Source organism: Zootoca vivipara, chromosome 10 (assembly GCF_965207765.1).
Source record: "Zootoca vivipara chromosome 10, rZooViv2.hap1.1, whole genome shotgun sequence".
Taxonomy (NCBI): domain Eukaryota; kingdom Metazoa; phylum Chordata; class Lepidosauria; order Squamata; family Lacertidae; genus Zootoca; species Zootoca vivipara.
Genome location: NC_142593.1, coordinates 40,945,411 through 41,088,377, shown reverse-complemented (window position 1 = coordinate 41,088,377; position 142,967 = coordinate 40,945,411). Strand labels below are relative to the sequence as shown.

Here is a 142,967-nt window from a genome sequence, read left to right as displayed (position 1 = left end):
GAAACAAGATTCGTGAAATGTAAGGTAGTAAAATAATTTTGGGAAATGATATATGAGTTGAAAAAATGTTTAAAGTAACTTTTTCTATTTTTTAAAAAAAGTCTTTCTTTTAGGAATTCTAGGTGCCAAAATCCCAAGGGAGCAGAAAAGACTATTTATGTATGTTACCACAGCTGCATGAATGTTATTGGCCCAGAGATGGAAAGAAGATAAAGTCCCTACCAGAGAAGAATGGCAGATTAAATTGATGGATTATGCCGAAATGGCTAAAATGACCGGAAGAATCAGAAATCAAGAAGTCCAAAATGTAAGGAATGGGGAAAATTTATAATTTATCTTAAAAACAATTGTGAACAGCTAAAATTGTTAGTAGGATTGGAATAACACTTATAGTTTAATGGTGAATTGTGGGCATAATGGGTATGTAAAAGATTTGGATTACCATAAAAGATGCAGGAGGAAACGATTAACAATAGGACCCACAACGGGGAGGAGGGAAGTCCAGGAGATTCTTTGTAATCTTGTTTTTATGTTGTATGTTGGATATGTAATTATAAAACTTTAATTTGAAAAACCAAATAAATAAATAAATTCAAGAAAGAAAGAAAGAAAGAAAGAAAGAAAGAAAGAAAGAAAGAAAGAAAGAAAGAAAGAAAGAAGATATACCACCTCACCTATGCAAGCTTACTTAGAAGTTAGGATCCATTGAGCATGCTCCCAGGTTTGCACAGTATTGCAGATGGCATGGTGGGATGGTAGCACTCCATTGACCTCCTGACGGTTGAGTCACTGATGCTTACCAGAAAGGAGAGCCGGAGGAATGAGGCTATGGGGAGTTTGGCAAACACACTGGCAAAACCACGACAGCACTCTTGCTGGTGTGTTTACATAGCATTGGCCTCCCTGCTGTCTCACCCCACCCACTACTAGGGTAAACAGCTGGAAGTCCACTGCTGGGAGATCAGATGAGCACTATCACCATACTGTCAGCAAGCTATGCCTGTTCCTACCATTTGGATGCTTTGCATCTCGAGGGCAGTTGCAGTGTTTCTTTCTTGTTCTGGTTTTGCCTGCTGTTTGTGTCTTTTCCACCATGTAGTCATGCAAAGACCAGATAGCGCAAAGCCCTAATCTATCCCAGTCATAGCTTCAAAGTAGCTCGGCTTACTCCTTCTCTCTCTCTCCCTTGGCATGCTTTTGGTTATCCGTGGATGAAACACAAGATAAGAACTTTCCATTATCACAGGGGGAAAAGATGGCGAGCTGCCATCATGGTGGGTCGAAAGTTATGGGCTAAGAAGACAAGCTCAGCCTGCACACATGAATGTTACCTTGCAGAAAGGCTTTCAACTAGATGCAGATGGCAAGGCAAAAGGAGGAAAAGATTGAAACCAGTTGTCAGGGAGCTTTCCTCTGCACCATAAATTATAGAAGGCCATGCTCACATAGCAGAAGCATTAAGGGGGGAGTTTTTGGGTTATTGCTTTTGGTTTGATTTTATATGTTGTGGTCTTGCTTTGAGACCTCTAGGTATAGGGCGGTGTATAAGTTGATATAATAATAATAATAATAATAATAATAATAATAATAATAATAATAGTCAAGAAGCAATACCGTAGTCTTTGAGACAATCAAAGGTCTAAGGAATGCACTATTCTTGTCACACCAAAAGAGGCATGCAAATAGTTAGGTAAAGTCGGGGGAGAAATTCAATAATGTTCACTTCCTGTGACAATATACAAACTGAAACATAGCTGTCCTTTCTTAATTTCTTAATTTTGTGGTGCAGTTGTTCAGGAGGATAAGCTGTGCAAAAATGTGTATATTGCGGGGAAAGTACATAAAATGTATATATTAATGAAAATAGGTAAAGGTAAAGGGACCCCTGACCATTAGGTCCAGTCGTGACCGACTCTGGGGTTGCGGCGCTCATCTTGCGTTATTGGCCGAGGGAGCCGGTGTACAGTTTCCAGGTCATGTGGCCAGCATGACTAAGCCGCTTCTGGCGAACCAGAGCAGTGCACGGAAACGCCGTTTACCTTCCCGCTTGGAGCGGTACCTATTTATCTACTTGCACTTTGACATGCTTTCAAACTGCTAGGTTGGCAGGAGCTGGGACCGGGCAACAGGAGCTCACCCCATCACAGGGATTCGAACTGCTGACCTTCTGATCAGCAAGCCCTAGGCTCCGTGGTTTAACGCACAGCACCACCTGCATCTGAAAATAGAATTCAACAAATATTAGGCAAAAATTCATACAAAAATGTGCAGATTAGGAGGAACATATACTAAAATCCGGACAAACTTTTTTTTCAATGGAAGAAAATCACAAACTGACACAAAAGTTAAGATTGGAAAAATGAGATATGGATAGAACCAAAATAGACAGATTCGCCCAAATTCAGGAGCCCGATTATCACCGGATTTTTCAGAATCAAAGTGACATGCTAGTCCTTACCACCTCCAGCCTGGTTTGGACAGCCGTTAATTGCTTTGTAAGGGAAAATTTTCTAAGATAAGCCTGGCTTGTGTCTTATAAACTGTCTTGGTGACACTTTGATATTCAAATAATAAATTGATTACCATACAATCCTGTGCCTGTTGGCTCAGAAATAACTCCCACCCTATGTATAGGATTGCCACCTCAGTTTCTCTTCATGCTAACAAAGATAGCCTGTAAATAAGCCAATCTGTTTGCATTGCAGTCATGGTGCAATGAATAAAACATCTTGGATTCAAATTCCTCTGCAGCTATTAGGACTAGCCTGTGGGGTGATTCATGCTGTAAGGTTACCTAAATTGCTCTGATGATGACAACCTGTATATTATCTTTCTAGCCAGGGTTTATATACTGAGACTAGTACGAGGGAGACAGACAGAAATTCAGTTAGAAATATTGGAAATAAATATTGAAATGGCCTTTGCTCTTCAACTGATACTGGGATTTTATTAGCAACAGTTCTGGAATGTTTTTGATTGGTTGATTGATTGATTTTGCATACCATATAGGACATAATATGGAAACTATTCTCCTTTAGTTTGGGGGTGGGGATCTTGTGGACCTCCAGATGTTGGACTCCAGCTTCCATCAGCTGCAGCCAGCACAGTCAATGGTTAGGGCTGGTGGGAGTTGTATTTCAGCAACATCTAGAACACTACCGGTTCCTGGTCTCTGCTATAGTTCCACAGCTTAATTCTGGTTCAAAAATATAACTAAAGTGGAAACCCACACCATAGCTGCCAAGTTTTCCCTTTTCTCGCGAGGAAGCCTATTCAGCATAATGGAAAATCCCTTTTAAAAAGGGATAACTTGGCAGCTATGACCCACACCCAAATATCCATTGTTGTCCAAATGCCCAATATCTAATTCGGTGTACTCATTGCATCAGAATATTTTGTTTTATTTCATTTTCAAGCATTTATTAAATTTACCTCTAAGCAGGTTTGATAAACTGTTCTAGCGCCACAGAAAATAGCAATAAATATGCTGGTTCTGTTTCATAGGGTGCTTCTACCAGAGCAGTTGAGAACTACTTTCTACTTTTGAAGCAGGTTCAAATTAAAGCTCAGAACTAATCAAATCACATTGGCCAGCTGGGCTTGGCTCATAGGCTGCTCTGAGCTGTTCCGCCTTCTCTTGAAACCACTTTTTACCTCTGGGAAGCTGTGAAGATCAATGACTGGAAAGAAGAAAATGTGTGTCGCAGCTGCCTATGAGGCTGAGGTGGCAATTTTGGTAAGTCAAACCTAATACTGGCAACCTTGAAGATTGAAATACATGTTCAGCAGAAAACGTTTCTGTTAAGAGAATTGCAACTCAATGCATTTTACAAGTGGTTTGTACTCAAGCTGACAGTAGATCCTGAATCTGGAATGTCAAGTGGGCCAAGGGAAGCAGCCAAACTTGCAAGGAAGCCTTTTCACAATAGAACAAAGTGGGTCTTGTGACCTCCCTGATGTCATATAGGAGCATACAGGTCAGACTGTCTCACTGGTCTCCGTAACAAGGGTGCTCTGTTGTTGAGTTTCTGGGATACAGCAGCCCTGCATCCCCACTTGATAAGAGTTCTGTCTCATTCTCTGGAGGACCTAAGTTCCTCAGGTGTATTCAGAGGAGAAGTGCTGTTAGTTCAGTGTATTAGCAATTGGTTTGCATGCAGGAGGTCCGAGGTTCGAATCCCGCAATGTCCAGGTAGGGCGGGAGGAGACCTCCATCTGAAACTCTGGAGATCCACAGCCACTCAGTGTGGACAATATTGAGCTAGCTAGGTAGATTCAATATATATATATATATATATATATATATATAAATTTTTACAACAAAACAAACAGAACAAATATTTCAAACTAAAATACATATATCCACTGTCATCTCACAAAAATAAAAATTATCATTAAACAACAGACAACAAATTTGTTTACATTATTATTATCCTGTTGACTTCCCGTCACCTCCCATAGCGCAACTCTTCTTTTTTGCGAAGTACATACTTTTCTCTTCGTCTTCTTATAATCTCTTTTGTACATCAATAAATCCGATCATACCGACAATTCTTATAGGTTCTAATATTACTTTATAAGCCAGTCATTCTAAGGCTGCCATGGAAATTACAGTATGTCCATTTCTCTCTTGCAGATATCTCCTAAGCACGTCCCATTTTTTAGTAAACATCTGTTTCGTAACTCCCCTTAAGTTATCTGTTAACTGAGCCAGCTCTACCATATCTGACAATTTACTTTGCCACTCTTGGAGTGTTGGGAGCGTGTCCCCCTTCCACCTGGCCGCTATTAATAACCGGGCTGCAGCTGATGCATATAGGAAAATCTCCCTATATTTGACAGGTAGGTCTCTATTCAGGATACCCAACAAGAAAGCCTCTGGTCTTTTTTGGAATGTTAATCTCAGAATCTTTTTCATTTCTTCGTAAACTATATTCCAAAAACCTCTAACCATCCGGCATCCCCACCACATATGCATAAAATCTCTTCTCCCTTCCCCACACCTCCAACATCGATCCGATATGTTCTTATACATTTTGGAGAGTTTGGCAGGTGTGAGGTACCATCGGTAAAACATTTTGAACATATTTTCTTTGATGGAATACAACACAGTAAATCTCATGCTGTTCTTCCAAAGGGCCTCCCACTCATCAATCATTATCGTACGCCCGATGTCCTGGGCCCATTTAATCATGACTTCCTTTACCGCCTCTTCCTTGACTTCCCAGTCAAGCAAGAGGCGGTACATTTTTGATATGATTTTGTTGTTATTGTCAAACAAATTTTTTTCCAGTTCAGTTGGTTGATTATTAAATCCTTTCTTTTTATCTTGTTTAAAAGTTTCGTTTAGCTGGTGATAATCTAGCCAACTCGTTAAATTATTATTAATTTCTTCATATGGCCTCAGCTTGAATTGGCCTTCTTCATTTACCAATAATGATCTATAAGTTACCCAATTGCCTTTCATTTTCTTTTTTTTAACCGTTTTGGCTTCCACGGGGGATATCCACGATGGTGTTTTGGGTTCCAGTAACCCCTTGTATTTGGCCCACACTTTAAAGAGGGAGCCTCTTATTATATGGTTGGTGAATACTTTATGCACTTTGTTTTTATCATAATTTAGATAAGCGTGCCAGCCGAATCTTAAGTCAAATCCTTCTATATCAAGGAGGTCCGTTTTTTCAAATCCTGGAATGTCCAGGTAGGGCGGGAGGAGACCTCCATCTGAAACTCTGGAGATCCACAGCCACTCAGTGTGGACAATATTGAGCTAGCTAGGTGGATTCAGTATAAGGCAGCTTCTTATGTTCCTATTCAGAAGGGCCCTTCATTCAAGGGAGATTGCATTTTAGTTACTGAGCAATCTGAAATAAACATCACACCAGCTCTTCCTGTTCTTATTCTGACATTATATATATCAAAAGCCATATAATAAACAGCAGTGATACATTAGACACACATGCCACCAGCCACACATGCAATTCATTAAATCTTGGCAAATGTATCAGCTCTTTCAAATATTTGCTGATGTGGGCTCCCACAGGATATTTTTTCAAAAGAAAGTCTGGTGTACACATATGTTTCATATGCTGAGTTTGCACTGATGTGGGCTCAGCCAAGGAAACAGGTTTCCATAAAATATTGTATGCTTTCTGGTTTTATTGAAATCCCCATACCTCACACACACAGTAAAAGAAATCTGACAGTGAGATAAATTAAATCACTACCCTTTATAATATTAAGCTATACTTTTCTCCAAAAGGTGACACGCTGATACTGCTCTACATTCTGTCAACAACCAAATTTATAGAACTGGAAGTAATTCACAATCTCTTCATTCTCCTTTATGAACTTTCAAAGAATTTAATAAATTAAGTCTTGAGAAAGGGTTACCCAACTCTGTTGAAAATAATAATCATGAATAAGATTTTTTGATTGTGTTTATTACATCTTTCCTACAAGAAGTTCAAAGCAGCATTACATGGGGGTTGTTTATCTTCAGAAAAACATCATGAGGTTGTGAAGGTTTGGCATTCTGTTGTACCTCAACTCACCCCCTAAGACTGACAGCCTTCTCCAAGCCAATGTCCTCCAGATGTTGTTGGACTCGAACTTATGTCTTGATTACTGTAGTGCACTCTAAATGGGGCTTCTCTTTAAGATGGTCCAGAAACTGCAACTAGTGCAGAATCATAGCTGCCAAGTTTTCCCTTTTCTCGCGAGGAAGCCTATTCAGCATAAGGGAAAATCCCTTAAAAAAAGGGATAACTTGGCAGCTATGTGCAGAATGCCACCACCAGAGTACTGACAGATACTTCTGCATGAAGGAATGTGACACCTATTCTGTGGGATTGGCCCCAGCTGCTTATATCTCATCAGGCCCAAGTCAATGTGATAGTTTTGACTTACAAAGTTTTGAATGACCCAAGTACTTGTCCAGAACACCTGTTGCTATATAGAGTAGTCTGGGCTCTGAGATTGACAGGGGATCTGGTACATTATGGGGAGACATAAGACAGGGCCTTCTTTGTAGTGGTGTCCTGGCTTTGGAACTCTCCTGCTGGAGGTGCCAATGGTTACATCATTAGTAAGCTTACAGCATCTGGTTAAAACTGGAGATACTTAAGTAATTCTAGCTTTAACTAATGCCTAAGGTCTTTTTTTTTATCTGCTGTGGTCTTTCATGGTCCTAAGGCAAGAAGGGGAAGCAGCATCAATTAAAGAAAGCAGAAGTCGGTTTACCAACCCTTCGTAGAGCTTAAAGACATGCACTATAAAGCCTTTCACTGCCAATCTTTTTACTCATCATCTGGTTTCACAAGCTGTGTTCAGACATTCACCTAAACACATAGTGTTTAATAGTGAGGACAGGCCATGCAGACCCCACCACAATATCCACAATATCCTGGAGAGTCACTCCCAGTCAGTGTAGAGACAATACTGAGCTAGATGGACTATTATAGGGCAGAGTCCTATGTGCCTATAGGATTTTGAGCTGCAGACTTCCAAGCGCTAGATCAGGCATCCCCAAACTGCGGCCCTCCAGATGTTTTGGCCTACAACTCCCATGATCCCTAGCTAACAGGACTAGTGGTTGGGGAAGATGGGAATTGTAGTCCAAAACATCTGGAGGGCCAAAGTTTGGAGATGCCTGCACTAGATGAACAATTTAGCCTCTGCTGAGCTCCTCACGAAGGACCTGTGTGTTCCTCCCAATGCTGGAGAAAGAACTGAGCAACTGCTAGCTTTTCGTTTTCTTTTGTTAAAATTCCAAAAGCAGTAGGTAAATCAGCAACTAGGGATAGGGAACCTCCAGCCCACATGCTGAATGCAGACCTGCAGGCCTCTCTCTTTCTCCAGCTCTCAAGACTCGCTCCAGGACCACACATACCCTCTTTCGCCCTGCTCCACACCCTCTCTCGCTGGCTGAAATGTGTCTTTGAATTGTGAAAGTGCATCAAGCTTGCCTAGGTAAAGAATGGGGTAGGGTGAGGAATGTAGAAACCTCTGGCTTTTGCATGGATAGAATGCAGCCTCCATGTTTTCTTTCCCAAAGGACAATACTGGGTGCGCCCATGATCTACATCTCTCTGGTGTAAGTCCAAAAGGTACAATAAACCAAGTTAACAAGGCAAGAGCTAATGCAAACACAAAGCCCACCTTGCGTATACGAGCTCAGTCACAAACACTAAAATAATTCAGCCATTATTCTTTTTTCTATTTCTTTCATTATACAAACCCAATCTGGAAATACAAAACCCAGAACAACTGGATACACTTTCATTTACAACTTCTTCTTTTTTAAAAGCAGTTTAAACATCTGTTTAACATTTGTACTCAATACTTAAGTCTGGTTTTACCTTGCTGTCTGTAGCACTCTCTTCTTCCATTCCTTCCTCACCACCCCCAAGAAACACACACATTCAAATGCATATCTTGGCAGGCTTTGGGATTTTTGGCGCTTGAGCTGTCTGCTTCCTGTCTTTGTTATGCTTGATACTTCTAAGATTTTGGCTGGCTTCCAGGAATGAACCTCTTTGATATAAAATAGTAGGTTTCTGGCCTTCTAAGAACATGGCCTAAATAAGGGAACATGAAGGTGATGGGAAGCACCTGTTCAAAACTGACTAATCATCATCATCATCTGAATAACTGTACAATTCCAGGGGGAAAGGACAATGGGCAACCATGCCTGACCAGCAATCTCTCTCCAGTGCTTTACTGAAGTAAGATGTAATACTTCCCCCCCCCCCCAGTATGTTAGGGGTGGGTGAAAGTGGCCTCCTAAAATTCTCCATCTCAGTTGCTGATGGCGAAATAGTGATGATGATGATGGTGATGATGATGATGATGGTGTTCACTGAATATTCTCTGGGAAAGCAGAATTCTCCAAGCATTGGTAAGAGGCCAAAAGAGACAATTCTGAGAAAGTTATCTTCTGAGAAATTTCAGCCTACACGCACCACTAGGCAAGTTGCCTCCACACCTCAAGGGAAAGGATAGATACAGCATAAGGAGAATGTAGGGGAACAGGAGACAGTGAGGCATGGGAGCTGCTGTGAGCAAATACGTTCTTTGGACCTGGTGCAAACCACACAAGACAATTGCAGTTGGATGTTAATTGCCCCTGAAGGTTCTTTGCATCAGAGAAGGAATGGGAGGGGAGGGCTTAATTCTTTCCCTAGCATTGCTTTCTCTCTGAAACTTCCACACACTCAAGCATTTTACCCTAGTGTGGCTCTCCAGACCCCTGTTTGCAAGGTAAACATGGCTTTGAAATACACTGAGGGGGAAAGTACAGTAGCTTGTAAATAGCCACTCGCCTATGACAAGCAGGTATTACCTTTAGACAACCAAGTTGGTAAGGAAGCTTTTGTAAAGCTGAAGTGATTCTCTTTCTCTTTCCTTTTAAATGTGTTGATGGGTCACAAATGACTTAGATTGCTAAGCAGTGGCTGGTATACTCGTGTTTCTTTTATTTTCGTGGGCTAATAAATCATGTGAGACATACAATAGAGAATATCAATGTATTTGTTGTTAACAGGGAAATTATGCAGAAAGCAATGTTTTTCCCAACGCAAGAGGCAGCAGGAAGCAACATCCAAAATTGATGCAGTAAAATATGATCCACATTGCAACACTCTTAAACTCCTTATAACAATTGTTTTATTAATGTTCCAAAGCATACAGTGTTTCTAAAGGTCATCCAGAAGCAAAGAACAAGCAAAATTCTTCTCATGTATGTTTCCTGGAATTTATATTCTCTCCTTGTAGAATCATTTTTTAAAAAACATGAGATTATCTTTCATTTTGCAACCAATTTTTTTTGTCAGTTTCCCCTAGCCATTTAACTTAAATATCACTGAAGTGCGGTGGCAAAGACTCAAATATTTATGCTTGGTTCAGTTAGAATTGCAGAAGGCGGAGAGGCCTGCCAGTTTGACTCCAATGTGTATTCAGACAAGATTCAAAGTTTTTTTCTTCCAGAATTAGTTTCAGTGAGACCTGCTGGATCTGATGAAAGGGCAACCTGATGGAAGCCACAGGCCAGTGGTGAGTGATGCCAGGGGAAAAGTGGGCAGAGCTATGGATGTGCCTCTTTGTAGAGTAGCAGTAGTAGTAGTAGTAACAATAATTTTATTATGTGTACCCCGCCCATCTGACTTGGTTGCCCCAGCAAATCTGGGCAGCTTCCCCCCAAAAGAAACCCAGCCAGATGGCCAGTGTATAAATTATTATTATTATTATTATTATTATTATTATTATTATTATTATTATACAGTAAAACACAGTAAATCAAACATTAAAAACTTCACTATACAGGGCTGCCTTCAGATGTCTTCTAAAAGCCACATAGTTTTTTATCTCCTTGACATCTGATGGGAGGGTGTTCCAGAGGGGGTGCGCAACTATCAAGAAGTCCCCTAGTAGGCTACATTCTAGCCACAAAAAGCCAGAGGTTTACTTACACACACACACACACACACACCCATACCAGAAAGCAAGAGGCATTTTCACAGTTCAAGGGACACATTCCAGCCATTGAAGACTCATAGAATGGTGGGTGGGTCCCTAGGCCTGAAGTTTCCCACCTCTGACCCAGTCCATTATTTGAGCCCTTTTCCCATTTCCCATCAGTGGGTATATATAGGTCCCTTAATCCGTTTAGACTGCGCCCCATTGGGTAGATTGAACCAAACATTGAGGGACCTACCAATCGGGTGTTGTGACTGACCAATCTTACCCACCCACAACACAGGAGGTCGGTTTCCAGGTCTCACCGCGACACATGCCCTCTTTGAGGGAGGACACGATTTTTGAAAACGAAAGCTTTCCAAGATTTCAAGTGTTCTAACCTGGACCACAATCCTGCATGTTGTTTGACAGTATGGCTTTTCTTGTGTGCTGTTTAAGGCTATTTTTAAAAAGTTGTTTTACTAATAGTGTTTTATATAAAGTGGTGATTTGATAATTATTTTATATGATTTATGTTGTAATTGTGATGTTCTTATTTATTGTATGTAAGACGCTTTGAGACGCACGTGGGTGAAAAGCGGCATAGAAATATAATGAATAAATGAATGAATGAGTGAATGAAAATGAAGTTGGAATCCTGTTGGGATTTTCAGAATTTCAGGAATGTAATTGTGCTCAGGATTGCAACCCCTTTTGACACCATGATCTCTTTCTTCCTCTCGCTTAATTCCACCTACCATATATGACAATTGGCACAATCAAATTATTTACATTCCTTCTCAGCAGCGCTTATTACTTCTTTATTATTTTGTTTATTATTTCAGGCTTGGAAGAGCTTCCTGCCGGCTCCAGTTAACTAGCTCAGCAGTGGTGAAATGGATTTTTAACAGCACTTAATCCACAGGCACTTTACATTTTTTGGTCAGATGCTTTCCCCGTTTTCAAAGTGTTTGTGCAGTGACAGCCACAGCTATGCTGTGAGAATGATTCCTGGAACTGAAGGGCAATTGAAGCAGAGCAAGTCTGTTTCTACAGAGAATCATCATCACCCATGAACAAATGAGTGTATTCAGAAAATATTGGGATGGAAGGCAACAAAAGGATTTTTGTGGCACTGCTACAATTCTGTATTGATAAATAAGCAGAAAACTGTGTTTCGTTTAGCATGAAATATACAGCAGAGCTGAGAAGGACTGCCTTATCCTTTTGACCAGCAAAAAGCAAAAAAAGTTGGCCTTATAGCATTTATACAAGGCCTGTCCAATCCAGAAGCTCCCTATTGCCTACCAGTTTCAAAGGGAGGGATGTTGAAAGCGCCTATTCCTTTGCGTGACAAGGCCCCAAGAAATCCCTATAACTCACAACGGACACAATAATTATGGTTTGGTTTTTGGGCATTATTTTGGCCACAACTTTATTTAAAATACAAATTTAATTCTGAGTGTTGGCTTAGGCTTTGGTTAATCCTTCTGTCCACCCTAAGGGACAGGACCATTTCCATTTGACCATTGGGTCAGGACCATACCATCTGCCCATTGGGCAGGACCAATTCCATCTGACCATTAGGGTCAGGACCAGCTCCGACTTACCTGGTTGGTAAGTCAAGTAAACACCCCAAGGGATTGGAGGTACGGTTTCACTATACTCTCCTTCCCCCAAGGAGTGTTCCCCAAGGCTTGGCTCTGTAATGGACACACCATCCTTGCTTAAGGCCGGATGATGGACTAGAGTCCCTGAGCCCCAGGATTCCTTTAACGGAATACTTCTATGAGGAGCAAGTAATGGGGGGGGGTAGGCATTTAGCCATGCCCCTCCCATACCATTTAACCAAAGCCTAACGGCCAACCTAACAAGTTGTGACAGATTGCTTGACAGTAGGCGAAAACCAAATGGCAACAGCCAATCAGCCAAGTGGAAAAATTCCTACTGGACCCCTGAATACAGGCGACCCCCGCTAGTCGGGCAAGCATTGTCGACTAAGGCCTAAAGTCGGCGCGGGAGGGTGGGGATTCGGGAGCTTTCGAAAGACTGGGGAAACCGAAAGCGACGCAATCATTAAATTAGATGTGCCTGTCAATCAAACTCCAAGGCACGCCCCATGACTCCGCCTCACTTAGCCCACCCCCCTCCCAGATTTCTTTACAGGCCTGTCCGCAAACGCCACTACCCTCTATGAGTGTAATGGTCTTTCTACATTCTAAGGGCTTAGCACAAACAGCTCACTAGCAAGCCCAGTATCAGCATGTGCTATCCTTAAGAACATCTTGTTCTCATAGCGGCCAGTCAGATGCCTGTAGGAAGACATTAGCAGGGCCTGAGTCAGGGGCGTAGCCAGGATCAAAACTAGGGGGGGGGCAAGCCATGGTCGTTCAGGGGCGGGGCCAAGGCACAGAAGGGGAGGGGCCACAAAGTGGGTGGGGCTAAAGGGCCAACGGGCCTGATGATATCGTGGCGGTGGCAGCAGCGGCCACCTTGTGCTTCTGGGGCTGGTAGCGTTGGCGGCTACCCTGCTTGGCTGGAGAGGACGGGAGGGTCGGGCAGGCGAGAGGGGGTGGCAGGGCGGGTGAGGGCAAGGCAAGACACGGCCGCAGCCACGACGGCTCCGAGGCGTTGCTGCATATCAGCATAATATTTCAACCATGGTTCAAGCCCCACCTTAGGAAAAAATCCTGCATTGCAGGGGGTTGGACTAGATGACCCTTGTGGTCCCTTCCGACTACAATTCTATGATTCTATTGATATATTACCATACCATATGCATCGTTCTGCTTTCTTGAATTGTCCTACTCCTAGGCATAGCAGCCAACTCCTAGAGGCCTAGGTGCCTCTCCCCCACCCCCCAATTACTGGTAAATACCGTATTTGAAAGAGTCGTCCCCCCATGTTGATGGGCTTTCTATGTGGGGCTTATCTGCCCCCCCCATATTTTATTAAGGATGGAAGAGGGAGGGAAGGAAGGAAGAAATAGAGAGAGGGATAACTCATATTTGTGGGTGCCTCTGGGTGACGCTGTGATGCTGGAACTCTGCATGTACAGGAGCCTTGTAAGCAGCTTTCTCTCTGCTTGATTTACAGCAGGCACGTCCAACAGGTAGATTGTGATCTACCAGTAGATCACTGGATGTCTGTGGTAGATCACTGGTAGGTCACTGGCACCCCTAAAAAAAGCTCACCCAAAATTTTCCTCCTCCCTCAAAAAAGTTGAACTATGACCTGAAGCCCTAAAGAAAAATGGGCCTCCCTCCCTCCTAAAAGAAGCTCAACAAGTTTGACCTAAACCCCCAAAAACAGGGCTTCCCTTCCTTTAAAAAAAACTCAACAGCTTTGGCCTGAACCCCCCAAAAGGGGGTAGATCACCCCCAGTTTTAAACTCTGAGTAGATCAGAGTCTCTTGGGAGGTGGCCACCCCTGATTTACAGTATACAGATGCAGGAGGAGGGGCAGACTGGAACACCAATGCTTTTTATAAACATCACTGTGTCTGTCAAAGCTACAGCCCCCCCTTTCTTATTCACTTTTTTTTAGCCTTGCAGAGCCACCTTAGTCAAATTGAATCCTCTGAGTCTGCATCCTCATTAAATCGCCAATAGAACTCTTAATGCTCCCACTTAAGAACAATAGGGTGAAATGGTCAGCTATCGAATCTTGCCTGGGGATATATGCTCCATTGTCTTAACTGCTTAACTACTGGTAGCCACTTTGCTTTATTTATTTGATGTGTTTTTGTTACTGCTGTGTCCCCCCCCCCCAGCAAGTGGAGACTTAGCTGCTCTTGCTAAAGCAAAGCCCTTTCCACTTCAGTTTTTGGAGGGGAAAAGTGCTGGTTATGGTCTGTAAAATACATTAATTTTTTTGCTTCTAGGGGGGGGGCAGCTGCCCCCTCCTGCCCCCCTGCCTACGCCCATGGCCTGAGTGCAACAACACTCTCCCCATTTTCGATTTCAACTGGTAGTCAGAGGCCTATGGGGAGGTAGATCAGAGCCACCATGCCTAGTAGCAACTGACATTGTGGCCTGTAGCCATTGATAGTATCTTTAGTAGCTGCCAGAAACTAGCAGGTCCCACAGATAACGCCTAGCCTTGAATCCTTTAGCCATTTTTCTAGTGCTCCCCAGGCGAAACTAGGTGGCCCCCAGTGGGGGGGGTCACTACCATTTAAATTTCCCACAACTCAGTGCCCTTCAGATGTTTTGGACTACAGCTGCTATCCAGTAATCAGGGATGGATGATGGGAGTTGGAGTCAAAAAATTCTGGAGGCCACAGGAAGGCTATTTTCGAACAAATGCATTTCTTCTCTCTACTAAGGCAGATCCACACTATACATTTAAGCATAGCCAACCCACTGTAGTCTCCCCTCACAAATATTCAGTTGCCAGCACCCTTAGCAAACTACAGTTCCCATGACTCTTTGGGGGAAGTCATGTGTTTTAAATGTGAATGTGCCCCATGTCTCTGGATTGTATCAGGGGGGAAGCCCAGAATGTGATGTGAGTGGTTATAGGATTTTCCCATTTGTACTTGATCCGAAAACTAATGCAAATATATATGAATAATGATGCACATCTTTAATGTAGTAGGAAACACAATGTGTCTTGGTTAACACCCATATGTGAGATCCTTTTATGGTAGAAAATTTCAGCACACAATTTAAGTTCTGCAATGATGTGTCTCCTTTTCCTCACAGCCACCCAGTCTTTGTGGCTGTGCAGCTATCGTGAGGCAGTTTCTAAGCTTCCATTGTTGTCTTTAGCAGAAATGACATCAGCCTGGCCACAACCCAGAACCACAGCGCTGCTTATATTTGCTCTGCAACATTCTCTGCAGAGCCAGTCAACCTCTGCACTGCAATTGTAGCCACTGATCATTTTATGGAAAGCATTGCCAGTGCTGAATAGATAACCCACCTTTCAGGAAGCAATTTAACCATGTTTAATGGTGACACATGCGATGACAGGAAGAACTTGTTCACACAGAAGACAATGAATGAAGACCTTCCTTTTTCAGGGAGCCCAGTATGTATATGTGACATATCTGATGTTGTTTTTACTGCTGGTGTGTTTCTTGTTGTTGTTTGATGGCCACATGGCTACACATGGTTTTAAAAGGATGTCATGCAATTGTGATTGGTTCTGTTAATCTTAGGCCTCCTAAGCCCAAATGGAATACAGCAATGGAAAAGTCCAACTCCGTGTAAGGCTGTGGAATTTTAATGAACCAAAGTAACAGTCTGTGTGAGACCTTGGAGCTTGTGTTGATGATAAGAGTGAGAAAAACATTCATGAGAAGAGGTTGCAAAGACCATCAGCAGAAAGCACAGCAGGTGTTGAAGCCATAACATATGTGTGTGCATGTGTAAAAGTTGCTGCTATGAAATATATCTGTGTGACCTGTGCAACAATGGAAAACAATGATGCATTGTGGTGATACCAGTAGACTGTGATGTGCAGTGGGTCAAGTGTGATGCAAACCTCTTTATCCGTTCAGTGTTCCTTCCATATCCTTCAGATATTGCTGGACTGCAACTCCCATCAGCCTCGACCACCGGCCATCCTGACTAGGGGCGTTGGGAGTCCAACATCTGGAGGGCATCACATGGGCAAAACTTGTGGCCTACATCGTTCATAAAAGCAAAGGGTAATATGAGTTAGCCTCACTTTCCTTTAGCACACCAATTCTATAGGGCTGAGGCCTCTACAGCCCACCATGTCCTATCATGCAGGGCTCAACCCCCCCCCCCCCAAAAAATATTGAGGAGGGAGAGGAGGCCTGGTGAGATGTTGCCCTGACATGACATGGCCTGCCAGGATGTTGCCCCAGGCCCCGCGGCATCTCTGGACACTGCATGGCCTGATGGGGTGTCACTCTGTCATCTCTGGATGCCATGCAGCCTGACGGGAAGTCACCCTGGGCCGACCAACAGAGCCTGGCAGCACACAAATGTTGGGAGGAGGCCTAGCCAGCCTCTCCGGATGCGACAGTCATCACGTGCAGCCCCCGCAATGTTGGGCACAGTGCCTCCAGTTCAATTATTCAGTAACTATTCCATCTTCACTTTCTGAACTGAAGGTAGCATAGCGAGTGGTTAAGAGACTGAATTATGATGAAGGAAGTCCCCACTTCAAATCTTACATCTGTCATGAACTTACTAGGTGGCTTTAGGGCAGCTTCTCTATCCCTGTTTACTTCTGTATGAGGAAAAGGTGTGAGCGAACTTTGCTGGCCCTGGTGCCCAAAATACACACCCTGCTGACCCTGTGCCCTCAGTGCCCACAAATTGAGCATGAACACCTGCAAAGAGAAGGCATGTAGACACGCCTAGCTAAATGTGCTCCACATGTAGCTGGCTGCATGCCCCCTTGCAGATTCCCATGCCAGACATGTGCACGTTGAGGGGGATGGGTCCAGTGGGGCACCTGTTATCAGTGTGGGGTCACCATTTCCATCCCACTGCTGTTTCTCCAAACGATAATCTTAAAAGAGTGACTTAAAGCTTTTCATGCAACCTCAGTCCTCCTATCTGCAATGCTGTGGTCTAAGCCACAGAGCCTAGGGCTTGCCGATCAGAAGGTCGGTGGTTCGAATCCCCACGACGGGGTGAGCTCGGTCCCAGCTCCTGCCAACCTAGCAGTTCAAAAGCATGTCAAGGTGCAAGCAGATAAATAGGTACCACTCCAGCGGGAAGGTAAACGGCATTTCCATGCACTGCTTTGGTTTTGTTTCGCCAGAAGCGGCTTAGTCATGCAGGCCACATGACCCGGAAAAACTGTCTGCAGACAAACGCCGGCTCCCTCGGCCTATAGAGCGAGATGAGCGCCGCAACCCCAGAGTCATTTGCAACTGGACTTAACTGCCAGGGGTCCTTTACCTTTACCTTAAAGGATTGTTGCATAGCTTACAAGACAATGTATATGAAGAAAGAATATAAGAACAGCTCAACGGCCCATCTAGTCCAGCATCCTGTTCTCACAGTGGCCAACCAGATGCCTGTGGGAAGCCTGAAAGCAGGTTTCCCACAACTGGTGTCCAGGAGAACATATCCATAAGAGCTAGTAGCTATTGATGTTTAATGCTAAAAAAAAGTGCTGCATAAATGCTAAGTAGGGACCCAGGTGGCGCTGTGGTTAAACCACTGAGCCTAGGGCTTGCCGATCAGAAGGTCGACGGTTCGAATCCCTGCGACGGGGTGAGCTCCCGTTGCTTGGTTGGTCCCAGCTCCTGCCAACCTAGCAGTTCGAAAGCACGTCAAAATGCAAGTAGATAAATAGGAACCGCTACAGCGGGAAGGTAAATGGCGTTTCCATGTGCTGCTCTGGTTTGCCAGAAGCGGCTTTGTCATGCTGACCACATGACCTGGAAGCTATATGCCGGCTCCCTCGGCCAATAATGCGAGATGAGTGCGCAACCCCAGAGTCGGTCACGACTGGACCTAATGGTCAGGGGTCCCTTTACCTTTAAATGCTAAGTATTATTGTGACGAGTGTGTAAAAGACATCTATTTTTATTTCTTTTTTGTTCCTTTTATGTGTGGGTCTTTGCAACCCTCCCTATTAGATCTCTATCCTAATATCTGATCTGATCTGGGCATCATACTGAAGATTGACTTCTGCTCAGCTGAATATTCATTAGAACTCTGTGCAGTCAGTATGTTTATTCTCTTTGACTCTTTGTAGTCAAGCATTTCAATATGGCTGGGTTTTGTTTTGCTTTTTATACAGTGCTCTTTATGAATGCCCATTATTCTGAATGACACAGACTCCTCCTGCTATATACCACCCCTTCCTAATATCCACCCCAGCCTAATTCCCATTCTTCTAAATTGATGCCATGGGGCATGATCCCAAAAGAGAACGACCTTTCAGTGCCTTGGAAGGATGCCATTCCTCCCCTTCTTTATGGCTGTGTCAAAAAATGGGGAAAGGCCATCCCACCATCTCCTGATTCATGGCTAGTTTAAGTATGGGGAATGGCTTGTGTGGCAAAACTGGCTATTGGAAGCAGAGAAGGCAGACAAAAAGTTAATTGAAAATGAGGTTTATTTGCATTTTATGGGAATAACATAGTACAAAAGCAAATTAATCCACATTTTACTTCACTGGCGCACCATGCATTTAAAGCTTCCCCCAAAGAGTCTTGGGAACTATAGCTGACCATTCACAGAGCTACAATTACCACTCAGAGGAGACAATACTGAGCTACATGGACCAATGATGTAAGGCTCCTCCATGTCTCTCCCTCCCACCACATTCTTGGCTGTGGCAAGTCTTCCAGATATTGAAAAGAACTTGGATGCCATTGCCAAACATCCAAAGAGCCTGGATTCCTGTTTAGTCTGCAACTGGACTTAATGGTCAGGGGTCCCTTTACATTTACCTTTAATGCATGAAAAATCTCTGTTTTAAACATTGGTCCAGGCCAAATTGTCAAGGCAAGTTGGCGCTAGGGTTGGCATCAAGGGTTGGTCATCAGCCAGGGGCCCATGTGCCAAAAGGGGGTCCATTGACAAAAGCCTCCTGCAGCAAGGAGGGATGGGGGCCCATAATGGTTGTCTTGTTCCAGGGCCCTCCAGATCTCGAGTCAACACTGATTGGCACTGTCTTCTCTGGCCTCTCTTGTGAGGTGGGAGACGTCTGGGAGAACATCATTACAAATTCAAAGGAGAATGGGTTATTGCCCTGGCTGCAGAAAATCATCAAAATCAGTGGCAGCAAATATTTTGGCAGGTGTGCCACAGCATAAATTTAACATACGATATAATTACAGGCAGGTAGCTGTGTTGGTCTGCCGTAGTCGAAACAAAATAAAAAAAAAACCTTCCAGTAGCACCTTAGAGACCAACCAAGTTTGTCTTTGGTATGACCTTTCATGTGCATCTGAAGAAGTGTGCATGCACACGAAAGCTCATACCAATGACAAACTTACTTGGTCTCTAAGGTGCTACTGGAAGGAATTTATTTTATTTTATTTCGAATACGAGACAATGTCATTAGAGTATGAGATTTGACTCTCTGCCAAAGGCTTTCCCGCTGCTATTCAGACATGCCATATACTGCCATTGCCTAGCCAGGGGTGGGAGCCTTGTGGCCCTTTAGATGTTGTGGGACTCCAACTCCCATCAGCCTCTGCAAGCATGGCCCATGCCCGGGTATGATGGGAGCTGCAGTTCAGCAACTTCTGGAGGGCAACAGGACAGAGCCATTTGTGGCCTTTCTGCTGCAGGCAGGCCGCCCACTAGCATAAAAGTTCAGCAGAAGAGTTTATGCAATTTCAAAAGAGTAATTATTCCTGTTGCAATCATCCCTCACATTCACATAACTTTTCCCCAGTTTGGTCTGTCTAATTTTTTTAAAAAAACTATTCTTCCTTCCATCCTTCTCAAATGTTTCTTCTTTCCCTCCATTACGATAAGAGTGTGGAGAAAGGCATTGCAATATGAGACCGGAAATTCTAAACTGTGTGTTTCAGCTGTAAATTTCAACAATCTGTCACTTAATACCATCAGACTGTACAGTGGAAGTCTGAATTGCACAACCAGACATATGTCTTTAAGGAAGGAGGATGCTGGGCTATTGCAACCTCGAAACGCTTGCACCATCCAACTGCTGAGAAATGAAGCCTGAGCCTTAGTCATTGTCTGCAGAGACTCCAGGGAAGCTAACAAAATTCAGACTAATTTGGGGCACCTTTTATAGGCGTGAAAAAGATCTGTGCAGCACTTTTTAACCGTTCTCTTCTCCTGTTACAAACTGATTGTGCTTGAGCCAGGAATCCAAGGAACAAAAGCTTTCAGATGTTTAATTTTATAAAGATATGTACAACTGGCCTATATCCATTTTTGAGGGAAGATTGCTAAGGAAAACATGGCAATAGTTCAGTATCAAAGCTGGAACAGCGTTCAGGATTCAATGCATGCAGTCATAGCTTCCAATCCAGGCTACTTCCCATCATAGCTACATATGTCATGCCTCTAGCATTGCTTCTGAATAACAGTTGCTAGGAAGAACTTTCTGACAGTAAGAGCTGTTCAATAATGGAACAAACTTCCATGAGAGGTGGTGGACTCTCCTTCCTTGGAGGTTTTTAACCAGAGGTTGGATGGCCATCTGTCATGTATGATCTAGTTGAGATTCCTGCATTGCAGAGGGTTGGACAAGTTGACCCGCAGGGTCCTTTCCATCTCTAAAATTCTATGATCTCAGAACCCTGGCATTTATAAATTCAACACTGGGGGCATAGCTGCCAAGTTTTCCCTTTTCTCGTGAGGAAGCCTATTCAGCATAAGAGAAAATCCCTTAAAATAAGGGATAACTTGGCAGCTATGACTGGGGGTGGGCGGAGACAAGAGTGGTACCTACTTTCATTTGTGTGCACGATGCCTTGAGTGGATAGATTAGATAGCTTGTGATGGCTGCCCCACCTTCTCCCAGCATCCAAGGAGTTGCCCCAAAATCCAGCTCGGACCTGAACTCAGCCAATTAAATCATTATTTATTATTAATGAATCCATAAATTAATGGATATGCAGCTTAACGACAAAAAAGGGCTTCTAATTAGTTTAACGAAGTATGAAAAACCAATTACACACGCATTAAAACATAAACCTCCATAATTAAAATACAAAAGAAAACAATCTCCTAATAGCACTGGAATATGAACACCGCTGCTTTAAATAAGTAATAAAACAATCCCATTAAAGCAAACACAGCAATTAAAACAGGAGACTCAGGTTGAGAGATCAAGGGAACATTTGGGTAAACAGCTGCATCTTCAAAAGCCAGTGGAATGTTAATTAATTCCCCAGCTAGTCTACAGCAGTCTTTCCCAACCTTTTCCCGACTATGGCCCCCTTCCAACTTTGTTTCCTTCCTGTGCCCCCCATGGACATAGCCGGGGGGGGGGCAGAGGGACAACTGCCCCCCAGTAAGGAAAAATCAATACAAATCTGAGGTTCTGCCTTCCCTAACAAATGCCTGCCCGCCCGACAAAAATCCTGACTACATCCATGCCCCCCGCCCCCATCCTACCAGTAGAAAGGTAGCTATTTGAATGTTTTGTTTGTAAGTAGAACATGTTTTATTTATAATTTTTATAATGTATACAAAATACAATTACATCTTCACTGCAAAGCCCTGTGGCACCTTCTCCTCATTCTTGAGAAGTCTCTCTCCATCTGGTTTAATGTACTTTTATGTTTTAACAGGGTTGTTTTTGATGACCCGAAGCAGAGTTTATAGCTGTATGAAAATTCCATGTTACCATAGAAAAAATTACCTGCCCACCCCACACTATTCCACATTACGATCCTTAATTCAAGTAATATTGATCTCCGTGTCATGTGAACATTCATTGTGCAAATTTATGGGCCTGCAGAAAAATAAGAATCAGGTTGGCTAAGCATAAAATTAAGAGTTGCGGATGATATATAGGATTGTAGCGAACCCAGCCCCATCTCACCAACTACATAGCGCAGAGTCAGTCTAAGAGATAGCAGCAGAGATTATGTGGGTTTGCCACATTCATTTATTTCCCTACCTAGCACATATTGCAACTAGCTTCATTGCCTGGTAGTATATAAGGGAGAGAGCATGCCAGAAAGGAATGCCAATATCCTGCAGTCACATATCATTAGTGAGCAATTGCTGCGACTTCTTCCATGTTTGTTTAACATCTCCTTCTGAGGTCTGTTATTCTTGGCACTGCCAGCTATTGTGTTATCTAAGTAATGCGAAACGAACTATGTACCAATGTGAAGGATACTGGGCAAGATAGAAACTTAAACCACTTTTATATCTCATTTATTTCAATGTCAGTGTTAATCCCTGAATTTAACTGAAAACAATGGAACTTGCAGTCTTATTTTAAGGCAGTATACTCAGAAGGTATGCCTTACTGAGACATACTTTGCAGTGAGTGCTGCAGTGTCAAGAAAACCCTTAATAAAAAACAATTTTTTAAAAAAGTGATTAATTTTGACTGATTAGTGCACATTGTTTATTTCTCCTCTAGTTTCCGAGTAGAATACTGTACTCAACTGACTTTTTTTTTTAACCTTTGATACATTTCCCTTTAGGGTCTTAACATTTAACTGGAAAGAGGAAGTGTGTTGATAAGAAATATCTGTTAAGGAAGGAATAGAACTCCTACATGATTTAAATATCTCTCTTTTTTTTCTTTTTCTTTTTTGTCAATTAGCAAACTTCCCAAATGACAGTTCACAGAGTTCAGGGTAGATGAGTAAAAGTTATGAGGATTAAGCAATTTCAAAACCAGTTTAAATTTGTAGTGCAAATGCACTCATTTCCGTCTCTTTGGCTCCACTGTTTTAGTCCATTGAAAACTAAAGAAATCACATATTAATATTAATGAATACATCTGCATCCCACCTTACCTTCAAGGAGCTTCCAGGCAGCATACTTCTTGGATCTTCCCTCTTCCATTTTATCCTCACAACAACCCTGTGAGGTATCTTAGTCTGGGAGATAATGAGTGTCCCTCCCGAAGCCAGCCGGTGAACTCCATGGTTGACTGCAGAACCTGGCAATCCTTCAAGGGTGTGGAACCTCAAGCCTGTGGGACAAATGTGGCCTCCCAGTTTCCTTGTATGGTCCTTGGGACTTTCCCCATGTCACACACCCCACACTGGCCTTCTTTCACACCTTCCCTGAATGTTCTTTCCTGGCTGGAATATGAACCTGAACTCTGATAATGCCTCTTCAAATGCAGGATAGAGGAGCAAGTGTAAAGAAACTGTTGTTGTTTAGTCGTTTAGTCGTGCCCGACTCTTCGTGACCCCATGGACCATAGCACACCAGGCACTCCTGTCTTGCACTGAAAATTTATATGCCTGTTGTCTTTGTCCATGGAGTTTTCTTGGCAGAGATACTGGAGTGGCTTGCCAGTTCCTTCTCCAGGTGGATCACATTTAGTCAAAACTCTCCACTATGACCTGTCCATCTTGGGTGGCCCTGCATGGCATAGCTCATAGCTTCTCTGAGTTATTCAAGCCCCTTCGCCACGACAAGGCATCGATCCATGAAGGGGTAAATGGATGGTATTGATGTCAGTCATCTCTGTGGATTGAACCTGGATTACTACCTTCTTGCCAAAACATTTTCGTCCCACACAGGGTTCCATGGAGAGGTTCAGATGAGAAGCTTGATCCACATTCCAATGCCACAGCCACAAGGTGCATCTCATTACCACACCAACCACCAAGGTCCAGGACAAAAAATGTGTAGAATCCACTGAGCTGTCCGCTATAAGTACACCTTCAGGAGAGTCTTACGGAGTCACACTGGATCCTGTTGAGAATTGTCCAATAATTCTATACAGCCACAGAGAAACATGAGAAAATACAGGTGCAGCAAAAGCACAGTTGATGCACTGGTATCACATTCCTTCCTGAGACCAAAGTCCAATTTGTGCATGTGAGAGTCTTCAAACTGGGCATCCCACACAAACTAAAGCAATCATAGTTCCAATGGCTGGGAGCTTTCACTGATCCATTTAAGTCTGATCCACTGTGGAAACTCATTGGCATACCGGACCAGTTCTTGGTATAGTCCTCTTTTTCCAGAGTTTCAAATTTCATTTCATTTAATGGGCAAATGGACAGAACTGACATATGATTGAACAGATGCAAACATGAGTACTGAAAATAGATTGGTTCATTAATGTTCTGTAAGTTGGAAAGAAAAGAGGCAATTCCAATACATTTTATTATTTCAAGGAAAAGAAAGTTCCAGAATATACACAACATTTACTGTTAGCAGCATCTAAGCCATGGAAAATACATTTTTCTTCTACTGGAAGAGTCAATACTTCAGACTAAAGAACTGCTTAAATCAGATTCAAACAGAAAAAAATTGATTCAAACAGAAAAAAATGCATTAGTCACAAAAATTGACATTAATGCATTATAGTACTTTTTCAATAACAAACACCATAAAGAAACTAGCCTACTGTATAAAGATACAATCTCCATTCACTTCTCTACCCACAATTGCTTCTGGCCCCATCAACCTCTAACATGTGGCCCTCAGAAGGCTGCCCAGAATGGATTGCTGTCCTCAGGCTGAAGAAAGGTTGCTCACCCCCAGGTTTCCCGGGTCCCAGCCCAGCACTCCAACCACTGCTACACCATGCTGCCACAATCTGTGGGCAGGATTCCTGCGTTGCAGGGGGTTGGACTAGATGACCCTTGGGGTCCCTTCAAACTCTATGAATCTATGATAATCTACTCCTCTGAATGCAGCCCTTTCTTCACCTTTTGTTCACTAAACATGGTGTGCTTCAAATTTCTCTACATTGCTTCTCTCTCTCTCTTTTAATGTTCTAAGTATTTTACACGGCATGTTATACACAAATCATGTTGGGATTACTCTACAGCATACATGGGGTTTAACATCAATCATCTGCAACAAATTCCGTGCCTTTCACGTAGCCCTTCAGTCACTTGTTTCCTTTCCAAGAAGTCTGAAAAACACCCAGCAAAAGCGCCATTCCAGCACTTAATCTTCCCCGTCTCCTTCCCTCCAGCCTCGCATGAGACTTACGTCTCTCATACCATGCGAGGTCAAGGAAACATTACTCAGCTTAAACCTTTCAACTTGCAAACAAACAGCTTAATCAGCGGTTAGTGGGATTTGCACACACATACAGTAGGTATAAATAACGTTGTGTGACAAAGGAACAAGGAAGCAGCTCTAGAAAGTGGAGAAAAGGAACATGTTGAAGACTTTGCCACAAAGTCTTTCCCCCCACAAACAGTTCTATAGCCAGGGGTTCCACAGACTGCAATGAATGAAAGCTTTGTGCTGAAACTGAACTTTTATGGGGAGTTTTGGCAAGAGCTGCCTATTTCATTTCATTTCGAACCAAGTTTTGATTAATACAGCATCCATTGTGTTTGTCGTGACAATTATTTTCAGCAAGAAGCGGCTCTGCTTGGACTGCTTGAATTTCATACAGGAGAGGGAGAGTATGTTTGGGGAGAGTATGTGCTTTGTTCAAGGAGGATGTGCTTTGTTCAAGGAGGAACTACACATCTCAGGATGCTAAATTATGCCCCTCTTTGATTTGCAACCTGTCTTTCCTAGGTTGTCAGTGTCCTGGCGCAACCTCAGAAGGGAATGGATTTGGCTCTATTGTGGCACCTTCCAGCAGATCCACATCACAGGGATCTGCGACTTGGCAGATAAGATGGCTCAGAATTATGTTTGTTTGGACTAGGATTCATGTGGACCAGGATCCATGTTGCCTCCAAGGAGCACACTGCCATATCAAGGTCCCATTCTGACAGCAAATGAATTGTTGGCACCCCTAATTTGACAGTACAGCAATAAATAAGACAGCAGAACAGGTGCAAGGGGTAACTGGAGGTTTCCCATACGAATGCATTGAAATTCAATTAATGCGTTCCTATGGGCAAAAAAAATTCAAAAAAAAATTCAATGCATTCCTATGGGATTCGCTAGACAAATTTTTCATTATAAGACCCGTGGAACGAATTAAATTTGTCTAGTGAGGCACCACTGTACATGTATCCTCGCCCCGGGATCAATGGAAGACATGGCTATAATATGAGCATCCAAGGGTAATTTAGACCACCTCCAGTAGCATGGATGTAATGTAATGCACATAATATGTGGCAAACCCTACTAAGCTTTCAGTATGTGCTACAAATTACAAAAAGACAACGGAACTTGACGTTAGATTTTATTTGCAGCGGAATAAAACCATATTGCATTTCTACATTACAGTTTCACTTTTTCATAAATTATTTTGCAACAGACATTTCCCTTGTATAAAATACACTTTCTGTACAAAAGCCAATTTATCACAATTCAGCTTTGTGATTCTGACAGGTATTTGGAAATCAAACGCTATTCTCAAATCCCAGTGTAACAAAAAGCAGCAGGGGGCAAGGAACAATTTATCTTGCAATTCATGGGACGATGTCTCCCTGGACCATAGGATAGGGTGGGCTTCCTCCTCTGAGGGCAAAGAGAGAAGCTTGCCTTCACATAGCGAGGCCCAACCCCATATATCCTGTTTCCCATTACCAAAGAAACTTTCACAACCCTTGCCTTCCCTGAAATGACAACGCCAATGCTGATAGAAACTAACAGGGAGTATGTGTTGGGGACAGATCTGGGGGAAGCATGAATCCCAAGGATCCCAAGTCTTCCAGTCCTGTGACCCCTCCCCAAAAACAATTCAGAAAGGAAACTACGCCAGCAGCGAAGCTCGTATGGTGTAATTCAGTTGTTGCGCTCTCAAGAACGACGTGACGATGACAGGATGATGTACGGGAAGGCCACCCCGAGACACGCCCGGGAGCCCCCTTTTATTGGCAATTTTACATGCTGTCAATGATTAACCCTTCAGGCGCAGTCTTCCGATCAAAGAAGGACACATACAACCAAAGGTGGTACTGTAATACCTTATATGGAACTGCCCACGAATACGACACCTCTGGTGACACCCCCAAATTCCCTACATGACGCCATTATGTACGTGACTGTTTTCCATGCTCCTGCCTCCATGCCTCTATCACATGCTCTTCTTCAAACACCCCTCCTAAGCCCATCTTGTGACCCTCAGTATTTTTCCACCACCCCATTGTTCTGCCCTGTCTTGTCTTGTCCTGTCCTGCTACTCGTGTATGCTATTCTGACATTCAGTGCGGTGTGCCAGCGCTTTTTCCAACCTTGGCAGAATCGATGTGGTTTGCCAGCGCCGATCCAAACCATCCCTACATTCAGTAAATCCAATCGAAACGTAAGAGGACAGAGGAGCTCAAGAGTCAAGAGTGCTACTCTACTTTCACTTCCACACTGCCAATGCAAAACCAGCAAAGTACTGGATGTGGGAGGGGGTTGGTCAGTCTTAATTTCTCCCCTCTTCCACTTTTATGGCTGCAGTATTACAAGGTAAAAAAAATTAAAATCCAGCCAGAATGAAACATTTTTCCATTTCATTCATTTCATTTCATTTGCTTTACTTTTTCCTCTTGCAATCAGAGGAGCCTAAAAGTATTCAATTTTTGTGGCATTGTACCAACAGTGCATAGCAGACTGGTAAGATTTCTCAATGCAACAGCAGTTCCGGTGTATGGCAAGCTGTGTCTTGCAACAATGCAGGCTGCTTTTCTTTTAAAACAAGAAAATGATAGCAGCTCAGTGCCATGCGTGGGTCTAGACCCGTACATCTTGGGATGGGAATAGTTACTTTTTGAAATGAGAAATGTCATTGGCTAACCAGCTGACTGTCCCAAAGCTATTTTGTCTTTTTACATATTCTGATGTATTATTAAGTTCTCTCTCTCTCTCTCTCTCTCTCTCTCTCTCTCTCTCTCTCTCTCTCTCTCTCTCTCTCTCTCACACACACACACACACACACACACACACACACACACACACACACAGTCACCTCTCCTTTCTGCACCTTTTGAAACTAGCACACATTTTGTCAATATCTAAAGTAGAGGGAAAGGTTGGACCCTTTGGTAGCTACATTGCACTGTTGCAAACTTTAAGTTACGATTTCTAGAAGAAATACTCGCCTTAACATTTCAAATAAAGCTTACCTGAATTTTTTAAAAAAGCGTATTTTTCTTAGAAATGATAACTGAAAGCTTGCAGCAATGCAGTTTCAACCAAACAAGAATAAAATAATGCACTGACTGTGCAGCAAAGTCTTCTGTGGGATTTTAAGCATGAATGGCATCAGGCCCCCACAACTAGGGATGGGGGAGAAATTTGATCCAGTTTGCCTTTAAAGGCAAACCTAATCCGCACTTTCCAAAACAATATGTGAACTAAAACTCAGCCATCCTTTGAAATTCACATTTCTCTAATTTTTTTCAGTGCAGTTCACCTGTCAAGTAATGATTGGGTGTGTGTGGGTGTGCGCGCGCGCATGCATTATGGTGCATAGAAAAGCATGTATTTGTGAAAATAACAAACGAAAAATGCATTATATTGAGGGAAATTGCTTTATAAAACTAAGCATATTGGGAAAAAATGGCACTAAAGGGCTGGTGAATTTTCATGAAAACTTAAAAAAAAATCTCAAGAAAATTCACAAACTGATCAGGAAATGTGGGGAACTGAAATTTTCAGAGTGGCCCACAGCTCATAACCCAACAGCTGAACACAGACCACCAGGTATATCTTGTGGGCAACCTAGGACAAGAGAAACTGGACATTAAGTCCCTGGCAGACCGCAGTATGTGACGGGTGGCTCACACTTGACTCTACAGACTTGTGGTAAGTTATGGTGTGTTGCTGCGTTTTACAGTGTATTTCTGTTTCAACTTCATATAGTAGTCCGAAGAACACATTCTGTGATACAACAAAACCGCTTCATTTCTGCTGTTCTGATGCAGAGCTCTTATTGAACCTCTTTTCAAGCTAAATCAGTTCTTATTTTGTGCAACTCGAGACAGAATTTTGGCCCAGGCTTGGCAATATACAAGAGGATATATTGCTCTAGACTAAGGCATAAACATAAAGATAATGCGGCAGACTGGCCGACGGCCATACAGATTTGCTATACAGATGAGAGGTGAAGCATGTATTTTTTAACTATGTTCAGCATTTGTAACGAAAAACACACAAAGCAGTGAAGGCTCACTATAGCACATGCCCTATGCCATCCATTTCATCTGCTCAAGAGAATTGTGGCGTCCTTGCTCACAGGCCTAAACAAATACCTTTAAAAATCACAATGACACTGTTTTGTCTTCAATTTGTGCCTTCCAATTGTGCAAACGTCAAAAGGATGTGGTAGAGATTAGCACCAGGCCCATTATTTTGGTGGGGGAGGAGAATATCCACATCTTTTTGAAAGCAAGTAGGCTCGGTATACGAGAGAGGGTGCAAAACTGCTGGTATCAAGTTTGATTTTTAAAAATTGTTGTTGCATAGAAGCATTTGTACACATTCCCCAGCTGATTGCAAAAGTACCAAAATGGACACTTTTCTGAAAATAGAGACTCTCGAGTCAAAAATTGCATATTTTACCCATGAAACCCTAAGTCTACAAATGTGCATAGAAGGATACAAAGTATTATGTGATTGATAAGATATTTATGGTTTGGCTGTCACACCAAACCATACTTGGCAATACTTGAAAAAGCCCTGTGTTTGCACACACCCTTCTTCCCCGTGTGCTCCACTTGATTCGTAACTTCCTGGTTTGGGGCAAACCATAGCTTCCCATTACAGCCAAACCAGCAAACTATGGCAGATGCAAACCCTGCAAGTCACGTTAGATATCAGGGCTCCATCTTCATTCTAACATCTGTTGACAAGGCAAAAGCCTGGCCAATCTGGAAGCTTCACAGTGCTTATGAACTATACAGAATGTTGCACCAATTCCCTGTGACTTAGGGTAGCTCTGAGACCCCAAAATACACCCTCCTTGCAGTTTATCAGTTAAGCCCGAAGCTCAGCCTCTAAACTACCTTTGCCTTTAGGACACTTCTGTCCCCGGCTATTTCTATACTATGCAAGACAAGGATGTGACCCTCTGCTTAAGTCTTTGCGGGTAGCAAGAGGGAAAGGGATTGAGAGAAGGGAGGGGGCAGAAACCAAAAGAAAAGGTGGCAGAGAGAGAAAAGGAGAGGTTCACTCATTTCAGGCCTGACTCTGCCCGCTTCTGGCTCAAGCCCAAAGTACCCCTAGGATGTGGTGGTTAACCCATGAGAGAATGCAGTACTCAACAGAATAAAGGCTCCTCACCCTGATGCAAGAGCTCTTCCATGCACTAATTCTGGAAATACGAGCTGCTCCAAGCAGAATAGCACTGAGGCATGTTGGGAAGTAGGCACATCACCTTAGATATTCCCCCACTACTGCCAAGCCACCCAAAGTGGGATGAAGTGGCCCATTCTAGCCAGGCAAACAGACTCAGGGAGGATGCAAAGCAGGACTGCTAAGGAGGGTGGTTGAGCAAGAGTCCCAGAAGCCAGGTAAAGTTGCCTGGATGGCCACATTCAGCCCCAGGGTCTGAGGTTCTCTGACCCCGATCTAGCTGAAAGCCCACTAAGATTCACTTGACCTGCCAGGGCTTCCAATGATGCAACAACCAGGGAATGCATATTTTAACCTAAAATAAATACACACCATCAAAAGCAACCCAGTGTCAAAATGGCAGAAGCCCACATGTTCCATAGCCGATGCAATGGCACACTAGACCCAATACTGATTGCGCTTCAAAGTTGGGTTGGTTTTCCGACAGTGCTGGATCATTTCCGGGTCAAGTCTAGACCAGCTACTTTGCAGAAGACTTTCTTTGGCTGGAGCTGGGGCAACTGGCACAGGATGAAGATGCTCCTGTCTGACCGCCATGAATGGGAAGGTGGTTGTTTTGCCTGCACCTTCTAGCAGGGGTGTCATTGTGACCACAGGGACAGTCAAACGCCTTTCCTGGCAAAAGTCTGGGTTGCTGAGAGCTGCTGGTGGCTGGCATGCAACGAGAGGCTTGGTCTTTTTGGGATTGTGGCACATTAGGAAGACGCAAACAGCCACCGCACTCGCAATGAACAGAACTGCCACAGCGGCGAGCGGTACAATGATGAACAGTCGGTTGCTGCTATGAGGGGGCTGAATCCAGGTGCTTCTGGAGCTTGTTTTGATGGTGGTCTCAGCCCAGGCAGATCTGCCCCTTGCAACCTCCTCATTAAACCATGCTTCTTTATCATTTTGATGCCCCTGGTGATTTTGGTTATGCCACGGAGTGTGGCGTGGTGCTTCAGTGTGCCCGTCACCCTCTAGAAAAATCAGGGGTTCATTTTTTGTAACGGTGTAAGTCTTTAAAATGTTTGCACTAGTAGTTAAGAGAGGCACTTCTGGTGTAAACATCTGAATTAGCGAGGGATCATGTGCCACTATGGCATAGTGAAACTGGCCCATGGCAGGCTGCACTTTGTCTGCTCTGAGTACAAATGTGAAGGAATCATTTAATACATCAACCCCTGTCATATTGGCATCTGCCTCGAGGAATATAGCACCCTTGTCAATGTCGCTCTGTGTGAACGCAACTTCACTTTTAGATTTGCTTAATGACCTCCTTAGCAGTTTCCCATAAGCTGGAGGCACCATCACTTCAAACCTGGGGTTGCTGTTTGTCAAGTTTGCCAGCTGCAAAGCATCCAGGTCGCTGGCTTTTAGCTTGTAAGCCACCCTATTTGAAATATTCAAGCCAAGTGCCGTTCGCACAAGAGGCTGGATCGTGATGTTCATAGCTTGTCCCGTTAGATTACTGTCCAACGTGAACACCGTGAATCCCAGCCTATCTCCAGTTGCAGTGAGGTCCGTCATACAATACACTAGTCTACCTGCATATAAATCGGCTTGGTGAAACTTGGTGACGCGCTCACTGTCAATCAATAAATGCCCGTATCTGGGGGGTTCTGTTACTTCAAAACTGATCTCAGCGTTTCTCCCATTTGTGGTCGCCGAAAGGTGTACATTCGTAATAGGAACACTGCTCTGCCCTTGTGAAAGCACCACCTCTGTTAGGTTGACCAAGGTGAGAGACATGGGTGTCACCTCAAGGTTAAACAGCTTGTACAGCGGACGGTGTTTTCCATCTGTCACGCTAAAGTAGAACACCCCAGAGGAAGAAGTTCCATCTTGCACAAACCAGACTCTGCCACCATCGACATCAGCTTGTGTAAAATCATTGATGGATTCGTTGAGATGAGTCTGCAGTGCTAGGTAGCCATTTGGGGGATTGCTTATGATAGTGTATTTGATCTCTTCCGGGGTGTTATCCAAGTCTTCCACTTTCAGGTTTTCTGGTCCTAGAACCGCTGTATCTCCTTGTAATACATTCAAATGTAGCTGCTTTGTCTTTAGCTCTGGAGTGTGGTCATTCACAGGCACAACAGTGATATTAAATGTCTCTTCTAAAACACCAGAATCAGGTTTTGCTGCAGACTTGCCTTTCTGGTTTAGCCACACAGCAAAAATAAACTGGTCCATGAGTGATTCAGAGTCATCGTGTATATAGGTGATTCCAAATTTGTTAAGGATGTATTGGGAGAAATTGGGTTTCTCCCTAGTAATGTTTCTTTCTCCCACCACAATTCTGCCATGCAGGGGCAATGATGTAACTTGATACCATACTTCATATGCAGAACGCTGTGACTCGGGTAATTTAAAGAGCAAATTTGAACCATCTAGGTTAGTTCTGTCAATTAAAACCTTGCCTCCTTCATGGACAACAGCACCTATTGTTTTTTCAAAGAAAGAAAAAGTAGTTTTAATTCACAGTAGCAAGAAATCATGGTTTAAAGGGCTGTGATAGATTATAATATTTTAATGAGTAGGGAAACACAAACTTCTCTCTGAAGTTATTTCTATCTGAGGCAGGATCTATAATTTCCAAAACAGAAACTAGACAAATGACTAAAAAAGGAGATGTGGGGCAGCAGGGGGAGAACGAGTTTAGGAAATGTTGGGAAAGAAGTAGCCGTTTACTTAGTTTGCCATTGGAATGGAAGGAAACAAATTATACTTTTAACAATTTGCACAGAGGAGTTGCTCTAACTAGCCAAAATAAATAGGAGACCCAGTGCGGAGTAATGGGTAGATAAGTGTTCGAATTTGATCAGCAAACCTTGAGCTCTAGTCCCTGCACATGCATGAAATGACCTTGAGCCACTCATTCCTCTCACATGAACCTACTTCACTGAGTAGTTGTGAAGACAAAAAGAACGTAAGACCATAAAAAGACTCCCACTAGATCAGGCCAAAGGCCCATCTTGTCTAACATCCAATTCTCACAGTGCCCAACCACACACCTGTGGGAAGCCTGCAATGAGGACCTGGGTACATGAACACTCTCCCCACTAAAGATTTCCAGTAAAGATTTAAAACCATCTAGGCTGGTGGCTGGGACGCAGGTGGTGCTGTGGGTTAAACCACAGAGCCTAGGGCTTGCCGATCAGAAGGTCGGCAGTTCGAATCCCTGCGATGGGGTGAGCTCCCATTGCTCGGTCCCAGCTCCTGCCAACCTAGCAGTTCGAAAGCATGTCAAAGTGCAAGTAGATAAATAGGTACCGCTACAGCGGGAAGGTAAATGGCGTTTCCATGCGCTGCTCTGGTTTCGCCAGAAGCGGCTTAGTCATGCTGGCCACATGACCTGGAAGCTGTACGAGCGCCACGACTCCAGAGTCGGTCACGACTGGACCTAATGGTCAGGGGTCCCTTTACCTTTACCTTTAGGCTGGTGGCTAAATCTTATGCAAGCAAATTCCATAGCTTAACTATAAAAAAAAGGACCCTGGGTGGTTAAGTCCAGTCAAAGGCGACTATGGGATTGTGGTGCTCATCTCGTTTTCAGGCTCAGAGAGCCAGCATTTGTCTGCAGACAGCTTTCCGGGTCATGTGGCCAGCATGAATAAAGTGCTACTGGCGCATGGAGGAGGACCGTGACGGAAGCCAGAGCACACGGAAACGCCGTTTACCTTCCCGCTGCAGTGGACAGAGCAACAGAAGCTCACCCCATTGCAGGGATTCGAACCACCAACCATCTGATCGGCAAGCCCAAGAGGCTCGGTGGTTTAGACCACAGTGCCACCCGTGGCCTATAGTTTAACAAAAGAAGTTAAAAGACTGTCTCAAGGCAAATCTAAAAAAATGTAGTATAAACACCGACAACTGGGAAACACTGGCCTGCGAGCGCTCCAGTTGGAGAACAGCCTTTACCAAAGGTGTCATGGGCTTTGGAGATACTCAATCTCAAGACGCAAGGGAGAAACGTGCTAAGAGGAAGGCACGCTTGGCAAATCCACACTGTGATCAACTCCCACCTGGAAACCAGTGTCCCCACTGTGGAAGGATGTGTGGATCCAGAATTGGCCTCCACAGTCACTTATGGACTCATTGTTAAAACCGTGTTTATGGAAGACAATCTTACTCGGCTACGAGTGATCGCCAAACAATAGTTTAACTATGCACTATATGAAGAAGTACTTTATTCACTGTCAAACTTTCAGCTTCCTTAGATGGCCCCAGGTTCTAGTTTTATGAGAAAGGGGCAACTTTATGTGGGCTGTCATGAGTTCCTCAATCATACAAATGTGATTGACAGCAATATACTGGTTTTACCTGTATTTGCAAGTAGCTGAGTGGTCTGATCATGTCCTTTAATTTCGTAAGAAATATTAATGAGAAACACCTGAGGATCCAGAGCTGCTGGTGGGGAGGAGACTGTAAAGGTAAAATAATCCTGTTCATTCCAAGAAACTGCCTCCTTATTTGCATGCTTGTAGATGAGCATCCCTCCATCCACCTGTCCAAAGGAAAAACAAATTACTGGAACATACAGGTAAGACAGCAGAACCGGTCCGAAACAAGTTTCCAGCTAATTCTTTGGCCTACAAAAAAGAATTACTTCACATGTGGAATTGGGCCAAACCTCAGAGTTAAAACCTATAATCCCGTGAAAGTGCTGTGGGAATTCCATGACCACAAAACCTTAATTCTATGTGTAATACAAAAGGTTTGCCCTCAAGCCGGGTAACAAATCTACTGGTTCATGCCAACGAGTGCTCAGAGGGAGACCCTGGTGCTTTCACAAGTGAAAGGAAGAATGCCTTCAAATCCAGAATCCCTCACCTGAGAACACTGTTAGGGAAGTTGAAAACCCATAAGGGAGTGCGGTTTTCATTTTTACATTGCGGTTTTATTGGGTGTCTTCATGTTTGAATTTTTAACGCGGTACAATATAAACTGCAACAGCAAGAAGAACAGGCAGGCACATTAGCACACAAGCAAGCCTCCTTCCTCTCAGTGGCACCACTAGAGTCAGACTAGTGATAGTCCCTGGACTGCCTCCCCCCCCCTCCAAAAAAACACACACATTTCACAGAGCAGGCAATAAAGAAGTCTGAGTGATGTTGCAGACAGTCATGCCTGGTATATTTAATTCTGCAAAGCTGGTGCACTAACCATCTCTACCTAAAGCACTGAAAACAATATTAGAAAAAGTGATCTGTTTGTCGAAACACGCCAGGGGGGGTGGCACACGCAGCCCCCGAAATGGGACAAACCTCTCTGGGCGTCTTCCTTATGAAGCGCAGCTCGGGACATCCATAAATCTTCAGTCCCGGCACGCTTCCAGCGACACATATCAGAAGACTGTGTGCATTCGGAGTATTTATTAAGCAATATATACAGCACAAAGCAATCATGGCGTCTCTCCTCCTTCTCCAAGAGAGAGAGGGAGAGAGAGAGAGAGATAGAGAAAAAGAAAGAAAGAAAGAAAGAAAGAAAGAAAGAAAGAAAGAAAGAAAGAAAGAAAGAAAGAAAGTACAACAGTACTATAGAGTGGAAGACTAGCTTCCGTTCTCACACTTTCCAAGCCTAGAAAGTCAACACAGACATGTGATATAACCACCACACACCCAGCAATGGAGGAGTGAAATGCTAACACTGTTCACTCCCCACATGGCAGGTAAGGAGTGGTGGAAGAATATGCCCCTTTTTCTTTCTTCTGTTTTGGGGGAAAGAAGGAAAAGCCAACCCTTTCTCCCTTTCTCCCCGCCCCACTTCCTCTTACCATATAGGTAGCAGGAAGGTAACAAGCAGGTTACTTTCCCTTTATCCCCTCCCCACTGCAAAACCAAAGGAAAAACCATATAGCCAGTGTGTTACCTCCCCGCTACTTGGAAAGCAGGGAGGAAGGAGCAACTAGGGCAGCATGAGGAGGCTGGGGGGAAAGGAAGTGACGCTGGCGCCCCAAACCACCTCACAATCTGGCAGCACCATTGCTTCTGCTGCCTGCAACATATCTATGGAAATGTGCTGCTTTCAGAAAAGTAAAGGAAGGATCGACAAGCAGAACAAAACTGCCTTAATTAAAATTGAAGTCAATAATCAGAATTTGGAGTCAGTAATATTGTGCTTTAGAACATTTTAAACAAATCACATTTGTTGACTTGGTTTGGCTGTATATATCTCAGCTTAATAAGGTATCTGATGAAGTGTGCATGCACACGAAAGCTCATACCAAAATAAAAACTTAGTTGGTCTTATTTTAATATATATTTTATTGATTTTATATAATAAAGAGAACAAACATAAAAATACATAGCATACTTTCCACTGACTTCTGTCCACCCTCCCAGAACCCTCTCCTCCCACCAGAGGGTCCCCCGAAAAGCGGGCAGTCGACAGTGTTTCATTTTATGATTGAATTTCTTCCCACCCCTCCCTCCCACCCCTGGAGCCCCCCCCCTGCCACCAAGAGGCTCCAAGGAAGGAAACGGGGGGGGGGTGTCCATCCAACCATTTATCCAAACAAGAAAAAAAAACAAAGAAAAAAAGCCCCAAAAATAACCCCCCCAAAAAAGAAAAAAAGAGAAAAAGAGGAAAAAAACAAGAAAAAAAATCATTGTTATTTCTATTTCTATAAACATTGTGTGGGCCTCCCCGACCTCCCCCCTGCCCCGATTTCCATTTTCAATTCTTATTTAACAGTATTCTTATTATTATTCCCTAAAAACTTAGTTGGTCTTTAAGGTGCTACTGAAGGAATTTTTTTACTTAATAAACTGAGACAGGCTTAAGCCTTGTCCCTGTGTGTTGTCCTTGCACTGCTTCTTCCCTGCTTTATTCTAAATGGGATTTGACCTAACTAACCATAGTTTCTCATTATGTCCAAACCAGAAACTATGGTCAATCAGATGAGAAAGGTATCTCCCAGCCAGGCCATTATTGCGATCGTAAAGTTGGAAGGGACCTCAAGGTTCATCTACTGGTCCAACCTCCTCCGATGTAAGAATCTTCTGCCCAATGTGGGGTTCGGATCCACATCCCTTTACAGCAATCTTGTAACCATATTGTTAGGGCGACAACATTTAGCTGATTTAATTCATTAAAATATTTTGATTAACTCTAAGGAACCTTCAGGCAATCAGCAGAATTTTATTTGTTTTAAAACTAACACAAGCACTTACGAAAACTGCAGGCGGCAGGTGCCGGCTTAAAATACCCACTCCCTCCTGTGTAAGACGATAGTGCGGGGAAACCCTCTTTCTTCTAAGATAGTGCCTGTTGCATCATATTACCAAGAAACAAAGTCTGTTTTCTTTCTTTAGAGTAACTTTTCTCATATGCACATTTTAGCCCAGGAGAGAGTAACTTACCCAAAGTCACTTGGGATGCAATCATACTTTTAAATTAGAAGGTAGTATAGCCCTCTTTCAAAAAAAAGAAAAAGTGTATTACTTCGGAATAAATTTGTTTGGAACTGTTCTGCTAATTCAGTTTACAGCAGAGCAGAGGCAATATTTGAACTAGAAACTTCCTGTAGTTCAGCCTCTTAGCAACTATACACTGCACTCCCTCAAATTTATAAGGTTTCCCCAGAACAAATGCAAACTTGGTTTCTATAACGTTGAGGATATATATTGCCACAATCTTCCACTCCCTTTTCTTACTTAGGTTTAGTAAATGTTGATGTTAGCACACCCCACCCTTCACATTAAACTTAGCATACCATATAAGAGTGGTTCCCAAATGCCCCCACCCCAAAACCATTCATAAATTGCTGTGGGTCTTGGTGGAACACTTAGTAATTCTTCTGCCAGTTGTAGCAACTGTGTCATATTTAATTGTATTTGCACAGGCAAGCCACAGACCATCTGAATTCCATGGATCACACTTTGGGAATCCCTGCTCTATAATATTGTCCCTAACAAGCTTCTGCCCATATTGATCAAATGAAAGGGGTAGAAATTTTTCTGTGAATGTAAACACAATGGACAGCGGAGATGTATTTGTAACAAAGCCATATTGCCGACACCCATAGTAAAATGGACTCTTACCATAGATTGCGTAAAACTTGTAATATTGTGTGTGCTGTTACCAGAGACACTGATGAGTCTTCCAAGTTTCGGGGATTTTGCGACAGTAAATAGTATAGTTCTGTTTTCCGACTCAGCTACTTCATTGGTGACAGCTTTTAGATGGTGAGATGTAATGGGTTTCCTAGAACCTGAATAATTATAAACAGTATATTAATATTGCACTGAGCACTATATTTGATGCTTCCTTTTTACCATATAAATTGCTTAATGTGCAATTGTAATTGGCTGGCCTAGACATTTTGCCACCTAAGAACAAGGCAGTGGTCCCTCCCAATTCCACGTACAGAAGCCAATTGGACTTGCAGTCTGAAATAGTATGGTCTGGGAAGAACTGTTCAACAGTTAGGGCAGTAGTCAACTAAGTTTTACTCAGAATAGACCCACTGCAATTAATGAACATGACTAAGCTCATTAATTTCAGTGGGTGTCTTCTCAGTCAAACTTAACTGAATACCATCCATAATTTCTGCATGTTTGAATCAGCTCTTTGTTACTGTTCAGAACAGGTTCTCTCTTCATTTGTAGAAGTTTAAGGGGAAATTGATGAGCAGGAGAACTACTAAGTAACTTGTTTTATTTCTACCGAGAATTATAAGGCATTAAACCGAAATTTAGAAATGCAATTTTGGGATGGAGAATCAAGGTAATTAAAATAAAACTAACTGATGCATTGCTCCAGCAAAATATTGTCTGCAATCCACAATGATGTATTTCACCAATAATAACGTCCATGCTTATGTGGTTAAAAAGTGAACGTTTTTTTGTTGCTACATCATGCACTCAACAGATGGCTATTATGTAATGGGTCAAAGAGGCCAAGCAGGAACTCACCCAAACTTACAGAAAGGACAGTAAGAATAAAGAAAGCTTTTAAAAAAATCTTTTAAACTACTAGGTCAGTCTTTCGCAAGTATAAGAAACGAACTGCAAATCATTTCATTGTCTTGAAATTGGCAGTATCACAGAATCATATATTTTAGAATCATAGATGTAAGTATATATTTGAAACAGGCAGTTCTTTGGGATGTTGTTCAGTTAACTTTGTTTTACTAGCGAGCTCAGCCATAATAGCCACTGGATGACCTTTGACTAGTAACCTTCTCTCAACTTAACCAAGACCACACCATAGGGTTAGCATGAAGATAAAAGGAAGGGATACTACATATGCCAGCCTCAACTACTTAGAAAAAGACCAGGATTTTTTTTAAAAAAGGACCAGCCTCACCAACATGGTCCTTGGATTATACTGTACTGCAGGGTGAAATCTTGTTCCCTACATCTGAAGCCACTGGGTGTGGTCATTAGGAGTTCTGGAGCAAAGTGTCATCAGCATACTTATGACACACAACTTCTCTATAACATCTGAGTTAGAAGAGGCTATGCGTGATCTAGAGACTGTTGCTTGAGTGCAATCATGGACTGGATGAGGGCTGATAATCTGAGCTTGAAGATGGAGGCAGTTTGGGTGGGGTGGCTCTTGTGTCCGAGAAATTGGCCCGTTGCTTGTTCTGGATGGGACTGTGCTCACTCCGAAAGAACAGGTTTGGAGTCTAGGGGTGCTCCTGGATCTATCTTTATCACTGGAGGCTCAGGTAGCCCCAGTGGCTAGCCGTGCCATTGACTCAATTATTGCAATGTACTCTACTATCTGGAACTACCACTGGGTCTGCTCTAGAGCCTCCAGCTGCTGCAAAACGCTATATGCTACTGGTCAGGTTCAAGGTTCTTGCATTAATCTACAAGGCCCTTTACAACTTGGGTCCAGGACATCTCAAGGACTGCCCGATCCCTGATATTCTTGCCCAGTCACTGAGGTTTTCAGGAGGTCACTGTTACTGGTTCCCTGTGGCTAAGATCTATGGCTCATATTCACGAGGAAGCATGTGCCCAGTAATGTGGGCCCAATTTTATGGAACTGTTCTCATTTGGGATAGCGTTCAAAAATGTGGAGTTATCCAGATATCCAGATGAATATATAAAGGAGATTTTAAAAGTGAACCTGAACTATGATAGAAACACATCAGCACATTTTTTGTTTCAATATTTGAGAGACTTTCAATTTTTTTAAATAACAATTGAGCAAAAACAGGGTGAAAGGAAGACTGCAAGAAAGCTTAAGACAGCTTTTGTCAACTTTTGGACTACAACAACCAAGAGTGGGCAGGCAGGAGGTGATGGGAGTTGTAGTCCAAAACATCTAGAAGGTGCCAGGTTGGCAGAGCCTGGCCTGAGAAATGCAGGACAACTGAGAGGTGGATCAAAGTAGCCAAAGCTGTGTTTAATTTATATGAGCACTTTTCTAACTCAAAAAGTGCTCAAGAGAAAATCTTGGCAGTTATTGCAGCCCTAGCAGAGCAGAGCTAAATGTATGGAGAGATGCATTACTTTTCTCATATGGGAAAAGTGGAATAGTGGAACGGCTCCTTCAAAACTGCACCAGGAATAGTTTGCTTATAATTATCTTTGGCTTACCATAAAAAATCCCTATAAAAGCTAGTGCCTGAAGCTATCTCGGAAGACCAAAAGCAACTTCGGGGACAGGGGTTTAGATTTTAAAAGCCTTACCCATGCAGCTTATTACGATCACATTTATTCGGACTGAAACCCAAGTTTCATGCTTTGCTTCTTTTGTTAAATCAGCTCATTATGAGCAGCTCTGCATTTTATTTTCATGGTTTGTAGTTTTTACTGTTCAGCACCCAGAGAACATTAAGTTATTGTGAATTGTGCAAATGTTGTAAATAAAATAAATATAAAAATAAAAATATGCTGAAACAAAGTAAAACCCAAATGTTGCAAGCATACTGAATTATGCAAAATAAGTTTTTTAAAAAATTGTGTGTGTGTGAATTTCATATATTCCTCTGCTTCCAAGATTTAGGATTCATAATGGGAAAGAATGCAAATATAGTAGCAGACAACTCCTTTTGCACGCAGAATGTCTCACGTTAACAGCATCCCAGGGTCTGACAATATATAGTCTTTGAGAGAGTTCATACGTGACTTGAGTGAATGTGCATATGACTAACTATTACCATATATTAATTATTGTTGACCTAAAGTCAGCCTTCCCCAGCTTGGTGCCTCCAGATGGCTTGAACTACAACTCCCATTATATCTGACTATAGCCTAAGCTGGATGGGGCTGACGAGAGCTGGGAGTCCAATTTCTGGAGGACACTAGGTTGGGTAAGGCAGGGATGGGAAACCTGTGATACTTCAAAGGTTCTTCGGTTCCAGCTCCCAGCAGCCCCAGCCAACATGGTCAATGGTGAGGGATTATGGGAGTTGTAGTCCATCAACATCTGGAGGACCACAGGCCCTTAACCCCCAGCTTAGGGGCAGGCTATAGCTCAGTGAAGCACATGCTTTGCATATAAACGGCCCCAGGTCCAATCCCTGACATTTCCAGCTGCAGCTGGTAAACACTCCTTTCTGAAACTCTTGTGAGCTACTGCCAATCAGAGCAAGCAATACTGAACAGGTTGGACCAATGGGCTGGCTTGATGCAAAGCAGCTTCCTGCTTCATAACATGGTGTGGGAGCTCCATGTTTGCAACACCCCAAACCTTTTTTCCTTTCTCATAAAGAAAGAGCTAAACACTGAATATTGGGTTAGACATTCCATAGCCCCAGAGTTTATTCTTATTTCCTGGATATTTAAAAATGAAAATATAAAGTCTCACCTGGAAAGACAGCTAGTCCATTGTTATTTTCTAAGCGAATAACCAGAGTTCGAGCTGTGATGCTAAAAATTTGTCGAGGTGCAAAGTTTAGACCATCTGTCACTTGAAAATTGAAGCCTCCAGACATGGCCCCTGAGGGAAGATGGATAGATTCTTATAACAACAAAAATTATCCAGAAACATCTGACAGTATGTGGTAAAACTAAGTAACTAAGAAAAAAAATATAAATCTGGAATGACTATGATAGGCTTCTATGTACAGACAATCTTTGTATCTACAAGTGGACCTTGGATACAATGGAATCCTTTTAATTCTTTTTTTTAAAATCTGAACTTCAGTATTTTCAGTCAGCAGATTTGTTCACATATCATGGTAAGCCATAATTGATGGTTTGCCACAATTGCTCCTTTCTGGTATGTTTGTTCCTCCCTGTAGCATACCGATGAAACAAACCACGATCCCCAGTTAATCGTTATCTGAACCATGAATTGTGATTTGTTTTACTGTCAACAAACCATGATAAGTAGCTAAGGCTTGTTTTTGACTTGCTGGTTTTCATTTGTTGCAAGCAAACCAAACCAAAATGCCTTGTTTGGTCATAATGATAAGCCAGTGAACACAATTCGTTTCCTCCACATATTAGTGGAGGGAGACATACCTCCAGGAAATGTATTTTTTGTGTTTTATTAACTATGGTTTATCATGACGTGTGGACGTATGTTCTGGTGTCCATATCAAAGTGAAAGATCTGAGTGGGTGATGGACTCTACTTACTACTCAGTGGAGTAAACAAAACAAAATATTGTGGCATTATCTACAGAAGGTGGGATTAGTTCATAATGCATCAGAAGCGTCCAGAATTCAAAAGAGATCCAATAGAAAAGGGACAGACAATGGCTCAGTTTCCACGTAATGCTAGGCCAAACCATGGCTTACACATATGCACAAGAATGTGGGCTTCTGAAGAGATCATGGCGACTTTGCTCATCCTGATGGATTGCAGAAAGAGAAGCCGTGCTTGCCTTCGTTTGTCATCCAAACCCAGAGTTGCAGTTGGTCTCTTCCAGCCAAACCGCAAGCTGGAAACCATAAACAAGCCTTGCCTATCAATCTTGTTTTGTCTGGAGGAGACAAACCATGAGCTTGAGTTCAGACAACAAGCAAAGCCAACCTATGGCTTAACTCACAGCTTCACAACAGTACCAGAACTGGAAGCAGAGCAAAGTAGCAGGGATGTCCTCTCCAAAACCTTTCACGCTCACACGGTCACACTATGCCATGGTTTGGTTTAGCACTTATATGCAAACTGGGATGGGTGATGGAGGTCTGGTTTGCATGACTTGGGTGGTAGCAAGTCACGGCTACACTTTTCATTTAGCACCCTTATTCTTCTGGAATTGTTAGCCTTGCAAAAGAAAAAAAGAAAAATTGAGCAATCTTTGTAAAGTGATTGAGAAGCGTCATATAGTATACCATTGCTCCTCCCATATCCCACTTTCATATCAATGGAATATGGACAGAATAAATTCCATGGGGTTTTTACTTGTCTTAAAATTTAGCTTCCTGATTTCTGAGTTGTTCGTATGTATTTTCATCTGACATCAATGTTGGCTTGGGCTGATGGGAGCTGTGGTTCGAAACATCTGGAGGGCACCAGATTTGCCAAGGCTGTCCTATATTATGTTGGGTTATACCGGCATCCTTAAATGAACTAAAATGTAAGAAATCTATCCAAAAAAATAAATCACAACACTCAACAGCTGATACATGAACATGACATACCATTATGGACAAACACTAACTGTCCTTCCTCAATATGAGCTTGGGTAAAATTAAGGGTACTTTTGTTTGGAGAAGACTTGAGTGCCAAGTGACCATTGCTTGGAGGAGAAATAGAGTACAAGAGTTCTGCGGGAGAAGAATCTTTATCTTCTGCACAGAGGTCATTCACAGTTATTTCAGTGACTGATCCTACCCAGACCTTAAAAAAACAAAACCACACACACACAAGAGAAAAACAGGAAATAATTACACAAATTGATTCCGGTTACCCCAAGTGGTTAAATGTATAGCTTTGCAACTAAAGCAGGCAGGTTGGCAAGACCTAGGAAGGTCCATCATTAAAATCATTTCAAACTACAAAGACTTAAATAAGATATTGAACCAGTAGGACAAGGAATTGTGTATAGCCTGAGAGCAGCTGAATGCTTACGAAGATAGTCTGCGTGACTCACTCTGTCTCGACACCTATCTCAATAGCAGCAGTGTTTCATTGAAGTCTAGAACTGCAGGCGAATCTATGACTGAAACAAACAGGGAAATAGATGGGCTAATGCTGATGCTCTGCACCTCACAGTCTGGGTCAAAAGAAAGGCGCCAGGAGAAAATGGATTGGAAGAATGCCAGAAGCAATAATACCTTGGATATCCGCTTGCAACATGCACATGGCCGCAAGATAGTAAAAGGGAAAAGGGAAAAAGAAACATACACACATGCTTATGCGACAATAAATCTGTTAGTCTTTAAGGTGCCACAACTTTTTGTTGCTCTTGATGCAGCGGATTAAAAGAAGTTACCCCTCTGGGCCAGGTATTCTGCCTGCTATTCTGCAAGCTCTCTTGACCCACCCCCCAAACTGCTCTTTAACCAATCCGCTAAGCCTAGTATAAGTCGTAAATGCATACTCATCAGACATGACTAATTTCTGGTTTTTTCGGAGGCTGCTCTGTTCTCCAGTTTGTGGCATTTTTTCCCTGCCACACAATGAAGCTGGCTCCATCTAGCAGCAGCTGTGTGACAATTATGGAAAAGTGTCTGCAACATCAAAGAGCAAATAACAAAGCTGGCTTAAAAAAGAAAGGCCACCTCATTACTATTTGACAAGTCAGCTCATAATGGCTCTTTGGAGATGTTACTTTTGATTGACTGGGGGGGAAATGGGGGCAGCAGATTTTAATTAACTTTTTAAAACTGCATATATGTATGTCATTCCCAAAGAGGTATTCCTTTCTGTGTGAGAAAGATGGGAGAATGCTTCTTCTAAGGTGACGTCTTCTGTGTGCATCATCTAACAGCAAAGTATGGTTTTCTTCTTTATAACTATTGTTTTTCTAATGCAAACATTTGCGCAGATTTAATAAATCAAATCCCATTTTCTCATGCACAGGAAACAATACCTCCCTCATTCAACACTTAACATCTTTATACATACTCACAGTAAATATTACTTTAAAAGATAAAATACAATCTGCTGCCCTATTATAATTAGGGCCATGTTTTTAGTTCATTAAAAATGTGGGGCAAACTTCCTTTCTTATAAGACTACTCTGAGCCTACTTAGCACTTTAGCATTTCTGCAATGCCTCAGAGAGCTAAATATCTGCCAAACTAGACCTTGGCTTCCCTATTTAGTAGGTCTGCTTTCTAGCTCAGTAGCAGGCTTGCTATGGTCCTTTTCAGTACTGCTTGCAACACAGATTTTCAGCTCTTCACCACCTCCCCGACCCCCAGTCTCTTCCACGTCACTGGTATAACAGTCACGGAAACTTGCTTCATGCTAGGGGGTCTTGCTCACACCTATTTCTGGACCTCCAAGATAATCTTCTCCTGGGACAGTATCAAAGTCTCTACTTCTGCACAATTCCCTCATATTGTTTTTAATCAATTAGGTAAAGGTAAAGGTACCCCTGACCATTAGGTCCAGTTGCGGACGACTCTGGGGTTGCGGCGCTCATCTCGCTTTACTGGCCGAGGGAGCCGGCGTACAGATACCAGGTCATGTGGCCAGCATGGCTAAGCTGCTTCTGGCGAACCAGAGCAGCGCAAGGAAACACCGCTTACCTTCCCGCTGGAGTGGTACCTATTTATCTACTTGCACTTTGACGTGCTTTCGAACTGCTAGGTTGGCAGGAGCAGGGACCGAGCAACAAGGAGCTCATCCCATCGCGGGGATTCGAACCGCCGACCTTCTGATTGGCAAGCCCTAGACCCTGTGGTTTAGACCACAGCGCCACCTGCGTCCCTTTTAATCAATTACGCTGATCAATTGACTAAATATTGTTGCTGTGGTTATAAATATATAAGGATAAACCCAGAAGAGAAACCTGGGGATTGACTGTCCCATCAGTATGTTGTTATCACACACTGTTTCGGAAATTCCCGTCGCTGGTGGTGGGGGCCTGGGATGGAAACAGGGGCTGCGATTTGAGAAATGCAAATGACTGCCCTTGCTCTCACAGTTACATGTATTCTAGCCGCAACATTTCAGAACAAATGCAGGCATTGCAAAAGAAAATGAATGATGCTAACGACTGAGAAAAGACACCCCACTCCCAATAGCACCATTCACAAGAAATGCTCCTGGGCTGCATCAATGGGTGAGAGGGGGCTATATCATGTAAGCTGGCTTGCGCCACCCGACATTCACATTAGATGTACAGATATTGGGTGAGAGGTAATCTGGTATCCATGATGTCAGAGGCAGAACTAATCGATGTGGGTCTGCTCACATATTGATACAGGGCACGGCAGTTTCATGAAAAGGCTAATGTCTCTCTCTTTCGCCTTTCACCATTTGTACCTACTTATAATTTCACATTTTATTGTAGCCCCTTCGTTGTCACAAAGGAACGCGTCATATTCTAAGCTGCTGTTGGGCAATAAGGTTTCATGTAATATTTAAAAGAACAACAGCAATCTTTGACAAAATTAATTCTCGTGTAGAATTCAATAGAAACACAGCCACCACGTCAAGCGATACCTGATGATGCCTCTGCTAAGGGAAAACAGATACTGTCATTGTGAAATGGGATCACTAGAATATGTATTTAGAGTAAGTCAATAAAGTAGCCCCACCTCAAAAAAGAAAAGAAAAAAGAATGCAGGTTATTGTGTCTAGTTGCAACCCTTCTCGACGGAAAGCAAATAAGAACCCCTTGCCATAAGAAATGATCCAGTTTTGCAAAATTAAAATTAATTCTCCAGCTTCCTGCCTTCCTGGGCCCAGAGAAAATTTAAAAACCTCAATGTCTTCAAAATGATTAAATGATTTTAATATTGAATTTTTCTATTGTAACGTAACTCTGGGACCACAGCGGGTGTCTACCATCTCCACAAATCCTGGAAAGGTGTTGCTACAGTATTACAGTGGTTACCAACCAAACATAACTCCTCCCTCCATTGCTACTGATTTGATTTCATCAGTATTATTGTTGTATTCTGTTACATAGGTCATAGTCAACAATGTCTTACTCCAAGGAGACCCATGGAAATAAATGGCTGTTAGGTGCATTAATTTCAACAGGTCTGTTCTGAGTAAATCAATGGGACATTTATTTATTTTATGATTGAGTCCTGATTTCAACAAGTTTTAAGCAGGGCTGGCGAATCTGTGGCCGTCCAGAGTTTGCGGGGCTGTAATTGTCCATGCCTGCTGGGACTGGGGGAGCCCAACAATTTGTGGACTGCTGATATTCCCAATCTTTACATTACTACCTTCCTCATGGCCCAGCCCATAAATTTCAGGGCATTCCGAAAAAGTATCATTATCTGTTTTCCTAGTTTTGTCTGAACACATTCTACAAATATAATACCAGATTCTTTTCTCTCTTTTTTACTTGAGTGAATCTGGGGGGAAAGGAATAAATTATGCCGCCATACGAGGGATTGTTAGAGTTCGTGGATATCCAAAGCTCAAAAGTGTACCCACAACCATTTAATTCCGTCTATTTATTCTTTAAATTCTAAACATTACTTCTAAAAAAAGTCACCTGCTTTGAACTGAATCTGCTTCCATGGGGATGTTTCTAGATCGGGGTGGGGGGGTGTTTCGGCCTCACTGCTGTACAATTAAATTAAATACTAAAATGGTACGAACCATCGTCAGGGCACCTTCTCACATTACAATTCCATGATTCTGTTTTTTGATGACTGGAGAAGCTTCCACAAAAATGAAAACATGGCCCCCTTGTGGTTATACAGATATACTACTGCACTACTGGTGAACATCTGTACCTATGCTTGAAATGATGGCCACCTTAGATCCTAACTAAGTGAATGGGAAGCAGCAGATCTTCCCTCCCCTCTGCTTCCTGTGGCTTCTTGAAAATCTGTTCTGGAAGGTTGGGGAACTTTCTGGAGTAGTGTGCGACATAAGAGCATAGGAAGCTCTCTTATACTGGGGCAGACAGACCATTGGTCCAATTAGCTGAATGGCAGCAGCTCTCTAAGATTTTCAGGGAAGGAACATTCCTTGCCCTACCTGCAGATGCCGGGGATTGAACTTGGGATCTTCTGCACGCAAAGCAGATGATTTGGATGGGGAAGGGAGATCAGTGGGAAATGTTGCACTACCCCTAGTTTCTCTAGCAGAGAAACAGGGTCCCAGTTTCCTCCAGGAATGGAAGGAGGCCTTGCACTCAGGAAAGGCTAGTGGGGATCCAAGTCGTTGCCATCTAGATGAAATTGCATTCCTGCTAACTTGAAACAGGCAGGATATAGGAGACCATTTCCACTAAGAATATATTCAAAGGCTTAATAATCCAAAACAGAAGCCACATGCCGTATATCACTCCCCAAGAGGCCAATCATGAACATGTGATTAATCTTTTGATTAAAAAGGGCTCGTGAATCATCCACTCAGATGGATTATTCCTCCAAAAAGGAAAAGGTGAAGAAAGTTTCAAATGGTAAATTGTCAAAATGACTGATCGTTGCTGAACTAACCACTCCTTCAGAATATCAAAGAGCACATTGCACAAGTTTGAAATAACTCAGGGGAGGGTTACAAACGTTGTGAAGAAATGATAGGGCAAATACACTGAATACCAGGGGGTGGGGTATTAAATATGGAGAAGCATTTTAAAGCATGGCATGATTTAACACTCAATCCCTCTTTCCAGGTTAGTCTGGGAATAATAGTTCTGTGAGGTCTCCTAACAACTCTCACCACCCTTAGCAAACTGCAGTTCCCATGATTCTTTAGGGGCTGTCATGGCTGTTTAAAGTGGTATGAAACGGCTTTAGATGTGTTGTGCAGATGGGGCCTAAATTAGGTTCCTTAATTTCAATGGTTCCAATCTGAATAAAACTTAACTGGATACAAACCAATGTTTTTCACACATTTAAGGTAATTCTACAGAATTTAGGACAACCTTTTCAGTTCTAGCTGTGCATGCTGTCTTTTACAGAAATAAGGCACAATTAACCCAGATGAAAAACTTGGAAATAATGCAGGTCTTACCCGAAGTATTTTGTTTCGTGTTATAACAGGGGGTTCATCATTTATGGGTGAAATAGTCACAAATATCATTTGAGGCAAGCTTTGCTTCCACAGTTCTGTGCTGTTTGCTATGATGGTAAAATTGTCAAGTAGCTGTTCGCTATCATCATGATTATAAAAGATGAATCCTTGTTCTAGCTGAAAAGGGAGAGTAACCAAATTAAGAATCTAGCCTGTTCCAAAAATCAAACTGCAAGGATTCAACCACTACATGTCCTAAATAACTGTCATGTTACTTATCACATCATTCTTGTCCTGTTTTATATGCAATAAACAATACAATATACAAGAATGGAAGACATGGAAGACTGTTTAAAATCTGGGAGTTTTCTTATTATCAGAAGCAACATACTGTCCAGATCAATGGAATATTGACTACTCCCAGTTATACAGTAATAATACAGTAATAATAATCTGCACTGCTTTTTAAACAATAATTTAAAACAGAATTGTGTTTTCAGTAATCTCACCTGTTTTCTGGTAAATTTATCCAGTGCCATTCCAGGAAAGTTAGAGTTTGCAATCCTCCCATGTTTCGGTGGCTCAATCAAACCAAATTCACATTTGAGCCCTGCAAAATAGCTATTAGGGATTTTTATAACATCTTCATCCAGGACTTTTGAACCCCCTTCGGTGACTGTGAAGTTGTGTACTTCTAATGGGATCACTTTTGGAATGATGTCCACAGCAATTTCTATTCCACTGACTCCCCGAATTCCATTGGTCACGTCCAAGGAAAGCCAGTCTTGGAGTTGGCCGGAGACAGTCTGCACATATTGGATGTTACCATCACTGATATCTTCCTGGGTGAAGGACAAAACTGGATTTTCTTCTGCTCCGAGGTAGCCTTCCTCTGATGCAAACTTCCGAAGGTACCCATACATTGGAGATGACCTTACGTTGAACTCTATCTCTGATGGCAAACTGTTTTCATGCACAACCTTGAAAAGTACACGTACAGTTCATTAAAAGCATAGAAGAACCACCTTCTTTCTTTTAAAACAGTTTTCACATTTAATCCTTAAAAAGTGCAACACAAAACTCCATCTATGGGATTATTCACTGAGTCTGTCCAAGGCTCTTTGTAAAAGCTGCTCGCTGGTGGACAGTTGGTAGGGTAGACACACAGCACCGTTTGGGCAGCTGTTGCTAAACTATGCATGCATATAATCTGCATTCTGGCCCAGAATACAAATGTATGAAGCTGACATATACGGAGTCAGACTTTTGGTCCCTGCAGCCCAGTGCTGTCCACTCTGAGGGTTTCCTTTCCGGGCTCCTTTCTCCAGCCCTGCTGTGCGAGATCCAAATACCATGTACTCAGCCACTGAACTATGCTTGCTCTGCCTTTAAAACAACAACAACAACAACCCCAAAGTATTTTAAAAATGGACCATACAATCTTTCACTCAAGAGCTCAAACACCAATGCTTGCAAAATAGTGAGCATTAAGACAAGAAGCATCACTCCTACTAATAACAGGGGCAGGAACCTTTTTTTCAACTAATAGGTGACATTTCCGCTTGGCTAACCCTCTGGTTATCAGGGACTGGGCAGAGGAGGAATGGTGGAGACCGCCTCCCCAGCCTGACACTTCCAGAGAAGAAGACAGTTCAGAATGACAACAGGGGTTTGAGGGAGGTCACGGCTCAGAGGCATATGAGGGGGAAAGCTGGAAAATAATGGGAGAGGAGGAGGAAGAAGCAGCACCAGGGGGGCGGCAGCTGGTGAACTCAGCGTTTTTAGAAAGCATTCCTGACCCTCCCTCCAAGAACCCGGCAAGCCTTGAAAGTAGTAGAGCAAAGGGCTCAGAAGCAAAGGGCCCTCAGCGCCACCCATAGGGGAAAAGGTGACGAATGAGGAAGTGGGAGGAAAAGGGGGTGGAGAGTCACTTGGGACAACACCATTACTCCAAGAGGCTGCATTCCAAGTCTCTCTCTGTAAATATTGAATAAAAAGCAGCCGGTAAGGACTATTCCTTGTCTTATCAGTTCCTGGCAACCTGCCGTAGGGGGTTGGTTCCTCTGCCACCTGACACTGGGCTGCAAAATATATTGTTAAAATGATTAGACAACTTCAGCTTACCAGCAATGTTCCTTTAGTGATCTTGACTGGTTTCCCTTCCTCAACCAAAAGTCTGCCGTTATTTACGATCACTGGCGGACGCTGGTGACTTTCCAAGAATATACGGATGTTCATTTCGGCGTCCAACTGGACACCTTGAGCATAAACTGTAAAGTTAAACGTGTCAACCAAATTGTTACTATCGTCATGTCTATACGTCACACGCCTTACTTTGAGGTCATGCTGACTGAAAGTGCCCACTGCTAAATCATTTACCAAGACCTGTCCATACTTTGGAGGTAAAGAGACCTCAAACGTAATTTCGTGTTCACTTCTAATATCTTGGTTCGTGGCAGCGCTCAAGTTAGCTGTAGTGATCACTCCCTCTCGTCCTTTCTGGATCAATAACCCAGTGTTGTTTGCTAGACGGACGTAAGGGTCGGAAGCACTTACTTCGAGAAGTGAGGAAGTATAGTGCTTCCCATCAGTTACAAACAGCACAAAGCGTCCGTAGTCTGCCCCACGGTGCAGAAACAGGACTCGCCTTTGTGCCAGGTCCTCTTGCTTGAACTGATACAGCCTATGAGATGTTTCATTGACAAAAACCAAGTCTCCATTAGGAATGCCACGCCTGGTGTACAATAACTGGTTATCATCAAAATCAGTATCGGGATCATGGTAGCAAAGGTCAGCCAAGGTGAGCAGTTTCCTTCCATTCTTAACAACATGAAATACCTTATCTATGACACGAAGTGGTTTCTCATCATTTTTCAGCTGGACAGAAATGTTAAATTTGATCTCTGCCGATAAAGGGGGTTCCATTTCCGGGTCCGAGCTCACCTGTTCCTCCGACTCCTTGGCAGTTGCTGTGATATGGATTTCATCATACTGCGTCTCAGAATCATCGTGTACATACATAAGATATCTACCAACTATATCCAGATCTGTGAAACTGCTGATGTTATGGTTACTTTCCTGGGAATCTGAAAGATTAATAAGCATCAACTTTCCATGACACGGACTCTTTGTAACTTTATACTGGAAGGTCTTATTGGCAAAGGTTTGTGCAAATAGTTCTGATTTCGTGATCAGTTTCCCTTCACCCTCAGTAACAGTGAGGCCATTGTTCGTCAAAATAATGTTTCGTGGGTCTGCTTTAATGCTGATTTTGAAATCATAGATATTTGATTCCACGTATTTTGTAGAAATTAAGAACTGAAACGAGTCTTCCGTTTCTTCGCGGGGCCTCTCGGTTAACTGATATTCTACATTATAATCAGAAATGTCCTGCTGGCTAAATGTTGAATTTATTTGCAAATGTGTGTTATAAAGCAGAAGGTTTCCTTTCTCGGGCAAGGACTGCAATTTGTAAAAAAGTTCATTTCCTGGCACTTCTACTTTTCCTATCACAGCAAGAAGATGATCTGAGCTAAGGTACTCCCTCTTTGATTTGTCAATGACCAGTGGCACATGTCTCAATAAATTGTACCTCAACCATTTCACCGTGACCGGGAACAGAAACTCTTCACTTCTTTTGCTGCCAATGCTAACTTTAAATTTAAAGTGTTCAAGGGGATTATCTTGCAGAATTTCTTTGAAGGTGGAAGCATATCTCACGCGGCCACGTTCAATGGAGCGTTGAGAAAAAGAGTTTGCCTCTTTCCATTCTCCACCGGCTTGCTGTCTCTGAATTTCTCCATAACGGGGTGGCTCTGTGATCTCGTATCGTATATCTAGCTCTTGTTGGAAGGCATTTGTTTCGATGGCTAGATTACTGGGTCTGATCAAAGCTGCTTCGCCTTGTAGTGTATCCACCCCTGTGTTGTTGACCAACTTATACTCCAAAGGAACTGCCACGACACGCAACACAACTGTGTTGCTGACTTTCCCCCCATCACTCGCTCGTAGAACAATCCTGGAGTTCTTGGCTCCAGAGTGGACAAAGAAAACATTGCCATTTTGTAAGTCTTTGTAAGGAAAGGCAGTAATGGCCTTGCCAGGCATCTTGGAATTTTCTAGAAATCCAGCATCTGCATTCAGGACTGCAATACTGAGATCTGCAGCACTTGTATCATCATCCAAAATATTTATTGAATCTACACCCAGGCATTTCTTCGAATGCTCAAGGAGAAGAAACAAGTTCCCATTGGGGAGTGTGAGCTCTGGAGCATCATTTATTGGCTTCACCGTAATGGTGAACATGTAGTTCTTGTTTCCTTGCAAATATGGAGGCATCTCTTTTTTACTGCTCGTAGAAACTGAGAAAGTGAAATAGTCGTAGCTTTCCTCAGAGCCATCGTGGACATACAGAACTCTGCCTTGCCATAAATCTAGCATGGTGAACGTAGATTCTTCCTGCTCTGACTCGACATCCAACCTCAAATAGCCATGAGATGGCTGGTCTTTAACTTTAAAAAGGATTTGCGACTGCCGAATCCCTAATTTCTTGAATTCGACATTGACTTTAATGTGCTTAGATTCAAGCGCTGCTTGCCCACCCTCTGGAACAATCAAGTTGTTTACAACTACAAAGTGGCCGTGACTCTCTTTCCCATGGAGTTTGGATGCTACGGCACTGACAGCAGACATGGAAGCTGCTGTTCCAACAGGTTGTTTTTCAGGCGCTACAACAGGATTTGTACTAAAGGCGCTCTTGGTTTTGCATCCTGGTGAAATATCCTTAGTCACAAGAACATCCTTCAAGGATTTCCTTTCTGAGTTAATTTTCAAATCTCTCAAGCAGCCTCTGAATGACCCCCCTTGAGCATATCTCCCAGAAAGTGAGGTTAACCCCAGCTTCAGCACTGTGGCACGGATAATATCATTTACTCCACCTATATAAAAGGCCTCCTTGAGGACAGGAAGCTTAGTGTGCGAGGGTAATGATTTTTTCACTGTTTCCTCGCCTAGCAGGAGTTCAATATATTTTGCAGAGATTTTCAGTTTGACAGAGTGCCACTGGCTATCATTGACAGGGCTAAGGGAAGAAAGCTGAAATCTGTTCTTTCCCTTTCCAAGATGAGCTTTAATTAGACCATTTTCAATTTCCATTCCAACGAAGTCTCCTGCTGGACCGGAACTGTACAGCAGCAAGCCTCTCTGAGCTGTGGTCTGCACTGTACACTCAAAGACTCTTTCAGTCTGGGTGTTCCAAGGTGGAAAAGAAACATACGACTTGGAGCTAAAGAAACTAATAGGTTCCTCTTCACCTGCAAAAAATTCATCACTGCAGCCCAGTGACACTTCGTGCACATTTTTAAACCTAGGAGACGGTCTCAGGGATGACAGGATGTCATGCTGGTTAAATATCACATCTTCAATGCATCCCCGGAAATTTGTTTGTGCGCCATTGAGGTACGGAACATCAAGGTCACCACTTCCGCCAACATAGAGGCCGTGTTGAAAGTTTAGTTCAAACAGGACACCGGGCAATTTTGTGGCAGCTTGATCATTTTTGTTAGTCACAAGTATAACATTATCTCTTTCACAATGGACTTCTATTAGGTGCCGCTTTAAATCATTCAGCTGGGAACTTCCTTGGGAACGGAGGACTTGTTCTCCTGCTCCAAGATTGATTCTCACCTACAGAAAAAAGGATATAGTTTTAATTATTCCAATGAATTAGGAAATGCGTTAAGAAAAAGATAACAAACAGCATAAGCACAACAATTTCTAATCAGGAGTAGGTCCTACTGGGTTCAATGGGTCTTACTCCTAGGTAAGATTGCAGCCTAAACTAACTGCATGCATGAAACACAGATATAGATACGAGGCAACTCTTGGGATCAGACACCTTGCCTTTAAAAGAAATAGATCTTCAAAGTTGCCTACCTCCTACACTAAGTCATAGTTTAGCATTGCATCTGAATCAGACTGGGACCCAGGTGGCGCTGTGGTTAAACCACTGAGCCTAGGGCTTGCTGATCAGAAGGTCGGGGTGAGCTCCCGTTGCTTGGTCCCAGCTCCTGCCAACCTAGCAGTTCGAAAGCACGTCAAAATGCAAGTAGATAAATAGGAACCACTACAGCGGGAAGGTAAACGGCATTTCCATGTGCTGCTCTGGTTCACCAGAAATGGCTTTGTCATGCTAGCCACATGACCTGGAAGCTATACGCTGGCTCCCTTGGCCAATAATGCGAGATGAGCGCGCAACCCCAGAGTCGGTCACGACTGGACCTAATGGTCAGGGGTCCCTTTACCTTTACCTGAATCAGACTAGGATAAGAAAGGAAATAACTTGCCTTGAGCACTTTAAAACAAAGTAGAAAGGTGGTAAATAAATATTTCAGATCAATCGATAAGCATTTCAAGTGCATGATGCAATCTTAGCCCTGATCACTTAACTGCAATTTAAACCCTGCTTTCTGTATTATTTATGCATTTAGAAATATAGTCAACAAACACACAAGACGTAACCGGCTGTGCTCTTACATAAATAAAATATATTGTTCACTATATCATATCAAATAACTTATAGAGTTCAACGAAAATTGATTATAGTTGTGTATGAGTTTGTATAAATGTTCACATGTAGAACACCTGAGCATGGATTAAGTTTGTTTTACAGTGGTACCTCTACTTACAAATAACTCTACTTACGAATGTTTCTACTTACGAATGGAGCTCTGTCCGCCATCTTGGATGCGGTTTAGATAGGGTTGCTTTAATGAATTTTTTCTCCCAATGCATTCCTATGGGATTCTACTTACAAATTTTTTCGACTTACGAATGTGCATTTGGAACGCATTAAATTCGTAGGTAGAGGTACCACTGTACTTCTGCTGTGCCAAATGGGTCACTTTAAGAAAGAAATTTTGTATCTGTGGATTGCCAACACCTGTAACTAAAATCAATACTGTGCCTGTCCATATAACCCCACATTGCAACAGTTGCTGTTTATTGCAACTACTACTATGGCATGAGATCCACTATCTTATTACATCACATATGGTATGTACAGTTGTTTATAGTATTTATATTATTCTTCCTGTTAAAAGGTGTGAGACTACGACATTGTATTTATTTGCATTACTTGGAACTTGTACAACTGATGAAGCCCAGGACAGCCAAACAAGGCCAATATTCCGGAAATCCTTGTCTAGACTCTGTGAAAGGATTCTGTGGAACTGTACAAGCTCCCATGTGGATTGTTCGGACTTTATGAACATACAAACACACAGGTGGAATAGACACTAGTAGGCTACATGTATGGACCTCGTGAATGAACTGATCTGTGAATGAACTGATGTACTGGGTCTTCTGCTTGCTCTGTTGGACTTTATGAGTTATTTCCGTTGAACTCTATAAGTTATTTGATATGACAGAGTGAATAATATATTTTATTTATGTAAGAGCACAGCCGGTTATGTCTTGTGTGTTTGTTGAGTGTATTTTACATAACCGCAGGTTTGATGTTGTTTTACAAATATAGTGTCATCCATGTTTATGACACTTTATCCTTGTCACATGAACTGTATGAATTAGCACTGGTAAAACTCAAATTACCTTATTTTCCAATTTTCTTTTTGGGTTGCCATTTGAAAAAGAGTAGCCACAGAAATTTAGAACAGGCATCCCCAAACTTCAGCCCTCCAGACGTTTTGGACTACAGTTCCCATGTTCCCTGATCACTGGTCCTGTTAGCTAGGGATCATGGGAGTTGTAGAACAAAACATCTGGAGGGCCGCAGTTTGGGGATGCCTGCTTTAGAATGTAAAATCCTTTGGATCAGGACCTAATATTTACTGCAGCTCTGAAAACTCTGACTGACTGTAGTTCCTAACCACTTTCAAAGCATCACTGTTTTTACCATGAAACAACACTCTTAGGCTTATAGTTGAAAGGTACGGTAGTGATGTATGGAAGTGAGAGCTGGACCATAAAGAAGGCTGGTCGCTGAAGAATTGATGCTTTTGAATTATGGTGCTGGAGGAGACTCTTGAGCAGGCATCCCCAAACTGCGGCCCTCCAGATGTTTTGGCCTACAACTCCCATGATCCCTAGCTAACAGGACCAGTGGTCAGGGATGATGGGAATTGCAGTCCAAAACATCTGGAGGGCCGAAGTTTGGGGATGCCTGCTCTTGAGAGTCCCATGGACTGCAAGAAGATTAAACCTATTCATTCTGAAGGAAATCAGCCTTGAGTGCTCACTGGAAGGACAGATCCTGAAGCTGAGGCTCCAATACTTTGGCCACCTCATGAGAAGAGAAGACTCCCTGGAAAAGACCCTGATGTTGGGCAAGATTGAGGGCACAAGGGAAGGGGACAACAGAGGACGAGATGGTTGGACAGTGTTCTCGAAGCTACCAACATGAGTCTGACCAAACTGCGGGAGGCAGTGCAAGACAGGAGTGCCTGGCGTGTTCTGGTCCATGGGGTCACGAAGAGTCGGACACAACTAAACAACTAAACAACAACAAAGAAATGGCATTCCGCTTCATGATGAGAAGGAAAGATGTCAATAGTTGCTCCAGTACAGTATACATATCTAATGCTCATGTGAAATGAGCAGGGCATAAGCAGTCTTTTCTGCCTTACTCCTAATATTGAGATATAAATAAACCATAGAATCTGCTCCTGTAGCATTGCTGCTTACCTGAATGGCGTGCGGGCAAAGCAGAGCAATGGCAAGGTCAGGCTGCATGGCCCACTGGCAGAATCAATCCAGCACTCTTATACTGTATAGCCCGGACCCTGCTGATACCTTGCCTCCTTCCCACATAGTCCAGGTAAGCAGCAGCAATGCCAGTGTTGGGAGGGTAGTTCCACAGCACTGCACCTCCAACAACAGCTCCTCCTGGTGGTCTTGCTGGAGAATGTCCCTGCCTCAGACCTTGGAGAGCCACTGCCAAAACCAAAGCAAATGAGCCACAATCAAAAGGAAATGGAAAGTTCAGGTCGCTTTTGGTTTTACCCGTGCTGGCATAGGTAAATTTTGTCACGGAGGACCTTCCATTCCCTCAAAATTGGCAGTGCACCTTCGTTCACATATAATCTTACCTGCACATTTCCGGAATGTAGTTCCACCAAAAGATAAATGTCTTTTCCTGCAGCGAGAAAAAGTAACCCATCTGGTCTGCTTGTTTGAAAACGTAATTTCAGTGAAGTTGTTGAGTACGATTCGGCAATGTTTAAATGCACATAGCTTTCGCCGTAAAACGATACTAAAAAGCAAAGATCAGAAGAGAACATTAGTGCACGCTTGCCTATAAATAATGGATTCCACCCATTATATGCAGATGGTGCGCCTAGCAGTCAAAATGTGCAAAATTCATTCTTCCTCCCAGTCCACAAGCTTTATGGCTTGCACAACGTTTACTATGAGTTTGTGTCCCACATTCTACCACCATTAACAGCATAGTTTGTAATGTGGTGAGCTCCCTAATCCTGACAGGCTTGAGGAGTGGCAGTTTCTAGAGCGGCAGCTTTTGTCAAACAAGGAAGAATACAAAGAGGGTTCAGAAGCAGGTAAGGCCCCTCTACCAGCACAGAGGAGATTAGCATGCTGGGAAGAAATCTAGGTTAGTATTCTCCCTGCCATACTAGCTTCTCATGAACAAAGAGATGAATCAGGACCTTTCCTCCATACACACCACCACTTGCATTCAGAAATGGTAGTATCCTTTTATCAGAATGTGGAGCTCGGTCCTTGGATTCACTGCAAGACAGCCCGGTGTGCAGAACCACAATTACTTCTGAATTGTAACCATGGTTCAGTCTCTACTGCTATGTTGTGCTTAGACAAACAAAAAAGGAAATCTGCTTGGCCACAGCTCACATCTGGTTACATGAGCTAAAAGGAACTAAATTGTTTCTTCTTTTAGTCAAATATATACAGTAGTACCTCGGGTTACGAACACGATCCGTTCCGGATAGCGGTTCGTAACCCGAAAAGGTTGCAAACCGAGCGCCGCTTCTGCGCATGCGCGGGACGCGCGCACGTCGAAAACACTTCTGAGTTTACGGAGTGTTCGCAACCCGAGCGGGTCGTAAACCGAGGTACGACTGTATAGGCATAATGCATCATGTTTTTAATGAATTTTATTTATCAGCTAGCCACCCCAAAGGTCAAATAACCTCAGAAAAACAAAATAAACCCCACCAATGTCATTTCCCCATCTGTTGCTGATTTAACTCTCCCAAAGACTGTCTGAAAGTCAAGCAGGTAGGTTTTGAAATATGGGCATCAATTTTGAAATATGGGCATCAATTTATTTTTATCATATACACTGTAGTCTATATATGTGCAAAGCGCTTTACAACAATTTCTTTTCTGTGCTATTTCATTCTCTCTCACAGAAGACAGAGGAGATTACAAGTACGTGACGAAAGGGGGTCTCCTAAATAATCATGCCTGGGTTAGTTTGTTTTATGGCTCTCACAAAAGCTGTTTGTTAGGAGAATGGTTAACAATGCAGCTGCACGTTACAGCTCCGAAAGGATTTTTTTTTTACTGCATAACAGTAACCAGGATAATAAAACCCTCTAGTGAGTACATTGCAAATGAATGGCATTCACAAATCTCCAAAACACTACCATAATAACAGTAATCAGCGCATCTAGAGAGAGGTTGCCTGCCACCTGCAGCTGTTTTTCCTCCAGTGGAAAAATGTCAGGGGCAATGAAGAAAATAAAAATGGTGGTTCCCCAGCATCTATTACAGGCTTATATTATATTACATTATAGCCCACAGAGGAGACGCCCAGGTTAAAAGGGAACTAGGCCCAGGGCCCCTCAATCTTGAAGCCTGCCCAGATGTTTACCTGTGTGCATACAATGTGCACCTGGGTCATGTTAGTCTGTAAGGTGCCATAGGAAGCCTCTCTGCTGTTTCAGACAAAGGAAGAGACAAAGCTAAGACAAAGGAAGAGCTGAAAGTGGTCCATATATATGAAAACAACAGTTCTGGGAGCTGTGTGTTACAAATCCAGTTCCCCTGGCTGGGCTTGATGAGACGAAAGACACTCTCAGCCCCGCAGTGGCACATCCAACCAAGCTGCCTTAGATCTACCTGCCTGGTCCTCCTGCACACCCAAAGCGGGCTTCAAGCATCATTCTAGCATGTTTTAAAGTAACAGCGAAGCAGAAATTTTTAAAAAAATCTAAAATACTCAAATGGAAATGTTTACAAAGCAATCCTGGGGGTGCCTATCCAAAAATAGGGTCCAGGAAAATTCAGTGGGTCTTACACCTCAGCAAATGTTCACAGGGTTGCAAATGCCTTGTAACATACAATTAATATAGGGTGGAATGAAAAATGATGCCATCTTACAACCCTACCCGTGACATTTTGGTTTCTTTTAGTGCCAAGACGTTCTAACACAGGCACCCCCAAACTGCAGCCCTCCAGATGTTTTAGCCTACAACTCCCATGATCCCTAGCTAACAGGACCAGTGGTCAGGGATGATGGGGATTGTAGTCCAAAACATCTGGAGGGCCAAAGTTTGGGGGTGCCTGTTCTAACACAAGGTATCTATTTGGCTGAAAAATTGGCCAGTTGCCTACTCTGGATAGGGTTGTGCACACCCTGAAGGAACAGGATCACAGTTTGGGGGTGCTTCTGGCTCCAGGTGTGTCACCAGAGAGGCTCAGGTAGCCTCAACGGCTAGAAGTGCCTTTTACCAACTGAGCCTGGCTTGACAGCTACAGCCATTCTTGGTGCGGAAAAGCCTTTTCACAGTAGTTCATGCGTTGGTTTGCTTCCAGACGGGATTACTGTGCTTTATGTGGGGCTTCTCTCACGCTTCATCCTGAAGCTGCAGTTAGTGCAGAATGCTGCAGCACAATAGCTAGCAGGAGTGAGGCCTTGTAGCGTATATAACACCTGTGCTCAGAGATCTGCCCATTTGCTACCAGATTGCGCTCAAGGTGTTACTATTAGTATATAACACCCTTAACAACTTGGGAGCAGTTTATCTACTACAAGATCGCCTGGTCCTACATGTACCCATATGACTGCTTTGATCAGCGGAATTGGCACTGACAGGTGCCAACATAACACCCATTTGTAAGCACTTGATCGTTTAGCGTGAATTAATAAAACAGTAACTTGCCTATTTACCACAGCCAATTTTCCTATCAGCAAATATCATAATAGAAATCCACAATCCATCATTTTATCAATGATGTTTTAAAAGCTGATTTGAGGTATAGGGCTGGGGAGGAAGCTTCTGACTGATTGGGAAAAGCAGAAAATATATTTGATGTGCTACAGGCATGTACCTCTGAATCACGTCCAAAGGGTGCAATCTAAATCCCATTACTGTCAATGAAAAAACTACTATTGATTTCTACTGTTTTGATTTGCTTCCAAAACCTTTTAATGATGTGCAATAAAAAAAATGCAGCATAAATACTAAAGATCAAAGGGGCAATACATCTTCTGTCCTTTACAGTCAAATAGCTAAAGCCTCATCTATCATACTGTAAGGCTCAGCATGAATTAATTTAGAATCGAATTATTCAGAAATCTGATCTTGCACGTTCTTTTCCTGGAATGGAGAACTGCAAGATGAACAGCTCAGTCTGCAAACCAGTCTGAACAGAGCACTTGCCTTAAGTCTGATGTCATCCTGTTGAAGACTACTGTACTCTTAAGTAATTCCAAAAGCCTCAGATTGCTTCAAAGTATGGCTTTTAAGTAAGCCAAGGTAAGTAAGCTTGAAGTCCCACAAAGTTATCCATTAGCTAGACAGGTGAACTAATATCAGTGTACTGGAAGAAGCAAAGATCACCAGTGTCAAAGCAATGATTCAACATCACCTTCGTTGGACTGGTCATGTTGTGCGGGTGCCTGATGATCGTCTTCCAAAGCAACTACTCTGTTCCGAACTTAAAAATGGAAAGCGTAATGCTGGTGGTCAACAAAAGAGGCTTAAAGACTGTCTCAAGGCAAATCTTTAAAAATGTAGTATAAACACTGAGAACTGGGAAACACTGGCTTGCGAGCGCTCCAGTTGGAGAACAGCCTTTACCAAAGGTATCATGGGCTTTGAAGACACTCAATCTCAGGACACAAGGGAGAAACGTGCTAAGAGGAAGGCATGCTTGGCAAATCCATATCGTGATCAACTCCCACCCAGAAACCAATGTCCCCACTGTGGAAGGATGTAAGGGTCCAGAATTGGCCTCCACAGTCACTTACGGACTCATTGTTAAAACCGTGTTTATGGAAGACAATCTTACTTGGCTACGAGTGGTCGCCAAAGAAGAAGAAGAGTCCTGTGAAACTCAAATACTTGCTAATCTCGCTAACACAACTTGTCCAATAAAAGGGCACTGGCGGCGGCGGCCGGGGGGGGGGGGGTTGGACAGGTATAGTGTCATGCAGAAGAAACTCATGTCAACATCTCACCTAGTGCATGGGTTTCCAAACTTAAAAATTGCTGGTTGTCTTGGCCAACCACTTAATGATGTAGCCAATGTAATGCACTGTGCTACGGTAGATGCTGGCACACTGCATAAAGGTGGCAGTCACTTCATTGCATTCCACTACTGATCCCGTTGATATCGTCATTGGTTGTTGAAAGGCAAACAAGGTACTAGAATGGGGGGGGGGAACACTTGCCATCTCTGTCCACTGTTTGGCTCAGCAGGTTATTTCTTGGATTCTAGCAGGATTTTACTCCAGAAATTAGTTATTATGTCAGGTCTTACGGTAAGTCTTTGAGCACGAGAAGCAATGTGCAGTAATGCATCTGAACACGTGCAGAGTGCAATTTCCCACTACTAAAGTAAAGTGACTCCTGACCATTAGGTCCAGTCGTGACCGACTCTGGGGTTGCGCGCTCATCTCGCATTATTGGCAGAGGGAGCCGGCGTATAACTTCCAGGTCATGTGGCCAGCATGACAAAGCCGCTTCTGGCAAACCAGAGCAGCACATGGAAACGCTGTTTACCTTCCCGCTGTAGCGGTTCCTATTTATCTACTTGCACTTTGACGTGCTTTCGAACTGCTAGGTTGGCAGGAGCTGGGACCAAGCAACGGAAGCTCACCCCCTCACAGGGATTCGAACCACCGACCTTCTGATCAGCAAGCCCTAGGCTCAGTGGTTTAACCACAGCGCCACTCCTAAATACAGTACCTGAGATTAAGGTCCCGGTTTACAAATCAAGTTTCGCTTCCGCACTGGTGTGTGTGCGTGTGTGTACCTATTTATCCAATCTCCCATCTTAGTAAGAAGTTTTGCATCCAAACTGTTGGCGTTAACAACACTATACTGTAGAGCCGAGCTGCAGATTGGTTTGGTTGTAAAACTTGAAGCTCCCAGGAGAGACATGCGTTTCCTTTTAGCTTTGATTACAAGCCTGGGCATCTGGCACCAGGCTCGCGCGCCACAAGTACGCATCGTGCCCCAAAACTATTATTTCGTGCGCGCCTTCCCCTCCCGCCTCCTCCAGCCAAGTGTCTGCTGCCAGGCTACAGCGGGTACGAGCCGCAGCCTTCGAGGGCCAGCCTGCGCCATGCGCTGCATTCTTGCGAAATGCAACCGGGACGGGCCAATGGGAGGAGTCGAGCGAGCCCTCGGCAAAGGTAGGCGCGGCCCCTGCGCTCTGCAACCCCGTAGAAGCCGCGCGGCCCAAATCCGCCCGCGCAGCCCCCTCCACCTTCCCTCCTCGTCCCCGGCTTTTTTTTTTGCGACGGCGGGGAAATGGGGTGTCGCGGGCACCCCCAACGAGGGCAGCGTGGTTTCTTACCCTACCTGCCAGCGCCTCTGGGCTAACGGAGAGCAGCAGCAGCAGCAGGGCGCTCCCTGAAGCCCAGCCCGGGGCCATGCCGCCCCGTCTCCGGGGAAAGGCGAGCAGGCGACGGGAGGCCCTTGGGAGCGGCGCCCGCTTGCAGCGCCAGGGAGTGGGAGCTCCGCCCGCCGACAGCTGCCGCCTCTGCTGCTGGTTGCTCAGGTCAAGTTACACAGCAGAGGGGCGAGGAAAGGGGGAGAGCGGGCCGGGCGGGCGGTGCAGAGATGGTGCTCCTCGTCAGGTCTTTCCCAGAACAAACTGGCTACACTTCTGGATTGGGTTTGTGCCTGGGCTCAGCCCCGGAATCTTTTCTTCTTGTAAGGTCAAGCCTGGTTCTAAAGGGAGCTAAATCAAAAGAGGTGGCAACCTGTTGTTGCTATTGTTATAATCACCATCCTCATCTTATAATAAAACTCTACTGCATGGCTGGACAGAGTGTTACTGGGAAAGCAACAAGTGACAAAGTTACAATCTCAGCTGTGGGTTGTTCACTAGACCAGTGGTTTTCAGCCAGGCACCCTGGGGTGCCTTGAATGATGGTTAGGGGTGCCACGGCAACACTGGCCTCTGGGCCTCTTTCCTTCTTTCCCTCTCTCCTCTGATGTCCTCTTGCGTCTCTGCTTCCCAAAGGCTTCCACAGCTGTTTGTTGCAGGAGCCCTGGCTACAAGCTCCGTGGGCGAGTTTAGTAGGGGGGTGCTGGTTGCAGGTCCGTCTTAAGCATATCCGGCGCCATGGTGCAAAGATCTCTCCGGCGCACCGCCCCACCCCCTTTCCCAGAGTTGTCGACCTTTTGGCTGGCGGGATGGCATGACGTGGACTCCCGTGATGCAGGGGCCAATAAGCAGAGGCGTAGTAAGACAGAGTGGCGCAGGTAGGCCAGCGTGCAGTCGCACACCCATGGGTTCCCCGCCAGGTACAGGTAGGTGAAGAGGTTCTCCGGGAAGAAGCCAGAAGGCACCCTCTGCAGCTGGTTCCTCCCCAGTTCCTCTCTAGTCCAGGGGTTGGACTAGATGACCCTGGGAACCCCTTCCAACTCTCTAGTTCTATGATGACAGCACTTTCCTCCTCCGTAAATTTGTCCAATCCTGCAGATAGAGGCACAAGACCCCCAAATCTTCCTGCTTCCCCTCCTCCCGCCCCCCACTCACCTCTGTCACTTTGTCACCTGAGTGCATGAATCACAGGTCTTTTTTTTTTGCGGGGGGGGGGGGTTGTTGCTACTACGGGTCACACCACGCTGCCTGTTGTTTCCCTGTGCAAGAGCAGATGAGGCTGGCTAAGCGAGGAGTTCTATAGAACCATAGGCCTGTAGGCCTGGAAGGCATCCTCCGAGGGTCATCTAGTCCAACCCCTTGCAATGCTGGAATCAGAGCTGAAGAATCTATGGAAGATGGCCGTCCAAGCTCCAAAAGGAGGTTGCTGGAAAAGGGAAGCTCAGATTCTTTGGTGCAGCAACTCCCCATGGGGAGAGGTTAAATGGTTAAACAGGGAACTTGAGTGAGATTTGTACAATTGGGGGGGGGGGTTAAGCTGGCTCTAGGTGCTGGGTGCTGCTGCTCTGGCTTGGGGCGGGGGTCTATCACCTCCTTCAAGGTGGGGGACACCTGACTTGCCAGCAGCTCATGTGAAAAGGAACTGGGGAGGGGGAGTCACGGTGGACCACAACCTAAATGTAAGCCAGCAGCGTGATGCAGCAGCAAAAAAGGCTAATGCAATTCTAGGCTGCATCCTCAGAAGTCTAGAGTCCAGATCGAAGGAGGACTCTATTCCGTCTTGGTCAGACCACACCTGGAATACTGTGTACAATTCTGGGAGCCCCAATTTAAGAAGGATGCTGACAAGCTGGAAGGTGTGCAGAGGAGGGAGACTAAGATTGCCCAGCTGTGTGTGTGTGTGAGTAAGGGGCTGTTTCATGGCTCTGCGCAGAGACTGGGATCCCTGCTTCAGCCCCGAGATAACAGCTGTGAGGCAGGATCAAGGGATCAGCGTTGAAGCCGGCTACCAGTTTCTCTCAACCAGACGCTTCAATTGCTTCAATTTCCTCGTTCCTCCACGGAGTTTGCTTTGCCTCCTGGACGTCTGGTCTGTCCGTGTTTGCTTGCTTTGGGAGAGCGCAGTGGGTTAATTTCAAGGAGCTTTATTGTGTGGGGGAGGGGACAGTTGATTTCCTTCCCTGAAAGTTAACCCTTTCTTCGCCCACCGCCCAGCTCGCCGCAAAGCAAGCGCGACAGGCTTGCTAGCAGCCCTAAAGACGGGTCTGGCTGGTTGTCAGGAGCCGAGGTGGACTCAGAGTAAGCAAGCAAGCAAGCAAGCAAGCAGGCGAGGGAGCCCAGCCACCAGTCCTCCAGCCCTTGCTGTTGGGAATGGACAGACAAGTGCCACACCCCTGTGGGGCAGTGGGAGGAGGCACCTCCCTTTGGGGCAGGGGGGCAGCTCAGAGACCAGGGGTGGCGGCAGTGGGTGCCCAGAGGACTCCCAAGGAGAGGGGAGAGGAGAGGAGGCTGAGGGAACACTCCACAAGGAAGGGTGTTCAAAACAGGGTGAAAAGCCGCCAGCTCTGCAGGCAAGGGGTGACATAAGTGGGCTCCTGAGCCCCACAGGGGTGCCGCAGAAAGAATGTACAGTGGTACCTCGGTTTGCGAACTTAATCTGTTCCGGAAGTCACTTCTTAAACCGAACCGTTCTTAAACCAAGGCACGCTTTCCCCAATGAGGCCTCACACCACCAGTGCCCTTCCACCGTTCGGATTCCGTTCTTAGACCGAGGTAAAGTTCTCAAACCGGGACACTACTTCCGGTTTTGCGGAGTTCTTAAAGCAAATCGTTCGTAAACAGGACTGTTCTTAAACCGAGGTACCACTATAGCTGGTCAAATCGAAAAGGTTGAAAACCTCTGCACTAGATAGCTGAATGTAGCCCATTGGTAAACCACTGTTGATCATCTGCCTGTCCCTGCTCAAAAATATGTAACAGACTGTTCAAAGCAGTCAGTGTCATTTATCTTTATACAGTTGCTTTTCTTACAATTCATGAAGAATCTCCCATCCTTATGCACCTTCCACTTTTGAATATTCATGCTAAAGCTGTCACCTGATTAAATACTTCTCAGTCCATCAGTTGCCCAGGTTTTTAACTGATTAATCAGTTAAGCAACCTATTAAATGTAAGATTTCTTGTGGATACAAAATAATTCTGAAGGAGAAGGTGAACTCTGGGGTAGGGGCAGGCAGATGCCTCTTCTGTAATAACTGCTCCCATGTTTTTCATAAGTATGTGCATTACAAATAATTCAATTTTATAAAAATCAACATTTTTTTTTTAAAAAAAATCAGTCTAACCCATTTGTTGCTGCGTTCTGATCCATTTCTACTCAGAAATAAGCACCGCATAATTCTGTGGTGTTTACTCCAAACTATTGTCATGTTTGTCAGATGCATGAAGTATTAACCCTGACTTACAGGTATATGTACCATATATACACACTTTCTGGGAGGTGAGGGGAATGTGAGGCTGGAAGAAAATGAGAAGAGATTCATTTGTGTTTACCTATAGATAGATCTATCCACACACATGCAAACCATCCTTAGTTGTAGCTCAGGATGACGCTTCATGCATTGATGATGTAGAGACTCTAGTCCATGAAAGCTTATGCCATAATAGACTTATTGGTCTTTAAGGTACCACAAGGCTCTTCGTAGTTTTTATATACAAATCATGATTTGCGAATTCTGAAAAGAATTTGCATGCTATACATCAGGCATGTCCAACAGTTAGATCATAATCTACCGGTAGATCACTGGACGTTTGCGGTAGATCACTGATAGACCATTGTTTCCCTCCAAAGAGGCTGAACAACTGTGGCTCCCCTAAAAAAAACTCAACATCTTACCTCCTTCCTGAAAAAACTCAACAACTTTGACCCAACCCCCCAAAAAATGAGCCTTCCTCCTTTCTAAAAAAAAACTCAATAACTTTGACCTGAACCCCAAAAAGGGGTTAGATCACTGCCAGTTTTTAACTGTGAGTAGATCGCAGTCTCTTGGGAGTTGGCCACCCCTGCTATACATTCTATCCACGGTTCTCAAAAGCGGAAAGCAGGCCTCCCTAAGACAACCCTGGGAATTGCTGAAGTATCCATGGTATACTTTCTAAGTCTTTTCTTTTTCAATGAGGAGCAGCCTGTTCAGTTATGCTACACACAAATGTTCTGCAATAGCAAATTTATATTTAAAGGAAAAAACCCATCATTGTGATATAGGGCACTATTACCACTGGAGGGCGATCCAAGGCTGAAAACCATGATGTAGTAGTATAAAACAATACTTTTCTTCTTTTTAAAGCAGATAGAAAAGTGTGTCTGTGACAAAACAAAGCAAAAAGTGTTATGAAAAGTATGTTCGTAACAACGTATTTGTTTCACAACATTTGTCCTGTTGGATAATAGTGAACTTCTAAAATAGCATCCTTGGGCCCAGGCAGATATTCATCTCAATTAAATTAAATGCACTTTGCTGGTGGGGGGGGGGAGAGAGAAATAAACCTTAAAATAAACATCAAACATTACAACATTACACCAAGCAAATTTATAACTAACAATGTTTCACGATAAGTATAATAAATAACATAATTCCAAACAATGTAATAAAAAGGAAGGATGTATCCTGTGGGACGCGGGTGGCGCTGTGGGTTAAACCACTGAGCCTAGGGCTTGCCGATCAGAAGGTTGGCGGTTCAAATCCCTGCGACGGGGTGAGCTTCCGTTGTTTGGTCCCAGCTCCTGCCCACCTAGCAGTTCGAAAGCACGTCAAAGTGCAAGTATAAACGCCATTTCCGTGCACTGCTCTGGTTCGCCAGAAGCAGCTTTGTCATGCTGGCCACATGACCTGGAAGCTGTACACCAGCTCCCTCGGCCAATAACGCCGAGCACTGCAACCCCAGAGTCGGTCACGACCGGACCTAATGGTCAGAGGTCCCTTTACCTTTACCTTTTATCCTGTGGCACAATGGGTCAGTGCATCTGGCTGTTAACCAGAAGGTTGGTGGTTTGAGCCCACCCTGGGATGGCTGTGGGCAGGTTTCCTGCATTGCAGGGGTTGGACTACTCTTGGGGTCCCTTCCAGCTCTCTAATTCTATGATCTAGTCCAGCATCCTGTTCTTGCAGTAGCCAAACAGATGTTTGTGGGAAGTGGGGGATGTGAAACACAAGAGCAGTCAAGTACAACATCCCTAGAGTGGACATAAAAGGGGACGTCTGGACAAGCCAGTCGGAACTTCCTGTTTCTCCTAGGCTGGGACAGACTTCCTCTGCATGTGACCAGCATAGCTGCCAAGTTTTCCCTTTTCTCGCGAGGAAGCCTATTCAGCATAAGGGAAAATCCCTTAAAATAAGGGATAACTTGGCAGCTATGGTGACTAGAGGTGGGCGTGACCTCACCTGTCCAGGTAACAAAAGAGCAGGACTGGCCTGACCACATTCGTCGAAGAAGCAACATCTGCTTAGCCTAAGATGCTCTCTGAGCTATCTCCTTATGGGATAGTTTCCAGTTATATTACTTTTCTAACTTAAATCTGCCTTCTGGGATCCATTTGTGAACAGAATGTGAGTAAGTAAACTCTTTTTATACTTTTCTAGAAGACTGTGTCGTCTTTGACTGGACTTAACCGTCTAGGGGTCCTTTATCTTTCACCTTTTTATATACCAATCCAATGCCATTTACAGTTAGCTCAATTAAAAACATTTGAAAATTCCTACACTTAGCAATGAGTTAAACCACTGTGCATCTTGGGCTTGCCGATCAAAAGGTCGGCGGTTTGAATCCCTGTGACGGGTTGAGCTCCCGTTGTTCAGCCCCAGCTCCTGCCAACCTAGCAGTTTGAAAGCACACAGTGCAAGTAGATAAATAGGTACCACTTCGGCGGGAAGGTTAACGGCGTTTCCGTGCACTGCTCTGGTTTCGCCGAAAGCTGCTTAGTCATGCTGGCCACATGACCCAGAAAAAATGTCTGCGGAAGCGGAGAAATGCCGGCTCCCTCAGCCTGTAAAGTGTGATGAGCGCCACAACACCAGAGTCATTTGCTTGTTGTTGTTGTCGTTTAGTCGTTTAGTCGTGTCCGACTCTTCATGGCCCCATGGACCATAGCACGCCAGGCACTCCTGTCTTCCACTGCCTCCCGCAGTTTGGTCAAACTCATGTTCGTAGCTTCAAGAACACTGTCCAACCATCTCGTCCTCTGTCGTCCCCTTCTACTTGTGCCCTCCATCTTTCCCAACATCAGGGTCTTTTCCAGGGAGTCTTCTCTTCTCATGAGGTGGCCAAAGTATTGGAGCCTCAGCTTCACGATCTGTCCTTCCAGGGAGCACTCAGGGCTGATTTCCTTCAGAATGGATAGGTTTGATCTTCTTGCAGTCCATGGGACTCTCAAGAGTCTCCTCCAGCACCATAATTCAAAAGCATCAATTCTTCGGCGATCAGCGTTCTTTATGGTCCAGCTCTCACTTCCATACATCACTACTGGGAAAACCATAGCTTTAACTATACGGACCTTTGTCGGCAAGAGTCATTTGCAACTGGACTTAATTGTCAGGGGTCCCTTTACCTTTACCTTACACTTAGCAATATCCATGTTTCATTTTCATAAGTGAAAAGTGTCCAACAGTTTTGAAAAAGAGCTATATTCCATCTGTTTTCTCTCAAGTAGATATATTTTGTTGGTATGGAGATTTCTGCTACTTTTGGAACTCTCCTTTAAACTATTTTAGCATTTATTATTATTATGCTGCAATTAAGGTTCTAGCTGTGGTTGATAAATTCTACACTATTATATAATATATATATAATTAATTCTAGAACATGTCATATATCATAAAGACACCACATTCTCTGCTGTGCCTCAGTCCCAAATGGAAACACGAACCCTGGGTAATCCCTGGAATTTCACACCGCTCAGAGATTTGTGTGGGATGCAACAATATATGGAGCAGCAGTCAACTACGATTTACTCAGATAAGCCCCATTAAATTTAATGGTCTTAATTTATCCATCGTCATTAATGTCAATGTATCTGCTCCGAGTGAAACTTTGTTGAAGACCATCCCTTGATTTTTAGCACATTTGTCTTCCCATTCCTTGTAATGGAGGGAGCATACTTTATATGTACTCAGTGAAACATGGGTAAACTTCCTTCACCAGAATGAATGGGAAAGCCCTCGTGGGCATAGGAGGTCAGTGGATACTAGCATGTTGGAGATTCTGTGCCTGAAACAAACTGCTGATAACATTCAAGCAAGTACTTTAAATAAGCATTTTCTGCTGCAGTGAAATAGTACTGTGGTTTTAATGCTCAGCATGACAAATATATGCATTCTCTGGTGTTATGCAGTCATATAGAAACGCCGGTGCTATTTTATTTTTTTTAAAAAACCCTACAGCTGCTACGGTATGTACTCTGAGTGTTTCTTATGGACTGCGCCAATATTTTTGCTTTGTGTTGTCTCGGAGGGGAAAAATTAAAGCTAATAGCTTCAGTTTCCTGAATCTAATTTGTGTGGGTTTTCATTTCATTATAACAGGCATTTAGCCTTTATTTCATTATAATAGGCATTTCTGCTTCATCCTATTAAAAGAGCTTTCAGTTGGAAGGAATAAATTGCATTTGGCAGAAAATTGGTCGTGAAAGAAAATTTCGTTCCTAGTGAGGCAGAGTGGAGGGCATGTGAATTGAATTGGTTTCATTGCTTTCCTCGGAGACTGGTGGAAGCATGCGTTTCCAGTGAAGAAAGCTAATGATCCTGTCAGACTCCACTTTGGGAACCACTGTTCTAATCAATAAAATTACACTCACAACCCAACTTCCTTCCCTGGAGCTTCAGGTAACATGCATTGCTCTCTCCTCTTAATGCTCACAACAATCCTGCGAGGTATGTTGGGCTGAGATGGTGACTGGCCTAAGGTTACCCAGTGAATTTCATGAATGTCACCCTGGAATTACTGGAGGATGATTAATCACAGTTGCCATGTATTAAGGATTTTGAAGACTTCGTGACATACTGTAAAAACAAACCTATGTGTGCATGCTGCCAAATCTCGAGGACGCTACAGAAATTTTTGAACATCGAAACTTGTTTTGCAGATTCCATGGACAGCTGCGGCTTTTAGCAACCCTGCTAGCTATTTCAGAACATTGTACCACAACCCTAACTACGTGTTTCTTCAACATGCCAGTTGATGTCAGAAGCTGCTTTCTAGTTGACTAGTGGTCTTTCTAGCCCACCGCAAGACCATTGCTAATAAGCCTGACAGGAAGTGTAGACATTTCCTTTGCCTTTGAACAGCTCTACATTTGCTGTATTAGGGATTGATGAACCAAGTTTCTATTTCAGGTTTTTCAACTTTATACAGTGCATTTTCATACAATGCATTTTACTGTTATTTTCATCAATGTATGCATTTCTATGCCACTGCCCAGTAATATATGCATTTTGGTACACTTTTTTTGTGGAGAACTACATTAAGAGAAATGTGAATTTCAAAAGTTAGCTGCATTTCAGTTCATGTATACAGTAGTTTTGGGAAGTGTCAACTGGGTAAAATATGAACTGAATCAAATTTCTCCCCATCCCTAGCTATAGCAAATCCAGATGTTCCTTCATGTCTAATTCTCAGAATGCATCCATTGCAAAGGGGGTGATAAGAAATTCCAGAGGGGACACAGGAATTTTTGAAGAGCAATTGCACAGATTCCTTTGCAGAATAGTAGTGATGTTAAAATGATGGGCTGCCTTCAGATGTGTTCGGAGCGTTCTTTATTTCCTTGACATCTGATGGGAGGGTATTCCACAGGGCGGGCACCACTACTGACAAGGCCCTCTGCGTAACTTCACTTCTCGCAGTGAGGGAACCACCAGAAGGCCCTTGGAGCTGGATCTCAATGGGGGGGCTGAATGGTGGGGGTGGAGATGCTCCTTTGTTTATATCGTAAATTTTCAGTCAAAACCTCTTCAGTGAAAATTTGTTTTTCAGATGCTAATACTTAGCATTCTTTCATAGAATGTTAACTCATTTCTGCAGTAGTGACACTGGGTGGGAAATTCATTGTGGATTCCCCCCCCCCTCAAAACCTGTGGATAAAAACCTCTCATCCTAAAACTGATGTTGACCTGAACAGACTTAAGCTTTACAATCTGACAGACCAGGCTGGGATTATTTTCTGCACAAGTTATTTTTTTCCCAGACTTCTTCACAAAGACTGCATTGTTCTAAGCGGCCTTTACATAACTGCTTGCCTGATTATCTCCAAAATATTTTTGGGAGAGAAGCTGGATAAAGTAATGATGCAAGACCCCACATATTATTTTTTCTTTCTTCTTTTTGGTATGCAGAGTTTGTGAGAACAAAGTGACACAGCACAATGTTTGAAAGTGCATTTAACTATTAAATTTAAGTAATTTAACCATTTAACCATGTATTAAGGTTTCACCACTCACTGCTGTAGAAATGAGAGGAACTCGTGTATGCACCACAAAGTGGACCACACACCTTACATCTCCCCAGATCTCAGTAGCATATTTTGTTTAGCTGGTAAAATGCAGCTTTCTTTTCTAAAATAGATTGCTATTGATCATCAACAAAATATAAACAAACAAAAAAGAATTACCCACACTTCCCCACCTACCCAGGAGCAGAAGATTGGTTTATCAGATTTTGCCATAAGTCTGTTTGCAAGTTTGGTGGGAATGTTCATTTGAATAGCTTACAAAAGGGTACCATATTTCAACAAAATCATCCACATCACTTGCACTGTTCAGGACAAGCATGTTTTTTGTAAAAACTAGACACATGCACCACAGCTGTAGACATGTGGGAAAGATTTCGGTTTAAGCCAACAAATCTGCCACTTCTTGTTTGTCCTTAAAATCATTCGCTGGGGAAGGATTTGAGGCTAGGTTCTCACAGGTCCAGTGTTCCCAATTGCCCATCAAACCTTCCTTCCTTCCAATGGCAAACTCTGGCAGAAGACTGTAGCCAAATGGGGCCACAGAAAGAAGAGGGTGCTCAGGTAACTGAGGTTTTGTACAAAAGGACTCTTGAAAACAAGAAGGTTTCTTCCCCCACCCCCACCCCCCAAAATGCAGTGAGGACAGAGTATGTTCAGTAGCCCACAAAATGTAGTTTGTCAATTGAAAAAGAAATGTCAGGAGAGTAAAAAGAGCTGTCTGGAACCCTGAACAGGAATACTGACAAGGAACTTGGGTGAAGACGTATCCTCAAAGCTTTGCATTTTTGCAGAGCCTCCTGCTCAGTCCGGACCCCTTGACCCAGAAGCTGCAGGATCATTTACTCTTTGGCTCCCACCATTTCTCTAGCAATCAAACCACAACATTCCTCCACTGCACTGGCCAAAAGTTCAATATGGTTATTTAAAAACTAGTCCTCCAAATGCCAAACCTATATGGTAAATGCCTTTTGTGGAAGTGCTGCAATCTTGTCCGTACTATTTGTGCTTGTGTGCAATCTCTGCGCTCAAAAGGAAGTCGACCCTTAACCTCCTCCCCCCCACCAAACCACCAACTTTCTTCTCTTTTAACATTAAGACTTTCTACCATTGATATTTTTATTTGGATCCGTGTATAGCTATCTAGTTGATACCCTGATGGGTTACAATCTGTTTTCAGCAGCTGACCCAGACATAACATCATCGTTTCCTGATTAGATTGATATGGGTTTCTATTATTTGCCTTTTCTTTGCACCCTGAGAAACAATTCTTTTTTGTTGTTGTGCAGTAAACAACATTGCAAAGCCCATATTAAATCATAATTATTTACCATGCTGTTCATGCACCTTTGTCCCTGAGGAGTGTGGTGACGTGAATTTACAGGAAGATCGGGGTATTTCTCACCAACAGCTTCCTGTTATTGATATGCTTTTGTTCAGTTCTGATCCTTTTTTAAGCCTTTTGGATTCTCAAGGGAAAAATAAACTAGCACATTCCATTAATCACAGGAATGGAGCCCATAGTTGGGTGTCTCAACAAAATAGTTTTAATTCTGACCACTGAATTCTGCACTATATTATGTCAGGGTTTAAAAATAAATGTCCATGTTTTTATTATTGTTTTGATTGCAGTGCTCAAAATCCCATAGCCTGGAGCTCAGCCATAGAGTATCTGTTTTGCATGCAAGTAGGACTGGCAGAACCCCCTCACCCCGGTCTAAAATCCTGGAGATCTGCTGCCAGTCAGTGCTGGCAGAACTGAGTAAGAGGGGCACGTGGTATGACTTCATATATGGCAACTTTTATGTTCCTAACTGAGAGTGCTCCAGAATAAGGTTGTGCATATGAATACAGTACGCCAGAAAGGTGTCTTATCGCAGGTGTATTCTGCAACATGTGCTTGGCACAATAATATTTGCCCTAGCAGTAGATTCATTCCGCTTTAGTTTATTCTGTGACGCTTCCCCCAATATATTAAGTGAAAAAAGCAAGCAACTCTTTTAACAGCAGAAATGTTTACCAGGCTTGCAGCCTCAGGTCATTTTCATGTCTCAACGAACAGCACTTCTGCCGTCTTCCTCACTAGGAAGGCTATTCATAGGACCTTTGGCTCCTTTCTATCTGAAGGTCACATTGTTTACACCAATTGTGGATGAAGTTGCGCTTTTCCTGAGGAGAACACACTTCGAGGGGGTGGGGGTGGGGAACAGAATAGACTTCACCCAGCATAACATTGTTGACAAATCATGTATTTTAGTTACAACAGGGGTTCGAGTCATCAGTCAGTAGGGCCCCTCCAGATATCCTTTTATTGTGCATTCATGATTACCGGTATTTGTGCTCATTATGCAGTATAGTCTAGTAGGAGTTCCAGACTAGCAGTGGGGAGAACTGGGTCTGAGTCCTATACAGTCAAGAAATTCACTAGGTGATCATTGGGCCTCTCACTCTGAACCTAACAGGGTTGATGTAATGATGAAACAGTGTGTTTGAGCACTATCAGCACTTTAGTGGGAAACTGAGAATAAAAGTTAATAAACAGGCCCACCAAGTGCCCCTATTTTCCAGGGACAATCCTGGATTTACAGAAGCTGTCCCAGTTTCTGATTTGATCCCGGAATGTCCCGCTTTTCCTTAGGACATCCCTATTTTCATCGGAGAAATGCTGGAGGGCATGGAGTTATGCAATCTCCCGAGCCAAGGAGATAAGTAACTATGCAACATTTAGAAGACATCTGAAGGCAGCTCTGTAGAGGGAAGTTTTTAAACGTTTAATGTTTTATTATGTTTTCATATATGTTGGAAGCCGCCCAGAGTGGCTGGGGAAACCCAGTCAGATGGTTGGGGTATAAATAATAAAATGGTGGTGGTGGTGGTGGAATAGGACATCCCTACTTTCATGGGAGAATGTTGGAGGGTATCAATAAATAAATAGTGACTGGAGAGTAACCTACTTCCAGAACACATTAAGGAGCTAGAGTCCCTCTGCACGGGCTTTGAAGACGCTCGAACTCAGGACAAAACACACTAAGCGAAAGGCACGCTTGGCAACCCCTCACCATGATCAACTCACACGCAGAAACCTATGCCCCCACCGTGGAAGGACATGTGGATCTAGAATTGGCCTTCACAGTCACTTACGGACTCACTGTTAAAACCGTGTTTATGGAGGACAATCTTACTCAACTATGCGTGATCACCAAAAAAGACAGGAACAGGAAGTGTCTTGCAGTAAGAATAATAATAATAATAATAATAATAATAATAATAATAATAATAATAATTTATTATTTATACCCCGCCCATCTGGCTGGGTTTCCCCAGCCACTCTGGGGAGCATTCCTGGATCAAGCCAATCCAGTCCAGCTGCCTGCTCTCACATCAGCCAAGCAGGACCTGAACTTAATAGCCCTCTCCCCTCCTGCAATTCCCCAAAACTGGCATTTAGTGGTAAAGCACCTCCGGCAGTGGAGGTAGAACATAGCCATCCTGGCTAATTGATACTGATAGTCTTAACAATGATGAAGAAGAAAATGTTCTCTCCACAAAATGGCCAAATGATTGCAACAGCTGTGAGCTAAGCAGAATACGTAGGCCAACCTAAGAAGCGAAGTAGAGTGAGGCAGATTCCTCTATAGAATAGGAGTTTCTTTTCAGTATAATTTTGACAGTAGCGCTGTGAAACACTATCCCCACTTGAAAATGCCAAATGTTTTGTTGGAGGGTGTCGAGTTAGGAATAGGTAGGGTGGAAAATTTTGTTGGGTTTTTGTTGCATGGTGGAAATTAGGAATAGATAGTCCTACCACTTAAACTGTAGGGGAAAAGAAAGAAAGAAGAGGGCAGATATTTGCATAAAATTTGCACATGGTAGTTGATATGTATAGCTGCAAATTTAGTTGCAAATCACGGCAGTTTAAATAGATACACAGCACAACTCAGCAAAGTGGGGGCAACTGTGACCTGGCGGTTTTTGTGCCTGCTCCGTTGGCAGGTACCCAACTGTGGATGGGTAACTTGCTGGAGGCTCTCTGTTCTGGTGGTTCATTTTCTTTAAACTGGACAGCCCTCCACAAAAATGATTACTTCTAAATAGAGGGTTGCTCTCTATAAAGGAGCACATCCTCCAACATCAAGGAGGGAAATCGGGACAGGACCTTGATGGGTGCCCCCTCTCACTCAGGCCCTGCCCTCCCCCAGCTTCCTTCCATTGACAAGCCCTTACACACCTTTGCCCACCTGCCCTCGCCCCCGCTGCTGCCAACTCGATGGCCACAGTGGCTCAGCTTTCCAGAAGATGTACAGTCAGCACCACACTTCTGGATGCTGGCACTGCTTCCGGAAGGAAGAAGAGGAGTGTGTGGTGCGTGGGAGCCAAAAAAGGACATTTGGGGATGGAATGAGAAGCCAGAGTGGCTTTTTTAAATCTGGGGGACAGTTGAATGGGACAGTTGCACAGTATGATGTAGGACACATGACCACCCTAAGTGGCCTCCAACATCCAAAATTCATCTGTCCCCCCCCCCCCCAGCAAAAGGATAATTTCAGAACAACGTAGAATTTCAAGCCTGGCTTATCAATGTTCTCTAGGCCTCTTTATGAAGCCCAGAATATTAGAAAGCTGAAAAGCATAAACAGTTTTCCTAAATAGAATAAAGCAAGAGTCTCACTTTGCCAAGACAAACATGTCCTCCTTAAGCTGGCAAAGAGACCCTGTGTTTCCTTTAGAGGAAAGGAAAGAATGTATGAAATGCACTCTATAAGGAAGAGCTATAAATGAGTGAGGGGATGCAGGAGGGGAAGCCAAGTGAAAACCAAAATAAAAAATCAGGAATAGAAAACTAAAAATAACAAGGAGGAAAATGTGTCATAGCTGTAGCTGTAGGGACCCCCTTGCATTCCTCTTTTCCCATTGTACTTCAGTCTTCAGGAACATGCTAATATTCTTTTTGGATTTCAATAGCTTTTCAGCTTGTTTGTTTGCTTTGCTCTTCCAAAATAGGCCTTTTGCAGAATCCTTTGCTACGAGTTTCAGTCCATTTGCCCATTTTAAAAGGTGCATTTCCTATGAGCTTGAAGAGCACAGAACTTACATCATTTTGGAAATAAGAGAGGAAATTAAAGTTTATTTTCCCAATCCTCTTACTGTGATAGTGTTACCTTCAATAGAAAGGGTTACTTATGCATTGTGTGTGTGTGTGTGTGTGTGTGTGTGTGTGTGTGAGAGAGAGAGAGAGAGACTATTCTTCTCCCGAAACTATCCTGTAAGGCAGTGGAGGTTTAGGACCAGAGTTTTACTTCTCCTAGATGGGCTACTAGGTTGATGAGCCCCACCTGCCCCTCACTTCCCTCTACAATTGGACCCACTCTATTGGTTGCATGAGCTCTGAGAACACAAGAAGCATCCTGTTCTCATAGTGGCCAACCAAATTCCTGTGGGAAGACTGAAAGCAGGACAGAACTCTCCCCACTTGTGATTTCAAGCAACTGGCATTCGGAAATACACTGCCTCCAATAGTGGAAGCACTACAATATGTAATACAATCTTTGAAATAAGAGGTTACTTGTTATCCCTGGATTAAAAACCTTTCCTTTAAGGCTATGTAAAGGTAAAGGGACCCCTGGCCATTAGGTCCAGTCGTGACCGACTCTGGGGTTGCTGTGCTCATCTCGCGTTATTGGCCGAGGGAGCCGGCGTACAGCTTCCAGGTCATGTGGACAGCATGACAAATCCGCTTCTGGCGAACCAGAGCACCCGGAAACGCCATTTACCATCCTGCTGGAGCGGTACCTATTTATCTACTTGCACTGTGTGCTTTCAAACTGCTAGGTTGGCAGGAGCTGGGATCAAGCAATGGGAGCTCACCCCGTTGCGGGGATTCGAACCGCCGACCTTTCGATCTGCAAGCCCAAGTGGCACAGTGGTTTAGCCTTTCTGCGCTAGAAATAGACTTCTAAGTAATAGTTAACTTAGTGACAGCAGCAGAAAATCTCCGTAGCCACAAAGTGGAAGAAAAGTAACCCTCCACCTGCAGCAGAATGTTTGATAAAATCTATTCTGAAATAGTAGTGATTAAGAGGACATATTTCAGAAGGAGCATCTAATGAGCAAAAAGCAAATAAGCTTTTGGAACATGGGTTGCTTTTTGTCATGTTTTGGAATGATAGATATATGTGCATTTTGTGCTACCATAAACATTTCATTTGTACGTTGGTGTGAATAAAAACAAGAAATCAATTGTGTACAAAGAACAAACACAAAATAGGCAGAATTTAGGTATTGTGACTTACTGGAGGAAGAAAGAGGTGCTGTGAACTGGAAAGACAAGCATCCTCAGCACAACAGTTAAATGCACAACATTTTCTGTCTGTGGCTACTCAAAAGTAAGAGGCTCTGTGGTTTTGTGGTTAATTTTTAGAAGATTTTGATCATTTTTTAAAATTGTTGTTGGCCATCCTGAGCAATAGCAGGAGAAAGAGTGGAGTATAAGAAGGCTTAATGAATAAATAATATTACTCCAATGGGAAGATTTAATAACACTCCTGTGTGCCAAAGACTATGCATCTTTGAGTCGGGAGACATGGAGGACATTCAACCCTATTGGCTACGATGCCCTTTATATACACCCCCTAGACAAAAATTCCTTGATTACATCCTTTGCTTTCTCTCTCTCCAACCGACCTCCCCTTGAGCAAATCTCTGTTTTGCTGGCTGGCAATAACATATTTATTACTGCACACAGGTTGCAAATTTTGCCTTGGCTGCAAGTAAGTTGAGAGCTAGGCACCAAGACAAGTATCATAAGGGTGTGTGAGAGAAGTGGAGTGCTTTACCTTATGCGGGTGTGATATTTTGCATTTCTGTATGTTTGCTTTGCTGTTGTTAGCTGTTCAGTTTTAAATTAATTATTTGTATTTTACGCATTATGACCAATTGTGACTGCTTATAGCTTTTAGCAATAAAGATTTCGTTCATTCATTCAGTACTCTGCATTATCAGTGCACTTTTATGCATGTTGATACAGAACAAACTTCCTGGTGTTTAGGGTGGCAGTCATAAAGAATGAAAAGATAAATGGGATGCATGAAAGTCTGCACGTGTGGTTTTCCTGTGTGAATCATTAAGGGGCTACCAACAAAGCATTGCACATTAAAAATATGTTTGCAAGGTTGCAGATTTCTGCTTGTCAGTATTTTGAATAATGTCAAAACCTATAAAATTAATCTAGAGTTAGCACAATCATTTCATTCAATTGCGATTTTGTTCCAAGAGATCATTTATTCAGAGGAACCCCAAAATCAGATAGTTTCATTTTGACCTCTTATGACAAGCAAAACACATCCATAAATACCCAACTGTAAGCCTTCTAAGAGCCTGTCAATGAACCAGTTTCAACTTGGAAAATTCCTGTTTTCTCTAGACACAATAAAAACAGGAAATATTTACCAAATTCCCAGGTGTCAGGAAATACTTTCAAAACATTGTGGTGATCAAAAACAGACCATTTAAAGACATCCGATGCTGTGTGCAGGTGTTAATAATGGTATTTTCATTCAAAATATATTCTTTGGCACCCCGGAGATGGATTAATCCATGCTCTTTAGCACCCTATAAAAGTTCTATTCATGCTGATCCTCCGATGACAGAGATAAGGAAGTCAGTTTTTCATACTCATGCTCATGAATTTTGAGCTATTTGTGTTTCAGCCTGAACTACACTAGCTACAATTTTGTAACCTTAAATTGTCATTAGATTAGCTTTCTTTGTCTTTAAACTTATTAACAGCAGTGTGTATGTCATTGAGTTATAAAAAGGAAGATTTTCTGAAGAGCTGAGGGGACACTCCAGAGCAGTGGGACTGTAATCATGAGAAGAAGGCAAAGTCCCATGGTCCAAGTCCGCTTAGAGATGGGGGGGGGGGAGAAATTCGATTCAGTCCCCCTTTAAAATGAAGCTGCTTAATTTGCATTGTCCAAAACTGTGTGCAAACACAACACAGTTGTCCAGTTGAGCAAGAATGCATATTATTAAGGAAAATATAAATATTGGGGAAGATATGCTTTGCAAAAATGTGCATGTTACGCAAAATTGCATACAAAAAAAATTTACATCAGGAGAAATTCACATTAAGATTCTGGTGGTTTTTTATGAGAGCTTTTAAAAAAAAACCACCTCAAAATGTGGGCAACTGATCTTAAAACAGGAAAAATTATAAACTGAAATTGACAGACTTTTCTATGGCATAGGAGTTCACTTATAGAACCATGCTTGCAAATACTGTAAACTAGAGAAGAAAGGCAGCAAACTGATCAATTTATGGAGTCTTTTTATCCTTTATTCAGCATGACAAGATTCAGAAGGCATTCCAGCCTCATTCAGCTCTCTGTTGTGGGTATGTGATCCTTAGTCACTGATTGTGTCAGAACATTTTATAGAATGCATTTTGAATTATACCTCTAGCCACCGTTGCATAACATTGACCAGGCTTCAAGAACACTCCTTTATTCAATGAAATCTATAGAAGCCAGGATTCTCTCACTAAAGGGGAAGCTGTTTAAGGTGAAAGGGGTCCTCAATAAATAGAAATGGGAGACCTCAAGTAAAATAAATCAATTTTCCAATGTATAGAACTGTAGAGGGCAGGTTGGGGCAGGTTCCACAGGGGGGTATGCACTGGGACAACCGATCTCAGTGATCACGGGTAGGAGGAGGAGTTACGCTAAGACCAGACCATGTCATTACCGAGGAGGCAGGCTTAGTCGTTGTTTGAGGACTATCCCTGCCTCCAGGTCTGGTCCTGACCGGATGGATACTGGAATCAGCAAGGGATACCCACATGACCTGAAGGTGCTGCTGTGCAATGCCAGGTCAATGATCCACAAGACTACTGCCATCCACGACTTGACTGTGGATGGAGGATTTGACCTGGCATGTGTGACAGAGACCTGGTTGGATGAAGCAGATGGGCCTGTCCTTGCCACCAGGTTTCTCTTATGCACAGAAACCCAGGCCATCTGGGCGGGGAGGGGGGTTGCAGTGATTTTTAGGAAGTCATTAATTTGCACCAGGCGTCCTATTGGTAAGACCAGGTTTTCTGAGTGCATGTTCTGGAAGTTGGGCAATAGGGGCAGTACAGGATTCCTTTTGGTGTACCAACCTCCCCGCTGCACCAAGGATTCCCTGCCCGAGCTGCTTCAGGTCGTGTCGGATGTGCTCTTGGAGACACCTAGCTTGGTTGTCTTAGGGGATTTTAACATCCATGCCGACATGACCTTACAAGGAGCCGCTCGGGACTTCGTGGAAAGCATGGCCTCCATGGGGCTGTCCCTGAATAAGTCTGGCCCAACTCATAGCCGCGGACATGCCTTGGACCTGGTGTTTACCTCTATGGATGTTGGTGATCTGACACTAAGTAAAAGCGAAACTAACAAAGTGCCATGGTCAGATCACTACCTGGTGCAACTGGACTTCTCCGCGACCCTTCCCCTCTGCAGGGAGGTGGGACCTACAGTATTCGGATGGTCCGCCCCCGCCACTTAATGGATCCAAATGGTTTCCAAAGAGTGGTAGGGGATGCTTTATCCCATGTTGATGGCCTTTCAGCCGATTCCCTGGTGGCCTGCTGGAATGTGGAGTTAACCAGGGCTGTTACCTCCGAGGATGTGGACAGGCTGCTTGGACGAGTGAAACCAACCACCTGTCTCCTTGACCCTTGCCCGTCCTGGCTAATAAAAGCGAGCCGGGAAGGGCTGAGCGATGGGCTCCGCGGGGCGGTAAATGCTTCCCTCTACGAGGGAGTATTCCCAGCCCCGCTGAAAGAGGCGGTCATTAAACCGCTTCTTAAAAAACCATCTTTAGATGCAGCTAATATGACCAACTATCGCCCAGTCTCAAATCTTCCATTCTTGGGCAAGGTGATTGAGCGAGTGGTTGCTGAACAACGCCAGGCATGCCTGGAAGAAGCGGACCATTTGGACCCCTTCCAGTCGGGATTCAGGCCTCATCATGGGACTGAAACTGCCCTGGTCGCACTGGTTGATGATCTCTGGCGGGCTAGGGACAAAGGTGAGAGCTGTTTCCTAGTCCTGCTGGATCTCTCAGCGGCTTTTGACACCATCGACCATAACATCCTTCTGGACCGTCTAGAGGGCTTGGGAGCTGGGGGCACTGTCATACAGTGGTTCCGCTCCTTCCTCCTGGGCCGTGTTCAGAAAGTGGTGGTGGGGGATGAGTGTTCAGACCCCTGGGCTCTCACTTGTGGGGTGCCTCAGGGTTCTGTCCTCTCCCCCATGCTTTTTAATGTCTACATGAAGCCGCTGGGAGAGATCATCAGGGGGTTTGGGCTGGGTGTTCATCAGTATGTGGATGATACCCAGCTCTACCTCTCTTTCAAATCAGAACCAGTGAAGGCAGTGAAGGTCCTGTGTGAGTGCCTGGAGGCAGTTGGAGGATGGATGGCGGCTAACAGATTGAGGATGAATCCTGACAAGACAGAAGTACTGTTCGTGGGGGACAGGAGGCGAGCAGGTGTGGAGGATTCCCTGGTTCTGAATGGGGTAACTGTGCCCCTGAAGGACCAGGTGCCCAGCCTGGGAGTCATTTTGGACTCACAGCTGTCCATGGAGGCGCAGGTCAATTCTGTGTCCAGGGCAGCTGTCTATCAGCTCCATCTGGTACACAGGCTGAGACCCTACCTGCCTGCAGACTGTCTAGCCAGAGTGGTGCATGCTCTAGTTATCTCCCGCTTGGACTACTGCAATGCGCTCTACGTGAGGCTACCTTTGAAGGTGACTCGGAAACTACAACTAATCCAGAATGCGGCAGCTAGACTGAGCTGGGAGCGGCCGCCAAGACCACATAACACCCGTCTTGAAAGATCTACATTGGCTCCCAGTACGTTTCCGAGCACAATTCAAAGTGTTGGTGTTGACTTTTAAAGCCCTAAATGGCCTCGGTCCAGTATACCTGAAGGAGCATCTCCACCTCCATCATTCTGCCCGGACACTGAGGTCCAGCACCGAGGGCCTTCTGGCGGTTCCCTCGTTGCGAGAAGCCAAGTTGCAGGGAACTAGGCAGAGGGCCTTCTCGGTGGTGGTGCCTGCCCTGTGGAACGCCCTCCCAACAGATGTCAAAGAGGAAAACAACTACCAGACTTTTAGAAGACATCTGAAGGCAGCCCTGTTTAGAGAGGCTTTTAATGTTTAATAGATTACTGTGTTTTATTTTTCTGTTGGAAGCCGCCCAGAGTGGCTGGGGAAACTCAGCCAGATGGGCGGGGTATAAATATATTATTATTATTATTATTATTATTATTATTAGAGTTGTAAGGGACCACACCCCCTGCAACACAGGAATCTTTTGCCCAATGTGGGACTTGAATGCATAACCCTGAGATTGAGTCTCATGCTCTACCGACTGAGCTTGTTTTGCTCTGTCTTAAAAACGGAAAAAGAAATGTAACTCAAAATTAGATTACATGCAGAAAGTCCCAGTTTCAATCTCTGACCCTTCTAGTTGTTGTTGTTTAAAGGATCACAGTATATTGTGACATCAGGTATTGCAGGGGTGGCTAGCGTGTGGCCTTCCAGATGTTGTCAGACTACAACTCGCATCATCCCTAACTATCATGAACAGAATGTGGAAGCAATATGTTTCTATCTGATTTATTGGGAAATAATACACATATACACTTATAAACATTGAGCTTATTACATGCACATTCAAAGATCCATCATAGTCACAAATATCTGACAAAGAGCAACAATAAAAGAACTAAATTCATGAAAGTATTCACAGCACTATTTAAATAAACTCTCTCATTATGCCTGCCAAACCACATTTATTTGACTAAAAATTTCCCGGAGGAGTCTCAAATCTGATTTGCTTCGAAATGATCCATTGACTTACACAGGAATTGTTTGCACTTTTCTGTACTGCTGATTGTGTTGGCACTTCCATTGTGAACTCCCGTCTTCAGACTGACAACTCAGCCTTACAAATTGAAGCCAGTCTAAATGTTGGTCTATTGCAGCAGGGGAAATTTGGTTCAGCACCAATAAATACATTAAGAGGCCTAAGGGGGCTGCCCCTAACTTATTTTTTACACTTTGATGACCTGTAAGAGTTTCCTCTTATAAAAACTCCACATTTCCTACAGAAAGTTCATTTTAATTCCAGCTTCCTTCATTCTGTTCCAACAGGTGCATTATTTACAATATTTGCCGCTATAGTGTTTTTACATAATTAGTAGCCCATACAATCTACAGCAGTTGAATCACTGTTTAAAAACTGCTGTAAACCTGCCTGGGTTTGTCACACTTGAGATGTGCATTATGAGCTGTGGAAAGTAGGTTTGTGGTCTTTCCTGTGTAAAAGGAACCTGACAAAACTGTGAGGGTGCAATCCTGCAGACAAGTGGCCTTAATCCCATTGAATTTGATGGGATTTACGGTATATCGCTGAAAAATGTGGTTTTAAGCCACCATTTAACACTGAACGAAGGGTGCTTAAGGGCATGGATACATTTTCAACTGGGTAAAGGCAGCAATGCCCTCTTACCAGAGAGTAAGGCCCACTGAACATAAGTAGCACGTAACTCCAAGTAAACATACATAGGATTCAACTGCCTGCAAGTTTAGCTGTGTCTTGGATTGTGACGGTGCAGCCCTGATCCTAGGCATGCTTACACAAAAATAAGTCTCACTGAATTCCATGGCTCTTACTTCCATGTCAATATGTGTAGGGCTATAGTCTTCATATTCAAAATTAATACTGATTCTAGTCCCTTTTATTACATTCATCAGTCTACCAGGATATCAGCTATAAAATTTACATTTCCTAACATTGGTAGACTTATGTCACCATACAATCCCTATGTTTTAAATGAATGAATATTTTGTGTAGGGCTTGCAGATTTGAGATGATTCCTAGATTCATGTGTCCTTTCCAAAAGAGTTTACATTCAACAGTTCATAATGTACTTTAGTATTCTAATGACAATTAAGATGTGTTCTTTAAAACATGTACACTGTACACAGTCATATACTCTTTTCCTGAAGTTACAGACTGGATTCGTTTATTTGTTTATTACACATTACTATTTCCTTTGCTGGAGCAGATTGCTGAACATTCATTATAAATGTGAAGAAAGCACATCAGTTTTGAAAGTCCTGCCCATGTAGGCGAATATCAGCGAGGGTTTAGCCATTTCGTTATGGGGGAGTTAATGGCTTTTTCTTTGACAAAATCCTCTTTTACAGAATTGCCGTCACCGGATCCCATTTCATTCGCTGAAAGTTTAAAAGAGAGAAAGATTATTAAATGATTTCCCCCATTCCTTTGTGCCTTCGTCTAGAACAGGGAACCGTTGGCCCTCCAGATGTTGCTGAACTACAACTCCCATCTGCCCCAGCAAGCATGGTCAATGGCCATGGATGATGGGAGTTGTAGTTCAGCAATATGGGGAGGACCACAGGTTCTGTGCATCAGATCTAGAAGATATTTAAATATCATGGCTACAATCATGGAGACCTTGTCCCTCCATCCTCTTCTGGTCTTCACCTTAACAATGCATCTGGACATCATTCTGCCATGGGAGACTCATGTGTAATATCTCCCACTACCATACATAGATCTAACCCAGTGTTTCACAAACTTGGGTCTCCAGCTGTTTTTGGGCTACAGCTCCCATCATCCCTAGCTAGCAGGACCAGTGGTCAGGGATGATGGGAATTGTAGTCCAAAAACAGCTGGAGACCAAAGTTTGGGAAACACTGATCTAACCAATCTGCCTCGGGGGTCCCTTCCAACTCTACAATTCAATGACTCTATGATTCTATGCCCTTCAACAAGGCTGTGCATGCAGCATAAGTTACTTGCATATGCAGCCCTGGAGAGGTGCATGTGGTTGTGTAGTCTGATGACTGGGTGTTATAGATCTCTGAAGCACAGCTATGTTAGTCTCTTGGGACAAAGGCAGCAAGGAGTCTTGCCGGCCAGCAGATGCAGAAGGCCCCCAGGTTCAGCTCCTGGTTTCTCCAGCAGGGGTCTTCTGCCTGAAACCCTGGAGAACTACGGTATTGCCAGCCAACATAGATGGCCATTGATCTGACTCGGTATAAGGCAGCTTCCTATGCTCCTATCAGAAAGTTCCCTTGCATAGTGCCATGGTGCTCATGCACAGCTCCTGTTCATTCAATGCACTTGCATATTGCTTGGATGGGAACCTCCAGACATGGTTGCACTACAACTCTCATCATTATTGGCTGTTGTCCATGCTGGCTGGAACAGACGAGAGGTGGAGTCCCGACAACGTCTGGAGGGACCAGTTTCCCTGTTCCTGCTTTGAGAAATTAACACATACCTGCATGTGGAATTAGCTTTCGTCTGCTGGGGGGCTTTGATGCAGCCAGTTGGAAAAACGAAAATTTCAGACATTTCCCAGTTACTCTGTCGCATATGCCAGACTGGCAGTTGCAGGTTCTCCGGCACTCCAGTCCATAGGTACCGTACGGACACTCTGCAAGACAGAAAAAGAAACAGCAGTGAATCTATTATGAATCACAGAGGGTTGGACTAGATGACCCTTTGGAGCCTTTCCAGTTCTACAATTCTACGATTCTATGGATTCCTAATTATGGAAGACTCTGATTATATACCTTGAACTTCACTTCTCTCCCACCCCCCTTAATGATTCAAAGATTTTCATAATAAAACAATTTGAAAAGCAATAATATGAAAGCAATTCGAAAAGGAAAAAAAGCAACAATGCCAACATGTGTGTGTTTATATCTCTTCATATATTTTCCACAGTTGCAAGCATGTTAATAATATTACTTTATTACTTGCAAAAGACATGTTCAGTTAAATTGTTTCCTTTGCCTTTCCTGAAGGCTAGACACAGATTTCGACCTTCTAAAAATATATAATCAAGAGGAACAAAGGATGCTAGCTAGAGATAAAGTGGTTGGAATTAAACAGTTATCTTTGCCGTGTCGTTAACAGTCATCAGCAGCTATCAGTCTGTCAATCACTTCCACCCTTCTGAGTAATACCTCCCCCCCCCCACCATCTGACTACAGTACAAGCGTCTGGGGACTTCTGCTTCAGTGTATCTGAAGAAGTGTGCATGAACACGAAAGCTCATACCTATGACAAACTTCGTTGGTCTCTAAGGTGCTGCTGGAAGGAATTTTTTTTATTTTGTTTCCACTACATATTTAAAGCTTGATAATGTGCCAGGAAGACAACTAAAAAGTCACCCCCACTGCAAGACGTTGGATGCTGCTTTGACGCAGCAGCAGAAAGCAATTCCATGCTCCTGAAATTAAAGCAGGTTGTGAAGCGGGTTTTCATTTACATCCATTTGAAATGCAAACATAAAATCTCCATTGGCTAAAACACACATAAGAATTGTACTCCTATGAAACTTTTCTAATTACTCTTCACTTGCAGTGACCACACCACCAAATATATTGTGCAAGGGAGACTCAGGGGGCTTCCAGGCTGCTGCTACTTTTGAGTGGGATTCAATCACATACTGGCAAATTCAGTTATGCAATTCAAGTTGGTTGGGAGGTCTTTTGCAACATAGCTGCCCCCTATTCCCCCCCCCCAAAAAAAACCAGACTATTTGTTATAAGAAAAGTGATGAGAACAGAAATGCATGGAAGTGCATGAGATAACATGTGCTTGGTGCAACGCCCTCTAACCTCCCTGCAAACTTATCAGAATAATGAATGCTCAATAAATTGCCAAAGATTGTCTAATCTCCCTGCAAACAGCTTAGGAGAAATGCACAGTGTTCAGGCTGCCTGGCCTCTGGAAGCAACCTCAAAAGTCATTTAAGCCTTGCCTAAGAAACCACTCGAGTACCTCCTTCCAACCAGGACTCATCACCTACAGGGACATGCTTTCGTAGATGGGTGAGGAATTCTTGCATGTGAAGCTTTTCAGGATCCCACACAACCCATTCCAGGCCTGCTCTTGCGTAGCTCTTTAATAAGTTGTAATCAGGCTTCTTGGGAAGGAGTGTGGGAAACGGACTGCAGCACCTCCTCTGACTCCCAGCCTCTTTCAAACAGGTGATTAGCCGGTTTGAAGCTTATTTTACAGGAAGGTTCTCGTTCCCCAATGGATCAAAACGTAAGCCTGCAAGCCTAAGCACCTAAGTAAATACATGGGACCTGCAACATAATGTTGTCATGCCCGGTGATCCTATTCAGATTACTGGACACGCCATTCCATTCCCCCCACCCCTCAGTCATTCCACTGTTGTTGTTGTTGCTGCTGCTGCTGCTGTTGTTGCAATTCTACAAACTTTGGATTCTCCCAAGCCTCTGGCACATAGGAGCCAACTCCTAGATGCCATGAGGGTTTCGGTCCCCCACAACAAAATATTTGAGGGGGCCGGGGCCCTGCAAAGTTGGTGGGCATTCCCATTCAAATGGTGTTTGTGCACTGCGTCATGTGATCAATTTTGCAGGGTGGGGATTACCTGGGCCCCCACAATCTTTTATTCAAGTTGGCACCCCTGCTCTGTCATACTGATAGTGCCATTTTGGCTATATATGAATATAGCCAGTTATAACGTAAGCTCACTATAAGTGATAATGATGCCACTGAAAACGACTCCACTGACATACGATCTGTAGCATACATTTAAAGTATACCGGTGCACATTTAAAGCAAATGGTTCCCCGAAGAACCATTCCTGGGAATATAGTTCCACCCTCATAAGAGCTACAGTTCACAGCATCCTTAACAAACTACAGTTCCCAGAAGTCTTTAAGGGAGAGCCATGGGCTTTAAATGCGCGATGGGTGCACTTTTAGTGCAAAGAGAGTACTGAGAACATCAAATGAGATTAACTCCCAGGGAATATGTCTAGACTTTAAGGATGCAATCCTTGCAATCCTATGTATACTGTACTTACCTGGCTTCCTGAAATGTCTATATTGGCTCATGTGCAAGCATGCTAACCTGCGTTTCAAATCACTTAGGCCATCAGAATCCTATAAATAAAAATGTCTTTTTTGGTAGCCAGATTTGAGGAATCCAAACAGCTTCCGAAAGCTATTACCCCCTAGGCAGAAACCGTAAGGAAATGTACATTTTCATAGAATCATAGAATTGGAAAAGACCTATAGAATCGTCTACTCCAAACCCCTGACACTGCAAGAATCTCAACTGTCAATGGCCTAAAAACCTCAAAGGAAGGAGAATCCACCATGGGAGTCTGTTCTACTTTTGAACAGCTCTTTCTGTCGGAAAGTTCTTCCGGACATTTAGTTGGAGTCTCCTGCCTTATAACTTGAAGCCATTGGTTTGGGTCGTAGCTTGCTCCATCCTCCATGTGACAGGCTTTTAGTTATTTGAAGATGGATATCACATCTCCCCTTTACCATGCCAAATATACCAAGTTCCTTCAACCATACCTCATAGGGCTTGGTTTCCAGACCCTTGATCATCTTGGTTGCCCTCCTCTGCATGTGTCAATATCCTTCATAAATTGTGGCACAGGTGTGATCTCACCAAGTCAGAACAGAGCTGTACCATGATTTCCCTTGATCAGAAGACTATACATGTACCGGTACTTCTGTATATTTCCAGGCACCTAACAACCTGTATATTAGGTTACTTATTAAGCAGAGTAAAAGTGGTAGATTGGACTACTAGTGTATACAACTTCAGACTGCAGATGGGAGATTGAAATTTTTAAATGAGCCCCTCATATGTTATAGAGGTTAGAGTGTCGGACTAGGGCCTGAGAGTCCAGGGTTCAAATCCACATTTCATCATGAAGCTCACTTGGGCCAGTCACTGCCACTCAGCCTAACCTACAACAAAGGGCTGTTGTGGGGATTAAAAGAAGAGGGGCAGAACCATGTACTGTATGCTATCTTGAGCTCATTGGAGAAAAGGATGGAATATAAAAACAATAAAAGAGGGGGAAAAGACTCTGCCCATATATGTCAAACTAGTAACAAACTAGTTCATTAGAGAAAAAGGTTTAACATTTTAATATGAGACAGCACTCAGCATTTTTTTTAAAAAAAGTTCATGCACACCCCATGGGCACTCTGAAGCGGAACAGTCAAGAATTGTATTACCTTTTCAAATGGCAAAATTTCAGTTTTATGTACATGTGATAACAAATCAATAGAGTCGCTTCATCATGTATTATTTAAATGCCCATTATACATCTTACCCCGGACTAGAATTTTGAACCCAGTTATTTTGGAAATTGCTGATAATCTCTCTGAGACACAATTGGCTTGCTTGTTGCAAGATACGATTCCCCAAAGAACACTGCAGGTTGCTAGATAAGAATCTAGCAGTTTCAGTTATTTCATATAAAAGACGCCATGAAACACTCCAAGAATATTGATACTATATTATTCAAAATTCCAGCTTAAACGGCTTTGCAATATTACTTTCATCATTTTTGCCTGTAAAATTGAGAAGATTGGGTGTATTAGTTCTTTTAGTCTTTTTTAACTGCTGTGTCGAAGATTATAATGCGTTTGCTTTTGTAATTGAATGTATTTTATTTTATTTCTGTTGTGGGCTCATAGCCGAATAAAGACATCTATCTATCTATCTATCTATCTATCTATCTATCTATCTATCTATCTATGTATTACCTTTATCTGACAAAGTACGTACATTGCTTCTAACAAAGTTGGTGCCAATAAGGGCTGTATCTCTGACATCAGTACAAAACACCTGTTAGGTGCTGGGGAGGAGAGGGGGAACAAGGAGGCATCTGAAGACTCACAGCACCCATCTTGGTGCTATGGAAGCTATGCACACCTGGGATAGCTTTTTCTCATGCAAGAAAACAGATTGCATCCAATTCAATTTGATTCTGAGTAGACTCATTAGCATTAATAGACCTAAATTAGTCATGCCCATTAATTTCAACGGGTCTGAGTATGACTAATGCTGACTATCACCCTGTATCTTCACTGCTGGGTGTGGGGTTCTCACCAAACAAATCTTTTGTACCACAACTCCTGTTGTGGAGTGCAGACTACATTCTCTTGGTCATCTATGCTCCTGGTCAGACATGTTCACCTAGGACCACCCTCCTGAGAGTTTTTCCCTCTGTGCATATCTCCCAGTCAATCACTAAAAGTTGTTTCTGTTAAAAAGTGTCCTTTTCCAAATGGATGCGGCCTGGCTAGTTTCTGGAAGGCCAGCATAAGAGTCGGTTAGGTTTAAGACCTACCTCAGCCATAGATTTCGCTGGCATCCTCAAGCAACCCTGCCTCAGCCTCCGTTTGCAAAACATAGAAATTACGACCTACCTTACCAAACTGTGAAATGAAAGCACTAGACATAATATTGATTTAACAATAAATAACCATTTGTGTCTGTCTTCATCTCAGAGAGGCTTTTGCCAGGCTTTTGCCAGGATAATTCAAATGTGGATGGGTGTTGCTGTTGCTTTTAAAATAAAGAGCACTAATTGTGTATTTCTGGATGAAATCACCAGCTACTACACATGGAGAGTGTCATCCTAATTGTCATGACTGGCAGTTTTATCCAGCGACTGTCCTTTATTTACCTTTGCAGATACCGAACTCGTCACCAAAATCATCCTCTTCGGAAAAAAACTGGCACTTCAATCCGGGGCCGCATTTCACGCCGTCCATCCCTGCGACGGTCCGGTAGCACGTCTCTCCCAAGGCTGCAGCACAGACCCTGCAGCAGCCGCAGTCATCCAACACCAGCTTCTTACAGTGCACCAAGCTTTTGCATTCGTTGCTGTTGCAGGACTCAGGGCAGTCCACAGCATACTTGGTACTCCAAGTAGGTCCAGCATTTGTGGGTACCAAAAAGAGAGTGAAGACCAAAAAACGATTCATGTCTTTTGGTGCTAGGTGCACGATTTCCACTGCAGAAGAGCAGGTTGAGAAATTTAGCTCTGAGGTCTTCTTCTGCTGCTGGGACGTAGTAGTTGGAGTAGAAGTAGTAGTTGGGAGATCAGCTTGCAGTTTTTTGAGCCTTTATACAGCCTACTGCTCACCAGGCCTGCCGTCGTCAATTTCCTCAAGCTGTCCTCTTGCCAGCCTCCCTTGTTTTACTTTGCGAAATCCAGGATGAAGGTTGGATTAGCACGCTGCTGCCATCCAGGAATTGAAAAGCCTGAGCTGATGTAATCTGTTATGTTTAGTTGGGTTGTTTTCCAGTGAGGGCTGAAAACTCTCATATCCGTCTCAAATGCTCAAGGATGTCTGCCAGAAAAGTGCACGGGGGTGGGGTGGGGAGGAAGAGCAGTAGTAGGTTACATACCTTTCCTTCAGGGCAACATTGGCTCGATCCCCTTGCAAATCACCCTTTTCACTACAAAAGCAGCTCCCAAAGCCAGAAAGAGATCGTATATCTAACTACATTGCTGCCATGGTCAATTCATTTTCTAAACCCCTGCTACCAACCTTGGTAATATAAAGTGATGTCTTGTTACTTTAAAGCAGGCATCCCCAAACTGCGGCCATCCAAATGTTTTGGCCTACACCTCCCATGATCCCTATCTAACAGGACCAGTGGTCAGGGATGATGAGGATTGTAGTCCAAAACATCTGGAGGGCTGAAGTTTGGGGATGCCTGCTTTAAAGTAACCTTCCCTGACCGGGTGCCTTCCAGATGTTTTGGACTCTGGGTCCTATCAGTCCCAGCCAGCATGGCCAATGTTCACAGATGATAGGAGTTGTGCTCCAACAACATCTGGAGGAACTCAGGTTCGAGAAGGGTGCTTTAACTCTTATTTGGAACAAAAAGAATAATCCTGTCAACATTTAGGTTAGGTAGTTAACTGAGGTACTGTGTTCAAAGAGACATGCCAAAGACAACAAAGTAAGATAGGTGTCAAGGTCTTGTGTTTTCACCTTCAAATATCTGACAGTTATCAGTTCAGTATCTTTTGGCTGATATGCTGTTCCCAGGAGCAGAGGACCAATTTATGGGTATGATTCTCTGCCAAGATTCCAAGTTATCTTAAGGCCACAGGGAAGGGCTGTGAATGAGCGTTGGAGCATCTGATCTGCATGCAGGCAGTGTCAAGTGTGTGCCAAGTGAGGCTGAAACATCACAACCTCCTGCTCCTGGACTCTGGTGGAGAAATTTCAGGTCATCCATTGGAGAAAACCAAGGCTAAATGTTCACATTTCTTTCTGTTTAAATGGCATTCAGGCTTTCAAAGCCATTGCAAGGAAGAGCCAGTAGAACAGCTGTTCAAACTCAGGAGGCAGGAGGTAAGACAGAGACATTCTACTCATGAGAATCATTGCTGAAGAGAAATAAATCTTGGAAGGCGATGGGCCTTTCTTTCTTCTAATTAGGAATTGGAATCTTTTCATGTTTCTATTATTCAGTGCCACTTAGAGCAATTTTGAACATGACAACAGTGGGGAAGGACCATGGCATGTAAGTGCTATTCACTTCTCACTGCTACACTCCTGCCTGTCCCAGAGACAATCTCCCCATCCTCGGCGATGGACACTCCACCAGGAGAGATGCAAAAGTTTCATTTTGTACAATGGTGGGGAATTCACAAAAGGAAGCACAAGACCCTTTGAACAGCTGCTTCTCTTGAGTCATCATGAGCCATCCTGAGAGTCCCCCTGGATGTTCCAGAACTTAAGAACCACATAGTGGTCAAACCACACCCAGTGTACTGTGTCCAATTTTGGGCACCACAATTTAAGAAGGATGTTGACAAGCTGGATCATGTGGAGAGGAAGGCAACCAAGATGATCATGTGTCTGGAAACCAAGCCTTATGAGATACGGTTGAAGGAGCTGGGTATGTTTTTCCTCTGGAAAAGAGGAGACTGAGAGGAGATGTGATAGCCATCTTCATATATCTCAAGGGCTGTCACAGGGAACAAGCTTGTTTTTTTCCTGCTCTGGAGGATTGGACTCAAACCGATGGTTTGAAGTTACAAGAAAGGAGAAACACCAGGAAAAACTTTCTAACAGTAAGAGCTATTCGGCAGTTGAATGGTCTCCCTTGGAAGGTGTAGATTCTCCTTCCTTGGAGGTTTTTAAGCAAAGGTTGAGTAGCCATTTGTCATGGATGCTCTAGTTGAATACAAGAATGACAGAGGGCTTAGGGGATGTGGAGCATTAAGTCACAAACATACCAGAGGTTCTTTGGGCAGTCATGACCAAGTGATTGCAGATTTGCTATGCAAATTCAAGAACATCTAACTCATCCAGAATGTGGCATCCTTGGTGTGCTTTATATTCTTTTAAAATAGAAGCTATTACCCAAATGTGGCTTCCAAGAAAATACAAAGAGGTTTGGAACCAGTTTGGAATGTTGGAATGTTGGTGATGATGACTCACAGAACCTCTTCCCCCTCCCTTTGCTCCTTTTCTCTGGCAACCCAACTGGCCCACCCAGTGCCCACACCCTTCCTCTCCTTCTGTTCTTTTGGCCTTCTCCTTGCCAACAACTTCTAAAAATATTGAACTATTGTCATGGAGCAAAGTATGCCAAACTGAGTGAATATACACAAAGCAGGTTTTATTCCTAGTCTTTATTGTGAGCCCAGAATGTGCACTTCTGCACTCCCTAGGCTGTTGATTTCAGCTTTGCTTTGTGCGAAACATATGTGGTTTGGAGTCAAGACAACTGATTTTTAATTTTAAAATTGACTTTACAAATTTATAAACCGCTTCAGAGCTGAAGCTACCAAAGCACTGTAGATAAAACGCAAGAGGTATAAAGTGGCGTCACATCAAGAGGGCTTTTATACAACCATGCCACATGGTGAAATTTGGTTCACCACGATGTTGGATTATCCTAAACCATAAGAAGAGAGGCACTGAATCAAAACATTGGTCGGCATAGCTTAGTATTGCCTGCACTGACTGGCATTGGCTTTCCAGGATTTCAGGCAGGGGTCTCTCTTAGTCCCTCTTGACTGTGAGTCCCAGAAGACCTGTTCCCTGACTTGCAGGCCTTTTCCCACCTGCCCCAGGAGGTCAGGGCCCTGACTGACTCCGGCTACAGAAGCATAGGTGCCAACTCCCAGATTGAAAAATCCGGGATCGGCACCAGAAGTCGCGCTGCGGCCATTTTGGAACTGGGCAGAGCAGCACCGGAAGTTGCTTCTACGCATGCTCTGCCCATTTCCAAAATGGCCACAGCGCCGGAAGTCTCTACCACTAACACCGCGTGGGCTCAATTTGGAGAGCACCAGCATCGCTTAGGTTCAGCAAATGAAGGTCTTTTGAGCATTCCATCCTCAAAGCTCACTGCCTGCTTGGAAACACTGTCATTTCATTTTTATTTGAGCAGCCGATTCAGGTGGAAGACAAAATGTTTTGCAACATAATTAAAAAATACTCTGCTTTGTTAATCATGGTAATGCATATAATATTTTAGAGATTAGTTGACTGACATGCTTGCATGACATGCTGTGTGTGTGTCTGTATGTGTGTGTGTCTGTGTGTGTGTGTGTGTGTGTGTGTGTGTGTAATGCACACACACATTTACATGCAAGAATGTCTTTCTGTTATGGACGACTGCGCTGCTCCTGGCGTCTTCTGCAAATATATTTAGGAAGTACTCATTGTGTAAAATACCAAACAATATCTGATGGGATGAAAGAGATTGCTGGCACTTTTGAGCTTCCTCGAGGAAAATATCCTAATGAGGTGATAAAAATAGAAGTGTTAACACAGATGTGGCCCAAAAAAGGAGAAACTTTTTTAAAAAACAAACAAACAAACAACCCACCAAATTCAGTCACAAACTCTTCTGGAACAGATCCAGTGGTATGTAGAATGAAAAGCTGCCCATATGACAAGCTTGTAAATGGGCAGCAAAAGAAATATTATTATTATTCAACACATGTTAAAGAAAGCAGAATAAAAGAATGTAATATGTACAGTTAATTATGCTGGGTGAAATAATGGAGACAGGAGACACAAGTTAAAATACCTTTAGTTGAAGGTAGGGATGGCTGAATCTCACAATTTCAGTTTCTCTCAGTTTCTAATTTCTCCAGTCTTAACTTCAATTCTCCACATTTCCACATCAGTTTGCAATTACCGTATCATTATTTTTACAAGTCATCATGAAAAGTCATCAGCATTTTAGTGTGAATTTCTCCTAGTATATAAATTTATGTACACCATTTCCCACAATATAATGCATTTTATGTTATTTTCTCTAATATGCATTTTTGCGTAAACTTTATCCTAATGTGTGAAATTTTGTACTCATTACTTTTGCTGGCAAACTACATTGGAAAATTCGTAGAAGTGCAAATATCAAAGGATGTCGGAAAACGGTGCTGCATTTTTGATGCAATGAGTTTCACATACATCATTACTGTTTATGATACAATACATATTTAATATGTTCACTGCTTGTTATAAGGTATAATATAGCCATTTGGACATCTGAAAACTATATTAGTTGATTTCTAAACTTAGGTGCATTTGAAGAAACCATTCTTCACATTCCAGAACTCGCTGAGCCTTCCTGTCACTTCTTTTGTACAAAGCTGTAAGCACAAAATACTCATAGCTGCCAAGTTATCCCTTTTTTACAGGGATTTTCCCTTATGCTGAATAGGCTTCCTCGCGAGAAAAGTGAAAACTTGGCAGCTATGAAAATACTACGTATAAGAAACAAGAGTAAGGAAAGATACTTTATGAATTCCAGAATAAGATTCCAGGAACAGATGACTAAAAAAAAACCCCACCCAATTCCCTCCTTTGGTATTATTTCTCTTGTTGTGACTTTTCAAAGACTTATTAATTGTGCTTTGTTTCATGTGACATTGTGGCTCAAGATTATTCAGTAAAAATAGATGCAAGGGGGAAAGAAAGGTTTGGGCATTAGATGCTTTCTTGACCACAGCAGTACCATTTCAAGGTTTGTTTTTTTCCGTAGGGTGTGGGAAGGGATGAAGATATTTCAGAAGTCAAGAATCCCAGCAAGGTTCAAAGGCTTGTTTCTGATACACTCTCAGAATACAACTGTATTTTTAAAGTTACCTTTGAGCCTGCTTCCAGAGTGTTGCTGTTTTGTGGGCAGGATTCAGTTATACACTGTCAAATTCAAGTTGCACAGGGAAAGTGGATTTGTTGGTCTTGCGCAATAAACCCACCCAGCCACAAAAAAATAAAGTTTTTTTGGTAAGGAAAATGATTGGAAAATGCACTGGAAAGTGTGGAATAATAATGGCTTGCTGTGGTGTTATACAACCTTCGCACACACTCTTCTGAAGACACACACTTCATGCACACATCTGAAGAAGTGTGCATGCACACGAAAGCTCATACTAATGACAAACTTAGTTGGTCTCTAAGGTGCTGCTGGAAGGAATTTTTTTATTTTGTTTCGACTCTTCCTCCGAGTATCCAGATATTCATTTGGAATAGTGATGGGCAAACTAGCCTCTGTTTGATTTGAAATGAGTCACCATGATGATGGTTTTCTAGGCAACTTGAGAAAGCAAAACTCACTTTCCCTACAATATTTTAATTGACTTTAGTTGTACTGCATTAAACTGGCTAAAAATCTGGGCACAGAATTCCTGCTCACACAGACCTAAGCCAACATCCCCAAAGGAGGACATTTTAAGGCTCAAAGGGCAGGGGCAGGAAATAAGTTGTGCAACCCCACAGTTCATCTACCCAAGCTCTAGGGAGTTTCCAAACCAAGCTCATAACATAAAGGATTGCACTGCTGTGTTTTCTTGACCTCTATAACTTACAATGAGACATTAGAAAGAGAGGACAAGATGTCTTCAAAGATGCTTCACTGCTTGGTAAAAATCACACTTCACACAGAAATTTAAGTTTAAGTTTTTTGGCATAATTTTGGCCACAACTTTATTTAAAATACAAAATGTGAGTGGTTGCTTAGGCATTGGTTACGACTATCTGACATCCGCCTGCCTGTGGAAGTCAGGGCGAGGGAAACAAATGGAAGAGAGAATGGAGACAGGGGTCAGAGACTGTACTCTCCTCAACTGCTCCCAGAGGCTCTTCCGTGGCCCTAGCCCCTTGTAGGGGGTACGGACAAAAGCATGGCGAGCCCCTGAATTCCTTTAACGGAATTCCCCGCGCAGCAGCAGCATTGTAGGGTCAGGCACGGCCAACCATTTCCCCTACAGCAACCATTGGAGGGGTCGGCACAGCCAATCCTGGCCCCTCCACCAACCAGCAGCATTGGAGGGACCGGTACAGCCAGTCCTGATCCCTCCACCAACCAATTTATTAACCAGTGCCTAACCACCAACCTTACAAGTTGTGACGAATTGCTACGCAGTAGGCGAAAACCAAGTTGCACCAGCCAATCAGCCAAATGGAAAAATTCCTACCAGGCCCCTGTCCCAAAAGCAGACGACCCCATGACAGGCATAGCCTAATTAAAGGGAGGGTGGGAGGGTGATCCGAAGCTCGCAGCGAAAGAGAAAGTCCACTCTGCGAGCCTTGAATATAATCAATCAAAAATTGCAACATAGAAATCTCCCCAACAACCCAAAATCTCCAATTACTGTTGTGGCCATCCAAACGATCCCACCCAACAGCAAGAGGAGGGTGTTTTGCTAGCCCCCACCCCAACACGTGCTCTCCATGAAGGAGAACACGCTTTGCAATTTTTGAAGAGCCCAAGCTTTCTTCTTATGCTGTCGGTCCCTGGTAGTCCTATAAATGTTTGTTCATATTTAAGTCCCACTGTGCCCAGTGGGATTTGTTCCCAGGTTGACGTGCATCGAATTGCATAAGAAGAGCCTAGCTGGATCAGGCCAAAGGGTCATAAAGTCCAGCATTCTGCACACACAGCAGCTAACCAAATGCCCCTGAGAAGTCCACAAGCCGAATGCAACAGAACCCTCCCCACCTGCAGTTTCCGGGAACTGACATTAAGAGACAAGCTGTTTCTGACTGCAGAAACAGAAGATAGTCATCTTTATGCTATGTCGTGTCCTCCCTTAAAGAGGGGACGTGTTGCAGTGAGACCTGGCAACCAAACCCTGTGTTGTGGGTGGGTACCATATGATTGGATAGCCACAACACCCAATTGGTAGGTCCCTTGATGCAGGGTTCAATCAGGCCAATGGGATGCAGGCTAAACGGATCAAGGGACCTATATATATACCTATGCAGGTGACCCAGAGCTTCTTCTTTCGGTGCGTGCATCAGAACCCCCGCCCACCTCTCCCTACTTTTAGGGCTTGTGCACTTGACCTTGCTATGCCGTCGTGTATCGTCTGTCGTTGGGACAGGGGCATGCCAGGAATTCCCCCCACTTGGCTGATTGGCTGTTGCCATTTGGGTTTCGCCTGCCATGTAGCAAATTGTCACAACTTGTAAGGTTGTGGATAGGCTCTGGTTCAGGTGATAAGGATGGGGGAATGCTCTCGCCATCCCTATGTGAAGGGTATTCCGTTAAAGGAATCCAGGGACTCAATGGTTTGGTCAACCCTGTGAGGGGGTTGTGCCCGTGCCTAAGTCCAGGGGGACAGCTGGGTGGTGAAAATAGCATGTTCCTGGCTTTCCGCCTATCCAGGTGTTCACCCTAGGCTGACCTATGGTGTGCCCTGGGTCAGTGCTACCTGCAAAGGTGCAGGGAGCTAGTCGAACCAGAGCCTATGCAACCACTCACTTACTGTAATCAATAAAGCTGTGGCCTAAATTCTGCCAAAAACCAAACCAAATTTTGGGTCTGTGTGAATTTATTTAAGGGAGAGGTTTAAAGGTCTGAACATGCAAAACAGTCCAGTTCCTGGAACTAAGCCCCACTGAATACAGCTGGGATTTGTCATAGGCCACTGCTATACATTGAAGGCTGTGTCTGGTGGTATCATTTGTACCCACATGAGTCAGAAGGAGGAGGTTGTGGTCAACTTAGCAATTTCTCCGTCACATCATGAATCTCTTCACCTCGGAGACATCATACCTCCTGTTACCTCCACACACTACTCTGTCCCCCTCAGAAGGGAGTCACCTATCACCACCACATGTCTCTTCCTCCTCTGAGGAGTGGCAGGAATTGTTTTGTATGCTGTACCTTCCACAGCCACCTTGGTGTATTCTGAGGTTTGCAACTGCTGTCTGGCCCATAGTCAGATTCCGGGGTGAGGGCATGGGATCAATTTTGCAGCTTCTTTGTTGTGAGCATCAGAGCAGGCATGTTGGAGAAGCTGTGGACGCACAAGATTCCTAGCCGCTTTGTTTCTCCGACACACAGCCCAAAATGAGCCTGGAGCTATCGTTCTGCCTGTTAGAAAACAAACAAACGACTGGAAGATACATAGCAGTAGGAGGGCCAGAATGTTGGACTACGATCCAGCACTCCAATCTCCACTAAGCCCTGAAGCTCACTGGGTGACCTTGGGCCAGTCTCTCCGCTTAATCTACCTCTTAGGGTTGTTGTGGGAGGGGAGAACATGCACACCACCTTGAACTCATTGGGTGGTAAAAGGTGGTAAACAAAATGTAATTAATACATTAAAAGGGGGGCAAAAGAGAACCCAGATTTGCATAACATTTGCATGTGTCAATTTATACATACAGAGAGAAATTTGCAAATCAATCATATAATTTAAATAGAAATACAGTACGGAAAACCAAGAAAATCTTTAATAAAAATTATTATTTTTTAAAGAAAAAAGAAATATAGCTATGCTATTGTTTAATTTCTCTCTGTTTTCTGGCCTTTTAAAATATCTTTGCAACTGCCTCTTAAAATCCGCAGGTAAATCTGAATAAATAAAATCTGAATAAAATAATCTTGAAAAGCCAGCAATGTTTGTTCTTGTAGCTCTGCTCTGTAAACATCTCTTACTACCCTCAGATCACGTCACCAAAGAGGAAGCATCCTTTGACAGCACTTTTACATGGATAAATGACCTTTGCTTGGAAGATAAGCCAAAGACTTATCCCAGCAGCAGCAGACAGGTTCCATTCTCAAAACACCACTCTGCCAGGAAACAACATTTGCAGCCATGCCTACATTGTCTGTTGAGAGCCAGATGTGAATTGCTGTCAACAACAAAGAAGAAGAAGAAGAAGAAGAAGAAGAAGAAGAAGAAGAAGAAGAAGAAGAAGAGGAGGAGGAGGAGGAGGAGGAGGAGGAGGAGGAGGAGGAGGAGGAGGAGGAGGAGGAGGAGGAGGAGGAGGAGGAGGAGGAAACAAATCCTGCATGGAATGAAATGGGCTTCATGCAGCGACAGAATGAGAGAGAGAATTTCATTACCATCCTGTTCATAAAGTGCAGGACATTGTGTGCACGTTTAATGCCAGCTTGTCTCTCTGCTGATTCCCATATTTCCCTTGTAACTGGTAAAGTCATTAGAAGCTTATTTAAAAGGACTTCAATCCTGACCACAATTAGCCTGCTGAAATCCCACTGGAATTAATGGGATTTAAGTAGCGCTCTGCAGCATTTTCAGCCAAGGAAATGGATAAACGGATAAATTTCCTTTGTCACATTCATATTTATCATTATGCAAGGACACACCATACAGATAGTGCTCAGCATTGCAAAATAATCTGCAATGAAACAAGAAGAAGGCAGCTAAATCATGCAAACTATCCTGGTTAATGCACGTGTTGTTGTTGTTGTTGTTTAGTTGTTTAGTCGTGTCTGACTCTCCGTGACCCCATGGACCAGAGTGCGGCAGGTTAATAAAATATCAGCTAATGGAACTGTTTATCAGTAAGTTACCAACAACCAGCCCAATTTAATTTCATACTGTGATGATGAAATGGTGCTTCTTAGGGATGCTACTAGCCCAGGGATGCAAGGAAGAAAGAGTCCCTACCAGAGAGGAATGGCAAACTAATCTGTTAGACTACGTGGAAATGGCAAAACTGACTGGAAAACTCAGAGACCAAGAAGACAAGAAATTCAAGAAAGAATTGGGAAAGTTTTATTTAGGAGATGAAAACATTAGCAAGATTTTAATGTCACTTCTAATGTAACAAATACTATGGACAATATGGATAAACATAAAATATAGATTACGAAATAATATGCAGTTGAAAATGTTGGCAACGGGACCCATGGAGGGGATGGGAGGAAGTCCCCAGATTCAGAGTAATCTCTCTACATGGATGTGTATAGTTATTAATTCATATTTGTAAAATCAAATAAAAGTGCTTTGTGAAAGAAAAGAAACGGTGCTTCTTATAAGGAGCAGATGCGCAGGTTGACATTATTATTATTATTATTATTATTAGTAGTAGTAGTAGTAGTAGTAGTACCCCACCCATCCAGCTGGGTTTCCCCAGCCACTCTGGACGGCTTCCAACAAATTAAAATACATAAAAATGTCACACATTAAAAACTTCCCTAAATAGGGCTGCCTTCAGATGTTTTCTAAATGTCAGGTAGTTGTTTATCTCTTTGACATCTGATGGGAGGGCGTTCCACAGGGCAGGCGCCACTACCAAGAAGGCCCTTTGCCTGGTTCCCTGTAGCTTTGCTTCTTGCAGTGAGGGAACCACCAGAAGGCCCTAGGCGCTGGATCTCAGTGTCCTGGCTGAACAATGGGGGTGGAGACGCTCCTTCAGGTATACAGGACTGAGGCCATTTAGGGCTTTAAAGGTCAGCACCAACACTTTGAATTGTGTTCAGAAACGTACTGGGAGCCAATGTAGGTCTTTCAGAACCTGTGTTATATGGTCTTGGCAGCCGCTCCCAGTCACCAGTCTAGCTGCAGCATTCTGGATTAGTTGTAGTTTCTGTGTCACCTTCAAAGGTAGCTCCACTTAGAGCGCATTGCAGTAGTCCAAGCGGGAGATAACTAGAGCATGCACCACTCTGGCGAGACAGTACGCGGGCAGGTAGGGTCTCAGCCTGCGTACCAGATGGAGCTGGTAGACACCTGCCCTGGACACAGAATTGACCTGTGCCTCCATGGACAGCTGTGTGTCCAGAATGACTCCCAGGCTGCGCACCTGGTCCTTCAGGGGCACAGTTACCCCATTCAAGACCAGGGAGTCCCCCACACCAGCCCGCCCCCTGTCCCCCACGAACAGTACTTCTGTCTTGTCAGTATCCAACCTCAATCCATTAGCCGCCATTCATCCTCCAACCACCTCCAGGCACTTCACCACCTTCACTGGTTCCGATTTAAAGGAGAGGTAGAGCTGGGTTGAGAATCTTCCGCCACTGCCACAGGAGACACAGGCGTTGTCAGTGGCGAAGAGTGCTTCCCCCCCCCCGCTAGTCTGCCGCCTTCCTGGGCAGCAGTAGCTTTGCAGCAATGGTGCAGGCTTTGGTAACCTCTAGACTGAACTGCTGTGCTGCAAAGTGCTCTACATGGGACTACCCTTGAGGTTGCTTCTGAAATCGCATCTAGTGCAGAATGCTATGGCCTCACTTTTACCGGTAGCTGGGGCCAGGGGCGTAGCTAGCAGTTCCGGCACCCGGAGTTGTGGGGTGGGACAATCCACCAGGAGGAGGGACACCACAGTGAGCTGCCCACGGAGTCGCAAGCCCCATGCTGCTGTTTTGGGCAACGTGGGGCCCAAGCCACCGCATCACTCCCAGGAGAGACGCGTGGCTCGGGCGTGCTTGGACCAGGCCCCGTGGTAATGCTGCCCCCCCCGGGGTGTGCCATTTTGTCACCCCCTCAGGGGTGACACCCAGGATGGGCCACAGCCCTCCCTCCACATCCCTTCCTACACCCTTGGCTGGGGCAACTCTGCATCAGCATCCTACACTGGAGCTCGGAGATTAGCACAGGCCACCAGTACATTATTGAGATTATTACTGTTGGTGTATAAAGCACCGAAAAGCATAGGAGCAGGTTAACTGAAGGACAATCTTGTCCCTTGCTAGGGCTGCCATTATGTCCGGAATTTCCCGGACATAGCCAGAATACGGGAGTTGGAAACAGTGTCTGGGTGAAAATCGCTGAAATGTCTGGGGGAAATCTGGACATACCGCAGTGCATGTCAGAAGTCTATATTTTGGGTTATTCCCTTTAGAATACCTCAAAAAGCTGAACAACTTTGCCAAAAAACAAAACAAAACCCTCAACAACTTTCCCCCTTTAAAAATATGGCAACTCTATTATACACTGGCCAGATCACTGCAATCATATAGAGACGCCCTCCTGACTACACCTCACCCACCTCATCTTGTATTTTATGTTCAGTTCCTATGCAAACCAAGGCTTTTTAGCAGGGTGAAACGAATCATTCTTCCGGAGACAAATTACTAAAGGTAATATATAGTGTATGTGAGTTTGAGAGCCCTCTGGTGGACATAAAAAATATTAGGACTTCTGTGGGGGGGGGATAAAAAAATTCCTTCCAGTAGCACCTTAGAGACCAACTAAGTTTGTCATAGGTATGAGCTTTTGTGTGCATGCATGCTTCTTCAGATACACTGAAACAGAAGTCACCAGACCTTTATGTATAGTCAGAAGGTGGGGAGGGGTATTACTCAGAAGGGTGGTGGGAATGGGTGATTGGCTGATAGGAGTGGTAAACCTCCCAGGACATTCTATACAAGATCTCAAAGTAGCTGTCTTATTACAGAAAAATTTCAGAAACAGACTGGAAAGAGAAGTTGCTGAATTGCAACTCATTACCAAGCTTAAAACCATGGAGAGACCTGGTCTGAATAAGGACATTGGATTCTTATCTCATTATACATGATAAAGCTTTCTTATGCCATCTCACCCCTTGCTTTTTCCTGCAAGACCAATTGCAGTTGTTAACAGTCGTCAACAGGTTTACCATTCCTATCAGCCCATCACCCATTCCCACCAACCTTCTGAGTAATACCCCTCCCCACCTTCTGACTATACATAAGGGTCTGGTGACTTCTATTTCAGTGTATCTGAAGAAGTGTGCATGCATAGGAAAGCTCATACCAATGACAAACTTAGTTGGTCTCTAAGGTGCTACTGGAAGGAATTTTATTTTATTTTTTTGTTTTGACCACGTCAGACCAACATGGCTACCTACCTGTAACTAGTACTGTGGGGAAAAAGTAAACTTCACAGAAGGCTCCTTCAGGAGGTACAATCTTCTCCACCATCTCAGTCGCTTCTGTCTCTTTGGCACATTGGCACATGGTGCCTATAGTGTTTCAAAGCCATTTCTTTTCATGTGGATGAATCAAATCTTTGTATGGAGGGACTTGATGTGCTTGTGCTGAGATCTGCACAGGGTCCCTTCTCAAGCCTGCCAAATGTGCAGCCGGCAGAGATATGAGTGGCAGGTCCTGCCTGAGTTGCCCATGTTGTCTCATGCATCCTTTAGATGTGGGAGGAGGTTTACCTGACCCCCCCCCCCAACTAAGATCACTGAGAAAGAAGCAAACCATATACTGTATGGGGGGTGGGGGGTGGGAAACCTCGTTGGTCCAGTAGGCCAGATCTTTTACCTGCAATATCAAATGGTAAAAAATGTTTGAAATGAACAGCAATTAGGCTTTAAAAACAACAGACAAATTATCAAAATATAGATAAAATCGACCAATCTTAAAAGCAAATATATGTAATAAAACTACATGTCTGGATAGGCCTGCCTAAAACAAAATAAACGAAAAATGAAAAAGTTTTCTAGCAGGTGTCAAAAATACTAAGGTGCCTTCCTCATATCAATAGGTAGGAAGTTCCAGAGTTTAGAGCCTTCCACAATAAAAGATCAATCTCTCACAAATGTGGTCTACTCATTTATCACAGTAATATTACATGTTATAAGCTCCTTTCCATGGAAAGGTCTGTGGAAGTCCGTTATCTCTCAAGCCTTCTTTTGACTCAGCAGGAAGCAATTGCCTACCCAAAACATGCCACTAGGTTCAATATTTGTCACCCAGTTTTACGAAGCAACCTCAGGTATGATAGGAAATATCAGTAAAGCACTCCTGAGAACACAGGGTGAGCCTGTCTTTCATTCCCTCCCCAATTCATTGGTTATGTTGGTTCATTAAATGACACAAATGTTTCGTGGCTAGAAATGTCCGACAAGTTTCTGAGGTCACATTGTGGGTGTTTCAGTTTCTAAATGAACACCCATAAAGAGAAAGAAGAAGAAAACCTCACTGTGTATATATACCAGGTACTTTGATGTGGGGGAACACAAAGCAGCAACAATGGGTGTTTTCTTTGGCTTGTGGTTCTCCAGTGCCATTTTTCTCTTCGGGATTCCCAGAGGTAAGTGTCCCATTATATATATATATATATATATATATATATATATATATATATATATATGAGAGAGAGAGAGAGAGAGAGAGAGAGAGAGAGAGAGAGAGAGAGAGAGAGAGAGAGATTGCAGTGTAATGCAACCAAGTGGTTAAGCAAAGCAATCTTGTTTTTGTCCAATCATTTATTCAATAGCTTAAAATATATTAGTTGTAGTAGTATTAATTGGATTTCTTACACACCCTTCATCATCAGGGTGTGTTGCAACAATTTTAAAATGCAATATTAAAACCATTTAAAGCAACTGGCAATTGATTTACAACATGTGTGCTCCTTTCAGTATTTACAAAGTAAGGGAACCTGCACACCAGTTTGGTCCAGTTGAAGTTGAGAGATGAGCCTGAAACCTTTTTGGCTGAGCTATATCATGGATCTCATTTGGCAGCATTTACTGCTGGGAAAATGCTATCCTTCCTTCTGAGAGCAATGCTACCCTGTCAAATGCCTCATGCGTGATGGCTATGTAAATGGCTCCAGCTCCCCCACTGCACTGTGTCTCTGATCAGAGTGCAGCACTTTCTTTCCCCATCCCCAGCAGCTAATATTTAGAATAATAGAACTGTAGAATTGTAGAGTTAGAAGGGACCACAGGGGTCATCTAGTCCAACCCCCTTCAATGCAGGAATCTTTCCCTGCAAGATGGGGCTTGAACCCACAACCCTGAGATTAAGAGCCTCATACTCTACTACCGGTAACTGATCACTATCCTGGACAGCTCGTATTACTGCCTCTGGTCACACACTGGTCATAAAGGCACAGTATAGTGAGTAGAGGGTGCGGCTTGGGGAGAGTCTGGAGGGCCAGATTTGGAGGGCTGCATTTGGCCCCCTGGGCCTGAGACTCGTCACCTCTGATCTAACGATTGGCACCATCCTGAGCTTCTGCTGAGCACAAAGCAAGCAATCTCTGCCTCTCTGTTTGCACCTGTCTTCACCCTTTGCAGGAGGTCAGCACAAGGAGGGATCCATCCAGCCCCCCAGCCACTTATGGCAGCTCACCAAAGGCATACTAAGCCTGTTTTAATACTTCCTGGAATTGCAGAAACAGGAGGCAGGTTGCCAAGCACCTGGTTGAGCCACCAGAATAACATGGCCAGGGAACACTTTTCATTTTGATGGGCCATGAGTTATGCAGGCTACCTGGAGTGAATTGCATTCTTTTCCTTTGTTACTCATTTTCCTCTATTATTTTTTCTTCTATTATTACTACGGCACAGTATATGTCACCCATTGTGATTATTAGCATGACTAACACCACCACCCCTTTCTTAGATCGATGTGCAGATATAATTGGAGGGAAAGAATCGAAACCACACTCAAGACCTTATATGGCCTTAATCAAAGGAGGACAGATCTGTGGAGGAACGTTGATCAAACCCAACTGGGTGTTAACAGCAGCCCATTGTCTGTAAGTTTCAAGAAATGTTTCTGTTTCTGTTTTTGGTGGTGGTGGTTCACAAACTTAATACCGGTACTGCCCATGTAGGGATGCTATCAGATTTGCAATGACCAGCTTAATATCAGAGCACAGCTATCCTTTGGGTGTTGCACGAATCTCTAAATTTTGCAATACAGTTCTTGGCTCAGAAAACCTAGGAAAAGACATATAAAAATGAATATTGAAGGTTAAAATGTGTATAAAAATGCATATTCCATAATAAAATACATTGGGGAGCAGATTGGGGTAGAGTGCATTAAAATGTTTATTTTGTGCAAAGTAAGTTCAAAAAGGTAAAAATTTGTGTGTTTTTTAATAAAAATGAAGATTGATGCAGAAAGGGAATGGATTTGTAAATGAACATATGTGAAACTGACATATGCTAGTGAACTTTGGACATCCTTTAACTTATCCATATTCTTTATCTTCGCAGGCAGAAACCTTCCACAGTTTTTCTTGGAGCGCATTCATTTTCTAAACGTGAGGATACCCAGCAGATATTTAGGGTTGCTAGACAAATTGCTCACCCATGCTATGATGAGACGACAAAAGAACATGACCTTATGCTTCTGCAGGTATATCTCCAAATGGCACAAATATCTAATATAGGTGCTAAGGGAAGCAACCATGTTGTGTCTTTTCCCTGAGGAGTGATGGGAGTTTGCTGAAAGTGACCCCCACTGAGAACATCATGATAGGTGGACTCCTCACAGCTGTTGCAAGAGGCACACACTTGGCCAAGCATGATCTCTGAACTGAGCAGGGCTTAGACTAGACGTCCTTCCAGTTCTATGAAATTCTGTGATAGTGATATGCCGATTGCCTTGGCAATGGGATAAACACTGGCAGAGTAAAGTTACTGACGTAAGGTAGAGAAAAGGAGTCATAAAGACTGGGCATGACAGCGTCATTGTCTGAGTGATAGGAAATGCTCCCCCTCCCAACCATAAGCCTGAATGTTCAGAGAGATGGGGAGAGGTTTGGGTAAGCTGTTAAGCCTGCTGAGATCTATTTACATGCCCAGGAAGCAGAATCTAGGGAGGTTTTCTGGCTAACCTGCCACACTGATTTTAATGGGAGTAAAAGGTAAAGGGACCCCTGACCATTAGGTCCAGTCGTGACCGACTCTGGGGTTGCGGTGCTCATCTCGCATTATTGGCCGAGGGAGCCGTCGTACAGCTTCCAGGTCATGTGGCCAGCATGACAAAGCCACTTCTGGTAAACCAGAGCAGCACATGGAAATGCCATTTACCTTCTCGCTGTAGTGGTACCTATTTATCTACTTGCACTTTGATGTACTTTCGAACTGCTAGGTGGGCTGGAGCTGGGACCGAGCAACAGGAGCTCACCCCGTCGCGGGGATTCAAACCACCAACCTTCTGATCGGCAGGCCCTAGGCTCAGTGGTTTAACCCAGGGTTTCCCAACCTTGGGTCTCCAGCTGTTTTCAGACTACAGTTCCCATCATCACTGACCCCTGGTCTTGCTAGCTACAGATGATGCGAGTTGTAGTCGAAAAATAGCTGAAGATCCGAGGTTGGGAAACACTGGTTTAACCCATAGTGCCACCCTTAATGGGAGTAGAGCATGACTAATTTCCTCTGATCCAATTAGCAGGGGGTGGCTGTAAGGGAAGATCGGGCCGCATCCAGAGGGGGTTATGGTAGGATTCAGTAACAGGAGGCCAGGAGGAGCCATATCACCCCTCAGCGAAGAACACTAGTCCATTCTCCAATTGCACAAGACAGCGTTGGTGTTGGTGGCATCTGTCTGTCTCAAGAGACCATGGAGTGCACCAGTGAATTATTTATCACTATGTGACTAACAAAAGGGTGGTAAACCTCTGATCCTCCAGATACTGTATTGCTGAACTATAACTCCCATCAGCCCTAGAAAGCCTGGCCAATGGCAAGGAATGGTGGAAGTTGTAGTTCAACAACACCTGGAGGGTCAAGTTGTCCATGCCCAGATTAGAGAGCAGTTCATTGGATTTGGGGTTGGTCTATCATCGCCACCGCTTTCCATTTACTTCCTCAAAGTGGTTTTTTGAGGAGGCCCCCATAAAATTAACTGCTGACTAGAGTTAGTGGAATCAGTATTTTTAGGAGGACCCTGAAGACTCCCCCCCGCCCCGGGTAACTTTCATTACCTGATCAAAGCTGAGCTACCGATATGATCTTCTAAATTGCTGGTAGCATCCTGAGTTTATAATAGGCTACTTGGGTATTTCAAAAGTGAAGTCTGGTTGGTGTTTTTGGTTACTGCACAGCACATTGTGAAAAACTTTTTTTTTTAAGTGTATTTATAAATTCATTAAACTTTACTGATTTAACCCACTGTTGCTCACAAAATACAGTGGTGTGGAATGTTTCAAATTGAAGATCAGCACATTTTTAGCAGTTTTGTTAGTGAGGTAGGTTAGGCTGAGTAACAGTGACTGACCCAGCAAAGAGTTTCATGGCCGAATGGAGCTACAAACTTGACTCTCCCTTGTCTTAATCTGATACTAACCACTAAACCACACTGCCTGCTAATAATAAGTGTTGGTTTTCCCTATACACACATACACTGCTCTCTCTTCCATCTCTTTTAAGCTTAATGGAACAGCAAAGATTAACAAAGATGTGAAAACCATTAAGCTTACCAAAAAGGGCGATGATCTCAAGGCAGGAACCAAGTGTCAAGTAGCTGGATGGGGAATGACTCAAAACAGACAGAAGAAGCCATCTGATACACTGCGTGAAGTTGACGTCACCGTCATTGACAGAAAAATATGCAATGATGGCTATAATTATCGCCCTTTTGTGACAATGAATATGGTGTGCGCTGGAAACAAGAATGGAGGAAAGGATTCGTGTTCGGTAAGCTTGTTTATTTACCATTTCTGTCCTCAAACACCAAATATTTTGTAGTGCCATTCCTGCCCTTAAAAACAACAGGCCTGCGCAAGGTCTGAGAAAAATGTTTCTGCAGAGTTTCAGCATAAACCAAATAAAAGCCAATACCTAATCAGACCTTGATTTTGTTACGGCTATGATGGGCACTTCCTGATTAGCTACCATCACACACAAATAAAAACACAAGTCTGCTTAGTTATTGGTAAGGTGTGGGAGGAGGAAGATGCAGGATCTTACCAGGGTTAGGGAATGATTTATGTGCAGGAGGGTTGCAGAAAAAGAGCAGCGAGGAAGTGTGGACTTGGGGCAAAGGTGAAAATAGGGTTGCAAAGTCGGACTGTGGAATAAAAGAAAGAGGTGGTTTCAGAAATGGGGTTGAGGAGGTGAAAAGGAAGCTGGGGTGGAAAGGGGGTTAATATGGGGGGGGAGGTAGGGGACTTGGTGAGCGGAGCTAGCAGGTGCACACACACAGTGGGGTGTGTATGTATGTGTGTGTGTGTGTGTGTGTGTGTTGTACATTATCGTACTGATTTAATACTATGTCATTTTTAAACTTATTGAAAAATATTTCAACATATGGACTCACATTGAACTGGTAAACAGGTAGCTATGTTCAGAAATTACATAGTTAACCATATTTTTAATTATATTTAAAGAAATCTTTTCTGACATTCATCATGGTAGCATGTGGAAGAATCTTCTGGCTTCTTTTTAGGCTACAGATTTGTGTTTACTGCACATATTTGAGATCTTTTTCATACATTTATAATTATTTATAATAATGATACTAATTATTAGTATCGTGTGTGTGTGTGCGTGTGTGTGTGGTGTTTTTTCATTGCTTTTCACAACAAGTCTCAAAGCAACTTGCAAAATATTTAAAGTCTGTGCATGTTTTCTCAGAAGTCCCAGTAAGTTAGGGTTGCCATTTGTCTGGAATTTCCCAGACATAGCCGGGATCCGGCTGTCAGAAACAATGTTCGGGCGGAAAAATCACTGAAATGTCCAGGAAGATCCATACATACAGAAGTGTAGAGATTTTGGTGAATTTCCTTTAAAATAGCTCAAAAACTTCTTTTTTGAGATTTTGCAAAATAAAGCTCAACTTTGGCCAAAAAATAAATAAATCTCTATTTGAAATATGGCAACCCGACGCTAAGTTCCATGGAGTTTACTCCAAAGTAGGTAGGTATAGAATTGCTGAAACCCTACACACACCTCATAGGTACCAACTCTCTGGGGCCCTGGGTGCCTGAGCACCCACAAAATTCCCCATGAAGGGGCTGGGCACCCGCAAATTTCAGTGCTAGGGCCATGCACGTTGCATGATGGCACCCATGGCCCTGGGCACCCACAGTCACGGGGCCAAGCTGGCACTCTTCCCACACAGAGAATATAGTGGGATTTACTTCTGAGAGAACAGTTGAAGGACTGTCCTGTAGGGAAATCATGAAGTGCAGGTGTTTAATTTTTCAAAACTCCTTTTATTATCATTTTGAGAGTGTGAGCAAAGAAAGATATGAATCAGCAACAGGGAATAGTCTTGACAAGGCTCTCTCTTCTTTTTCCCACCAGGGTGACTCAGGTGGTCCTTTGATGTGTAATGGGAAACAAAAAGCCGTTGTATCCTTTGGTGGAAAATCAGGATGTGGTGATAAACGTCACCCTGGTGTCTATACTCTTCTCACAAAGAAGCATATCTCCTGGATACAAAAGACAATTGGAGGCAACCTATAATTGGTTGGTTTGATTTTGTGATTCTCTCTCCAAATACTCGCTTTAATAAAATGGCTTTAATAAAATTATATGTAAACAACAGCAACAAAACCTTGCTAGCTGCTTTACTTCAAACATGGGCATGTCGTTCATGTCATTCATACACCCACGGAGTGTATGGGATGTTATGGGAGGGGTAGTATCTCTGGTGGAGGACATGCTGTGCTGCTTTTGGATAGTTTGTCCACCTTTGGTTCCCCCCCACCCTGCACTCACAGCACTCACCTGCACCTCCTAGAAGCTCTCAGCATGCGACAGTGGCCAGGCCCCAGGAATGGCTTCAACTGGCTGGCTAAACCAGGTGAGGGTAGCCAATGGGTCTCAAACTCTCATTGAGCTAGTGACTTTCCCTGCATGCAAACACAGGCTCTGGCAGATTGAACGGACAAGTGGGTCCGGCGGTCAAGAAAGTGGTTTCTGCAAGCAGAGAAGCAGCACGAGGGAGCAGATTTGACTAGAATGTTTCATAATGTGCTTGTGGGTTTACTTGCAGAGGGAAAGCATTCAGGAACAGCATTTTGAAATGACACAGCCCACTTTGCCTACCACCTCAGGGTGCACCCTTGTAGATCTGCATGTGTGAACCAGGCCAGAGAGACCTAGCAGGGTTGTGGGCCAGGTGTCATACTTCACAGAGGGTCATCCTCCATTTGGAGGACTGTCGTCTCCATGTCTGGTTGAAAGTGCCATAAGACTGAAGAGCGGGTGAGGCCTGGAAATTGCATGCCCACAGTGCATGCCCACTTAAATTGTAGTAATAATTTCTAAAGTTTCATCTATTCTATACATAAAAATCAGCATGTGGGCAAACTGTTGTCATGTGTTGTTGTCTTTGGGGGGGGGGGTGATACTTTTTTTTTTGGCAAGGCATAGCTTGTCACCCTAGAGTTCTAGTGGAGGTCTAATTGTCTCACTAAGAGAGCAGAAGCTACACTCTCAGTTCATTGCTCCATCCAAGCTGCCAACTGATGTTTGGCCTTATGTTCTGGGCGATCCTGCCACATATGAGACACAATCTGTATAATGATCTCTGGCAGGGGAGCAGCCTGATAAGCAACGAAGACTCTCCGTCAGTTTTATACAAGTTTATTTTAAAAAAAAACACATTCAGAGCATGGCATTCTGCCTGCTCTCATTAATCTCAGTTGCTCAGTCTGACTCATCGTTCCTCCCCCAACAGGAAGAACGCCAAAATCCCACCTTTCGTCTCCTTCTCTTCCGTTGCTCTCGGAGCTTCTCTAATCTCCTCATTTTAGGACTGCAGGGCTGAGCTACCTCAGAAGACCCAGCCTCCGACACCATCTTATCTGCTGGTCGCCTGGCAATGCCTTGGCCGACTTCCAGCTCTTCCTCCCCTTGGGAGCTAACCGCTTCTTCCCTGGAGAGGTGGGGCCCTGGGCTGTTCTCTCTAAAATCAAACAGACAGCTCTCATCGACAGAGTCAGCCTCTTCCTCACTCAGCTCAATTTCCGAGGCTGACTCTCCCGGTGTGCTATGGGGGGCCACATTCCTGACAATCTACATTTTTATGACCATTTTTATATAGCAGTGACAGCAACTTTCATGCACATAACAGAAACTGAATCCGGAACTTCTTGTTTCTTTGTAATTTGTGAATTCAACATTGAAGGGTGGTTGTTTTTTTACACCTGCTTTAAATTAAAACCACAAGGGAATCTGAGGAGAACCAACTTCGCTATGCTATGCTATGCTATGCTATGCTATGCTATGCTATGCTGTGCTGTGCTGTGCTGTGCTGTGCTGTGCTGTGCTGTGCTGTGCTGTGCTGTGCTGTGCTGTGCTATGCTATGCTATGCTCTGGCCATAGCTGGGACCACATCACAGAGCTTTAAAAATGCCCTATAACATGGAACAAAAGCAGGTTATCTCTGAACTGTGGGAAGAGGTGGTAGGCTGGTAGCAAGTCCATTCAGGGGCATATAGTTGGGGTGCTCCTCTCCTGGTGTCGGGAAGCAATGCTCGCAGAGAGTGCACCGGCCCATGCTACTCTAGAGTCACCAGTGTGGAGGCACCTCGTTTGCACCTACCAAGTGTTGCTTCAGCTGGCTGGGCTCCCCTCTGCACAGGTGGGCAGGGAAAGGGTTTGGCAGTGCTCCCCAGTCTTTCTTGCATAACTATTCATTCTTGATACCCAGCTAAGGCTATCCACAGACACACAATTTATTATCCCAAAACTGTTTCAGACCACCTCACAAGGAGGTGTAAGCATTTATACTCTTTCCTACAATATTCTGGAATACACCTGTCCCATTTTACAGCTGGAGGTCGCTGAGGCAGATTGATCTTGGCTAGTTATCTGTCAGAGCACATTTGTCAGAGAATGATGCGCTATTATATCATCACACACTGGAGGAACAGAATGGTGATGTCATAATCATGCCAGCTAATGGTAGGTGTTTTCTTCAGTCTGGCCAGAATTGTAGTTTTCAGTCAACTTTAAAGTACATTTTCCTGAAAACTGCAACAGCTATAGCAATGATTCTTTTTTTTTCTCTCTCTCTCTTTGTACCTCTTAGCTGAATAACTGTTGATATACATACTGAAATCCCCAGACTCTCTCCGATGCCTATAAACAACAACACCTCTCTAGAAAGCCCAGAGGCTTCATTGTGGGTGTTTCAAATTTCTGAGCTTATAAAAAAGGATGCCCTTGAGACAACGAAATGAATTCTTTCTTCCTATACTCGATATATATTAGACATCTCATTGTGGGGGGCCACAAACAATGGGGCACGTCATTGTTTTGTGTTTTTCCATTACCGTTTTCCTCCTCAAAATTCAGAGAGGTAAGTCAGTGTTGCTATATCTGTATATGTCTCCTGCACAACCCCACTTCTTCCCCTGCTATATGTGTAGAGCATGGTGTATATAGAATGACCACTTGGCCAAAAAGTAATTTGGTGCAAGTTTTTCCCTGCTAGCCTAATTGCCTTGGTGCTCGCCAGGACAGAGGAGAGATGCTGTGGGCCGGGCCGGGTGTATTAAAACATTCTTAGAGCTATGTGGAATTCTGAACTAAACTAGCCACCGTGCCAAAGAAACAGAACATGTTAAGTACGTCTAAAGATGGACCCATCTGTCAATTTCAGTTTCACTCAGGCTGCAGGAACACCATACAAATTTAAAGCACATTCCCCTCCTCACAGACTCCCGGGAACTGGAGGGTGGAGAGAACTGTTGTTCTGTGAGGGATAAACTACAGCTCCATTGGTTATTTTGGGGTGGGGAATGCGTTTTTATTTTATTGATATAAATATGTATATGCTGCTCTTCATAAATAATATCAGAGCAGTTTGTATGACAAAAAAAAAAACCAGGACCATCCCCAATTTCACATCTGAGGCAGACCAGAAAATGGCACCCCCTCCTGGCCAGGGAAGAAGAGGTAAGTGAAGATCTACATTGAGAACAAGGCAAGGAATCAAATCAACTTTATCTAATGGTTGAAGGGGGTATCAAAGGGCATCGAAGGGTGGAAAGGGCCTGCTTTGAAATCATACCAGGTGGGTGCAGAGTCTAGGAGACCCCAGAGGACAGTCCCCACCATTTCCTCCCTAGGGGTAGGATGAGACCAGCAGCACCACCTATTTGCCAAGAGGTGGAATGGGGGGATTTAAAAATATGAAATATTTACAGAATTTCTCTATTCCTGCCCACACACCCATAACTCATGAACTGGCCTGCAACACACTGCATTTACTTACTTACTTACTTACTTACTTACTTACTTACTTATTTCATAAAACATATATATACCACTTGATTGTAAGAGGAAAAACCTCAAAGCAGTTTACTAATCCAACCTGATTAAATGACTTATGTTCTACAGGTCAACCTCAAGATATAGTTGAATGGATAGAAGAAGGTCACCCGTTAGGATCGTATATGGTTGCACTCATCAAAGGAAATCGCGTGTCATGTGGAGGAACTTTGATCAAAAAGAACTGGGTGTTAACAGCAGCCCACTGTTTTCCGTAAGTTTGGAGAAATACTGATGCCTTGTAGAAACCTCTTCCTGGCAACTTCCTATTCAAGTCAGGTAGCAATATTTGCTTCATAACATCCATTGCTGACAGCAGCTGCTTGTCACTGAATTCAAGAAGGGTAAGAGAACAAGGATATACAACTGTGGGCTTGAAATGTGGATAACAGCCAGATACTAGCTGCTTAGAACATGGGTAGGCAATCTAAGGCCCAGGGGCCGGATCCGGCCCAATCGCCTTCTAAATCCGGCCTGCGGACGGTCCAGGAATCAGCATGTTTTTACATGAGTAGAATGTGTCCTTTTATTTAAAATGCATCTCTGGGATATTTGTGGAGCATATGAATTCATTCATTATTATTTTTCAAAATATAGTCCGGCTCCCCACAAGGTCTGAGGGACAGTGGACTGGCCCCCTGCTGCAAAATTTTGCTGACCCCGGGCTTAGAACATATCTTTGCAATATTAAAAAGATCTTCTCTAGCATCCAGTTGGCTTCAGAGTACAATTTAGGTGTTGACCGTCACCTACAAAATTCTACTTGGGTTGGGATCAGAATCTCTGAAAGCGCCTACCATCATATGAACCTCCTCACACACTGGGTATTAAAAATGTATGCAGAAATTAACTGGGTGGTGACAACCGACAGGGCGAAGGTCATTAGTTAAATTGGCTGGCGCATGTTGTGGCTGCTCATTTCCAATGTCCAATGAGGAGAGAAGATCAGTTCCATTCTGGCTCCATTCTCTCCAGTGATGCTTGGCTGGCACACTCTGGACAGTTGGAAGACTCCCCAGAGCAGTGTGAGTTGGTGGGGAGAAGAGAGATAATTCCATTGGGCAAGCAGAAATGGAACCATTTCCTTAGTGCTACGTTGGTTTCCACCTTTAGTATGGAATTTCCATCTTTTCCCACTCATTTTTCACGGGAAGCCAGACAACGCTCTTCTCCAGTCACTGTCAACATGTCTGTATCTGTATTGGAATTGTTTTAAAGATGTCTTCATTGTTTTCTCGCTTCTTGTTTTCTGCCCTGGGCTCCTTTGGGAAGAAGGACAAGATACAAATTAAGCAAATAAATGTATTTCCCACAAATCCAACTTTTTCCAGAAGAATGGAAGAGTAGCATAGTCTCCACTGGTGTAGAAGTCCTTCATGACACTCTTCTGTCTTTTTAAAACAGTGGGATTCTGACATGGGCAGTGACCTGTCAAACAAGTCAACCGTTCGCAGCTCAGCACACGCTTGCCAGAAGCTTTCTGCCAGCCGCCATCAACCTTTTAATTAGCGCTGAAAACCCTTTCTGACTATAAAAGAGTAGCCACAAATTAGAACGAGCAAGGTGATAAAACGGCAGCTTCAAATGACTGCTCACCTGCAGTCAGAGCTCGCCCAAAACATTTTGCTGCCTGAGGCAGCAAAATATATAAATACAGTATATGGATAAGGAAGAGTGTGCAAATGCAAACAATCAGAATGGTGGAAATCAAATATCAGTGTGGTGAATTTATCAGTGGCTCGTCTTTTCAGGGATGAAGAAACATACCTGACTTTTGGAGGTTATTCACGAACTAAAGTGGAGCACGGAAAACACAAGGCTAACATTACCAAAACATTTTCTTACCCAGGATATAATCCGAAGACATTTGAAAATGACATTATGCTTTTGCAGGTAAGTCAATTTTATGTAAGTGCTATTGTCGTTTTCCTGCCAACCTAGCAGTTCGAAAGCACGTCAGAGTGCAAGTAGATAAATAGGTGCCGCTACAGCGGGAAGGTAAACTGCGTTTCTGCGCGCTGCTCTGGTTTGCCAGAAGCGGCTTTGTCATGTTGGCCACATGACCTGGAAGCTGTACGCCGGCTCCCTCGGCCAAAAACGCGAGATGAGCGCCCCAACCCCAGAGTCGGTCATGACTGGACCTAATGGTCAGGGGTCCCTTTACCTTTACCTATTGTCGTTTTAAACGCTCTGTGTGTGTGTGTGTGTGTTTATATATGCAATTATTTTATGTGTTCTTTTAATGAAATTTACAAGCAACTTGCTTGTAATAAAACCTCAAAAGCATTTTACAGTTATTTTAACGTCTTTATTTGTAGCAGAGAGTGTGTGTGTGTGTGAATTGTTTCAGGATGCCTCATGGAGAGCGATTCATAAAGGAAATATTATTATAATTATTTAATATTATGCTAGAAGGAAGCCTAAGGTAGATTGCATGAAAATCTGTGACCGCTTCTTGTCTATAGATCCCAACTATAGATCCTTTTTATGATTCCTTCAGCTTCAGTCAGAAAAAGGCCACCCTCCACCTGTAAAAACCATTCCACTTTCCCACGCATCTGAGGACATCAAGGGTGGAACCCAGTGTGTCGTAATTGGGTGGGGAACAATTAATAGAAGAAGCGGATTTGATGGACTGCATGGAGCCAATGTCACCATCATTAGCAGAAAGGTCTGCAATGACAAGCACCACTATAATTCTAACCCTCCTGTGACAATGAATATGCTGTGTGCTGGTGAAAAGAAAGGCGGTGCAGACAGGTGTATGGTAAGAGAGTCTTCGTTTCTTTCAACTAATTATGCATTCATGCAAACGCAAAATTACAGCCGCTTGCCCCGCCCCAAAAAACAAAGAAATTTTCGCCTTTCCACTATCGACTGAGGAATCAGTTATATATATATTTTTACCAAATATTATATAAGAAACAATAAGAAACCTGAGACATTGAATGAAGTACAGCCACTTGATTCGTTTTTAGAAGGAATGTTCACCTTTAACATTTCTTTTAAAAAATAAATAAATAAGTACAGTACTCTACTATAGTAAGATATACCAGATACCAGAAGTTGCTTAAGACGAAATGAAACGGCCTCAATGTGCAATTAAAACCTATTAATCACCACTTAGAAACTTCTGTAATCAATCAGTCTGTAAATCAGTTTAAGTAAAATGAAATGAAATGGCCCTCACATATCAAGAATTGAGCCTCTGCCGGTTTATGAAGTAAACCTTTTAGCTGCTTAAAGTTTTGATTACATTGAAGAAGGAACGCAGCTTTTAGTGAAGATTTGAGTTCATAATCTTAACTATGCTTAGTATTTTATCCAGTATGACTGGAGAATCAAGCTATAGCTGTGTAGTTTTATTTATTTTATCCTGATTTGCTAGGCAAAATCCTTCCTCGGCTGAAGTCGTTACTAAAGTGTAGGGTGTTAACTTAGGGACTGAGGACCAATCTGGATTAATGCTGCTTGATGTTGTTATTATTGTATTGGCATCATCATCAACAACAACAAGTGCCACAGTCTGGTGTCAGTAGCAGATGCCAGCTGCCTCTTGCCTGCCATAGACCATAGCTGCCAAGTTATCCCTTTTTTTAAGGGATTTTCCCTTATGCTGAATAGGCTTCCTCGCGAGAAAAGGGAAAACTTGGCAGCTATGGCATAGACTGTATTGTGCTGTAATGCAGTCACTGTTTTAATTAAAATGTTTTGTTAAAATGAATAATTGCAGAACTGAATTTGTTGTTGGTATATTATGACCATAAGGAGGTACAGTATATAGATCAGCTTCTGCTTAATGGTAACATCTAATCTCTTCTTTCCTTTTTTTTCCCCTCAGGGTGACTCTGGTAGTCCTTTAATATGCCACGGGGAACAAACTGGAATCCTCTCATTTGTTAGAAAATGTGAAAATCACCGATACCCTGGCATCTATGCTCGACTCACACGCAGCCACCTCTCCTGGATAGAATCAATCATGAACAATGGCACTATCTGATCACATGATTTTATGATACTCATTTTTGATACTCATTTATGAAGCTTTTCTTTGTTTGCTTGTGATTCAGTATAGGCTCATCTTATTCATCTCTATAGATGAATCTGTTAAGTGATACCCGCTTAACAGATGCGAAGCAGATACCTCAGCACCCAAGGCCAACTGTGGGATCTAAATGCTGATCTAAAATCTAATTCCGATATTCTAAAATCTAGTTCCGATATTCAGTCTACTGTCGGTATAATTAGGGGTTTTTCTTGCCTCTGACGCAGAGAATTTCACCATCCACATACAACCTATTACCTTGAACTTGGGGTCAAATTAGCAGCCTAAATCATAAGCCTGATTGTAGCAACAACAACAACAACAAGCATTCAGCCACAGTCATAGGAAGCAAACTTGCTGCCTGATTTGAATGAATGGGAGTTGTGCCTTTGATGTCATCCACATGTTCAAGCTCATAGTTTGCAGAATCAAAAGGAGGGTTTGCTATTCCTCCTTCACCCACTGCACTCCTAACCTGACTACCTAAACGTATGAAATTCATAAGGGGCTAATCAGAGAAGCGAACATTGGTATTTATTGTGGTAAGTTTCTTCTCTGTAAGGAAGAAGGGGGTCCTGGGTGGGTTTTCACTGCCCTAGCACTTCAGAGGGTCACAGATCAAGTGACTTCTTATATTAGAACTAGCTGGCCTTGCCACGCGTTGCTGTGGCTCAAACGTGTGATTTCCCCCACCCTGTTCCAACCCATGACGTATCACGCCCCCTCTTCCCCCCACCCCCAGATTATCCCTGTGACTGGTCCCACCATGTCCTGACCTATCCCGTTCCCTCCCCCTCAACCCCCACCCAGGCGAGTCAGCACCTCCATTTGGCCTAGTCTGTAAAGGCTTCGGCCTAGTATGTAACCGGGAGCCAAGGTGCTGTTGAGAGGTAAGGTTTTATAGGTGCAGTACCAGTGTAGCCGCCAATAGAGGGCGCTGGTTTGCAACCTGGTTCTTTTCCTAGAATGTATTTTTGTCTGAGTGGTGTGTTTTGAAACACGGGATTTTTGGGGTTTTACCTGGCAGAAGTTTGACATCTGTCTTACCAAACTTTCCTATAGCCTTCGGACATTCACATGTGATGTTGTGTCAAAATTTGACCTCAATCGGTCAGGCGGTTTTGGTGAAAAGTGGAAATATACCCACATGCCCAGTTTACATTTATAAATATATATAGATGGCATGCCTCTAGGTGGTCCATATTTATATCCCTAGTAACTCTGGAAAGGAGCTTGTCAAAATGTTTTAGACTATTGTTATTTTCCAAAACTGAGCTCTGCTTTGACCTTCAGTGAGTGTCAACTAAAGGACTGGCTCTTCAGAACTTATTTGCTGTTGTGTCAACATGCAATGGGATGGGAGAACAGGGACGAGACACAAACACTGCCTCCCATTGCCATCATCTTTGGCCTCCATGAGTTGGAGGGCAAACATCTGAAGTGGGGAGCCACTGTACTCATGAAGTGCCCCACATGTTTTAGAACCCTGGAAAATCCTTTATGGCAAACATTTAACAGAAGATAAATATGTGAAATATTACGGGATGCCATGTTGGATGGAGATAAAAGACTGACATTTTCTAATCCACCATGAGTAACATGGTCTAATTTGCCAAAAGTACAACACATCTATTGACCATCATATATTGATATGAGATTGCTATAATGATTTGTGACAGAAACATCCACTATGGTTTAGCCCTAAGGCAGAGGGAGGGACTTGTGGCTAGATATGGTGGACTCCAACTCTCATCAGACTCAGCCAGCTTGGCCAATGGCCAGGGATTATGGGAGTTGTAGTACAGCAACATCTGGAAAGTTGCAGGTTCCTCACCCTTGCTGCAAGTCCATTTCTAGCCAGAGTGTTGGGCTTGACAAAAGAAGTGAATAGTTCAGGTGCTGCCATTTCCTCAATAGGAGCTAATAGGCAGGAGATACAGAGGTCTCCTTGGACTAGGCAAGAAATTAGAGCTTGGGGGTAGATAGGATACCTCTCTGCCACATTTACACACAAAGAGAGCTAAAGATCATGTAAGAAGGGCACCGCAATTATGACGTAGTGCAGCGTTTCTCAACCGCTGTTCCGCGGCACACTAGTGTGCCGCGAGACACTGGCTGGTGTGCCGCGACGTGCAGCGACGAGAAGGGCGATTTGCATTGTCACGGAAAGGAACCCGGCTGGGTCACGATGCGGGGCAAGCGCAGCTCTCAACAGCCACCACCACGGCCTCGGACGTGAGAGGCGGCCAGCGGGTGCTGCTGCTGCTGTTTGTCTCGCTCTCGCTGCTCTTGCTGGCGGCGCCCGGGGCTTGGTCGGCGCAAGGCCGCGGGCCGACAAGCAGAACAGCCTCCGGAGGGCAGCCAGCAGCGTCTACGAGGGAGTGAGCGGCCTCTTCGGCGAGGAGCACGTGCGCGCCCTGCAGAAGGTGAGGCGCCTGGCCTGGACTGAGGAGGGGCAGGCCCGTTGGGTCGCGCGGGTTCCAATGGATATTTTTACAGGACACATCTTCATAGCTGCCAAGTTATCCCTTTTTTAAAGGGATTTTCCCGTATGCTTAATAGGCTTCCTCGCGAGAAAAGGGAAAACTTGGCAGCTATGCACATCTTTATGGCAATATTTCGCCTCCTCTTTCCCAAAGCTCAGTGCAAACGACTGGAGGGTGGTTTCAGAGTCTAGGGTTTTAGACAAACTTAAAGAAGCTGGCTGGATGAGCTCAACCTGAAACTTGCTGAGCAAAGGATTGTGCTGGCAGAGAAATCAGCGGCTTGTGAAGCCTTATTACAGGAGATTGCAACCAACACAGCAATTGGCAAGTGTTTCTTACAGTCATAATTATATAGTCAATATAGGGCGGCACAGAGTTAAATTTTTTAACTTTTTTAATGGTGGTGTGCCTCGTGATTTTTTTCATGGAACAAGTGTGCCTTGGCCCAAAAAAGGTTGAGAAACACTGACGTAGTGAATTGAGCAGGATGGAAGGTGAGATGCGGGGGGGGGGGGGCGGGATTTGGCCTCGCACAGGGCACTGCTGAAATTTGAAAAACCAGACCGAAATCTGCCTCTGATTTTGGTGTTCACCTATACCGAGCAAGGTTAGTGCTTTTTGCTTCAAGGGGCGTTGTGATGTCCTCATGCAGCCAAAGCTGATTGGTTATGTAGCACCATCATAAAGCCAATTCAGAGCAAGGACATTGCCCTCGCTCTGAAGTAGCCCCATGATGTCAGTTGTGCGGCCAAATCTGGTTTCCTGCATGGCATATTTATATCCAGTAGCAGATGGTGTGGTGGGACTGTGCCACTTATCTAACATCCTTCTGGCCTAGTTGCTGCTGCATAGTGAGACTGAGAGGGGAAGAGGCAAGATGGTGTAGTGAAAACACACCTGCAGGAAACAACAGGTTTACTTCACTGTCATGTTTGCACCACATTGACTTTGCCACTGCCTCACCCCTCCATGCATGGCGCATGAAGAAACTCAACCAAATTGGGGAAATATAACAGATCACCCTTTTCATTTCACATAGATCTGTAGATAACAAGTTTCCACCGCATTTGAGCTCACCAGAGAAACCAAACTAGAAAAGGAAATTAACATTGAGAGTCACTGTATGAGTTAACAGTATGTGGACTCAAATAAACACAAATGGAAAAATTAAAGTCTTTATTAGCAGCAAATACCATGATTAAGGCCGCACTTTCCCCGGCACCCTAATATTGGAAATTGCCACTGCCCTGTAAATGCCCAGTTCACATGATACACTTCTTGGGGCTAATGTGAAACTCATGTAGTGGCAAGAAGAGAATTTTCATACGAGAACCTAACTTTCAACTTAAACACATATTCCTCACTGGTATGCTTTTTCAAGAATCGCTCTGCCACAGCCCTGCTCTGTCTTGAAACGCAGGCTCACCAGAAGCCATTTGATTCTCCCTTGGATGCAGCCCTCCTGAAACCCTTAAAACAGGCAGCAGGAAGAGACTTCTGGCTTCCTGTCTGCTCCCAGGTCCAGCAAAAGCTCCTTGGTAGCTAAATTGATAGAGCATGAGATGCTTAATCTCAGAGTTGTGGGTTCGAGCCCCATGTTGTAATGGAGTCTCCAGGATGAGGTATGGCAGGCTGACTAGAATCCTGAACAGGAGCACTCCACACTGCAACATTTTGTTGCAGATGCCATATTCCCTTGAGAAAAACAGTACAGATTTGCTCAATGCCTGTAAATTCTGTATTATAATCTGAGAAGAAGGTGGAGAACAGGACAGCCCTTGGTTTTTAAATCCCATTTGATTTCTGTTGAAGTTACTTTTGAACTGCAGCCCAACAGTCCTCCTCTAGATGCAAGCACCATAATCCTGAACTATTGCAAGCATAGCTCAGGGCTACCAAAAGCTTTTCATCCATGGATTCTAGTCTTTTAACCAGCACCATAACTTGTAACACAGGACAAACTTTGCTGATTCATTTTTTAAAAACTGATTGGGTATATTGGTCGGGTCATCCCCTAAAGACTGGCTGACTCGCCTCTTTAAAACACTGCAACAGCAAGGGAGGATATAATTCTGTGGCTCTCGCACCGTTGTTTCAGTAGTCCCTTCATCCCATCTCCTCTCCCAGAAGTGGTACCAGGACTTTAGGGCCCCACACTGAAGACTGACCACAAGGGCTCACAATAATATAAACATTACCATCTAACAATGGGGGCCTATCAGACCACATCTTAGCACCTGGAGGCGGCAGGATAAAACCAGAGCCTAAAATTATTTAACTGCCCTACTGTCTCCAACTACAATGGGGACAAAGCTATAGCGCTGCTGCCAACAGCAGACAGAAGAGGGTGGCAAGAGGAGGGTCAGTAAGGGCAGAAGGCTGGGTGGTTGCATCCTCTCTCAGTGCCCCGGAGCTTATGAAGGGACAAGCACCGCTTTCGGAAGAGGAAGACCCAGCAAGAACAGTGCTCAGGCAGTTTGGTGTGTCTGAGAGTAAGGGCAGTGAACCTCAGTCCTGGGAGCCAAATACCAGGGCCAGCCACCCATGAGGCAAGGTGAGGTGATTGCCTCAGGCAGCAGAATCCACAGGGGCAGCTGATCCCAATGTAGATTTATTCAGGGCCAGACCACCCATAAGATCAAGCGAGTCGACTGCCTCAGGCGGCAGGATCCACAGGGGCAGCCGTTCCCAAGGTAGATCTTTCTTCCTCTCTTACTCCTGATGTAGATCTTCCCTCACCCTTTCTTCCTCAGCAGAGGAGGCGCCATTTTGGGGTCCACCTTTGGTGCCAAAATGTCTTAGGCCAGCCCTGCCCCCAACCTTCTACATCTGGCCCTTAGGACCCTCCCTAGGCCTTGTCCCCTCTCCTCAGCCACACTTTTCACTGGCCCTACTCTTTGTCCTCCTCGACTCTTTTTGCCTGGCTGGCTGCGTCCATGAACTCAGATAAGGCCGTCTTGGATGGAGAGACAATGCAGGTGGGTGGGTGGTGACCTCTGACTTCCACACGGCTGGAATGTAGCCTACAGTCAGAGCCACATCCATTGTTCCGAGCGCTTTTGCATCTGGTCCCAGGCAACTCCCGGCAAGTTGCCCAAAGCAGGATGCAGCCCCGAGGCTGAGAAAGGTCCCCCCCCCGACCCGCTATCTGTGGTGATTTCCAGCTCATACGCAAATCACAGTTCCACCCACATTTCTCATGGCGCTTGGCTTCCAGTGGCTTTGTGGTTCTTCTTGAATACAGACTCTTCAGAAACCCACCCAGCCCACCTTTGGCAAATGCCAGTTTAGCTTGTTCCAGCTATGACAGTGCACAGAAGTGCAAAGGACTTGCTTCCTGGCACAGATTAACTGGAGAATTACTTCTAATTGCGTTTTAAGGATGTTTGTGTCAAGTTTCAGGAAACTGTCAGGAGATGAAAAGGCAGGTTTTCAGGAACCTGGTCTTTTATATGTCACCTTGAGACATGTAGAAGGTGATCATCATCATCATCGTTGTTGTTGTTGTTGTTGTTGTTGTTGTTGTTGTTGTTGTTGTTATGACTAGTAATAATATTAATCAGGCTGTGCCAAGCTGGTTGAGTTCTGTTTGGTTACACCAAAACAATGTTCAGCTGTAATCACCTGTTTTGTTCACTGTCAGCTATAGTTGCATTGTTGAACAGTTTCCCCATGTTACCAAACTCAGCTTGCAGAGACAGAAAACAGAGATCTGTCAATTTTTTGAGCATTGTTTGATCCACAAATTGTTATTTATTTTCATACAATTTAGCAAATTCAATTCAGTCTCAATACAAAATATTCCCTTAACATTTTGACTTCCCGTCCTTACTTCCATGATGTTTCTGTTCAAATCCTTTATCTACTGCCTTAAATGTAAAACTTATTTCTGTAACATATATCCTACATTATATTCCTTTATCATTCTCATTCCTTTGCTTATATTTGCAGTCCTGCCTGCGATTTCATTTGACTATAGCATTTTCTCAGAGAGTCTGAAAAGGATCTCCACTCTGCCACAAACATTTACAAACATTTGGTCTTTTGGGGTCTCTTATTTTTGCCATCAATTTTGCCATCTCCATACAGTCCAATAGTTTTAAAGGCCACTCCTCTTTTGTTCGAACCTCTTCTTCTCTCCATTTCTGCACCTACAGAATTCTGCCTGTTGCGTGTTCAGACCCAGAGACCCCCCCCCCCTAAATAAATTCACACGACTCAAATTTTAGTTTGGTTTTTGGCAGAATTTAGGCCACAACTTTATTGATTACAGAAAGTGAGTGGTTGCATAGGCTCTGGTTCGACTAGCTCCCTGCACTCTTGCAGGTAGTGCTGACCCAGGGCACCAGCATAGGTCAGATAAGGGTGAACACCTGGATAGGCAGAAAGCCGGGAACAGACTATGTCTGCCACCCAGATGTCCCCCTGGACTCAGGCACGGGCACAACCCCCTCTCAGGGGTTGACCAAACCATTTGAGTCCCTGGATTCCTTTAACAGAATACCCTTCACATAGGGATGGCGAGAGTGTTCTCCCATCCCTATCTCCTGAACCAGAGCCTATTCGCAACCTTACAAGTTGTGACTATTTGCTACGCAGCAGACGAAACCCAAATGGCACCAGCCAATCAGCCAAGTGGGGAAAATTCCTGCCGTGCCCCTGTCCCAACGACAGACAACACACGACAGCATAGCAAGGTCAAGCACAACAAAGCCCTAAAAGTAGGGAGAGGTTGGGAGGGTGTTCTGAATGCATGCACCGAAAGAGGAAGCTCTGGGTCACATGCATGGGTATATATAGGTCCCTCAATCCGTTTGGACTGCGCCCCATTGAACCCAATATCGAGCCAGTGGCTGACCAATCTTACCCACCCACAACACAGGAGGTCGATCTCCAGGTCTCACCGCAACACGTGCCCTCTTTGAGGGAGGACATGATCTGTGGTAGCATAGGTAAACAATTTAACCAACTTTTTGGGGACTTCTGCCCGATATTATTCCCAAAAGAAATGGTTCAGACTTTTTTGGTGGGGGGTCACAATTTTAAACATCTTGTTCAATTCATTGTGTATCATTTCCCAAAAGCCTGCTGCTTTTCTACAAGTCCACCACATATGGAAAAAATGATCCTTCAGACTGTTTGCATTTCCAACATTTACTTGATATATAGTCTTGTACATCTTGGCTAGTTTATTAGGTGTTAAAATACCACCTGCATATCATTTTCAAGTTTTTTTGCATTTATTAATCTGGAGTTATGGAGTAATGACTAGAATAACCCCTTTACACTGAGGGAATCACCCATCTCTGTGCACTGACTTGGAACTGTCGTGATTTTCATCAGATCAGGTCCATCATCTGAGGTAGGAGGACTCTCTGCAAAACTTTGCTCCACTTGGTTTCTGCTGCGTGACTGCTGCCACCTTGTGGAAATTGGGCTACTAGCAACTGGAGATGATGCTAGCTTCTTCACAAGGCAACTTTTAAAATGTGAATAGGAAGTCTTGCCTGGAGTCTGTTTAAAACAAAAAAACAGCAAAGTGACAACAACAGTTTAAAGTTACTTATGTTTATTAAACACGTTATAAATTAATGGATTAATGGGTGACACCCGGCTTGAGAGCAGTACATGTGAAAAGGATCTAGGAGTCCTGGTAGACCACAAACTTGACATGAGTCAACAGTGTGATGCAGCAGCTAAAAAAGCCAATGCAATTCTGGGCTGCATCAATAGGAGTATAGCGTCTAGATCAAGGGAAGTAATAGTACCACTGTATTCTGCTCTGGTCAGACCTCACCTGGAGTACTGTGTCCAGTTCTGGGCACCACAGTTCAAGAAGGATACTGACAAGCTGGAACGTGTCCAGAAGAGGGCAACCAAAATGGTCAAAGGCTTGGAAACAATGCCTTATGAGGAACGGCTTAGGGAGCTGGGTATGTTTAGCCTGGAGAAGAGAAGGTTAAGGGGTGATATGATAGCCATGTTCAAATATATAAAAGGATGTCATATAGAGGAGGGTGAAAGGTTGTTTTCTGCTGCTCCAGAGAAGCGGACACGGAGAAATGGATTCAAACTACAAGAAAGAAGCTTCCACCTAAACATTAGGAAGAACTTCCTGACAGTAAGAGCTGTTTGACAGTGGAATTTGCTGCCAAGAAGTGTGGTGGAGTCTCCTTCTTTGGAGGTCTTTAAGCGGAGGCTTGACAGCCATATGTCAAGAATGCTTTGATGGTGTTTCCTGCTTGGCAGGGGGTTGGACTGGATGGCCCTTGTGGTCTCTTCCAACTCTATGATTACGTTTTGTGCAGTCAAATATCGTTTCAATAGTTATTGTTGTTGCTATTATTATTTATCGATTGGTTCTAGAGTAAGTCTGCACTTACCTGGAAATAAGACCAATTTAACTCAGAGGGATTTACTAGCCTGGTATAGAGATTGTGCTGTGAGTTAGCAGCATTTAGGTACCAGTGAAATAAATGTGTAAAGCCTGGCAGGATAAAAACCCTATTTGTCCCAGTGGGAATTAAGTGCAACTAACATTGGTTGCAGTCCTGTACCCACTAACCTGGGGATAAGCATCTTTGAACTGAATGGGACTTACAGTACTTCGGAGTAGACATGCCTGTGCTTGTTTGGTTACCCTGGATCCAACCTACTCTTTCTAACTGTTCAAGGTCCTTTACATACCGTACATCCGTTAACATTAACAAAGCGATTTCTGAGAATCAGATTATGCCCACTAGTTCATTTGCAAGATGAGTAGACCAGTTTCTAATGAAACCAATCAAGAGTATTGACCCAAAAAAAGGAACAACAACAACAACAACAACAACAACAACAACAACAACACTCTAATCCCCTGCATAACCATAGATCAGATGACAGGCTGGGAGAAAAATGTGGGGGAGAAGGAAAGCGAGAAGAAAATATGGTTTGCTGCCAAATTGTAAAACAGAAGGTATTGCATTTAAATGAAAAGGGGGGTCTAAAATGCTGACCTGCTGTCAATAAATTTCTTCTAAATAAAAAGAATAGACCAGTTTCTAGGCCCTGCAGCCTAGAACTTTAGGCAAAGTCTGGGCTGGGGGGGGGGACACAGCCTGCGTTCTTGCTCCCTCCCTCTTCTACCCCCCTTTCCAAGCTGCTGTGAGTTTTGAGTTTCAGCTCCTCCTTCACATTCCAGGCCTGCCGAGACTTCCCCCAAAATCGTCCAAAATGGAGCCGCCTCTGCCTCTGCCTCTGACAGCCTGTTCTTTGAAAAGCTCCAGGCTGAAAACCAGGATTTTAATCATTTTCTTCTCTATGGTTTTGTTCACAGCCATCCTTGGCCTTCTGCAACTTAAGTACTTAAAGCCCAAAATCAAAGACTTTTATTCCTTCGAAGTGATGGATCCAAAAGGCAGGGTCGTTTCGTTGGAAAAATACAGAGGCAAAGTAAGTGACACGTTTGTTGTTTCTGAAATCTTTGCATGGAGCGATTGTCCTCTCCGTGCATAATAATGACATTATTTTACGTCCTTTAAGGTGCAGGGTGGTTGTTAAAAACAACAACACTGTTAATGTAGATTTATTTTAGCAGTTAGAAGAATATTGGGGGTGGGAATCCAAGTCTCTTGAGTAAAAGAAACAGTTCATAATATTTGCTGGTGTAAATCGAGACGTTCCAACAAAGTAGTTTCGTCAACGGCAGGGTTTCTCCTAATATCAGATGCAATGAACATCTAGCACACAGATCGGGATCTGTTAGACTTGAATTCCCATTAGCCCCAGACTGCATGGCCAACGTTCAGGGCAAATGGAATCTTGTAGTTCAGCAACACCTGTTGAACTACAGGTTCCCCATTCCCAATCTAGCATCTACAACGGGGGCGGGGAGGGGGCTGGTGCCTTCCTGTGCTGCTTGTGAGCCTTCCAGAGTCATCTGGTTGTTGTCAACCGGGGGTCTGATCCAGCTGGCCTCTTGGTCTGCTCTAACAGGCCTGTTCTTTTGTAAGTCATCAAAATGATTCTCTTGTTTCATTACAGAAGCAGCAAAAGTCTGCACAATCCAATGGCTAGCTATTGTGAAATGCAAGCAATTGATGAGTTTGATTCTTGGACTTTTTAATAGTCCCATTTATTTATTTTTTAAAAATGCATCTGTTACTGTGAACAATTGGATTTTGTTAACGTTAGGAATAATCTAGCCAATGTATTTCGGTGAATCAAAGTTGTGATGATGGTTTACATCAGGCATCCCCAAACTGCGGCCCTCCAGATGTTTTGGCCTACAACTCCCATGGATCCCTAGCTAGCAGGACCAGTGGTCAGGGATGATGGGAATTGTAGTCCAAAACATCTGGAGGGCTGAAGTTTGGGGGTGCCTGGTTTACATAATCCCTGAAATTTCTCCAGAGTGGGGGACAACAGTTCTAAGCAGTAATCACTGGTACTAATATTTTCCTTCCTGCAATTGAAGAAGCTTACTTTGTGGTAGCCATTGGCTAAAACAATGCTGAATAGATGGGTGGCAGTTTTTCTGCAACTGAAGCTAAGCTGAACATGTATACTTTTCCTACATTTAAATAGCTGAGATGGTCAGAATGTAAAGCCATTTTGCTAACCTCGGCATAAGCAGTCTCTCATCCTTTCTTTCTTTCTCACTGCCCTGTTTTCTGTCTCCCTGAAGGCGTCTCTGGTTGTTAACGTGGCTAGTTACTGCCAGCACACAGACAAAAATTACATCATGCTGCAGGAACTGCATAGGGAGTTTGGACCATCCCACTTCACAGTGCTAGCCTTCCCCTGTAATCAGTATGGGGAAACGGAGCCAGACACAAGCCAGCAGATTGAATATCTTGCAAAATCAAATTATGGAGTAACTTTCCCCATTTTCAAGAAAATAAAGATTCTAGGAACTGAAGCGTCTCCAGCATTTCAATTTCTAATAGGTAAGCATGTACATCATTACTTCTAGGGGGAAAGTGGACAGGAAAACATACAAAATGTGGTACTGGACACAGAACCCAGCTTCCTAAGAATCTTGGTTTTTTAAAACCACCACCAAGATTCTAGCCCTTAAGATGAAATCCTAACCCCACTTACCTAGGCGTATGCTCCACTGAATTGAGCAAAGGGGAGAGATGATCAGAGATGTGGAAAGGCAGCTATGGATCGTGTGTTGATCAGCAATAATGGTTAGCTCCAGAAGCCTAGTTTCATATTATTTCATCAGGGGGGAGAATTTGGCAGTCCAGAGAATCAATAGGAGCTAAGCACATCATCCCTATTAATCTCAGTGGCACTTTGACACATCTTTTGGAGGCAGTACGCTTCAGAATACCAGTTTCTGAAAACGGCAGTGGTGGGCCACTGTGAGAACAGGATGCTGGAGTAAGATGGACCCCAAGCCTGAGCCAGCAGCTGGGTCTTCTGTCATCTGTCAGGGATTCTTTAGCTGTGATTCCTGCATTGCATGGGGTTGTGCTAGATGACCGTTGGAGCCCCCTCCAACCCTACAGTTCTAGGATTCTAACATTATAATGGGTTTTTGTTTTTTGATTTAGTTTTAGTTTTTTTAAAAAAAAAATCTGAATGGTGCCCCTTCCGCTTGCAGCATAAACAAATCTAGTGTTGTTCTTGCAGATTCCTCCAAAGCTATGCCTCGGTGGAATTTCTGGAAGTATCTCATCAGCCCAGATGGGAAAGTCGTGAAGTTCTGGAGACCCGAGGAGCCCATAGAAAGCATCAAGCCAGATATAGCTGCTCTGGTTAGGCAGATCATTGTGAAAAAGAGAGAAGATCTCTGACAAAGCCGGCGTGCCTTTTGGATTCGAACATCTCTCCTCGGCCCTTAGTACATTCCTGCTTAATAATGGTGAAAGCTGGACAAGCAGTGGTTTTTCTTACTGGGTAAAATTTTGGTAGCTTTCGACAGAAAACTCTTCTGTTTAGGAGCAGCTCTTAAACCTTCTGAGCCCTCGTGGAGCAAAGAGAAGGATCGGTATGCTGTGCACTTCACCCAGCTGAGCCCTGGATCTGGCCCATGGTCAGGGGTGATGGGAATTGTAGTCCCATCCGGAGGGCCACAGGTTCTCTACCCCTGCCCCAGACGAATCAAAATAAGGTATTCTTTCTTTCCCAGCAGGTTACTTAAAACACAATTTGCCAAATAATGCAAGTAACACAATAACGAAAGTACAGTGAGAAATTGTCCTGCCATTGAATCATTCTGTTTAAAGCTGATAAAATGTAGAATTTTATCAACAGCAGGAAATGCATGCTCCATTGAGGGTGGGGTGAGGTGGAGTGGGGGGGGGATAACAAAAAAAATGTAAATAGTTTTTATGAAAAAGTTTTATTTTTTAAAAAAGAGATAGACTAAGCCAAGTCTGTTTGGAGTGTTCTCTTCTATACACTGGTTTCCAAAATAATTTTCTATTACACGATGCACTATCAAGTATACTGGGAGCAGACTTCTTAAGGGGGGGAGGGGAGAAATATAATTTTCCTACATACTACGGTAATAGGAAATTCAGCCTTGTGAGTGTGGACACTTATGAAACCAAATCACCACTATCCACATACAAGAGGGAGGTATCAGCAGGCTTGGAAGAACTCCAGAGTTTACAGAAATATTCACCCAAATAGTTTTTGCGGGGGTGGGGTGGGGTTCTAGCTGGGGAGACTCCTGAGAACCAGAGTAATAGGCCTGAAGAACCAGATTTGACCCGAGGTTCCCCATCATTGCTGTAGTGCAACCAAGAAACAGAATTATGGAATGTGTTCCTAAAAGGAGGTCGGACGGTGAAAAGAGGGTTGGGGCACCCGTCAGTGTTTAGCTTGGCAAAAATTCCATCTTATATTCTTCTGGGGGCCACACGGACAGGAACTAGTTTGGTGGTCAATATTTGGGGGCCCCAAGTAAAGAGAGCAGGTTCAGATTCTACTGCAGTAGCCACTCCAAAAGGGAACCTTTACTCGACCCTATACAAATGAATGGATACCCTTTTCCCCTACGGGTCAGAAATGCTGACTTTGTTGCCATGATGTCAAAAGCTTCCTTAGCACAGTTCCTTGCTGACAGAGATCCTGTGTCCCCTCCCCTCCACATCCCATGGTCATGGCAGGCCATTCATAAATACCAGTGCAAGAACATAGCAAGTTTAACCATTAGTAAGTTCTCTGCATACTACAAAAAAAAACAACCTAAAAAGTGTATTAATTGTTTCTCCACTTTATTTTGCATGGAGAATGGTAGGTTACCAACACAGTTCATATTGGGAGTCCCATACAAAAGAATCCGTACCTCAGTTATTGGGAAATATTGATTGTCCACCTGTGATGTTTGTCTCCTGCCCTGCTTGGTGTCAGTGATGTCCTGTATAGATAAGGATTATTTGGGCTTTGAGTAAACTCAGCAGTTCAAATATTTCACCTCACGCTGTTTGAACAGATGAAGTTAGCGATTGCTCAATATCACATCCTAATACAATTGGGATACATTGGCGCTATATATACTAGCTGGCCCTGCCACAGCAACGCGTGGCAGGGCCAGCTAGTATATATATATAGCGCCAATGTATCCCAATTGTATTAGGGATTGTGACTGCCACCACCCTGTGCCGATCCATGATGTATCCCGCCCCCTCCTCCCCCCCACCCCCAGCTTATCCCTGTGATTTCCCCCCCACCCGGTCCCAACCCATGACATATCACGCCCCCTCTTCCCCCCACCCCCGGCTCATCCCTGTGACTGGCCCCACCGTGTCCTGACCTATCCCGTCCCCTCCTCCCCCCAACCCCCACCCAGGCAAGCTAGTACCTCCATTTGGCCTAGTTTGTAAAGGCTTCGGCCTAGTATGTACCCTGTTTCTCATATTTTAAGACATACCCATAAAATAAGCCATAGCAGGATTTTTAAGCATTCAAGGAATATAAGCCATACCCCGAAAATAAGACATAGTGATAGGCGCAGCAGCAATGCCGGCCGCGGCAGGAGGAGGAGGAAAAAAATAAGACATCCCTTGAAAATAAGCCATAGTGTGTTTTTTGAGGAAAAAATAAATATAAGACATGTCGTATAATATGAGAAACACGGTAAACTGGAGCCGAGGTGCTGTTGAGAGGGAAGGTTTTATAGGTGCAGTACCAGTGTAGCCGCCGCTAGAGGGCGCTGGTTTGCAACCTGGTTCTTTTCCCACCATGCACTTTTGGCTGAATGGTGTGTTTTGAAACACGGGGTTTTAGCTGGCACAGGTGTGGCATCTGTCTTAGCAAACTGTCCTATAGCCTTCGAACATTCGCATGTGATGTGTCAAAATTTCAGCTCAATCGGTCAAGTGGTTTTGTTGAACATTGGAGACGAAGAAACTTGCCCAGTTTACATTTTTATATGTATAGATACACACACACAGAGAGACATAAACCCTGCTTGTTGTAATAGTCTATTCAGAAGGGGACACATATGACAAACCCCCCACAAACCTCAGCATGATAAAAGAAGGTGTGGAGGTGGTTGTAGAATTGCCACACCCCTCTGGTGTCCACATGTTCACGCTATATCAGAAGGGGTTATGCTGGTATACTGATCAGTGCCGGATTTACGTATAAGCTAAACAAGCTATAGCTTAGGGCCCCACTCTCTCGGCCCCCCCAAAAAAAAATATAAAGGGGAAGAAACTGGATGTACATTTCCAAAATATAAGATAAAAAACAAATAAAATAAAACTTACATACAGCAACAGTGTTTTGTGTTGTGTGTATGCCCTGTGATGTAAGTAATGGGCCTAGCCTGCTCCCTAAAATATCACTGGTTTGCGACAATTTGTTGTTGACAAAGGACAGCTGGACATGTAAAGGCCCTCATTACCTTCAGTAGCTTAGGGCCTCATCAAACCTAAATCCGGCCCTGGTACTGGTGTACATGTCTAAAGCTCTTCCCAAGTTGAGGAAGACTCCTGACTGGCAATAGGGGAGAAGGTCCTCGTATGGTATTCGTACATTGGTACTTGAGTAGAACTCCTTCTGAAGTTGCTTGAGCTTGCAGATGTCTAGCGGGAATATTTTTATTTATTTATTGAACTGATATCCCACCTTCCTCCCAGAAGGAGCCCAGAGTGGCAAACAGAGGCACAATTTAAAAACAAAGCAGAATTTTTCTAAAACAGTTAACGCATTATTTAAAAAAATAAATCTAAAAGCAGCCACCATTAAAAACATTCTAAAAGCAATTGAAAATATTCCTCCATCCAATGATCTTGGGGTTGCCAGGAACAGTAGTTCCAAATACCTGGGTAAACAGGGATTCCCCCTGGAAGTTAATAAGAATGGAGACAAAAACACTACACAACACCCCACTGTGCAGAGTTGTACAGTGGGGTTGGCTCACACATTGAAAGATTGTGTGGAGAAGATTGTGTGAACTTTGGTGTTAAAACATGAGGCTCAAATGTGCATTGAATTTCTTTTGCACATTTTCTACATGTGTGAAGGGTAATGCAGACTAGAATGTGGAACAAAGAACGAATGTAACCATTGCTGGTTATAAATACTCCCATTACAGACTGAGAACAATTTGCATGTGCAGAAGAAGCAGAATGTCAGAACAGCAGTGACTTCTCATGTACCGGTAATAGACACTTGACCACCCCAGTGATATGGGTCCTCCAGAAGTCTTCAGCATACAGTCTGACTGAGAGTTTCCCCCTTTGGGTATTACATTGCAGAATCGGACATCTCCCCATTTAGATGCTTCTGAATCCCACTTTTCTGAAATCCCTTGATCCTTATAAGCATCCTTGGCATTGAGGAGAGACAGCCTTATGTCTGCTTAATCTACCAAGGATGCGACATATCTTTGTGCCAGAGGATCTCAGGGGCTAGATCCCCATCTCCTACGTTGGACTCCCAAAGTCACAGCGCAGAGATGGAAAACTTTTTGAGGACCACATTGCCTTTTGAGGGATGCTTGCCAGTAGGTGGAGCAACAGGTGTACCTCCTAATCTTTGTACAGTAGGCTATATTCCAGCCATGCAAAAGTCAGAGGTTTCTACATACAATTCATCCAGGCAAGCAAGAGGCATAATTGCAATTCAAGGACACATTCCGGCTGGGCCAAAGCACTCAAGAAGGTCACAGAGCAGGACCATTAAAGGGTGGGGCCTGGGGAGGGGGCACTGCCTTGGGGGAGCCAAGAGGCCTGGAGAGTGACATTTGGCCCCCAAGCTTGAGGTTCTCCACCCCAGCCATTGCTGTTATTTCTACTGTTAATTCCTTTTTACCCTTTTACCATATGGCAATATATTCACTTCAGCAGACAAGCTAGTCTGAAAGAGATGAGTTAAGCAACTGGCCGGAGTTGGGAAGAACGGGAACAAATGCATAAAAGCCGACAGTTTGATCAGAAACAGACTATCTATTGCAAGTTTTCACAACGCCGCAGGCACTGGTGGGTTTCTGCAGCAGTGGCTGTTAACGATCCTCTTCCATCAGAGACAAATGGAAAGCATTTAGCCTATGACGCATGGCCATGCAATGATATGGAAGTGTATTTAGTTGCTGGAATATGTACAACAGCTAACTAATAGTACACTGCCAAGCCATCACACACAAACACACAGAGAGAGGTCAAATGGAATCAAATGGATATGCCAGGATGAGAGATGCTACATGAAACAACACCTCTGGTTAAAATAAGCTGCTGTTCGGAAACAGCGCAAGCTTTTAGACCAGCCTTTGTAAACCTGGTGCCCTCTAAGCTGTTTCGGACTGAAACTCCCATCACCCCTAGCCAGCACAGAGGCTGGGGCTGATGGAAGTTGTAGTTCAAAACAGCTTAGAGGGCACCAGGTTGGCAATGGCTGCTTACAAGATCCTTTTTATGGGTGCCCAGTGCAGAAGTAAAACAAAATGGGATAATGAAAGGAAGATTGTAGGGGGGCATCAATATTAGGTGCCCGGTGCCCTGCATATATGGAAATGGATTTACTTCTAATGCAGCCATTGATATTGGGTAAGTTGCATTCATTAATATCAGAGTTAAATGTAAGATTAGATCAGGCATCCCAGATCCAGCCCGCCAGATGTTTTGGGACTACAATTCCCATCATCCCTGACCACTGGTCCTGTTAGGTAAGGATGATGGGAGTTGTAGTCCCAAAACATCTGGAGGGCCAAGTTCGAGGATGCCTGGATTAAGATACATCCTAGTTCCCAGAACTTTCCAAGCACTTCAAGGTGACCAGACCCATCCATAAAAATCACTTTATTCCTTTATTTTTACTGTTGCTCTGAACAACTATGCCTGAAGAAGATTGTTGTGACGTTCAGAACTCTGCTAAGCAGCTAACAAGTGTGCTCAAATAATGATAGAACATATACAAACCCCTGTGGTTGTCTGATGATCACAATATGTGCCGTAGGCTGGCAGCTGAATGTCAGCTGGTGCCTTTCAGATATTCATCCAGCTAACAAAACACTGCCATTCCACCACACACACAGAGAGGCAGCTTCACAGCAAGGTCACTCCCGACAACAGAGACACTGGGCAGAGGTGCAACTGGCACCCTCGTTGCATAGCTTTCTTCATATGCAGGCGACACACCTCTGTACCCCAGCCTTTCGACTATATACGTCTGTGTATGTAGATAGATAGATAGATTAGAACCCACCGTTTTCTTCTGAATCATTTTAAATGATTTTACTACCTTTATATCATTGCCACCTGCCTTAGGACCCTATGATAAAGAGTGGGTAAGACATCCAAAATATAAAAATTAAAAGCCACCCTGTTGTCAAGGTGGTTATAGAATGGTTTAGTGATTCTGATTGCAGAGCCAAATCTGGAATTTTAAAGCACCTATTTTAAAGCTGGGCATCCCAGTAATGTTCACAAGGGGGCGCACTCCCATTACATTTGCCTTGTTTGGGAATGCAACAGTATGGAGTGCAACCAGCAGCTGTAAAACAGCAGGTATCCAAAACAGCCAGCTAGTACTGCACTGCCAAAGCGGTACATTCCTGCGTTCATGTTCAGCGTCTGCTCCTTCTCACAATGCAGAATTACTTCTACCCAGTGCTTATTTTTACTAAAAGAAAATGTTTAGGGGTACTCTCATTTTGACTCAAGAAAATCACCATTTTATAGTTCAAATCGGGGAAAATAAATACAGTAAATGGACAAAAGTACAAAGATTTACAAAATGCTTAGGGGTATGCGTACCCCTGCGTCCCCCCAGAAAAAAAGCACTGCTTCTACCACCAAACCTTCCCAACGGTAAATAGTCACAACCAACATTTATACACTGTTAACACATTCATCTGTTTTGGCTCCTAGAACATCCATGTAAGCTTATGCCAGAGGAAAGAGCCACTACGCAATGCCAATCATTTTCCATACTCTCTTCCTGAGGGCATAAAAGTGCAGCAGACAATCAAAAGCTTGTAGAGTCAGTTCTGCAGTTTCATAAACACTCACCTTAGTCAGAATCTGCAAACTTAGGTTTCGGGTCTGTTGGAGGTTTGTCCCCAGAGTTTTCATTATTTGCTCCTAGAAAGCAAACATACAGAGATGTTACAATAATGCTGTTCAACCTTTAGGTATCAGGCCTGAACCATGCAGACGTCAGTTCACATTCTTAGTGACTTGTAACAAACCATACGCTGTATTTGCCTAGGCCTAGTGACCTTTTACATACACCCTCCCCTCCATCTCATGGTGCAGGGGACAGCATTTCTGTATAGGGTTTTTTTTAATAAAAAAAAATCTACCCATCCTAACTAATCTGGAAGCATGTCTTGATTGGGAAAGAGAATGAACTTCTGTGATGCTGTGTTGCCTTCAGTAACTTGCAATTTGCTGTATTAGATGGTCCTTATTTTTAAGGAACGCTGCATACACCCTAACAGACCCTTCATAATAATAATTAGAGGCATTGATCTTTATTTCCCCCAGTCTTGGCCTCCAAAGGTTTTCTAACACCGTGATCTAATGTGTGTTTGCTCAGAAGTTTCCCCCTAACATCATGAACTAATGTGGGTGTATTCAGAAATGAGTCCCACCATATTAAACAAGAGATTTCTCCCAGGTCTTATGTGCATAAGATTGCACCATTAATAGTTGGAAGTTTTAATTAAGGCTGAAATCCTAACCTCATTTACGGGTGGGGGGGTGGCGGAGCTCCACTGAATTCAAATAACACTGACTACTAAGCAGACACGGGTAGGATTGCAAAGCTGGCCAGTGCGTACTTAACGCACTGAGTACTCAGATCACTCTACTGAGTGTTGAAATTAAAATTTTGCAGGATATAAATGTTTAAAAAAAGTAAATAAAAATAGCAGGAAAAAGTGATGGGGGGGGGGGAGAGACTGAAGGACGTAGATCATTTACCCACAACACACTTTCATCCGTCTTGACCTTCCGGGCTGCGAATCTTTCTAACTTCCACTCCATCTCTGAAGAGGGGCTTGCTGGCTTCTTACTTAGCTAACTCTGTTGCAGCTGAACAATCGCTTCTCTTTCCTGATCCGCCCCCACTAGATGGAATCCTTTCCCCCACCCCCACCCCCACCGCATAGGCAAGACTGAGGAATGAATGTTTCCAAACAACTAAAGGAACTTCTGGTCTTGCCTGCTGCTCTTCGAGAAGCCCTCCTGAGGAAGCCTTATTCTCCCCCTCCACGGTCTCTGCCCACCTGCTACTTGTCTCCACAGAGCACGCTGAGGCTCCGCAGAGAACCCCCCTTGCTGCGTTGTTACCCCAGTCTCCAGTGAGGTCTCTCCTCGGTGGAACCATTTAAAGAGACAGAACAAGCGGCAAGTAGAGCGGGAATCCCTTGCCCCGACGCCTGATTGGCTGAACCGGTGTTCTGACGCGAGGAGGTTCCCTTGGTTGGAACGCGCCGGCGCGCAACGTTCGCACAGACGGCGCGGCCCCCGCCTTCTCCACTTTCCCTTCAGTCTTTTCTTCCGATCCCGGGCAAAGCCCCGCTTCTGCTGCACGACGCGGAAACTCCTCCATTGTTTGCCGCGGGGCAGCGCGGGTAGAGCAGGTAACAGCAGCGCCAAAGAGCGCGGCGGCGGGCAAAGAAGCGCGGAAGGGCCTGGCTCGCCCCCTTCCCCAACCGATCTCCTGGGAGAAGATCCCTTCTCCAGGGGGCTGTAGTCCCCGGGAGGTGGTTGGCGTAACTTGAGACGCGATCCTAACAAGTCCCCACCACTAGTCAGAGTTAACACGGCTGATTTGGAGGGGGGGTGTTGTCTGGAAAGGGCAGCAAATTATTAGTTCTTTTCTTTTCCAAGATTTTTTATTGAATGTGATAATATTAATAAGCATACAAACAAGGATTGAACTTAAAAACATGAACACACAACCGGAACACCAAAGAGAGGCACAGGCTGAATTGTGCAAGGGGCAGCACTGAGATTTTGGACCTCTCCAGTCTGGTGTTTTATTGTGGGTGTAGCCTGCAATGTATTCTTAAAGCAGAAATGGTGCATTAAATATTTTATTTTATTCCATTTCTATACTACATTTCCCTCCAAGGAACTCAAGGGGGTTCCATCGTTTTCCTCCTTCCCATTTTAACCTCGCAGCAACCCTGAGAGACTGTTACTGCCCCAAGGTCACCCAATGAGCTTTGTGGCTGAGTGGGGATTTGAACTCAGGTCTCCCAGATCCTAGGCCGACATTCTAACCACCGGTGGGGGGGGGCAGCTGGGTGTTTTGCCCCTG

The 142,967-nt window shown here is 43.8% G+C and overlaps 6 protein-coding genes and 1 long non-coding RNA gene across 12 annotated transcripts; 4 read left to right on the top strand and 3 right to left on the bottom strand.

Annotated features, from left to right (window-relative positions):
• Positions 1 to 26,177: 26,177 nt before the first annotated feature.
• On the bottom strand, positions 26,178 to 64,608 carry LOC118077130 (chondroitin sulfate proteoglycan 4-like). Of its 4 annotated transcripts, none has more exons than XM_035100539.3 (11): positions 64,091 to 64,608; positions 58,393 to 58,556; positions 57,989 to 58,237; positions 51,413 to 54,973; positions 49,798 to 50,268; positions 49,289 to 49,465; positions 43,831 to 44,029; positions 42,048 to 42,179; positions 38,321 to 38,490; positions 34,599 to 34,782; positions 26,178 to 32,716 (listed from the first exon to the last, which is right to left on the bottom strand). In XM_035100539.3, exons 3-11 carry the CDS (start codon positions 58,034 to 58,036, stop codon positions 30,672 to 30,674), a joined length of 6,987 nt encoding a protein of 2,328 aa, XP_034956430.1. In that variant the 5' UTR covers positions 58,037 to 58,237; positions 58,393 to 58,556; positions 64,091 to 64,608; the 3' UTR covers positions 26,178 to 30,671. The 4 variants fall into 4 exon arrangements, with proteins under 4 accessions (XP_034956430.1, XP_088509364.1, XP_034956431.1 ...); XM_088653238.1 differs by having other exon boundaries at positions 64,096 to 64,187; XM_035100540.3 differs by lacking the exon at positions 64,091 to 64,608 and adding an exon at positions 62,748 to 62,762.
• A 14,038-nt stretch (positions 64,609 to 78,646) lies between these two features.
• Positions 78,647 to 97,853, top strand: LOC148684453 (uncharacterized). Its single transcript, XR_015946215.1, has 2 exons — positions 78,647 to 80,008; positions 93,204 to 97,853. It is a non-coding gene; the product is annotated as an uncharacterized LOC148684453 (long non-coding RNA).
• On the bottom strand, positions 85,273 to 93,496 carry ESM1 (endothelial cell specific molecule 1). Its single transcript, XM_035100542.3, has 3 exons — positions 93,196 to 93,496; positions 87,988 to 88,143; positions 85,273 to 86,914 (listed from the first exon to the last, which is right to left on the bottom strand). The coding sequence occupies exons 1-3, from the start codon at positions 93,494 to 93,496 to the stop codon at positions 86,814 to 86,816; spliced, it is 558 nt and encodes a 185-aa protein (XP_034956433.1). The 3' UTR covers positions 85,273 to 86,813.
• Positions 97,854 to 107,540: 9,687 nt separating the features above from the next.
• On the top strand, positions 107,541 to 114,004 carry LOC118077331 (granzyme A). The gene is made up of 5 exons (XM_060280254.2): positions 107,541 to 107,778; positions 109,101 to 109,236; positions 109,700 to 109,841; positions 111,860 to 112,126; positions 113,738 to 114,004. Exons 1-5 carry the CDS (start codon positions 107,718 to 107,720, stop codon positions 113,897 to 113,899), a joined length of 768 nt encoding a protein of 255 aa, XP_060136237.2. The 5' UTR covers positions 107,541 to 107,717; the 3' UTR covers positions 113,900 to 114,004.
• Positions 114,005 to 115,014: 1,010 nt separating this feature from the next.
• On the top strand, positions 115,015 to 123,347 carry LOC148684452 (granzyme A-like). The gene is made up of 4 exons (XM_088653237.1): positions 115,015 to 117,933; positions 119,471 to 119,612; positions 120,220 to 120,486; positions 121,561 to 123,347. Exons 1-4 carry the CDS (start codon positions 117,845 to 117,847, stop codon positions 121,717 to 121,719), a joined length of 657 nt encoding a protein of 218 aa, XP_088509363.1. The 5' UTR covers positions 115,015 to 117,844; the 3' UTR covers positions 121,720 to 123,347.
• Positions 123,348 to 129,388: 6,041 nt separating this feature from the next.
• Positions 129,389 to 142,102, bottom strand: CDC20B (cell division cycle 20B). Of its 3 annotated transcripts, none has more exons than XM_060280300.2 (4): positions 141,623 to 142,102; positions 140,708 to 140,779; positions 135,538 to 135,609; positions 129,389 to 129,764 (listed from the first exon to the last, which is right to left on the bottom strand). In XM_060280300.2, the coding sequence occupies exons 1-4, from the start codon at positions 141,683 to 141,685 to the stop codon at positions 129,519 to 129,521; spliced, it is 453 nt and encodes a 150-aa protein (XP_060136283.1). In that variant the 5' UTR covers positions 141,686 to 142,102; the 3' UTR covers positions 129,389 to 129,518. The 3 variants fall into 3 exon arrangements, with proteins under 3 accessions (XP_060136283.1, XP_060136284.1, XP_088509361.1); XM_060280301.2 differs by having other exon boundaries at positions 141,634 to 142,004; XM_088653235.1 differs by lacking the exon at positions 135,538 to 135,609 and having other exon boundaries at positions 141,623 to 142,001.
• Positions 131,371 to 134,613, top strand: GPX8 (glutathione peroxidase 8 (putative)). Its single transcript, XM_035100629.3, has 3 exons — positions 131,371 to 131,684; positions 132,919 to 133,180; positions 133,875 to 134,613. The coding sequence occupies exons 1-3, from the start codon at positions 131,466 to 131,468 to the stop codon at positions 134,036 to 134,038; spliced, it is 645 nt and encodes a 214-aa protein (XP_034956520.1). The 5' UTR covers positions 131,371 to 131,465; the 3' UTR covers positions 134,039 to 134,613.
• Positions 142,103 to 142,967: the final 865 nt, after the last annotated feature.

Excerpts from the sequence above, each read along its gene's own strand:
- LOC118077130 (XM_035100538.3), bottom strand. The coding sequence starts at position 64,168 with ATGGCCCCGGGCTGGGCTTCAGGGAGCGCCCTGCTGCTGCTGCTGCTC. Across the intron at positions 50,269-51,412 it reads TCACTAAAGGAACATTGCTG|GTTGTGCATGAAAACAGTTT; the intron begins GTAAGCTGAAGT and ends GTACTTTTCAAG. Across the intron at positions 44,030-49,288 it reads CACGAAACAAAATACTTCGG|GTCTGGGTAGGATCAGTCAC; the intron begins GTAAGACCTGCA and ends TGTTTTTTTAAG.
- ESM1 (XM_035100542.3), bottom strand. The coding sequence starts at position 93,496 with ATGAATCGTTTTTTGGTCTTCACTCTCTTTTTGGTACCCACAAATGCT. Across the intron at positions 88,144-93,195 it reads CGAGTTCGGTATCTGCAAAG|AGTGTCCGTACGGTACCTAT; the intron begins GTAAATAAAGGA and ends TCTGTCTTGCAG. Across the intron at positions 86,915-87,987 it reads AAAGCTAATTCCACATGCAG|CGAATGAAATGGGATCCGGT; the intron begins GTATGTGTTAAT and ends TTAAACTTTCAG.
- LOC118077331 (XM_060280254.2), top strand. The coding sequence starts at position 107,718 with ATGGGTGTTTTCTTTGGCTTGTGGTTCTCCAGTGCCATTTTTCTCTTC. Across the intron at positions 109,237-109,699 it reads TTAACAGCAGCCCATTGTCT|GCAGAAACCTTCCACAGTTT; the intron begins GTAAGTTTCAAG and ends TTATCTTCGCAG. Across the intron at positions 109,842-111,859 it reads ATGACCTTATGCTTCTGCAG|CTTAATGGAACAGCAAAGAT; the intron begins GTATATCTCCAA and ends ATCTCTTTTAAG.
- LOC148684452 (XM_088653237.1), top strand. The coding sequence starts at position 117,845 with ATGGTTGCACTCATCAAAGGAAATCGCGTGTCATGTGGAGGAACTTTG. Across the intron at positions 117,934-119,470 it reads ACAGCAGCCCACTGTTTTCC|GGATGAAGAAACATACCTGA; the intron begins GTAAGTTTGGAG and ends TCGTCTTTTCAG. Across the intron at positions 119,613-120,219 it reads ATGACATTATGCTTTTGCAG|CTTCAGTCAGAAAAAGGCCA; the intron begins GTAAGTCAATTT and ends TGATTCCTTCAG.
- GPX8 (XM_035100629.3), top strand. The coding sequence starts at position 131,466 with ATGGAGCCGCCTCTGCCTCTGCCTCTGACAGCCTGTTCTTTGAAAAGC. Across the intron at positions 131,685-132,918 it reads TGGAAAAATACAGAGGCAAA|GCGTCTCTGGTTGTTAACGT; the intron begins GTAAGTGACACG and ends GTCTCCCTGAAG. Across the intron at positions 133,181-133,874 it reads AGCATTTCAATTTCTAATAG|ATTCCTCCAAAGCTATGCCT; the intron begins GTAAGCATGTAC and ends TTGTTCTTGCAG.
- CDC20B (XM_060280300.2), bottom strand. The coding sequence starts at position 141,685 with ATGGAGTGGAAGTTAGAAAGATTCGCAGCCCGGAAGGTCAAGACGGAT. Across the intron at positions 135,610-140,707 it reads GTTTGCAGATTCTGACTAAG|GACATCACTGACACCAAGCA; the intron begins GTGAGTGTTTAT and ends TTATCTATACAG. Across the intron at positions 129,765-135,537 it reads AATATTTCCCAATAACTGAG|ACTCCAGGCAAGACTTCCTA; the intron begins GTACGGATTCTT and ends TGTTTTAAACAG.